At 44.3% G+C, this 144,179-nt stretch overlaps 2 protein-coding genes across 6 annotated transcripts in view; one reads left to right on the plus strand and one right to left on the minus strand.

The window, feature by feature from the left end:
• Window positions 1-21,195: 21,195 nt before the first annotated feature.
• Window positions 21,196-93,186, minus strand: Ak3 (Adenylate kinase 3). 2 transcript variants are annotated; one of them, XM_045745602.2, is made up of 4 exons: window positions 92,907-93,186; window positions 74,833-75,002; window positions 51,835-51,957; window positions 21,196-22,244 (listed from the first exon to the last, which is right to left on the minus strand). In XM_045745602.2, the coding sequence occupies exons 1-4, from the start codon at window positions 93,046-93,048 to the stop codon at window positions 22,017-22,019; spliced, it is 663 nt and encodes a 220-aa protein (XP_045601558.1). In that variant the 5' UTR covers window positions 93,049-93,186; the 3' UTR covers window positions 21,196-22,016. The 2 variants fall into 2 exon arrangements, with proteins under 2 accessions (XP_045601558.1, XP_045601560.1); XM_045745604.2 differs by lacking the exon at window positions 51,835-51,957 and having other exon boundaries at window positions 92,907-93,181.
• A 17,148-nt stretch (window positions 93,187-110,334) lies between these two features.
• Window positions 110,335-144,179, plus strand: part of LOC123760118 (beta-1,3-galactosyltransferase 1) — a 133,913-nt gene continuing 100,068 nt past the window's right edge. For 2 of the 4 annotated variants that reach the window (XM_045745605.2, XM_069325434.1), the window contains exons 1-2: window positions 110,339-110,575; window positions 131,314-131,378. The gene's annotated coding sequence lies outside the window, so the exon portion shown is untranslated. Of the gene's footprint in view, window positions 110,576-131,313; window positions 131,379-144,179 lie in introns of all 4 variants that reach the window. The other 2 variants (XM_045745607.2, XM_045745606.2) reach the window with 2 other exon arrangements.

The following is a 144,179-nucleotide window of genomic DNA, read 5'->3' on the forward strand; positions in this document are numbered from 1 at the left end:
CGGCCGTAGAGCATCTCATAAGGAGATACTCCTAGGGACTCATTGGGGAGACTTCTGTAAATACACATTATAAGGTCGATTTGCTTATCCCAATCCTTAGAGGTTTCATTACAAAACTTTTTCAAGAGTGCTTTGATAGTCTGATGACTACGTTCAAGAGAACCCTGTGAAGCAAGATGATAGGGGCTGGACAATACCTGTTTGATGTTGAACTCCTCCAGTGTCCTTTTGAAGAGATCACTGGTGAAGTTGGTACCACAGTCGCTCTGAATCTCCCTGGGAAATCCGTATTGAGTGAAGATCTTCAATAGATGTTTTACAACCGTAGCAGCCGTGATGTTCTTCACTGGAACTGCTATGGGAAATCTGGTGGTAGGACACAGGATGGTTAGGATGTAGGCGTTACCTGAACTGGTCCGAGGTAAAGGACCAACACAGTCTATTATGAGTCTGTGGAAAGGTTCCGCAGGCACCTGTATGGGAATCAGTGGCGCTCTGGGAATGGAGATGTTCGGTTTGCCTGCCATCTGACATGTATGACACTGTTTTACGTACTGTTTGACGCTATTTACCATACCTGGCCAGTAGTAGTCTTGACGAATTCCATGGTAAGTCTTGTTGAAGCCGTAGTGGGAGAATGCTCCGTGGGCCAGGTGTAGAATAGTGGGCCGCAGGCTGGTAGGAATCACAAGTTGTTCGATGTTGGCCCAATCGTCCTCCTCCTTCAGTTTACTGGGTCTATATCTGCGGTAGAGCAAGTCGTCCTCTAGGAAGAACCCAGGAATACTGTCGGGTTGAGTCTCAGCCTGGAAAAACAATGGTGTTAAAGTAAGATCTTCCCTCTGCAACTTACGGAACTCCAACTTGGTCAGATGCGGGGGTAGTTTCTGAGGGTCTTGAGGGACAGCGGTAGCAGTAGAGTCAGCTGGCTGTGGACGTGCGGCTTGTGCACGGGTGGTCACGAGAACCGGAGGAGAAACTTCATCACTCTCTTGAACCTCTGTTGGAACATACGCTAGAATAGGGTTTATTGGCACAGAGTTACACACCTGGGGTTTGTCCATGACGATCAGGTTGGTCGGTTGCAGGTCTTCTGCCAAGTCGTTGCCTAGGAGAAGTTGCACTCCCGGCATGGGAAAAGGCTTTTCCCTGACGGCGACTTGGACTTCTCTGTTCACGTAGGGACAATCCAGGTAGACTCTGGCGAGAGGGTATGGAGTGGTAGCAGTGAGGTCAGTGATGAAGACAGTTTCTCCGGTGTAGACGATGTTGGGCACAGCCGACTTCAAGATGATCGATTGAAGAGCCGCTGTGTCCCTCAAGATCTTCAATTTGAAACGTCCCTCCGGATTTGAACCGTTGGCAGAGACAGTTCCAGTATACAGGTGGTTACTGAAAAGAGAAAGATCATTAACATTAACACCAACATTCATCACAGGCTTACCGGACTTAGGAGGAGTTGGTTTGGGTTTTTGTGGGTCAGTGGTTCCCTTGTATTGAGACTTACCACACTTGTCTATGGTATGTCCATAGAGTCTACAATATTTGCAGTACAATTGCGAGCCAGCTTGATCGGTGCTCACTTTCTCGTAACTGTACCACGACTTCTTACTGGAGGATGGTTCGGGTGTCAGCCGGTGGATGAGGCTGTAAGTGTCAGCCGACTTAGCACACTTCAGGTAGTCGGTTTCTTCTTTATCTGCTAAGTAGAGACGGACCCGTCTCAAGAATTCTTCAACAAGTATCAGGTTGACGAGTTCTGTAAAAGTAGAGACATGTGCTGCTTCCAGCCATTTCATGAAATATCTCCGTTTTGTGTTAGCAAACTCGAGGAAGGTAGTGGTACTTGCCTTCAGGTGGTCACGGAATTTCCTTCTATAACTTTCAGTAGAGAGGAGGTAGGCGTCCAACACTGCTTGTTTCAGAGTGTGGTAGTCATTCTCAGACGCCAAAGTACTGAGTGTGACTGCAGCTCTACCTGTAAGATGGACTCTGAGAAGTGTGGCCCATTGGTCGACAGGCCAACTGAGTTGATTAGCAAGGGTTTCAAAGGTGGTAAAAAACACATCAACTTCTGCTTCTACAAAGGATGGCATTAACTTACTTGCATGTGATATATTAAAACTGACGGGAAGATTGGCAGTAGCTTGCTGGCGTTGAGCGAGGTGTGAAGTTTCCAACGTGTATTCTCGTTGACGACACTCTAGAGCCAGAGTTGCTTGTTGCTTGTCATGTTCGCGTTGCATCTCCAACTCGCGTTGTTTGGTTTCAAGCTGTACTCTTTCCCGCTCACGGAGCATTGCAAACTCACGTTCTTTGAGGGCGATTTCTTCCCTTCTTAAGGCAGCCTCACGTTCTTGTTCTTCCCTTCGTATGGCAGCTGCTTCTCTTTGTTGTTCGCGGGCTTCCCTTTGCTGCTCACGTTCAATCTTGGCCAGCTCTAGTTTGAGTTTCATCGTTGCCAAATCAGTTTTATCTGCAATATAGTAAGTTTCATGAATTTCAGAGTCTATCTTACCTTGCTCTAAGAAATGATCCAGCAACAGGTTGTGTATTTCACTCTTGTTGGCTTGGTAGGGAACTGTTAGTTGATACTCATGTGCAAGAGTTTGTAATTCAGTCTTCTTGGCATGACTTAAAGTCCCTATTGCACCAGCTGGATCTGCACGGAAAGCTTGGAGACGAAACATGGTGAAATTAGCAAATAAATATACACGAATATTCAATAGTGAATGTCAGAAACAGGACAACGTGGCAACTGGTACCTATCCTGTGGGATCTTTAACAATTAAAGTTAAGTACAAGGTGTTAAATGATTAATTTAAATCAAGGGCGCAGGAAATCTTGTACCCGGTACTCATATAAGAGGATAAGGGCAAGAAAATCCTACTAACAAATGAAACAGAGTTTCGAAAACAAATGAAACAGTTAATTGCCTCAAAAGTAAAATTGGTAGTCCAAGGATGTAGGCATACCTTGCCAAGTCTCTATAGGACATAAAGCAAGTTTTTCCTACTGAAATTAATATGATACTTACAGAATTAGCGAACTTTTGTGCTCTGAAAAAGTAAGCTAATTCCCTACCGTTGTATGTATCATCATCTCTGACTGACGTGTAGGGGTGCGAGGTGTCAACTGGTGACGAGAACTGCTGCTGAGGTCCCAATTCAGCAACTAAAGTTCGAGCTAGAGGAACTATGGCCCTCTTTGTCCTCCTACAGTCAGATTGCAGAAGATTGGGTGCTCTTGACCCGGGGCAGACCACAATACCAGGGTACCAATATGATGATCTGTCAAAATGAGAAATATCCAAGGGACAAAGATGGTAAACACGAGTAATAACACGGAGGGAGAGATGACCAATTAAGAGTATGACTGCGGCCTACAGTCACCACGTAATCCAAAGTTGTCTCACCTTCACTATATGTTACTCTCGTAATGCACAATACACCGCACCATATAAAAAATGAAATTGAATATGAAAAATAGTAAAAGCTACGTTAACAAAGTTAAATACGCTTACCATTAATTACCACTTGGCACCAGTACCTGAGTGAAGCTCCTAGGACAGGCCCCCATATAATATGTGACGGTAACGCGTTGGTGTTCGGCTGTTCAAAGCTAGGGGTATGGCCTCGTCACATAGAATAAAAAAAAAATAGAAAATCTGGAACTTCGTCTGTGGTAAGGTAAGGAGAAGACACTCAAAACACAAGTAAATTTTAACAATGGAATTTTAATTACGTTAGATAAACAAAACATGAATAAAATGGACATACAAATTCGTATAATAAAATCAATCAATCAAAATAATAAGAATAATTTAAATGACAAAATGAAAAGTTACGTTAAGACAAGTGAGCAATAACAAGCTGTGCAATATACAATAAAATGAGAGGTGCAGGAATATTGGCTTTAAGCTATCACCTCTCTCAGTACACGTAAGCCAAGGCTTCGTCTACCAGGAAGAAGTGTTAACCGTATGAAAGCACTGAATATTCTGAGGACTGAGGTCGTGGCGGCCCCAGACATCAAGTAGTATGGTGGGTGGAGGGCAGTTGCAGCTGTTCCTGGCTGCATACGTTTTGCTCTCTGGCAAACCTTGGAGATGTTGTTGTCGTTGTTGGACATTTCTTCCATAGTAGTTTTATATAGATGTATCGACGTATTTTTGGAGGGAAGAGCAGGCTCAATCTCTTGAAGGAGATTAACGTCACAATATATATATATATATATATATATATATATATATATATATATATATATATATATATTATACATTATATATATATATGTCATACCTAGTAGCCAGCATGCACTTCTTGGCATTTTGTCCGGTCGTGATGGTCAAGTGGATTAAGGCGTCTTGTACATACCAGTTGCGTTTGCTCCTGGGAGTATGGGTTCGAGTCACTTCTGGGGTGTGAGTTTTCAGTTGCATATTGTCCTGGGGACCATTCAGGCTTGTTCGCATTTGTGTTCCTCACGTGTGCCCCAAAGAATGAGGTGATTTGGTAAAATGCTATGCCCAAGATTACTATCCGAGTGCCGGCGGTGGGGTGGTTCAAATAGCCTCGGCTATCACCTCATTTTGTCCGGTCGTGATGGTCAAGTGGATTAAGGCGTCTTGTACATACCAGTTGCGTTTGCTCCTGGGAGTATGGGTTCGAGTCACTTCTGGGGTGTGAGTTTTCAGTTGCATATTGTCCTGGGGACCATTCAGGCTTGTTCGCATTTGTGTTCCTCACGTGTGCCCCAAAGAATGAGGTGATTTGGTAAAATGCTATGCCCAAGATTACTATCCGAGTGCCGGCGGTGGGGTGGTTCAAATAGCCTCGGCTATCACCTCATTTTGTCCGGTCGTGATGGTCAAGTGGATTAAGGCGTCTTGTACATACCAGTTGCGTTTGCTCCTGGGAGTATGGGTTCGAGTCACTTCTGGGGTGTGAGTTTTCAGTTGCATATTGTCCTGGGGACCATTCAGGCTTGTTCGCATTTGTGTTCCTCACCTGTGCCCCAAAGAATGAGGTGATTTGGTAAAATGCTATGCCCAAGATTACTATCCGAGTGCCGGCGGTGGGGTGGTTCAAATAGCCTCGGCTATCACCTCATTTTGTCCGGTCGTGATGGTCAAGTGGATTAAGGCGTCTTGTACATACCAGTTGCGTTTGCTCCTGGGAGTATGGGTTCGAGTCACTTCTGGGGTGTGAGTTTTCAGTTATATATATATATATATATATATATATATATATATATATATATATATATATATATATATATATATATATATATATATATATATATATATATATAACACGGCGAGGTTAATGACATTATTAAGAGAAGCCTTACCACAGCCGGTTGTCCAGCAGAGAGAGAGCCCCGTTACCTAATGTCCCGCAACTCTGATGAGCCTGTCGGTCGCCCAGACGGAATTACGGTGAACCCCTGGAAGAATGGTAGACAGTTGGTGTGGGACTACACTTGCGTTTCAACTTTAGCCAATACCTATGTTGACTTCAGTGCTACACAAGCAGGAGGAGCTGCCAATCACCGGGAAGCGGCCAAGTCACGTAAATACAGAGACCTTGAGCACCACTACAATTTTGTCCCCATTGCCTCAGAGACACTTGGTGCCTGGGGTAAAAGTGCTGCTAGCTTTTTGAAGGAGTTGGGGTCTAAGCTAATCGAAACAACTAGAGACCCTAGAGCTGCCAGTTTTCTTTTTCAGCGCCTTAGTGTGGCAATCCAGAGAGGAAATGCTCACTGCATCCACGGTTCCTGCCCGCCATCTGAGGAGCTGGAGGAGCTGTTCAACTTGTGACAAGCAGCCTTGTACCCTGCATGTAATCAATATTGTAACTTTTTTTTTTGTAATGACATTTTCAAATAAAGTTAGATAAATATACACACTTAACAAAAGAATAGGGGTGGTAGGAGAAGAAAATATCAAAGTGTTCAGTGAGGATCCACAAGGTCTTCTCTGAGTACTCTTTATTTTCTTCTCCGAGGCTATGGGTCCCTACACTTGCACCAGAGGTGGTACCCCTTCTAGGTATATGTATTGTGACGGTGTTCCCCCCCCCCCTTATAATTCTCCCACGCCTGCAGTAAGAGTCATGTCCACTTTTCCCAAGCGTTCTCTACGTTGCAGGCATCAATTTGACATATGTGGGAGAGTGGAGTGTTCTCGGAGAGCCGAGAAATTTGTGAAACAATAATATTTTGGCCTGTGGTTTAGGCCCTTTAGGAAGCCAAGATGGCGCTGGCTCTCCTGTTTCCCCGCCAAAACTGTGTGACGTCAGTGGCACCGGATTGGTCACCGACAGCAATGTGGCACCGAGAGCCAATGAAAACTTCCCGTGGCGAAAGTGATGTCACGAAGGAAGGGGGTCCGGGCAGCGCGCTGCGCTGGCGCCATCAGTCAGGCACGACACGTCAAGGAGGTTGGACGTGCGACGATTGGTCCTGTCAGTTTGACAGTTGTTTCCCGCTCCCGTGGATTTACGCGTCACCTGAAGTCTGCCAGTACTCTGTGAGGTCTTCCCTAGTTCATGTGTTGAACCAGAGAGGGAATCGACGGTTATTGAGCAACAAGTGCTCCAGTCAGGTACTGTGCAAGAAGAAGTGAAGTCTGTGCAGTGACGTAGGCGACGTCTGAAGCAGTTCACCCAGTCGTGACGGCGTAGTGGCTGACAGAGCCACTGGGTAGCAGAGGAAGGAGAGGACTATTTGGGATTCCGGACGACTGCAGCTGAGACGTAGGCGGCAGCCGATGCTGGGAGAAGACGACGGCCAGGAGACCAACTCCAACCCTACCAGAAGTCGAGAAGGAGAACGGACCTGCAGGGAAGAAGGCACGGAAACGACGCGCTAAACGGTGGGACGACGAGTGGTTCCGGTAGGACACGACAACGTGTGTATGGGGGCGTTCCCGACACGAGGACCAGGAGCTACAACTCAACTCTCATCGGAGGATAGGTTGAAGTAGGTGTTTCTAGTTTCCCTCCCCATTCCCCTTTAGTTAGCTATATTATTCGGCTATATTATCTAGCCTGAGGATTTTGTATGTCGTGAGCAAGTCTCACCCATGTCACAATAAAGCACCAGTGTGCAGGATAGTACTATCAAGAGTACTTATAATTTTCATGTTTATTATTGGTGTGTACAGGCACCCGGAACAAGTGATGAATTTACTGTGTGTTGTATATCTTTCATGACACTTTAAAGTGAACGTATAGTGATAAATAATATATAATATTATGCCAGTATTTGGAAGTTAGGCTAAGTGCCCAGAAACTATTTATGTACCATGTATTGATGTCTGATTTATATACACTATATATGTCTATGTTCATGCAGTGATTAATCATTTGTGAGTACAGTGAATTATTGAGTTATCGCCCACGAGAGAAAGTACTGAAAACTCCAGTGTTAAATACTTCATAATATATCATTGAATGAAGGGCAGTTAAAACCATTACAGTGAGTCATTGTCGCATTGATTGTAGAAACGTCTGTTTGAGCCCGAGTATAGTGTAACTAAGTAATACGTGCTAGTGTTGCCAATCTCGAGTGTGCGAGTTTCTAGTAACATTGGAGAACTTAAAGAAACAGCGCGCGTGAATCTAGAAAACAAGCAATAAACTTTCGCGCGGAGCCAGGCAATCAGCTGTTCTTGACATTGACGAGAGGGGGAGGTGTTGCCACTTAGTGAGTGCATAATATTCGTGGGAACTACCGGCCACAGCCAGGATCAGCTGATCTAATTATTGATTGACCTTGTGACATCTTTCATGCATTTTAAGTAAAATACAAAATTACTTTTGTGTTTATATCATCCCCTCCATTGATCTTGTGGCTATATTATACTGGAAAGCAAAGAGTGATAAGAGTAAGTACCTGCCGGATTCCTGATCTTTTGAGTGTGACCTTGCCAAGGCTACCACTAATTCAACCAGTCCACTGAGGTGTTACTGGACACCGAAAACACCAGTTGGCGACCTTGTGGTTAATAGTAAAGCCCTATTGTTGGGGGCGGGCCACACAACAGTTAAGTAAACAAGAAGTGTGTTCCCACTCCTTCTCAATCGGAAGGCCGGTTGGGATTGACTGGGATACTCTCCTGGCGTGCAGTGGCGCCGAGAGGATTGGAGTGAAGACCCGCAGGGCTACGGTGAGTGACCTTGAGATAACTGGTGGTCACCCCAGAGTAAGAATAGAGTATAGAACCCCGACATTGGCGACCTTGCCAGGATTAGGTACAGTTAAGGTCGCTCACCGAGTAGAGAGAGAACTGAGAACCCCGACATTGGCGACCTGGCCAGGATATCGATCGAAATAAAGTTTGCAGTGGTGTTACTTGGCAGTGGTGTTAGAGATCAGGTGCAGGTTATCACTCATAGCACAAGATGGAGGATGATAAAGTAACAAAGTTTATTGACTCTAGAGATGAACAGGTGCTGGAAGAGTGCACCAAGGCACAGTTACAGGCTATAGCGGATCATTTTGGAATAAAGCTGAGATCTGCCAGAGTGGCAGAAAGAAGACTAGAGATAATGGCACAGCTCAGGGCACGAGACGAAGCTTTGGGGGAGGAACGGCCCCAAACACCTGCCAGTGTGGGTGAACACCTGAGCATTGGTGGAAGCAGCAGGGGATCCAGCGGCAGCAGGCACAGCATTAAGCTGGAAGTAATGAAGTTGCAGCTGGAAGTACACCTGAAGCGTGAAGAGCGAGAAGCGCAGCTGAGGAGAGAAGAAGCACAGCAGCGCAGAGAAGAGCGAGAAGCACAGCAGCGCAAAGAAGAGCGAGAGGCACAGCAGCGCAGAGAAGAGCGAGAAGCAGAAGCGCAGCTGAGGCGTGAGGAGCGAGAAGCACAGCTACGCAGGGAAGAACAAGAGCGAGAAGCACAGCTACGCAGGGAAGAACAAGAGCGAGAAGCACAGCTACGCGGGGAAGAACACGAGCGAGAGGTTAGGCTGAGACAACTGGAAATAGAAGCCAACAAGGAGGTAGAGCTGAAGCGAGCTGAACTGGGACTAGGTACACCTGCTCCGCCGCAACAGGAAGACCGACGAGTGAGGGAACGAGACCTGCCGGTCTATGTGCCTAGTGAAGCCGAAAGTTTCTTCGACCACTTTGAGAGGGTTGCTGCTCTGAAGAGGTGGCCGAGGGCGGAGTGGGCGGAGCTGGTTCAAGGGAGGCTCACAGGTGAAGCTCGTGAAGCCTACACTATGCTCGACTTCCAAGAATGCACTAACTACGATGCGGTAAAACGAGCTATGCTCCATTCCTTCAAGCTCACGCCGGAGCGTTACAGAAAGGGGTTTAGGGAATGTACCCGTTCACCAGGAAAGTCTCATGCGGAGACGGCGAGGCTCATGGAAAGAAAGTTCCTTAAGTGGCTGGACTCTGAAGGAGCGAGGTCGGTCGAAGAGGTCAAGGAACTAATAATCATGGAAAAGTTTATGTCCGTGCTCTCTCCTGAGATCAGGGTGAGGGTAAAGGAGGCGGACATAAAGAACCTGAGGGCCGCAGCCGACCGAGCCGACATGTTAGAGGAAGCACTACGCCCAAGCCGAGAGGGACAGCACCGATCACCCGTGTACTCCGGAAGCAGTAGGAATTATAGGAGGATGGATGGATGGAGGACAGAAGCGAGTTCTCCTAAGTCCCACCTCTCGAGATGGGACGACAGAGGAACAAAAGGTGCTGTAGAGCCGATAGAGAAGAACCAAGCTGAAAGCTCGGGAGCTGTTGCTGCAACGAAGGAAACGACAAGTGGGGCGAGAAAGACACAGGGAGCGACGGCCTCTGAAGGCAGTGCTAAGGCGAGCGGTGGCGGATGGTCTCCGCCGAGGGTCTGCTGCTACAACTGCGGAATAATCGGACACGTTGCGCGGGAATGCAGACGCCCTAAGCAGCGGGGCCACGTTGCTTTAGTGATGTTCGAGGACCAGAGGGCCGAGAGAGTGCGGGATGAACCCGTGCTGGATGGGGAAAAGAAAGTTCACCTATTCGTGTGTCAAGGAACCGTAAGGATGGGGGACGCAGACCCCATCCCAGTGAAGATGCTAAGAGACACTGGGGCTGATTTTACCCTGGTGAGTGAGACCCTGTTCCCCGAGGGTTACGAAAGTACCAGTGTGGGGGTGGCAAGCGTGACCACTGTGGGAGGCCCAGTGAGGATGCCCCTACACCAGGTAACTTTAAATTCCGACTATGGCTGCCAGACCCTTGTGGTGGGAGTCTGTACATCAATGCCCAAGATGGAAGCACAGGTCATCTTGGGGAATGACGCGTGTGGAGGATATGTCCTTCCGAATCTTGTGAAAGGCGAAGAGTGCCTAGAACAATACGAGGAGACGGGCGGAGAGTAGAACGCCTGTGTGGACGAGAAGGGAATCGCACCGGTGGCGTTCCCAGTTTATGCTGTGATGCCGAGACTGTGCGAAGAACCAGGAGGTTGTGGATCTGATGGGGCTGAGGAGACGTCCGACAGCCTGGGAATAGATCACCTCTTCGTAGGACCAGGAGAACGAGCGGAGGGTGAAGAAAGCCCAAATGGTGAGTTGCAGGTGACCCTCACCAGTTCTCTAGGGGTAGACCGCACTCGTCTCGGAGAGTTGCAGCAGGAAGAGTTCCCCGAATTGATTAGTGAGGCCAAAGGAGGACGTGTGGGTCCTGAGAAGGCTTACTTTCCATTTATCTATATTATATATGCCATACTATCCATGCTGAGGGAACGATGGACACCAGGAGCGACCGTGGGAACGGTGAATGAATATGTCCAGAAGTTCAAAGAACGTCTCACTCGAGCGAAGGAACTAGCTGGGAAACACCTGAAGGAGGCGCAGCGTAAGATGTCGGAGTGGTCCGACAGGAGAGCTGCGCAGAGGGATTTCCAGGTCGGATCCCAAGTGAAGGTTTTGCTGCCAGGTAAAGGTAGGGTGACCGAGTCGCGAGGGACCATACCAGGTGCTGCGACGGTTGGGTCCAGTGTCGTACGAGATTGGGAAGCCGGACAGACCCCGAAAGAAACAGGTGTGTCACGTAGACCGCCTGAGACCTTTCTTCACTGTGGAAGGAAGAGCCGCCAGGCAGGACGGAACGGTGTCCCGAGAACCCCAGCGGAAGACGGTTCTGTGTGTACAGGGGGACCGAGAACTCCCGGAGGAGGAAGGAAAGTGGTCCAGGGCAGACGGCACCCGTCTCACCAACACTGAGAGTCTGACAAAGATCAAGGTCAAGCACATCAAGGGGAAGAACAACGTAGTAGCGGATGCCCTATCCCGCATACACTAACCAGACATGACTCTTATTTTAAGGGGAGGGGTATGTGACGGTGTTCCCCCCCCCCTAATAATTCTCCCACGCCTGCAGTAAGAGTCATGTCCACTTTTCCCAAGCGTTCTCTACGTTGCAGGCATCAATTTGACATATGTGGGAGAGTGGAGTGTTCTCGGAGAGCCGAGAAATTTGTGAAACAATATTTTGGCCTGTGGTTTAGGCCCTTTAGGAAGCCAAGATGGCGCTGGCTCTCCTGTTTCCCTGCCAAAACTGTGTGACGTCAGTGGCACCGGATTGGTCACCGACAGCAATGTGGCACCGAGAGCCAATGAAAACCTCCCGTGGCGAAAGTGACGTCACGAAGGAAGGGGGTCCGGGCAGCGCGCCGCGCTGGCGCCATCAGTCAGGCACGACACGTCAAGGAGGTTGGACGTGCGACGATTGGTCCTGTCAGTTTGACAGTTGTTTCCCGCTCCCGTGGATTTACGCGTCACCTGAAGTCTGCCAGTACTCTGTGAGGTCTTCCCTAGTTCATGTGTTGAACCAGAGAGGGAATCGACGGTTATTGAGCAACAAGTGCTCCAGTCAGGTACTGTGCAAGAAGAAGTGAAGTCTGTGCAGTGACGTAGGCGACGTCTGAATTGCAGTTCACCCAGTCGTGACGGCGTAGTGGCTGACAGAGCCACTGGGTAGCAGAGGAAGGAGAGGACTATTTGGGATTCTGGACGACTGCAGCTGAGACGTAGGCGGCAGCCGTTGCTGGGAGAAGACGACGGCCAGGAGACCGACTCCAACCCTACCAGAAGTCGAGAAGGAGAACGGACCTGCAGGGAAGAAGGCACGGAGACGACGCGCTAAACGGTGGGACGACGAGTGGTTCCGGTAGGACACGACAACGTGTGTGTGGGGGCGTTCCCGACACAAGGACCAGGAGCTACAACTCAACTCTCATCGGAGGATAGGTTGAAGTAGGTGTTTCTAGTTTCCCTCCCCATTCCCCTTTAGTTAGCTATATTATTCGGCTATATTATCTAGCCTGAGGATTTTGTATGTCGTGAGCAAGTCTCACCCATGTCACAATAAAGCACCAGTGTGCAGGATAGTACTATCAAGAGTACTTATAATTTTCATGTTTATTATTGGTGTGTACAGGCACCCGGAACAAGTGATGAATTTACTGTGTGTTGTATATCTTTCATGATACTTTAAAGTGAACGTATAGTGATAAATAATATATAATATTATGCCAGTATTTGGAAGTTAGGCTAAGTGCCCAGAAACTATTTATGTACCATGTATTGATGTCTGATTTATATACACTATATATGTCTATGTTCATGCAGTGATTAATCATTTGTGAGTACAGTGAATTATTGAGTTATCGCCCACGAGAGAAAGTACTGAAAACTCCAGTGTTAAATACTTCATAATATATCATTGAATGAAGGGCAGTTAAAACCATTACAGTGAGTCATTGTCGCATTGATTGTAGAAACGACTGTTTGAGCCCGAGTATAGTGTAACTAAGTAATACGTGCTAGTGTTGCCAATCTCGAGTGTGCGAGTTTCTAGTAACATTGGAGAACTTAAAGAAACAGCGCGCGTGAATCTAGAAAACAAGCAATAAACTTTCGCGCGGAGCCAGGCAATCAGCTGTTCTTGACATTGACGAGAGGGGGAGGTGTTGCCACTTAGTGAGTGCATAATATTCGTGGGAACTACCGGCCACAGCCAGGATCAGCTGATCTAATTATTGATTGACCTTGTGACATCTTTCATGCATTTTAAGTAAAATACAAAATTACTTTTGTGTTTATATCATCCCCTCCATTGATCTTGTGGCTATATTATACTGGAAAGCAAAGAGTGATAAGAGTAAGTACCTGCCGGATTCCTGATCTTTTGAGTGTGACCTTGCCAAGGCTACCACTAATTCAACCAGTCCACTGAGGTGTTACTGGACACCGAAAACACCAGTTGGCGACCTTGTGGTTAATAGTAAAGCCCTATTGTTGGGGGCGGGCCACACAACAGTTAAGTAAACAAGAAGTGTGTTCCCACTCCTTCTCAATCGGAAGGCCGGTTGGGATTGACTGGGATACTCTCCTGGCGTGCAGTGGCGCCGAGAGGATTGGAGTGAAGACCCGCAGGGCTACGGTGAGTGACCTTGAGATAACTGGTGGTCACCCCAGAGTAAGAATAGAGTATAGAACCCCGACATTGGCGACCTTGCCAGGATTAGGTACAGTTAAGGTCGCTCACCGAGTAGAGAGAGAACTGAGAACCCCGACAGTATATATATATATATATATATATATATATATATATATATATATATATATATATATATATATATATATATATATATATATATATAGATATAAATATATATATATATATATATATATATATATATATATATAAATATATATATATATATATATATATATTATATATATATATATATATATATATATATATATATATATATATGTTGTACCTAGTAGCCAGAACGCACTTGTCAGCCTACTATGCAAGGCCCAATTTGCCTAATAAGCCAAGTTTTCCTGAATTATTATATTTTCTCTAATTTTTTTCTTATGAAATGATAAAGCTACCCATTTCATTAAGTATGAGGTCAACTTTTTGTTATTGGAGTTAAAAATTAACGTAGATATATGACCGAACCTAACCAACCCGACCTAACCTAACCCAACCTAACCTAACCTATCTTTATAGGTTAGGTTAGGTAGCCGAAAAAGTTAGGTTAGGTTAGGTTAGGTAGTTGAAAAACAATTAATTCATGAAACTTGGCTTATTAGGCAAATCGGGCCTTGCATAGTAGTCTGAGAAGTGCATTCTGGCTACTAGGTACGACATATGTATATATATATATATATATATATATATATATATATATATATATATATATATATATATATATATATATATATATATATATATATATGCGAACAAGCCAGAATGGTCCCCTGGACAATATGCAACTGAAAACTCACACCCCAGAAGTGACTCGAACCCATACTCCCAGAAGCAACGCAACTGGTATGTACAAGACGCCTTAATCCACTTGACCATCACGACCGGACAAAATGAGGTGATAGCCGAGGCTATTTGAACCACCCCACCGCCGGCACTCGGATAGTTATCTTGGGCATAGCATTTTACCAAATCACCTCATTCTTAGGGGCACACGTGAGGAACACAAATGCGAACAAGCCAGAATGGTCCCCTGGACAATATGCAACTGAAAACTCACACCCCAGAAGTGACTCGAACCCATACTCCCAGAAGCAACGCAACTGGTATGTACAAGACGCCTTAATCCACTTGACCATCACGACCGGACAAAATGAGGTGATACTTCTGGGAGTATGGGTTCGAGTCACTTCTGGGGTGTGAGTTTTCAGTTGCATATTGTCCAGGGGACCATTCTGGCTTGTTCGCATTTGTGTTCCTCACGTGTGCCCCTAAGAATGAGGTGATTTGGTAAAATGCTATGCCCAAGATAACTATCCGAGTGCCGGCGGTGGGGTGGTTCAAATAGCCTCGGCTATCACCTCATTTTGTCCGGTCGTGATGGTCAAGTGGATTAAGGCGTCTTGTACATACCAGTTGCGTTGCTTCTGGGAGTATGGGTTCGAGTCACTTCTGGGGTGTGAGTTTTCAGTTGCATATTGTCCAGGGGACCATTCTGGCTTGTTCGCATTTGTGTTCCTCACGTGTGCCCCTAAGAATGAGGTGATTTGGTAAAATGCTATGCCCAAGATAACTATCCGAGTGCCGGCGGTGGGGTGTTCAAATAGCCTCGGCTATCACCTCATTTTGTCCGGTCGTGATGGTCAAGTGGATTAAGGCGTCTTGTACATACCAGTTGCGTTGCTTCTGGGAGTATGGGTTCGAGTCACTTCTGGGGTGTGAGTTTTCAGTTGCATATTGTCCAGGGGACCATTCTGGCTTGTTCGCATTTGTGTTCCTCACGTGTGCCCCTAAGAATGAGGTGATTTGGTAAAATGCTATGCCCAAGATAACTATCCGAGTGCCGGCGGTGGGGTGGTTCAAATAGCCTCGGCTATCACCTCATTTTGTCCGGTCGTGATGGTCAAGTGGATTAAGGCGTCTTGTACATACCAGTTGCGTTGCTTCTGGGAGTATGGGTTCGAGTCACTTCTGGGGTGTGAGTTTTCAGTTTATATATATATATATATATATATATATATATATATATATATATATATATATATTATATATATATATATATATATATATATATATATATATATATAATATATATATATATATATATATATATATATATATATATATATATATATATATATATGTCGTACCTAGTAGCCAGAACGCACTTCTCAGCCTACTATGCAAGGCCCAATTTGCCTAATAAGCCAAGTTTTCATGAATAAATTGTTTTTCGACTACCTAACCTACCTAACCTAACCTAAACTAACTTTTTCGGCTACCTAACCTAACCTAACCTATAAAGATAGGTTAGGTTAGGTTAGGTTGGGTTGGTTAGGTTCGGTCATATATCTACGTTAATTTTAACTCCAATAACAAAAAAATTACCTCATACATAATGAAATTGGTAGCTTTATCATTTCATAAGAAAAAAAATAAAAAAAATTTATTAATTAAGGAAAACTTGGCTTATTAGGCAAATCAGGCCTTGCATAGTAGGCTGACAAGTGCGTTCTGGCTACTAGGTACGACATATATATATATATATATATATATATATATATATATATATATATATATATATATATATATATATATATATATATATATATGTCGTACCTAGTAGCCAGAACTCACTTTTTGGCCTACTATTCAAGGCCCGATTTGCCTAATAAGCCAAGTTTTCCTGAATTAATATATTTTTTCTAATTTTTTTCTTATGAAATGATAAAGCTACCCATTTCATTATGTATGAGGTAAATTTTTTTTTATTGGAGTTAAAATTAACGTAGATATATGACCGAACCTAACCAACCCTACCTAACCTAACCTAACCTATCTTTATAGGTTAGGTTTGGTTAGGTAGCCGAAAAAGTTAGGTTAGGTTAGGTTAGGTAGGTTAGGTAGTCGAAAAACCAATAATTCATGAAAACTTGGCTAATTAGGCAAATTGGGCCTTGCATAGTAGGCTGAGAAGTGAGTTCTGGCTACTAGGTACGACATATATATATATATATATATATATATATATGTCGTACCTAGTAGCCAGAACGCACTTCTCAGCCTACTATGCAAGGCCAAATTTGCCTAATAAGCCAAGTTTTCCTGAATTAATATATTTTCTCTATTTTTTATCTTATGAAAAGATAAAGCTACCCATTTCATCATATATGAGGTCAATTTTTTTTTATTGGAGTTAAAATTAACGTAGATATATGACCGAACCTAACCAACCCTACCTAACCTAACCTAACCTATCTTTATAGGTTAGGTTAGGTTAGGTAGCCGAAAAAGTTAGGTTAGGTTAGGTTAGGTAGGTTAGGTCGTCGGAAAACAATTAATTCATGAAAACTTGGCTTATTAGGCAAATCGGGCCTTGCATAGTAGGCTGAGAAGTGCATTCTGGCTACTAGGTACGACATATATATATATATATATATATATATATATATATATATATATATATATATATATATATATATATATATATATATATATATGTCGTACCTAGTAGCCAGAACGCCCTTCTCAGCCTACTATGCAAGGCCCAATTTGCCTAATAAGCCAAGTTTTCATGAATTAATTGCTTTTCGACTACCTAACCTACCTAACCTAACTTTTTCGGCTACCTAACCGAACCTAACCTATTGAGATAGGTTAGGTTAGGTTAGGTAGGGTTGGTTAGGTTCGGTCATATATCTACGTTAATTTTAATTCCAATAACAAAAAATTGACCTCATACATAATGAAATGGGTAGCTTTATCATTTCATAAGAAAAAAATTAGAGAAAATATAATAATTCAGGAAAACTTGGCTTATTAGGCAAATCGGGCCTTGCATAGTAGGCTCAGAAGTGCGTTCTGGCTACTAGGTACGACATATATATATATATATATATATATATATATATATATATATGTCGTACCTAGTAGCCAGAACTCACTTCTCAGCCTACTATTCAAGGCCCGATTTGCCTAATAAGCCAAGTTTTCCTGAATTAATATATTTACTAAAATTTTTTTCTTATGAAATGATAAAGCTACCCTTTTCACTATGTATGAGGTCAATTTTTTGTTATTGGAGTTAAAATTAACGTAGATATATGACCGAACCTAACCAACCCTACCTAACCTAACCTTACCTATACATATAGGTAAGGTTAGGTTAGGTAGCCAAAAAAAGCTAGGTTAGGTTAGGTTAGGTAGGTTAGGTAGACGAAAAAACATTAATTCATGAAAACTTGGCTTATTAGGCAAATCGGGCCTTGCATAGTAGGCTGAGAAGTGAGTTCTGGCTACTAGGTACGACATATATATATATATATATATATATATATATATATATATATATATATATATATATATCACATGTATAAGCTAGTCAGATTTGCATTTCACCTTTGTAAATGCACATTAATGACACTATGTAATAAGACACCTTGAACACTGTTTATTTAGGACAGATGTAAATCTGTGTATGTTTGTAGGTTAGATTAGCATTTTTAAAAACACTACAATCACCTTCTGTGGTTGAATGTTCAATAAATCACAGAACTATATGTTTAACAGATCTCTAACCCTGTCCATGGAGGACAGAAGAAAATGTATATATGCTAGTTAACATTGTAAATGTTGGCTACGTCTGTGTTAGAAAAAAAAACTTCTGCAACCGATGTGACCCTTCAGTATGGAGCAATCTCAGCAAGATAGCATCAGAGAACCATTAGGGGGGCTCTAATTATTAATTAACATTGTACTGAAATGTCTTTCTGAAAGAGCCCTAGTTGCTTCCTGCAGCAATCTCGCCGAGATGGGTCCCCACTACTGGGTTACATTATTTGTTTGGTCTACTGGGGACCAGAGCCAGAGCCTGGCCTCTTCACATAGGCACAGATAACTGGGAACGTTTCCATCATCCAAACCGAGAAAGCATCCAGATAGTCAGCGAAGTTTTAAGTAACTGCAAACAGCCAAACAACATTGTAAACTATTCAGCTGAAACAATTGATCCATTCTGACTACCACAAACCCATTAATACTGATAGCTGCCACTAAGCAACCCTGACCCATACTCACCCCACCCAATGATCCACAGTATATAGACAACAAACAAACCAATGAACCTAGTAGGGTAGGAGAGAGTTGAGGAGTCATCCAGGCTCTACCAGAAGAAGACATTTCATTACATTCAACACTAGTTTTTCTGGGAGGAGCCCCTTGGTGGTGCCTTGAAGGTAGTTAACCACAGAGAAACAGGAAAACAAGGGGACTTAACAGGAAGGAGTGTTACGGACTCATCACCGCCGTCCGCGTATGGCCTGGTAGTTCCAGCAGCATCTGAGTCTGTACTCAAACTCCCCGGGAATGGGACGCTATGTAGACAACGCCATCTATGGGTGGTGGTCTCACAGCTGCATATGGCTCAAGATTCCTACATTGAATAACAAGTGAGGTCATTATAGATGACCTCTGGTGATGTGGCGATTCAAGACCAGCACCATCTGTTGGAGCGACAAGCACAATGTCAATGCCCTCGTGACGAAATGTTGCTTCTTGGTTTCTCCAGTACCCTATAACTGATGACGTGTCTGTATCCACAAAGGCGACTTGGGGCAGCAGTGGTACTGAGGATGGCAGTCTACCTTGAGCAGCCTAAGCTCTCCCAACTTAGTCCCGCCCGACGACTAAGTGAACCGCCGCCGATCAGGAATAGTGTAGTTTCTGCTAGTGGAATAGTAGTGGAGGAATTCGGCGTATCCCGGGACTGGCGAAGGGGAGAGACGGCCGACAGTGAGGTGCCGTTACTAGCCCGTCACTAGAGGCTCCTGCCAGGGGTGCGGTACCCCTGTATTTGTCTGTGTAGAGGCCCCAACCAGCTCGTGGCTGAGGTTCTCTGCCAGCACTTAGCTGGAGAGTGGTTGTAGGCAGAGAGGCACCTCATGAGACTGCAGGTTGGCTGGCCCACGGCAAAGGTAGACTCGTCAGTGTTTCCCAGTATTGTGGTCAGTAAGGTCGGGAACAGTTCTGTGTGTCGGGGAAACACGAAGATCGTTGAAGGCTGCATTGTGTTAGTGTCGTAGAGTGCTCAGTGTCCTATGTGAGAGCGACACCTGTATATACATCTAAGTGTAGTAATATTTAATTTTTATGTTTCTATTTAAGGTGATGGGAATATATTGATAAAGGAATCAGTGTTGTGTTAATCCCCACCTTTTATTTATTGCATTACCTAGTCAACTCCTTGAAAGCCACTACTGACCTGGGGTCGGATACTTTCACTTGGGTTCATCCATCAAGAACCCGGGTGCGACCCATAGTGGCCGTAATAAGGACACACAGCAAGGACTCATGCCACTGGAGAAGGGGATCAAGCGCCCCAACCCTGCAACCAGAGCCAAAAGCCAAAAAAACAGCCTTGAGAAAAGTATCACTGGCCAAAGGGGCAACTTTGAACCAAGGAAAGGAAAGGAACATCAAGATTCTGTCAAGAGATCAAGACAGCTCAGGAGGAAGAGCATGAGCTGGCTCGAGGCGAAAGAATGGAAGAAAACATACAGGAAGACACTGAAGCCGCATCGATGTCGAACATGAGCAACAACGGGTCCATCAATGCCAAACAATAAGAGGCGACACTATTAGGCATATGAGAATCTTATAAAAGAAAATGGCAAGAAGGATAGGGTCACCAGAATAAAATCGAAGGAAAAACAATGAAGAGACAGAAAAAGGCAAAATGAGTGCCAGGTAGCTTCAAACTGCCACTGTGAAGAGTGCCACAAGTGAAACAACCAGCCAACTGCTCACCATACAAATGGTGATAAATCTGCATTATTAGCTACAAATGTGTGTTGTAGAGTTAGTAAACTGGCAAGGTATGTTGCCAGGCCAATCTGCTGAAAAAAGAAGAGCCACAGAAAAATACCTGGGGTTCAGACACCAGGTTACAAGAGCCAGAACGAGATGGCCACCAAGGAGCCAGAACGATTACCGTCCCCGAGTACACAGTCAGTTTGAACACACCTGGGGCAATAACTGAACCAGGGGAAAGAGGTACATGCACCTTCACCTTGACCAGTCCAACAAAAAAGCATCCGCAGCAAAAGCCTTGTGACCAGGAAATGGAGCCACATAGAAGGGAGGAGATGCCAGTTTGCATAGTCATTTGGCTTTCTTGATGCTTCATTTTCTATGAAATTTGCAGTTGTCTGTAAAGCTTTCCTGACTTTATGGATGCTTTCCCAGTGTAGGTGATGATCATACATCCTCAGCTCTCTGTGCTTCAGTGAGAGGGTCAGGTTCTGGCGCTGGTCCCCGGTAGGCCAAACAGAACAACTGTGACTTATGTAACCCAGTAATGAGGAGTCATCTAGGTGATGTAGCTTCAGAGAGACACCAAGGGGCTTCCCCCAGAAAAATTATGCTTCACGTAAAATACAGTAACTATGAGTATGGGCAAGATTTATATTGATAACACCACACGCAATCATGAGAAGAAACTACATTTAGTGTTAAAATTAACAAATCCAATAACAATGAACTTTAAGCAAATACAACACACACCAATCTGGTCGAAGAATTCATTAAAGTCAAGAAAGCCAGGATGAAAATGCAGCCAAGAACTATGGGGGGCACAATAAACTAGCCACCTCCGCCGGCAACAATGAAAAAAATCAAAACCAAGAACTATTAAAATATATAACTTTTATTATCCATGGCAATCAGAACAATAATTCTCAATAAGTATAATACAATTACTGTAGCTAGATAAACAACATAATATATCAAACAGAGACTGCAGGTTTAATAAGTTTAATGTCAAATTACATTAAAATATATTTTGAGTTTTACATGGAGAGTCTTGTGTTTCCAAGAATAGTATTTGACATATTTATATACATGCCCTAGAAAGACTAGTTGTTCATTATAGTTATCAAATATAAAGTCTACTTTTCAGAAACACTAGCTTTTGATCAAAACAACTAAATAATGTATAATTTATAAAGATGAGAATAGCTTATAAAAATATACATTTGAAATATCAACAACTTTAAATAAACATATTGCATTACAAGTCAGCAGTCAAACTTTTAACAATACTCTATTACACAGGAAATTCATGTGCTGCATCATAAATCACCAGATCTCTCTCTGGGGATTTTGATAACACCACACAGCTATATAAAGGTACAATTATTATACCTTAAATATATACATTAAAAACCTATTCCTCCATGCTTCATTAAAAGAAAAAAAATACAATATATTGTACCACAAATGACAATTATGCTCGCAGTGAAGTATCATTTAACTGGCATTAGTTACCAATGTAATTTGAAAAGAAGTAGATGAACAAATGTATAGATAGATTTACTGCCTGCTATAGTATAGATAACTATGTAATAAAATGCTCTCTTGTTGCTATCACAGCCAGAAAAGTAGCAACACAAAACTGACTTTAGTTTCACAAGAGCTAATTAGCTTCTGATTCTAATGAGCCAATAAGGAATTTAAAAGGGCCCACTCAATGCAGTCAAGTAATTTTGAAGGTATTTATGAACACGAGGCCAAATTTCATTGGATTCAGTGCCATGGAAACTCTGAAGAATTCCCAAATCTTCATAAAATTCTTTCAGTGGGCCTGTTGTTTTAGCATACTGATCCAAACGTTGCTTAACTGATTCAGGCTTGTCATCCTCTCGCTGGACCAGTGGTTCACCAGTCACATCATCCACACCCTGGAAAAGCATATACTGTAGATGTAATTATGGTCACAATTTCTATCTTAATAGAAAAATACAAACTATAGATATTATTTGGTGTAAATTGCCTCCACACTTCTGTGGAAATAACATTCCATTCACCTGGACTGTATGGGTCTTGAACCGTGGACTCCTCGCGTGTGAGGCCGTAGCACTAGTTGATAGTGCTACAGCCTCACATGCATGGGGTCCACGGTTTGAGACCCATACAGTCCAGGTGAATGGATTATATGGGGCTTTTCATGTACAAGTGCTTTATAAAATGGAATCAACAATAAAATTAAGTCAAAATAATGATTAACTTGTGTGAAACATATCAAATTATCATGACAATTAAAACCTATGATAATAAAGTCTGTCAGTTTGGCTTCCGCTCCCAAAAGAGTACCAACGATGCAATTATTAGTCTCCTTGATATAATTTACTCAGCCCTTGACAAAAATGAGTTTCCGATTGGACTCTTCATTGACCTGAGAAAGGCCTTTGATACTGTTAATCACGATTACCTCTTATGTAAACTCCATCACTATGGAATCTGAGGCCATGCACTGGACTATATCCAATCCTATCTTAGTGATAGACACCAATGTGTAGCCATCAATAATATAACCTCTCCCAACTCTACCAATAACCGTTGGAGTGCCTCAGGGCAGCATCTTGGGACCTCTTCTATTTCTTATATACATCAATGATCTGCCTAATGTCTCTAACATTCTGAAACCTATCTTGTTTGCTGATGATACTACCCTCATCTACTCCAACCCCAACCCACATACACTAAATAATGTTGTTAATAATGAACTAAAAAAAAAGTCCACTTATGGATGTCAACCAACAAACTAACACTTAACATAGAAAAGACCTACTACATCTTATTTGGAAGCAAATCTACAAATGCAATTCAGCTTCAGATAGACAATGTAAACATTATCAATAAAAATGATGGAAAGTTTCTTGGCCTATTCCTAGACAAGAGACTCAACTTCAGTACCCACATACAACACATAACTAAGAAAGTCTCTAAAACAGTTGGTACACTCTCCAAAATCAGATATTATGTACCTAACTCTGCTCTCATCTCTCTATATTATGCACTAATCTATCCCTATCTCAACTATGGTATCTGTGCATGGGGTTCAATCACTGCAAACCACCTCAAGTCCATCATCACCCAGCAAAAATCTGCTATCAGAATAATATCAAATTCTGCTTTCAGACAACACTCAGCCCCCTTGTTTAACTCCCTAAACATGCTAAACATAATCTCACTCCATAAATTCTCTTGTGTCAACTACATTTACAAAACCCTGTTCTTAAATGCAAATCCTGCTCTGAAACTCTTCCTGGACAGATGTAATAGGACCCATTATCACCACACCAGAAATAAATATCTCTTTGATATCCCCAGAGTTAAACTTAATCTGTGTAAACACTCTATGCAAATAAAGGGACCCAGTTTATGGCACTCACTCCCTATTGAATTGAAAAGCTGTCCAACTTTTACATCATTCAAAATCAATACTAAAAAGTACCTAATTTCATCTTCATAGTTTTTCACCTTTTGCCTTAAAATTGCACTGTATCTATTGCTACCCAATCTCCCAACCTTTATGTTCCCAATTTGAACATCTTTACCATTGTGATCATTGCTGTCTTATATGTGCTGCCAATCTGCTGTATGGTGTTTATTAATCTTGTTTATCTGTATCTATTGCTACCCAGTCTCCCAATCTTTATGTACCCAATCTGAACATCTTTACCATTGTGATCATTGCTGTCTTATATGTGCTGTCAATCTGCTGTATGGTGTCTATTAATCTTGTTTAAATTACCAATCAAGCTGTCAGTGTAATCAATCAGAGCTTTAATATAACAATGTGCTTTAATATACTTACTAAGCTTTCTCATCTCATTTTTCTCTTGCAATGTATTTGTTATCATTTATCAATTCTGATAGAAATTACCTACTTAAAATTATCTGTTAGATTAAGGACCTGCCCGAAACGCTGCGCGTAGTAGTGGCTTTACAAGATTGTAAATACTGTACTATTCAATGTATTCTCACAAACCCAATGTACCTTCTTGTATATATATAAATAAATAAATAAATAAACAAATAAATAAATTTGTATGTATACTTTATCACAAGTCACGTAGTACTAGACTAACAACAATGTCTCATTTCTGAAAATGAAATCAGTTAACACTTTCGCTGCCCGATTACGCATACTCCGTGATAAAACCAGAGAGTGCGTGATGACACAAACTGTGTCATGCAAACATTTTTGTAATGGCTTATCATTAAGTATAAACATTGTGGGTGAATGAGTTTAACATTGGGTTGTGTGCTCACTGGGAATGCTCAGTCTACCTTCCGGTACGATTTGAGTGCCCAGCCAGGCCAGCGAAAGTGTTAAATGTTCTTAGCTGGGGAAAGTGTCTTGTGGCTCCCTGAAGCTACAACCACTGATAGTGTGTCATCTACTAGCTTGCATCAGCCACAGAGTTCAATTGATCTATCAGGGACCACAAGCCTGAACCTGGCCCCCTCACAGAGGCACAGGGAGCAGTTACAATTATTTATTTATTTATGCCACCACCCGGAAAGGCACCCAGGAAATCAGCGAAAGAAAACAGACCACAGCTGGATTTTGGTAGAGACCGCAGCCTTGAGAACCACTAAAAGAATACCGAGCTGTGAGAGTACTTACTAATCAGGAAAGAGTCATCAAGGTTCTGTGGATCCCCTCCCATGTTGGAATATGTGGGAATGAACGAGCTGATGTGCTGGCTGCTGAAGGAGACCATATTGAATACTTCATACCCAAGACTCTACTACAAATTAGAGGTATCATCAGGCAACATCACCGTGACAAGGTAACTGAGGAAAGGAGGATAGAAACACAAACAAGTGAATCTGTACGATAGTACAACATGGTTACAGCTGGCAATCCCAATCGCTATGAGCGAAGAGGAGGAGGACGCGGGAGAGAATCAGTAATAGCAAGAACCCGTCTTGGATACAAATATCCATGGTGATTTGGAATGGAAACAACAGTTGATCAGCGAAATTGCAGAATCTGTGATAAGAGTGACGGACACCACCTTGACCACTATCTACGTGAATGTGAACACCTGAGAGACATTAGAAATATGTGTAGAATAATAAAACCCCATATTGTTTGAGTTAGGAAAACACTATTTGTCAAATATTGATACTGTTCTTAAAAGATTTCCCCATTTTGCACCCTCAAGATAACGTAAGCTTTTAAGGGTTGACAGATTAAATTATTTAAATAGATTAAAATTGACAGATTATCTTCTTGTTTGAGGAACTGTTCACTTAAGATTTCCTGGGTGTTCCTGTTCACTTATTTCCTGGGTGCAAGTACCAGCTGTGTCTGGGTACAAGTGACAGGATTAACAACCCAGCGGGTTTTCTTCCTCTTGGGGTGTGTTGTAAATGCTGCTATGGCGGTATGTCCACTCACAAGATGAGTGGTGCTGCCCAATAAACTCGCCCCTCGGGGCAAAATTTAAATTTAAATGCCCCAACAATGTAAACAATTGAAAATTCTTAAAACTAATGTCAGCTTGTTTGCCCCACCATGTTTGGTGAAAGCGGGAAGTAGTTTACGGTCAGCCAGCGACACCTTTCTCAGTCCTATGCTGATGTTAGTGTGTGCTGGGTCACCTCTATTCACTTATACTCCAGTTTCCTGCTTCAGCTAACTGGTAGTTTTTGTCATCGTTGGCATCTCTTACATTTTTTAGGGTAGTGTGAACCTGGACATGAAGAGTGCTTGGAGCTGCATGTGCACATGGTTCTCTTCACTGTGTGCTCCCTAGCGCTGCCCTGGTGCTTCAGGTTTCTCTTCACTGGAGTGTTTGGGGGTTGCTCCCTTTACCCTTGCATTGCGCAGTGGCTTAAGGTACTCGATTGGTGGTGTATGTATACCTACGATATACCTATGAGCGCCTTATGATGCTCATAGGTACAATATATTATAAGCATAAAAAATCCAGCGCAGTCACTATGGTACGAGATGGAAGCCCGAGGTTTCCAGTGAGTGTCCGCCATCCTGAAAAAAATTCCCAGTATGCCTTACAGATGTGGGTAGTCTCAGTTTGAAGGTAGCAACCATGTTGGTCACATCCACATCCAGCTCCCAGTCATCAGTTGACCTAGTTGTTGAGAAAACACTCAGATGATGAAATACAGGTCATTTTGTTTGAAGATGACAGTGCCAGTGATAGTGATGACCCAAATCCAGAAAAGAACCTAACACAGATGTCAGATATGAGTGATACAGAAACTGATGTGCACTGTATACAGTAGTGTGTGTGTGTACAGTACATAGCTCTCGCTAGCCCTGCCGTGTCGCCATGGTTAAGTAGACCAGGATTTATTAGTCCACTGGATTTTACCCTCACCACCTGTGCCATCTGATCTGACCATAGAAGTGTTAATATAGATGATGAATAATTTTCTGGGTTCAGTGAGATAGGTTCAGATAAAGCAGCATTGATGAATTGAGTGTAAGCAGCTATAGTGGTGGTATTACTAAACAAGGATTTGTTATCTCAGCAAATCCAGCCGAGCGCCACCATGTCACAAGGCCTGGGGACAAAGACGACAGTGTGCCCTCCACTTCAAGTGTTCGTGGTAAGCCTATACTACGTAGAAGAGCAACCCTAGTCAATGTTTAGGGACGCAGAATTGGAGAAGTTGGTCAATTTGACCTTGGTTCCATCTGCACCTCCTCTTCCATTCCCTGTGGGATTGGTTCACTCTTCTGATCATCCCTCCACATGCTTCTGGCCCCAAAGCGTATAAAGGTTTTGGGGTTGGGGCAGGGTTTATAGCTCAGAATGTTGCTCAGTCAGCTCTGGGGTGTTGCCGCTTCCAAATTGGGCACGGAGGCTGTTGTGTTAGCTAGTTCCACTGAGGCGTCTGGATCTTCACAACCACCAACTTCTTACTTTGAATCCTTTCCCCTGGACTTCACTTATCTATCCTGGGTGGTGGGCGAGGACGCTGGCTCTGCCCTAGGGCCCTTCACTGTGGCTTCCAGGATTTGGGGTGAGTTGGCACAGATCTTTGGGTCCCTTTTGACCCTACATGGTCCTTTGTGCCCTCTTATGAGGGGTCTTCTTTTGCAGGGGAAGTGGTTCTTGTATCCCCCTCCCTGTATGAATGTGATTTGGCCGTGGCTCCCTCTAGGGTTTGGCTACATGTGCCTTTGGGCCCATCAGCATCATCCTCCTAGAAGTTTTCATCCTCTCGGATTTCTCCTGCAGCAGCTCAGGAGGCCTCGTTTAAGTACAGTACTTCCTGCAAGACCTGGAATATGCCACTCAGATGGATCCTGTCTTTTTTGAGTTTAGGTCCTCTTCCCAGTACTGGATCTGTTAAGATGTTCCAAGTCTTCTTGGCCAGTGGACAATCTTTGCTTTTGCTTGGGGTGGCAATGTTGGCACTGCTTTTGTTGTACCCAAACTCTGGGTTGGTGTGAGGTGTTTCTAGGGGGTTCATCCTTTGCGCCCCCCCCCCTCATTGAATAGCTGTTTGCTCCCGCATTTTCTTGCAATGTGGATCTCGTGCAGCTCCATGCCCAGGTTTACATTTTTGGCAGTGCTGGTAGTGGATGACCTTCGTGCCTATCAGCAATTGGGTTCAGTCATATACTTTTCTAGTCTCCTTGAGCTTTATAGTGCTTAGCTTGCAAAGGATGTTGATGTGCTCAGTGGGGATTCTCTTGCAGGATTTTTATCCTTCGAAGTTGCTGTGTCAGTGGCACTTCCCAAGCTGTACTCTTCAGTGCTCTGGGCGGCAGTGTTCACGATCTTCGATGCTTGTCTTGTATGTCAATAGGCTGTATTGCTCAGTCCTCGATTCAGTGGGCGTTGGCCTTTGCTTTCCTGTGCAAGTTATTACTGAGTGACAATAATACTTGTACAGTACAAAAGTTTGTCATATTATAGTATTGTATTTCTCTTAACCACTTAACACTTTTGTGCTTGCGGAGTTCTGAAAAAAAAACATACCCGTTGTGCTTTCAGCGTTTCGCGCGCCTAAGCGGTAAGACCGAGAAGTGTATACTCTTTTGACTGTCCTGACACTAATTGTAGGCATACGTATTTAAATTTGGTATCACTGTGTTCGCAATAGAATTGTCTATAAGAACATACCTATAAAATGCCGCCAAAGCATAAGGCATATCAACACCAAATAAAAACCTATTCAGATCACTTGCCGAGAGCGCCAAACAGCAACAAAATGTTTCCACTCTCTTAATGGTTGTGAAGCCCACAGTTGTGCTACAGCGTTAATTTTGGTATCACTGAAATCGCAATAAAATTCTCTACACGGACATATGCATATAAATATTGATTCAATGTCGTAGCCCACCCAAAACAATGTGGGAAGTGGCCGAAGTGTTACCCACGGCGGCATATCGGCGAAACTTGCTTTGAAAAGTGTATATTCAATTCACTGTCCTGACATTATTTTTCGCTGTATGTATTTCATTTTTGTTCCAATGTGTTCGCAATAGAATGTTCTATAAGAACATAAGTATTAAAGGTCACATAAGGATGCGTTCAACCGGCAACATACATAAAAACTACGTCGATTATACTCGTGGTGTCAATAATACAATTGTTTTACCACGATGATTCACTGCCATGCCGTTCTCTTTAATAAGCTGTTCGGCTATTAGAGAAAATGTAAATTTCATGGCAAACATTTGTAAACTATCCCCAAGTTGATCGGATAATAAATGGATTTTATACAAATATTTTTTCTCGTGCCTCCACGAGTAGTCACTGTCGCGTAACCGTAAGAAAACTAGTTGACAACCGGGATCGCGACCAATGCATGAAAGTGTTAATTAACTGTGCTAACCGAGTATTCTTGGTTGGCAGGAAACTGTGCCAACCGAGAAAACTCTTTTTGATTTTTCGGTACCAATTCTAAATGTATACGAGGTTGGTTGTGTACGAAATGGACTCTTAGGACCTCCAGTGAGAGGCAGCCATCTTGGAAAAAATTCCCAGGATGCTCTAGGGCTGCTGGCTGGGTTAGTACTGAATAAGCAACCATGGATGGCGCACGCGCCTCTGGCTCCCAAACACCTGTCCGACGCGGTATTGAAAGATAACGCTCTGTCGGTGAAATTCAAACCCTATTGTTTGAAGAACATAAGGGTCATAATATTGAAGCTAAGGGCAATAAGGACCTAACACAAAGGTCGGATGCAAGTGATACAGCACCTATGGGGACGATACAGCGAACGTATCCAGTTGTAGCTCTGAGAGTCACCCTTGCAATCCTATGCTATCTCCAATTTACACACAGAGATTACACTAACATGATGCATAATATGAACACATCCACAAGGGCCGTGACGAGGATTCGAACCTACGTCTGGGAGCATCCCAGACACTGCCTTAATCGACTGAGCTACGATAGGGTAAAAGAGTTGAAACCGAAGTTCTACTGAACTTACTGGATCCCGTAGCCTCTCAGAGGCACAAACTAGGATTTTACACAACTCCCCCTTGCACCCGAGCTATGCCAATAGGCCGTTCTCCCTCTTTGCCCTTACATCACTGCCTCAGTCGATTAAGGCAGTGTCTGGGATGCTCCCGAACGCAGGTTCGAATCCTCGTCACAGCCCTTGTGGATTTGTTCATTATCTCCAATTTATTTAGATGATACATAGATGAATCGTTTTCTGCGTTCACTGATGATGCATCTGATACAAGTAGCATAGATGATCAGTGTTAGCAGCTTCCATGGTGGTGTTTTCCATAGATATTTTCAAGAATACCTGACTCTCTTCCTAACTGACGGACACTCTTTGAGGCTAGCGGAATCTCTTTCTGACTGACGGACACTCTTTGAGGCAAGCTGAATCTCTTTTTGTGTGGGACCTTACAAAGCGATCTTTTCAAGACTACCTTACAAATTGATCTTTTTCTATAATCTTTTCAATACTACCTTATGCTTTACAAGCTTGGCTACATACAACCTACAAGTACTAAAGCCAAGGGTGTATGTGAGTGCATTATTTGCAAGCAGACAGAATGAAGAAACAGGAAGCGAAAATTTATCTGTACCTGGTGCACTGAGAGCTAAGTCGCACTGTGTACCATGGACTACTACGTTAATTATTACTCACTTCCGAAGTACTGTACTGTGTAATACAGTGTGTTACTGTGTAAATAGTGTGTGAAACTGTACATATTGTAATTTTAGTGAATTTTTAGCACTTTGATGCACCCGGTACCCGCGAAAAAACTCTGCGTATTGTGCGCGCAGCGTTTTTTTTCTTATGAGCGTAAACACCAAACAGTGTGTAATCTTTTCACTCTCCTGACACCAATTCTCGAGCTACGTATTTCCTTTTGGTATCAATGTGTTGGCAATAAAATTCTCTACAAGATCATATGTATAAAATGTAACCAAAGCATTAGCTATTCCACCACGAAATAAATAAAAACGTAGATCACTCGCCGTACGCCCAAACAGCTACAAAATGTTCATACTCTTTTGTTTGTTGTCAGCTCCACATTAGTCCTACAGCGTTAAATTTTATATCACTGAACTCGCAATAAAATTCTCTACACAGACATATGCATATAAATGTAGAATCATGATCGCGGCCAACACAAGAGTGTGTGAAGTGGGCGATTACCCTCGTTGTGCCACCAACTCAATAGTCTCTCCTCTAAGTTTCAATACAATGCTCTTTTCTCAAATAGGCACTGTGCCTATTAGAGAAAACGAAAATTTAATGGCAAACATATTCATACAAACCCCAAGTCGATCGAGTAGTATATACCCACTATAACACGGACCGTAAATGTACAACGCAACCCCACAAGCGCTTAAATAAACCGCCCGTACATCCAAGTGTAGGGGGCAGAAAAGTGTTTAACAGATAATATTGCGACAATAAACATTGTGGAAACATTACTGACACATGTATCACAGTTCCATGGAACATTATGAACGTTCCACTGTATACATATTATAAATGACACAAATATGCATCATATATGACAAAAAACCAGCGTTGAATGTAATGAAACGCCATTTTCTGGGTGAGTCCCGGAGGCTCCCCGGAGCTATCCCAGCCTGATATGCTAATGTCAGACTTTGGCATCAGTCATGTGTATGGAGTTCTTAGGCCTACCGGGGACCACGGCCAGAACCGGGCCCCCTCAGAGAGGCAAGGGGAGCAATGGCCTATAGAAGCCCCCGTGTAGTTGGAAGCATTCTATGTCTGCCATCGACCGGAACAGGCACCCAGAAAGGTAAGCGCCCCAAAACAAACCCCTATTCTGGTTAAAATTGCTACCTAAAACCGAACTAGTGGATAGAACTCCCCAACCGAAAACAAGCAAACTAGTGTGACGTCACACACTGCCGCGCCGCTGTCTGCGCAGCTCCCCCCTCCCCGGGAGGGGGAAGGGGGAGCCCCAGACCCCCCGCGCCGGCTACCCACACCTCAGTTCTTGAGGCTGGATGTCAAAAACGCGAAAAACCACCGACCGGAGGGAGGGAGGGATGCCGGGGAGCCTCCGGGACTCACCCAGAAAATGGCGTTTCATTACATTCAACGCTGGTTTTCTGGGGGGAGCCCCGTCGGCTCCCCGGAGCTAACTACCCACAGACAGAAAAAGAGGGACTTACCCGGGAGGTGGTCGTCACTCACCCCTCAACTCGAAGCCGAGACAACTGGCTGCAACCGCCGACCCAAAGCAACACAGGCCCGACGAGGCCCAGGGACATTCACAAGGTAACGCGCAGCCAGGACCCTGTTCGACCGCCAAAATCCCCGCGCCCGAATATCAGACCAAGACATATTCCCAAAGACGGCAGCAAGAGCCGCGAACTTACGAACGTCATGGGCACGGGGATAGACCGCAGGCTGGCTGGACCTAATAACCCTGCGGACGACCTGAGAGACCCGAACCCGCGAACAGGGAAGAAGGGAAACCGGATCAACCCACAGCGCGTCCCCGGACACAGAAGCTGTGGCGCGCAAATAACGGCGAAGCGCCGCAACCGGACACAAAACATGATGCACCCCCGGCCTGACCAACCAAGCATCAACCACCCATGGACCCCTCCGGAACGCAGCAGTCTCATTCTTCGCCAGAAAAGAAGGAGACGGCTGCAAACGAACAAAACTATCACCACGACCAAAAGAGCAGAAACCCCTGCGCCGGAGGAGAGCATGAAGCTCCCCTACCCGACCCCCAGAGGCCAAAGCCAACAAGAAAAGTGCCTTGGAAAAACAATCCTGGACCGAAGGGGCCACAACGAAACGAGGAGATGAAAGGAAAGCGAGCACTCTGTCCAAAGACCAGGACGGCTCAGGCGACGCATGAGCAGGCCGGAGGTGAAACAATGCACGAGACAGCTTGCGAAACGGCGCAGACGTAACACCGATACCGAAAGCAAGCTGAAGCGGCTCCGCCAGCGCCGCACGATACGAAGCGACAGTGTTAGGCATAAGATGACGGTCCTAAAACAACCACGAGAGGAAGGACAAGACCACCCGAACAGACAAGGAGCTAACACGACGAAGACGCAAAAAGAAACGGAAGGACCGCCAGGAAACTTCATACTGCCGCCGAGAAGAAGCCCTCAGGTGGAACACCAACAAGGAGGCCACCTGATCACCAGAGATGATGATAGACTCGAGTCAAAAAAACCATACGCGAAGACTCGAGGAGAAGATCGAACCAGCTACGTGACGTACCGGCCCGATCTGCTGGAAGAGGCGGAGCCGCGGGAAAACCCTCGGGTTCGGACACCGAGCAACCAGCGCCTGAAACCAAGGCTGGGCCGGCCACCAAGGGGCCAGAAGGACAACTCTCCCCCGGTAAGTCTCTAAGCGAGTCAGGACCTGGAGCAACAGCCGAACCGGGGGAAAGAGGTACAGGAACCCCCACCTCGACCAGTCTAGCCGAAAGGCATCGACCCCGACGGCCTCGCAATCGGGGAAGGGCGCCGCATAAACGGGAAGACGCCGCGACCACGCCGACGCGAAGAGGTCCACTTCGGGGCGCCCGAACGTCTGGCAAAGCCAACGGAAGGACTCGTCGTCGACCGTCCACTCCGTGGAGAGGGGAACGAAGCGAGACAGGGCGTCGGCCAAGACGTTGGACACGCCCCGTACGTGAACCGTCAGGAGAGCCAAACCCCGAGAACTCAGCAGACGAGTCACCCGAAGCGACCAACCCCAAAGAGACAAGGACCGCATCGAACCCCCGCGGTTCAGGCAATGAACCACCGGAGAGCAGTCCGAATGGAGCCGAATCGTCGATCCGCGGGCCACCCGAATCCTCCCCAGAGCAAACCACACCGCCGCGAACTCCCGCACCGTACTGTGAGCTCGACGGAAGGACGGATCCCAACGCCCCTGGCCGGCCTGGTGAGCACTGGTCACAAAACCCCAGCCGAGAGACGACGCATCCGTGTACACATCGAGCGAGGGCTCGGGTAGGCGCCAAGGCACTGAACCCCGAAAAACCCGAAGAGGAAGCCGGTGACGCAGCAACCGACGCAAGTCCCCCGGGGGTCGAACTCTGCGATCGCGAGAGAGGCGGAAGGGGGAACACCGAAGGAACCAGAACAGCCGTCGAAGCCAAACCCGACCCGGCGGGTAGACCACCATCGCGAAGTTCAGGCTCCCGCACAGCCCCTCGAGCAACCGCCGGGTGACCCGAGGGCCCTCCAGAAACAGACGAAGGCGGGACCACAGCCGCAGGAGAGACTCCGGAGGGAGAGACAAGGAGGCGGTTCGAGAGTCCCACACGAGACCCAGCCAAGTCCGAACCTGAGAGGGAACCAGATGGGACTTCCTCCAGTTCACCAAGAACCCGAACCCGGCGAGCTGGGAAAGAACCAAATCCCTGGCTAGCAAGCAAGCTGACTGGCTGGGAGCCCAAACCAGCCAGTCGTCGAGGTAGGCCAACACCCGAACACCTAAGAGACGCAAACGAGCCACCACAACCCGTGTAAGGCGTGTGAACACGCGAGGTGCCAGGTTCAACCCGAACGGGAGACAACGAAAGCGGTAACTCAGACGCCCCACTACAAAACCGAGCCAGTCCCTGAACCGCGGATGAATCGGGACATGCCAATAAGCGTCCCGGAGGTCCAGGGACACCATCCAAGCTCCCGGCTCCAAGAGGAGCCGAACCTGAGACAGCGTAGTCATCCGAAAGGAGGGGCAATGAACCCAGGGGTTCAGACACGACAAGTCCAGAATGAACCGCAGGTCCGCGCAGTCCCGTTTCGGAACCGGAAACAGACGGGAAACCCATCTGAGGGACGACGTCGTTTCGACGACGCCCAAGCGTACCCACTCCAAGACGACTCGACAGAGCGCAGGGGAAGAAGCCTGCCCTGCCAGCCCCGACCCCCCAAAGGGGGGAGGGGCCACCCAACGCCACCGCAGGCCGCGAGACACGACCCGAAAGGCCCACGAATCGTGGGACCAGGCGCGGGCGAACAGCGCAAGCCGCCCCCCCATCGCCCCGTCAAGGGGGCAAACCGCGAAAGGGCCGGCGACCCTTACGAGACCCAGAACCCCGCACAGCGCGAACACCGCGCCGACCAGACGAGGGAGGGTCCGCAGGAGGAGCCAACCCCAAACCTGACACCAGAGGCCTACCACGACGAGAGGAACCCCAAGCCCTGGCACGACCTTTCCGGGAAGACCCACCCCGGGACCCCCGGAAAACCAACAAGTCCGACATCGGACGACAAGCCGCCGACGCAGCCTGAATAAACTGCGCCACGGCCGACTCCCCAAACAGGAGAGGACAAAAAGGTGAAGAACGCCTAAGAGCCAGAGCCCAAGCAGATTCCACGGAGGAACCCAGCACCGCCTGCCGACACGCGAGACGGGAAGCATAGAACAGGGAAACCGCATCCCGCAAAATCGGCGTGAACAGCTTCAACAAGGCAGCCGACGAACGCGCAGCCGAGGACAAGGTGCCGGACCCCGGGACGGACCCAAGCGTCCCCACATCCTCCACGAGCCAATCCGAAGACAGCTCCAGGAGGGAAAAGAACCGCAAGGCCGAACACAAAAGGCCCCGGGCGCGCAAGTCCTCCGCCACGAGCGCCGCCGAAAGGGAGGGAACCTGCACATGGAGCTGAAGAATGCCCACATCGCGGGGAAGGGCAGGGGCAAACAAGCACTCATTCAGGTACTCAAGTTCACCCCCCAGGAAAACCTGAAGCACCGTGGAAGCTTCCCGCCACTCCAGCGTGCGGGAACGACAGAAGGAATGCCAGGAATCCAGACCAAACAAGGGGCAGTCTGCTAGCCAGGACGACTCCGGAACCTCGTAACGGAGCCAGAAAGGGAACGAAGTCCCAAACCTGAACGTGGACGGATCCATTTCCGAGGCATAATCCGGGTCACGCAGGAGGTAAGCTGCAAAGGCCGCTCGCACCACACCAGGTTGGATGCGATAAGCCGAAAACCTCCGGAAGGACGGAACCGACGTACCCGGGGGAACACGGAACCGAACCCGGGGAGGGGCCGACACCAAATCCAACTCGTACGCAGAGGGGGGAAAAGAAAACCCCACTCCTTGTAACAATAAGCCCCGCTCAGTGGGAAGAAAAACCCAGGCGGGGTCCAGCGGGGCCCAAGGCCCCCAAGTCAGCCCCTCCCCAGCCTCGAGGTCCGTCACCACAGGACCCGAGGCCGAGTCCTCTCCCCAAGCCCCGACCCCACAAGACAAGGACGGAGCAGCCGGAAAAGCTGGAGGAAGGTGGGCCCACTGGTCAGACCCTGAAGCTTCGGCCGGGAGACAAGACTCGAATGCCTCTGCCGCCCCCCCGGAAGGGGCAACCCCCGAAGCTACCCGAGTCTCGAGATCAAGTAACCCCTGCTCCGACCCCGAAACCCTCAGACGCTTCGGGGCCGGAAGCAGGGGCGGGGGACCAGAACGAACAGAAGGGGAAGGACGAGGAGGTGCGGACTGAACCAGGATCGAAGCGACCCCCACCCCCAAGTCCGGGTCTCGAAAAGCAAAGCGGGGCAGCCCCGGGGCATCCGGGAAAGCAACCAACCGAGCGCGTTGCAACAGACGAAACCTAGACTGCAACGCACGTGCCGCCCGTACCCGAATAGAATCATCAGAGGATTGGGTAAATTGAGTCACAAGCAAGCAGCAACACTCACAGGACTCAGGGTCGAAAGTATCACCGACCCAACAGGCAGCGTGGCAGAGGCAAAAACAATGAGGGTCACCCTGAGACAAGGGGACCGAGCAACCCTCAAACTCGCACACAGCGAGTGGGGACTCCGGGGTCACATCCATCGGACCCACGCGCCCCCTAGGGGATTACCAGGGTCCTGAGCGTTTACTTTAAGAGGACTCGCGCTCAGGTAGTCCCAGGCAGGGTGCTGCAAACCGGCGCCCAAAACTACCAAGCAAACTTCTAAAGCTGAACCCCAGGGACGTGTACACTCACGGGGACCTAGCAGGGGGCGCCATCGAGGAGAACAGTGGAAGGGCAAAAACAAACTGAATAAAATGACAGAACCCCCCACCAGGCAAAAACAAAAAGAAAAACAAAACCCCGCAAGAGGACAGCGAACCCCAAGGAACAGAGCCGGCCGCGATGTCGGGAAATACAAGCTGAGCAGCACCCTGCGCCCCTACCAGTGCAAACTGCCTCTTACCTGCCGGTAACAAGGGAGAACAGAACACCCAAGAGCCCAACAGGCGGCCGAAAAACCGAAAGGTAAAACGGACCAGCAGAGGCAGACCCCGAGGAGCCTGTGGAAGGTGGCCCCAAGCCCCAAGGGCAGTACTTACAGGGCACCTAGGGAAGGCAGCCCTAGGCGCATGCAGCCCGAGTACTGAAGATAACTCCTGGCTCTCGCACCCACACGCAAAGCACAGTGCAGTAGCGACACCGGAGCCAGAGCACACGACCATCGCCTATAGCATCAGCCTCAAGAACTGAGGTGTGGGTAGCCGGCGCGGGGGGTCTGGGGCTCCCCCTTCCCCCTCCCGGGGAGGGGGGAGCTGCGCAGACAGCGGCGCGGCAGTGTGTGATGTCACACTAGTTTGCTTGTTTTCGGTTGGGGAGTTCTATCCACTAGTTCGGTTTTAGGTAGCAATTTTAACCAGAATAGGGGTTTGTTTTGGGGCGCTTACCTTTCTGGGTGCCTGTTCCGGTCGATGGCAGACATAGAATGCTTCCAACTACACGGGGGCTTCTATAGGCCATTGCTCCCCTTGCCTCTCTGAGGGGGCCCGGTTCTGGCCGTGGTCCCCGGTAGGCCTAAGAACTCCATACACATGACTGATGCCAAAGTCTGACATTAGCATATCAGGCTGGGATAGCTCCGGGGAGCCGACGGGGCTCCCCCCAGAAAAAACAAATAAAACCGCATTGGAAATACATAAAACAAATAATTGAAAATATATTTGTGGCAACACTTGGTGCTTGAATGGCCCGCGCGACCGTGTCTGGGCAATTCACACACGGGCGACCAGGCCCTGATGACGTCACAGCGCACCTTGTCCAAGTCCCTTTAGCCAAAGTAAGTGGAATTTGGTATTTATTTTTACATAGACATGTTCAGGGAAGGGAATTTATCATTTTACGAAGAAAAAAGAATTTTTTGAGAACACTTTATTTCGTGCGCACCAGGGGAATTTCATAATAAACTCGCCGCAGCACGGTGGTTAATGACAATGCATTTGAAGTTAATCCAAAATTTATTTCGATCATGGCGAACATTAATGACATCTAGCAGCATAATAATGCTGTACATATTAAATTTTGGCTGTTCTGCATATATTTTTTAAAGTTAGTACAGTGGTACCTTTGTTTACGATTGTAATCTGTTCCAAGAGACGCGTCGTACACCAAAAAATTGTAAACCAAAACGAATTTTCAAAGAAATAATGTAATTTGAATTAATCCGTTCCACACACCCAAAAATACTAACTTAAAAGTACATTTTATAACTCTAAATACTAAAATACTTCTCATATATTTTTGCTATACTGTACAGGTTCCTTACCTTTATTAAGGATTCTTGTTGGCATATGGAAGATGGTGAGGAGTGGGGGAAGAGGACAGGTGTTAGTGTTTGGAAGGGAAGTTTCCTTCCATTATAACATCAGGCACTGATGACTTTTCTGGGGTACACCCTCTCCTACATTTTGCAGGCATACCACTTGTGGCTCACTGCTTGTTTGTCTCACTAAGAACCTGTCCATAAAGACTTGCTTTTCCCCGTCTTAACACTTGTCTGTAGTGAGACATCACATCTCTTGTTTATCCTCTGTCGTCATCCTCAACTATTTTCTTTGGTTGAACTTTACCACTGACTTTCTTGGGAACCATGGCATTATATATAATAAGAACTTTTATGATCAGAAACAAAAAAGCAGAAAAACACTGAAATTCTTTACGAAGAATTCAAGCGCGGTCGTCACTGTTGAGCTTAAGTTACTTAACCCCATGTTAGGCACCAGATGTGATTAGTTACTTTGGGAGTCACTGCAATCACATAGGCAATCATGCTGGGAAGCCAGATGTGAAATTAGTGATCCAGAAGGTGAAAGGTGTGAGCAAATGCCAAGGGTCCAGTACTCCAGGTAAAGACGAAAACCAAGGCAGTCTTCACTTCCACAAGCAATACCAAAGTCTTCCTCACTTGGGTCGTTCACTCTGCAACTCGCTTGCAAGCGAATCTAGCAGGAAGTGGATGGATCAGTAATTACTTAAGTGTAATTACCTAAGTGTAGTTACAGGATGAGAGCTACGCTCGTGGTGTCCCGTCTTCCCACGGGACACCACGGGATACAGTGATTGGGGTTAGGGGCTGGGATCCCGAGCCAACTCAAGTTGGCATTAAAGTCAATTGGTAAGTGATGTAAATAGATGGGGCAGTATTGTAGAATGAGAAATAATACTTAAAGGCACATGTAACAAAATAAATGAATTTATTCAACAAACTTACGTTCTAATACACAGCCACCCACGTTACGTTAACTCGAGTGTCACTTCAAATCTGTCAAAACACCACTTTGCAGTAGGTCTCCAGATCCACCACCTGATAGGTGTAAAAGACAACAGTCTCGACCCATTGGCCAGGTCAACAACAACAGGAAACTAACCCTTAACACTTTGTGCACACTCTTGTCAAATATCAAAATACTTCACCACTACAATACATTAACATATGTGAATGCATACACAACACTGTCACTAAAACACAAACTCCCAAGTAAATTGTTCTACTCAAACAATGTCACAAAGACATTCAATTACAAAGAATCAAATGAATTACTCAGTTTACATTAATTAACCACAATTAAGTTAATTATACTGTCATACAGACAGCTAACACTCAATCACAATTACTTTATCACAACCTGTCACACATACAGGTTAAGACCAATCAATGATAATCAAATCAAATTCAATTAATTACACAATTAATCAAAGATAATTAATCACCAACAATTATGTTAATTACTGTCACAGTTAGTCAACAAACCATCAGTTACGTTAATGACATTATCACAAGGACAAGTGCCCAAACAGTGATGATCAAATCACTTCACAAATTATGACTTTTCAATAACTATAGTACAATTAATAGTTATTGCTTATCACTCTGACAAGCCACTAACAATGGTATCACTTAGACAACCACAACACAATACACAATAATTACACACAAATGAGAATAACCAATAATAACGTACCACACAGACAACCACTAATCACTTCACTTACATGCCATTAAGATGACCGTAGTAATCACTCTCTCAATTCTTGTAAACAGATGTTAAACAATCCTAACTCAAATGTGTTTATAACACAATTGTTCACACACAATACCTCACCTGTCACTCTACTAATGACAGGTCAAGGAAGGTTAAGATCTCTCACTTAACAGAGTAACACCTCCACAATCTCTTTGAACTCTACCACAGAGAACTCGTTGCGAGATAATTCTGATGATCCGAGATGGGGTAATTACTAATTACCAAACTTATGTGCACAATATATATATTAATAAATATCCAGGAATTATTCTTACATACAGTTTCGTACCATTCACACCCTTACACACAGCTGCTGTGGTAGATGATGTTTGATGTGGCAGGTAGATTAAAGAATTAAGCAAGGGAACCTGGCAATTAAATCTTTCAATGTTAGATAAAGTTCCACCTCAAGCTATTCAGATGATCAATGATAATCCTTAGTGCTCAGTGATGCAATATGCAAGCCGATCAATCACCAAGACATGACCATAAGGACTCCGGCGTAAGGTGCAACAAGCACTCTCAGTCTTTACTGAGGTACACTTAACACCTCTCTTTGACGACAACTAGTATGGCAGAGTACTCCCGTTATTGAATCCCGTTTTCTGTTGGTGGCGTGTGGCTAAACACATGCACTCACACACTACTTCCTGAGGCGTATAACTTATTTTACACTTCCTGCCTCACGCTATGCCAAAACACTCCCTGCTTTGATATTGTTATGCACTTTTTTTTTTTTTTTTTTTTTTTGAGATATATACAAGAATTGTTACATTCTTGTACAGCCACTAGTACGCGTAGCGTTTCGGGCAGGTCCCTGGAATACGATCCCCGCCGCGAAGAATAGTTTTTTCATCCAAGTACACATTTTACTGTTGCGTTAAACAGGGGCTACAGTTAAGGAATTGCGCCCAGTAAATCCTCCCCGGCCAGGATACGAACCCATGACATAGCGCTCGCGGAACGCCAGGCGAGTGTCTTACCACTACACCACGGAGACTTTTCACACGTGACTGTCCCTGCAAGATGAACAATCACTCCTCCAATCAGACTCTCACTGAGTCTTACCACTGGCTTAGTAGATGAGCACACACACGATATACAGTCTTTCCCTCAGCTGTTTACTCAACCATTCCTTCCTGAATGTTGCACGTGACTCCTTACTAAGTGATCTTAAAACTGCTAATCCATGAGGACGACACACATGGTCTATGGGTTATCTAAAACCATCGTTTATTGTAAATCCTTCTTGCCGATTGAATTTTTGTCATCTGAATACCAGCAATATTCCAGTGATCCAGAACCTGGTATAATTACTGGTGTGAGGAATATAACTATACTTGGGACAAGGTAAATACAGTACAACCTCGATTCAACGTACCCTGATTCAACAAATCTCTGGCTAATTTGCACACTTTTGAGGCCGGATTTACTCAACCCAGATCGACGAACAATGGTTCGCCGAAAAGGGGGAATGTTCGGATTTGCTTACAATGTCGAGACAGAGTTCACAGACTGGTGGAAAACTTTCCCATTCTATCACAGATTACAATTAATAATTCCCTAATATGACAAATTCGATCACACAAGTGGACTGCACAAGTGGACCGCACAGTAGTCCACAAGCTTACATTGTTGGGACAGAGTTCACAGAGTGGTGGAAAACTTTCTCATTCTATCACAGATTACAATTAATAGTTCCCCCATATGACAAGTTCGATCACACAAGTGGATCGCACAAGTGGTCCACAAGCTTACGATGTTGGGACAGAGTTCACAGAGTGGTGGAAAACTTTCTCATTCTATCACAGATTACAATGAATTTTAATAATTCTTTCATAAGCCAAGTTGGATCACACAATTAAGTGGACCACACAACAAGTGAACCATATGAACCGATGCCTGAAACGCTTTGCGTAATAGTGGCTTTAGGCATTGTATGTACTAGCTCTACCTATAATTCAACCAATCTTTGTAAAAATTTCTTGTATGTATGTACCTTACCTAAATAAACATTTTTTTTTTTTTTTTTTTTTTTTAACCAAACACCAGCCAAAATGGACCACACAACAAGTGAACCATGTGAACCAAACACCAGCCAGAATGGTCCACACAACAAGTGAACCATGTGAACCAAACAGTAATGTGAAAAATTCTCCTATATGACTTGGTCATTCATTAAAAGCCTCCTGTGTGACTGTCTAAGCCCAGAACAAACGGTTGTGGAACATTATGTTGGTATTTTTTTCAGTTTTTTAGACAGGAGGGCGGACCAATACAAACACTGACTCTTAAATTGAGTGCGAACACCTGGCTGTACAGTCAGCTGTAACTTGTGATTTAGTGGTAGTGAATTTTTAGATATATGTAATAAAAACCTAGGTGTTGTTTTTATTGGCAGAATGTCAGTGATGACATTGTTTTAGGAGTGGATGGAACATGGGAAGGAACTTAGTGAAGTTCAGTGTTCCTCTCCTGGATAACTGGAAAGTTCAGTCTGTATATATTTGTGGTATTGTTTTGCATTGTGTGTCCTGCTCTATGGGGCACATGTGTCTGGCTAATGAAGAGCCAGGGAATTTTACTAGCTAGCTTTTGCGGACAGATTATGGATATTTTGTTTAGCTATATCAGTCAGGTGTAGGATGTATGTTTCCAGGTATTGGATGATTGCTGGGCTGTCAGCTGACAGTCGGGATTTTGATGAAATTAGTAATGTTTATTTTATGATTTTTGCTGTACAATCTGATGATTGTCATTTTTAGATAGGGTAGCTTTTGATAGAGGCATGGATTTATTGATTGTTTAACTAAGTGTTTGGATATTACACCTCATTTTTCAAAGCATTAAAAAACAAGGCTTATTAATTTACTATGTGGGGATTCTCATAGACATGGGGACCGCGTAGTCTTGAAAGTTTGGAGTAAGACGGTACTCGACCTGACTCGGCAGAGAAAGGTCATTCCTCCAGGGATAAAAGGGATTAGCGTTTAAGATTACAAGATGGCTGGTTCTCTGCATTAATGCAACATATACAGTAATGAATATTTTTGACAAGATACAGTAATAACTAATTTGGCTTATGTATGTATATTAGGCTTACATGTATGTAGAATGAAGGTTGAGATCAGGGTTGTATACAGGCAGAGAAATGACGGCATGTGGGGGGACTAGTTTGGGTTCCGGATGACTCGCCATGTCTAGGTCATGCGGCCCAGGGAGTGACCACATTAGTAATTCACAAAGTTCAAATTCAGATCACTAGCCAATATTGTAATTAGAAATAGCCTTTCCCTAAGATGCCTGTACAATTACCATCAGTTTAATAAGAGTTTTACCATCTGGGTTGTCCAGTACAATAGCAATTAGTTGTTCAATTTAAACCTTGCTTAGTAAATTTATTAAACCTGGCGGAGTAATACTCACTAGCCTCCGTTGTGAGGAGAGCTATTTGTGATCAGTTTGGTTTGGAACAGCAACTGAAGAGCTCAACCATTCTCACCTCTCCAGAGATCAGCACTCCATCGGCTGGTTTCATAGTTAAGGTAAAAGTTGCAGTGGAGTTAGTAAAGTAATCTCATGTCTGCCTCTATAGGAAAGTTCATTTAGGGAGTGATAGCTAGGGAGTGTTTCCACTTATTTTATATTTCTTAGCTTTTGATAATAAACTCTGTTAAGATTTTCTCGTTCATATTTTTGAGTATTTCCATGAATGATTTTGCATGTGATGGTCCTTGTTATGTGGTCTCCACGAGTCTGGGTTTATTTGGGTCGCAAGCCTAGCCCAGTTTAAGAGCTAATATATCCCCTTGGTTTCAGTAAAAACCCACACTTAACGTAAATTCATCCCCACCTTTCTCAAAGTAATCTGGGGATTAAGCCCCAAGGGTTTAAGAATTGATTAATTGGTCCAGACCCCGATTAATTGACAGCTTTTGGTTAATGGTCTGGTGGTGGTGGCGTAAAGAGATCCTTGAGTTTGCTAGAAAAACTAGTACGACGTCACGTAGCTGTAGAATCTTAGCCGATCGAGCGGCTAAGACCACATGGCGTGGGACTCGGCTGAGAGTTAGCTCTGGGGTTCTTGGAATTCGGTTAAGTAAGCATATTCACGGACAGGGTAAAGGACAGAGTAGAGCCAATACCACGTCCTGTGTTACAATAAATGCGGTATTTACCGTCCTGTATTACACCCCTGTAAAAGTATTCAATAGCGTGTGGTGTGATATATTGATATAATAAAATGTGTGAGCCATCGCTATACTCAAAAGTATGATATGAATATTAGTGATTCAATTTTTAGGTTCATAAAACAATAAAATAATATTTTTGCTGTTATTACACTATACAGTACAACCTCGATTCAACGTACCCCGGTTCAACGAATCTCCGGCTAGTTCGCACACTTTTTTGGCCGGATTTACTCACCCGGTTCGCAGAACAATGGTTTGCCGAAGCGGGGGATGTTCGGATTTGCTTACGATGTCGAGACAGAGTTCACAGACTGGTGGAAAACTTTCCCATTCTATCACAGATTACAATTAATAATTCGCTCATATGAGAAGTTCGATCACACAAGTGGACCAGACAAGTGGACCGCACAAGTGGTCCACAAGCTTACAATGTTGAGACAGAGTTCACAGAGTGGTGGAAAACTTTCCCATTCCATCACAGGTTACAATTAATAATTCCTTCACATGACAAGTTGGATCACACAAGTGGACCACACATGTGGGCCACACAAGTGGACCACAAGTGGTCCACAAAGTTACGATATTGAGACAGAGTTCACAGAGTGGTAGAAAACTGTCTCAGTCTATCTACAATTAATAATTCCTTCATAAGCCAAGTTGGATCACACAAATAGACCACACAACAAGTGAGCCATATGAACCAAACACAAGCCAGAATGGTCCACACAACAAGTACAGCATATTAACCAAACACCAGCCAGAGTGGTCCACCCAAGTGAACGACTGAGTTTCAATGACTTTCGTTCACTGATTTGTGGCACACGTATCTTTGTAAATTAATTTAAAGGCTAAAGCGTGAATAGCTAGCTAATGTGTTAAAAATCTTCTTATATACATTTTCTGTGATGAAAGACCAACTAATGAAAATAGAACACTGCTTGGAAAACCTCACAAATCCAGCTCCGAACATCATCCTGCTTGGGGACTTCAACCTACGACACCTGAAATGGAAGCACCTGGCTAATACAGTAATATCAGAAAGAATACCAGGAAGTAGCCTAAATGAACAGGCACATGCAAATGACCTGCTACGGATGTGCGACAGGTTTGCCTTAAACCAGCAAATAGTAGAACCAACTAGGAAGGAGAACACGCTGGACCTCATTTTCACTAATAATGATGAATTGATCAGGAACATAATGATTACAAATACCTGTTACTCAGATCACAACTTAATTGAAGTTATGACAACCATGGGGAGTAGACCTTCAAAACCAGTCCAGATTCCCGGTGGAGGAGATTTCAGCAAATTCAACTTCAATAATAAACAGATAAACTGGGAGCGAATAAACCAGGACTTCACAGAAATAAACTGGGAAGAACAGCTAGGAAATGCAAACCTGAACCAGTGCCTGGAAAAAATAAGCTCAGTAGCACTAGAAATATGTTCAAACCGCATACCTCTAAGAAAAAAGAGGAAGAGATGCAGATTGGAACGGGAACGTCGTTCCCTATATAGGCGAAGAAAACGAATCGCGGAACAACTTGAGAGTCGCACCCTATCTCAAGAACGGCGAAGAAGGTTAGGTAGAGAAATAGAAACAATTGAACGGAAGCTACAAGAATCATACAGAACCCAGGAGAGGCAAAGAGAGCAAAAGGCCATCAGTGAAATAAAAAGAAATCCGAAATATTTTTTCTCCTATGCAAAATCAAGATCAAAAACCACATCTAGTATCGGGCCCCTGCGAAAGGGAGATGGAACTTTCACCGATGACAACAAAGAAATGAGCGAGCTACTGAGGACGCAGTACGACTCTGTTTTCAGCGAGCCATTAAACACACTAAAGATTGATAACCCAAATGAATTTTTCATGGATACAATACCAACATCAAATCATATATCAGACGTCACCCTATCCCCACTGGATTTTGAAGAAGCCATAAACAGTATACCTATGCACTCTGCACCAGGCCCGGATTCTTGGAACTCCATATTCATAAAGAACTGTAAAAACCACTATCGCAGCCCCTCCACATTCTGTGGAGACAAAGCCTAGATACTGGCGTTATTCCTGATATACTAAAAACAGCAGAGATAGCACCACTTCATAAAGGAGGAAATAAGGCAGAGGCAAAAAATTACAGACCGATAGCGCTAACATCGCACATCATAAAAATTTTTGAGAGAGTGGTAAGAAGTAAAATCACAAAATACATGGAATCACAGCAACTCCATAACCCCGGACAACATGGTTTCAGAACAGGGCGCTCTTGCCTGTCGCAGTTGCTGGACCACTATGATATGGCATTAGATGCTATGGAAGACAAACATAACGCGGACATAATTTACACAGATTTCGCAAAAGCTTTTGATAAATGTGACCATGGTGTTATTGCACATAAAATGCGTTCAAAAGGAATTACCGGAAAAATAGGCAGATGGATCTACAATTTCCTGACCAACAGAACCCAATGTGTAAGAGTCAACAAAATAAAATCCAGCCCATCAACCGTGAAGAGCTCAGTCCCCCAGGGTACTGTGCTTGCTCCAGTACTTTTTCTCATCCTCATTTCGGACATAGACAAGAACACAACCTATAGCACTGTATCATCCTTTGCAGATGACACTAGGATCTTCATGAGAGTAGGCAACATAGAGGACACGGCGAACCTCCAGTCAGATGTAGATCAGGTCTTTCTATGGGCTACAGAAAATAATATGGTGTTTAACGAAGATAAGTTCCAGCTCATGCGCTATGGAAAAAATGAAAATATAAAAACGGAAACCACGTACAAAACTCAGGCAAATCATAACATAGAACGAAAAGGCAATGTAAAGGATCTGGGTGTACTCATGTCGGAAGACCTTACCTTTAAAGAACACAATAAAGTAGCCGTCACAACTGCAAGAAAAATGACAGGTTGGATAACAAGAACTTTTCACACTAGAGATGCTATACCGATGATGATACTTTTCAAAACGCTTGTGCTCTCTAGAGTGGAGTACTGCTGCACAATGACAGCACCTTTCAAAGCTGGAGAAATTACTGACCTGGAGAGCGTGCAGAGATCCTTTACTGCTAGAATCCACTCAGTAAAACATCTAAACTATTGGGACCGACTAAAGAGCCTAAAACTGTACTCCCTTGAGCGCAGGCGGGAGAGGTACATAATAATTTACACGTGGAAAATATTAGAGGGGCTGGTCCCAAATCTGCACACAGAAATAACATCACATGAGACCAGAAGACATGGCAGGATGTGCAGAATACCCCCGTTGAAAAACAGAGGTGCAACTGGTACTCTGAGAGAGAACTCTATCAACATCAGAGGTCCGAGACTGTTCAACACGCTTCCACTACACATAAGGGGCATAACTGGCCGACCCCTCACAGTGTTCAAGAGAGAACTGGATAAGCACCTCCAAAGGATACCTGATCAACCAGGCTGTGACTCGTACGTCAGGCTGCGAGCAGCCGCGTCCAACAGCCTGGTTAATCAGTCCGGCAACCAGGAGGCCTGGTCGACGACCGGGCCGCGGGGACGCTAAGCCTCGGAAGCACCTCAAGGTAACCTCAAGGTAAAGATGATGAGTGAGGGTGGACAGATAAGGGAATACTGTACTGTAAACCTCACTTTACAGTGAGGTTTCACTCACTTTCGTCTGTGTCGTTATAGTTCATAACCCATGACTTTGAACGTTTCAGATTAATAAATCATTTCTAAAACTAGTGTTTTAATTACTTTATTATCCTAATTAAACTAAACTAAATAAAACCAAAAATATACTGTAATATGATAGATATCTGCTATTTGAGAAATTATTCATGTTATTGGCGGCTCACAAGTCCAGCGCGAGTGGACAGGTCTAATCCGTGTGCACACACCATGCTTGTTTTGTTCGATTTCATTGCTATAGATGTGACCTACGGCTTCGAAATAATAAAATTAATAAATCAGTTCTAAAATAAGTATTTTTATAGCTCTTATTATCGTAATAATGTTGCTAAACTAAATATATAACCCAAAATTATATAATTTGATGTAAATCCAATATTTGAGAGAAATTTATGTTACTGGATCTAGCTTAAACACTAGCCTACTGTAGGGTGTACATATAGACCTAGTCTGCGTTCGTACAGTATGCACCCAGTGCCCTTAGTTTTGTCTGTGATTAACGTACAGTATTTAACCGCCGGTGGAAGAATAATTGTGGAATTTACCATTTTTCGACTACAGCTGTATTGTTATAGAACAAAATGTCTCAGGGGCTTATTAATAGTGCCTTATTAATGCCAAAAATGAAGCAATATTTTGCAAGAACTTGTAGCAGAAAATCAACCAGCACGAGAACAGCCGTACCCAGCACGAGAACAGCCGTACCCAGCACGAGAACAGCCGTACCCAGCACGAGAACAGCCGTACCCAGCACGAGAACAGCCGTACCCAGCACGAGCACAGCTGTATCCAGCACTGGTACAACAGCCGTACCCAGCACGAGCACAGTTGTACCCAGCACTAGTACAACAGCAGCCAGCACCAGCTCAGCAGCAGCTGAAGCCAACACAGCAGCAGCAAGCACCAGCAAAGCTGATGCAAACATCTAGAAACATCGTGTGTGGCGTGAACAGATAGAACAAGTGTTAAATTTAAGTGTGTACATAGTGTTAAAATTAAAGTTGCAGTAATTTTAGTGTACAATAGTTTTCATAAACTGTATTGTAGTACTCAACATACAGAACTACTTAATCAACACAGTGTTAACGGCATAATACACTACAGTACATATTTACTGTACTGCATTCGCAACTCCATGAGATTTCAAGATGGACAAAACTCCAACAATAAGGTAAATAAAATGTAACACAGTATTTTTTAGTAGGGTAATAATATATAGGTACAGTATATAATATGATAATGCATTTTTATTGTGTACAAGAAAAAAAAAGATACTGATGCAAACGCCTCCTGAAGGTCACCTCTTGCAACGAAACCAACGCTCCAATGCACTGGGGTTGGTCCCATATAGTACGTTGAATTGAGGTTGTACTGTACACAAATTATATATAAGTATCTGCATGTTTTGTTCACCATAACAAATCACTGAGCTGGTATGGTGCACTGAAACAGCATCAGGGCCACCAACACACCAGTCAGCAGACGATTCTACCTCACTTGCCAGCATTCCTCCTACCATCGTACTGTTTGTGCTGTATGTATAGATACACTATATACACATGTTATATATATATAAGTAGATACATGTTTTGTTCACCATAACTGAACAACTAAGCTGGTATGGTGTCCAAACAACATAGTGGCCACCATACACTGCATGACAAGTCACACATTATCCAGCAGACGACAGCACCTCACTCACCAAAATGGCTCCTCCCAGCATACCGTTTGTGCTGTTATATGCTATATACATGCATTATATGCACACATTATATATAAGTATCTACATTTTTGTTCACCATAACGAACCACTAAGTAGGTATGTAGAGTCCAAACAATAACAGTTGCCGCCACACAGAGTCAGCTGATAATGCCACCTCCCTCCCTCCCTCCCTCACCAAGATTATTCCTCCCACCATACTATGCACATCGCTAATTCTCACCATACTGCTGCTATTATCAGAATCCTGGTCACTAAGTCCCGTAAATAAATGATTTTCCACAAGTTTATTTTGTAAAGGAACATGGTAAGTCATTTCAAGATTCTTAGATGGACCAAACATTGGTAGTATGCTGTGAACACTGTGAACATCTTGAACAGCATTGAACTCGCCAGCATTCCTCCTCCCACCATACTGTTATTGTTTTTATTACAATATTTACACATGTTATGTATAAGTATCTATATGTTTTATTCACCATAACTGTGCAACTAAGCTCATATTGTGTCCAAACAGCACAGTAGCCATCATACACTTCATGAGAAATCACACAGCAGATAACGATGCTATGAGTATGATGCCATCTCCCTCACCAAAATGGTTCCTCCCAATACACTCCTGTTGCTGTTATTACACTATTTACACACATTGTACATACCCATGTACATATGTTCACCATAGCGAACCACTAAGCTAGTATGGTGAGCAAAACAAGAGAGGCTACCACACACAGTGACGCTACCTCGATTCCCTCCCTCCCTCGCCAAAATTCCTCCTTCCACAATACTACGCACAGCGCTAATTATAACCACAATCCTGCTATTATCACAATCCTGGTCACTAAATCCTGTAAATGAATAAGTGACCACAAGTTTATTTCGTAAAGGAACATAAGAAGTCGTTTGAAGATTCCTAGATGGACGAAATAATGCTGTGGTGCTGTGGCTAGCTCTGTGAACATCGTGAACAGCATTGATTCACTGATATCTGAACATAGTACACAGTCATTATCACACTCAGGCTCTTCTGTAATACTATCATGGCTAAATAATACAAGTTATATATATATATATTTTGACATTATTAGGCGATGCTGTGGTCACAAGCTGAACAGCAGTGCTGTGAGCTCATGTTGCATGCGCCAGCCTTGGTTGCTCACTCAGTACCGAGGCTCTCACACCCAGGAATGTTGCTCACAATTTAAAAAAAAATGGCGTCTGTTTACAAGAGCCCTGAGGAAGCTGATGTGAACTCCATGTAGACGCGGGAGTTTTGAATCATATGCTATACCTATAAGATCCCGGAGGTGCGTTGCACACCCATTGTCGAGCGCCTGCGGGCACATTGAGCAGTTCAGTGGTTAAATTATAAAAACTGTAATTTTGCCCGTTAAATGACCAAATTACAGTATCCTTTGTGCGGGCTGCAGGTGTGGTTGCAAGGGCCACATGTTTGACATGCCTGCTATACAATATACCTGTATATATAAAATCCAACCTGGCTTGTATAGGCAAACATTTTTCAGTTAAATATCTAAGTTACCAAATACAGTTAAAATGGCTTTGTAACTAAGAATTATTGTAAACTGTAAACTCTCTACACCAAACTCCCCCCCCACACACACACACACAGACACACAGCATATCAACAAACTGGGAAAAGTGCAGACATGCTACTAAATGGCTTCTGGAATTGAAAGACATGAGGTATGAAGAGAGGTTAGAGGAATAAATATGCCAAAATTAGATGATAGGAAAAAAGAGGCAATGTGACCACTACGTACAAAATAGTAACGGGAATCGATAAAATAAATAGGGAAGAACTCCTGAGACCTGGAACTTCAAGAACAAGAGGTCATAGATTTAAACTAACTAAGCAAAGCTGCCGAAGATATATAAGTAAATTCACTTTTACAGAGAGGTAGACGGTTAGGTGAGAAGATGGTGGAGTCCAAAACCGTCAGGAGTTTCAAAGTATTATATGACAGAGTACTGGGAAGACGGTGACACCACGAGAGCAGATCTCATCGTGTAACTACACTTATGTAATTACATCCCCATCTACACCTCGCCCCTTCTTAGCTTACACTGTGCATCAATTCTAACCAAAACAATGTGCAGAACTTACCAAAACCTTGGGTGGATTAAATTCTGTGTGATATATCCTTCCTGATGGTAGGTGAGTCCAGCGGCCTTTGATGCGATCTATTATGACCTCATCTGGCACCTCAAGGCTCAGTACCAAGTCAAGCTATGGAAACAAGCATCACAACAAAGGTATTGCAGAACAACAGGATGCAAAAATAAACAAAGTAAATAGTAAGCAAACAGGCAAGGATATAATTAAATTACAGTATATCCTCGTGCAAAAGTCAAATTTTTAGACGGTTTTCTTAAGAAGCTGAAATTAGCGGATCGACTATTACACAAGTGCTGCTTTCAAAGGGATGAAATTCATGCTTGCCATGAGTCAAGAAATGGACAAAAAAAACAGTGTTGAACGTAATGAAACGCTATTTTCTGGGTGAGACCCAGAGGTTCCCCGGAGCTAACCGGGCTGATATGAATGTATTAGATCCTGGCATCAGTCAATGCGCATGGAGTTCTAGGCCTATAGAAATCCCTTTATTGTTGGAAGCATTCTATGTCTGCCATCGACCAGGTCAGGCACCAGAAAGGTAAGCGCCTCAAAACAAACCCCTATTCTAGTTAAGAAATTGCTACTAAAAGCTGAACTAGTGGACAGAACTCCCCAAATGAAAATGAGCAAATGAGCCTGAAGTCATCATGTCACTGCATCGTTGTCTGCGCAGCTTCCCCCTCCTCAGGAGGGAGAAGAAGGAACCCCAAACCATCCATGCCGCCTATTCACAGCCCAGTTCTGAGGCTGGATGTCAAAAACTGCCAAACCGGAGGGAGGGAGGGAGGGAGGGTTGCTGGGGAGTCTCTGGGTCCCACCCAGAAAATGCCGTTTCATTACATTCAATGCTGGTTTTCTGGGGGGGGGGGAGGAGTTCGTTTCCCCAGAGTTACTTACCCAAAGACAAAAAACAAGAGCAACTTATCCGGGAGGTGGTCGGCATTTGTTCCTTAACTCGGTGTCGAGACAACTGGCTGCAACCGCCGACCAAACAAGACAGGTCCAATGAGGCCCAGGAACATTGACAAGGTAGCGAGCGGTCAGGACTCTGTTCAACCTTCAAAAACCTTGCGCCCAAATGTCAGCCCAAGACACATTACCGAAGACGGCAGCCAGCGCAGCAAACCTACGAATGTCGTGGGCATGGAGATAGACCGCAGGCTGGCTGGACGGAATAACCCTTCAGACGAACAGGGAGATCCGAATCCTGGAACAGGAAAGAAGGGAAACCGGGTCAACCCAAAGCGCGTCCCTGGTCACAGAGGCCGTCGCACATATGTAATAGCGGAGAGCCACATCCGGACACAACACATGATGCACCCCCGGCCTAACCAATCAAGCATCAACAACCCAAGGACCACTCTGGAAAGCAGCAGTCTTATTCTTTGCCAGAAAAGAAGGAGATGGCTGCAAATGAACAAACTTGCCACTAGGACTGAAAGAGCAGAAACCCCTGTGCCGGAGAAGAACATGAAGCTCCCCTACCCGACCCCCAGAGGCTAATTCCAACAAGAAAAAATCCTTGGAGAAACAATCCTGAACCGAAGGGGGCCACCACAAACAGAGGAGAAGAGAGAAAAGAGAGCACCCGATCCAAGGACCAGGATGGCTCAGGCGGCTCATGAGCAGGCCAGAGGTAAACAATGCCCGAGACAGCTTGGGGAACGATTCAGAAGTACTGTAACATCAATGCCGAATGCAAGCTGTAGTGGCTCTGCCAACACCACATGATACGAGGCAACAGTATTCGGCATAAGATGATGGCCCTGGAACAACTTTGAAAGGAAGGGCAAAACAACCTGAACAGAAACCAAAGTAAACCAACAAAGGGACGAGAAATACCAGAAGGACTGCCAGGAAACTTCTTACTGCCGTCGAGACGAAGCCACCTGCTCACCAGATAATTGCTGATGGACTCGAGTCAGAAAGACCATATGAGAAGACTCGAGAAGATTGAACCAGCCACGTAATGGAATGAACCGATCTGCTGAAAGAGGCGGAGCCGCGGGAAGACCCTTGGGTTCGGACACCGAGCAAGCAGCCCCGGAAACCAAGGCTGGGCTGGCCACCAAAGGGACAACAGAACTACTCTCCCCTGGTAAGTTTCCAAGTGAGCCAGGACCTGGAGCAACAACAGAACCGGAGGAAAGAGGAACAGGTAACCCCACCTCAACCAGTCCTGTCACATGGCATCGTCCCCAATGGCCTCGCAGTCGAGAAGGGCACCCATATATAACGGGAGACTCCTCAACCATGCCGACGTGAAGAGGTACACCTTTGGGAGTCCGTACAGCAGAGCCAACTGAATGAGTTGGTGTCGACCGTCAATTACGTGGACAGGGGAATGAACCGTGACAGGCCATCCATCAGGACATTGGACACCTCCCGAACGTGAACGGCCAGGAGAGTCAAACCCCAAGAACTCAGCAGATGAGTCACCCCGAAGTGACCAGCCCCAAAGAACCAAAGACTGCATCGAATGACTTCCCTTGGATCAGGCAATGAACCACCGGGCAGCAGCCCAAATGGAGCTGGATCGTTGATCAGCGAGCGACCCGAACCCTCCGAAGCGACATCCACACCGCCGCAAACTCCCGCACCGTGCTGTGTGCCCGATGGAATATCGGACCCCCCACAGCCCCTGGCTGGCCTGGTGAGCACTGGTCACAAAGCCCCAGCCAAGAGACGACGCATCCGTGAACCAACCCATCCTCAGAATTGACAGTACGATTTAATACTAAGTGTAATAAGTACACTGTCTTACTGTCCTAAACAGTGCATAATTGCACTTATGGGGCCGTTACATTTTTTACCCAACTCCCTCTCCCGAATTAATTCTCCTTGTTTTCTGTTAAGACACTCAGAATTTTAGGATGTAGATTTCAACTTTATTTGCTATTCTCAAGTTTTAAATACTGTATCAGGAATTTCTTTTTCAGGTTTATTAAACAATATAGATTTAATACAAAATTTTAAAATATCCTGAGTTACTTTACAATTTATTGATATATTTTAGTTTTGTTTTATTAGTTTTATAAAACTGTAATATCAATATAGCTATAGGTTAAGTACTAATTGTAATTAAGAAGCAATAAAATTATTATCTTCAAAAACTAAGACGGTTAGGTGAGGTTGTGGTTTTCTATTTAGTTTTTCAGGTAAACTCAAATATTCACAATATATTTGACAGTACGATTTAATACTAAGTGAAAATAAGTACAATTCCTAACTGCTATGAATAGTACATAATTGCACTTATTTGTCTTCTTACAGTTACCACCCCATTTTTGGAGGACGGGCTGCCGTGAACACATCGAGCAAGGGCTTGGGTAGACACCAAGGCACTGAACCCTAAAAAACCCTAAGAAGAAGCCGGCGATGCAGCAGCCGATGCAAGGCCCCCCAGAGGCCAAACGACAATAGCAAGAGAAGCGGAAAGGATGTCCCCGAAGGAACCATAACAGTCAACAAAGCGAAACTCGATCCGGCGGGTAGAACATCACAGCAAAGTTCAGGCTCCCACACAAACCCTCCAGCAACCACCGGATGACCTGGAAGCCCCACAGAAACAGGCGAAGGCGGGACTGCAGCCGAAGCAGCAACTCCGGAGGGAGAGACAAGAAAGCAATCTGAGAGTCCCACCCAGCCAAGATCAAACCTGATGGGACTTCCTCCAATTCCAGATGAGACTTAAGTCTCATCTGGAAACACAAATCGTAACTGTCTCTATTTTCTTCTTGTTACTACTTGTAATAAAGTTGTTACATCTTGGCTTAACGTGTTTATGACGGATTAGAACGTTGTTACAACTTGCTATATTGGTTGTTATAACTGGTTAGGAAGTGTTAAAACTTGTTCGAACGTTGTAGCAACGTCGTAGTTTTGTTGTGTGTTTGGGGGGTTCCTCCAGTTCACCAGGACCCCGAAACGGTGAGCTAGGAAAGAACCAAATTTCTGGCAAGCAGGCAAGCGGACTAGCTGGGAGCCCACACCCACCAGTCGTTGAGATAGGGGTTTGGGTTCTGGCCTAAAAGACGCAAACGAGCCACCATGACCCAGGTAAGGCATGTGAAAATGCTAGGCACCAGATTCAAGCCGAAAGGAAGGTAACAAAAGCAGTAACCCCAATGTCCCACAACAAAACTAAGCCAGTCCCTGAACCCCGGATGAATCAGGACATGCCAATATGCATTCCGGAGGTCCAAGGACACCATCCAAGCGCCCGGCTCCAAAAGATGCCGGACCTTGGACAGGGTAATCATCCGAAAGGAGGGCAATAGACCCAGGGGTTCAGATGGAACAAGTCCAGAATGAACCTCAGGTCCGCATGGGACTGGAAACAGATGGGAAGCCCACCTGAGGAACATCGTCATTTTGACCACGCCCAAGCGCACACACTCCGAGATGACTACACAGAGTGCAGAAGAGGCCTGCCACACCAGCCTTGAACTTCCCGAAGGAAGAGGGGCCACCTAACGCCACTGCAGGCCGCTGGAAATGACCCAAAAGGCCCACAAATCATGGGACCAGGCATGAGCAAACGGAGCGAGCCTCCCCCCTCATTGCCCCGTCAATGGGACGAACCACGAAAGGGCCGACACCCCTTACGAGAACCTGACCTTCGCACACAGAATGATCACTGCGTCGGCCAGAGGAAGATGGCTCCAAAGGCTGCGCCGGCCCCAAAACTGGCACCACTAGCCTATCACAATGGGAGGAACCCCGTGTCTTTGCACGATCCTTCCGGGAACACTCCCTCTCCCACAGGCACCCTGGAGAACCAATAAGTCTGACATTGGACGACAACTGAAGCTGTCTGCAGATGCTGCCCAACCACAGAGTCTGCAAACAGTAAGGGACAAAAAGGCGGCGGAAACCTAAGAGCCAGGGCCCAAGTAAATTGGGCCGACACACGATGAAAAACAAAAAAACAGAGACACTGCATCCTGCAGGATCGGCGCAAACAGCTTCAACATGGTAGACGATGCACGCGCTGCCAAGACCAAGGCACCAAACCCAGAAATGGTTCCAAGAGCCTCCACATCCTCCTCAAGCCAATTCAAGGAGAGCTCCTGGAGGGAAAAGAAACACAAGACCGAAACCAACAGGCCACAAGCGGGCAAATCCTCAGCAACCAGTGCAGCCGAAAGGGTGGGAACTTGCACATGAAGCTACACGATGCCAACATCTCGAGGAAGGGCAGGTGTGAACAAGCACGTATTGAGGTGCTCAAACTTGCCCCCCAGGTAAGTCTGGACCACCGTCAAAGCCTCACGCAACTTAAGTGTGCGGGAACGACAGAACGCAGGCCAAGCCTCCAACGAAAAAACAGGGCAGTCCGCAAGCCAGGACGACTCCGGAACCTCATAACGAACCAAGTAAGGAAACGAAGATCCAAACCTGAATGAAGACAGATCCACTAAAAACGCGTAATCCAGGTTGCGCAGGAGGTAAGCTGCAATGACCTCCTGCACCTCATGAGGCGGGATGCAGGAAACTGAAAACCTCTGAAAGAACGGGACCAACGAACCCAAAGGGACCATCTTCCAGAGAAGATGGTCGTTGACGGAACTGAACCCGGGAAGGGGCTGACACCAAATCCAACTCATACACAATGTGAAGGGGGGAAAGGAAAACCCCACTTCCTGAAACAACAAGCCCCGCTCAGAAGGTACAAAACCCCAAGCAGGGTCTAACGAAGCACAAGGCCTGTCCCCAAGTCAACCCCCTCCCCAGCCCTGGGAACCCCCACAGCAGGACCCGATGCCGAGCTATCCCCGAAAGCTCCGGCCTCAAAAGAAGAAGCTGGAGCAGCTGTAAGAGCAGGAAGGAAGGGGGCCCACCGGTCAAACCCCAGACGCTTTGGCAGGGGGAACGGGCTCGAATGCCTCCGTCACCACCCTGGAAGGGGCATCCCCCCGCCAGCCGTAATGGCTTGGTGCTTTCCCCTGATAGTTCCCTTCCCTCCGAGACCGCTCAAATCTTGAAACCAACTAAACCCTGCCTCGACAACGAAACCCTCCGATGTTTCGGAGCTGGAAGCAGGGGGGGGGGGCAGGACAAACCACAGCAGAGGAAGGACGAGGGGGGTGTGGACTGAACCAAAGTCAAAGCGACTAACACCCTCAAGTCCGGGTTCCTATAACTAAAATGGAGCAGCCTCGGGGCTTCTGATTTAGCAACCTAAAACGAGCATGCAACCCCTTATCTACCTGCACCCTGGATAGTCATCAGTGGACTGGGTGTACCGAGTCACAAACAAGCAATAAAACTCGCAGGACTCCGGGTCAAAGGTGTCACCGACCCAGCAGGCAGCATGACGGAGGCATAAAAGGTGAAGGCCACCTGGAGACAAGGGAACCGAGCAATCCCCAAACTCACACGAGGCGAAGGGGGATCCAGGGGTCACATCCATTGGACCTCATGCGCCCCCGTGGGGTTTCCCAGGGTCCAGAGATGGAGCTCACGCTCAGGAAGCCCAGGCAGGGTACTGTTAACCAGCGCCCAATATTACCAACAAACCTCTAAAGCTGCTCCCCCAGGATGTGTACACTCACAGGGGCCTAGCAGGGGACCACCAAAATACAAGAGGGTGAGACCAAAACCAAGAGGCAGATCCCCCACCAGGCAAGAAAATAAAAACAAAAGAAAAAACCCGCAAGAGGACAACATACCCAGGCAGAACAGAGCCAGCCGCTATGAGAGGTGACAACTATAGCTGCACAGTACCCCGCGCCCCTACCAGTGACAAATATTACCCCCTACCCAGAGGCAAACAGGAGTGAAAGAAACACCCCCAGCCGACTCCAAGGGCGATCAATCACCAAGCAACAAAAGACCTTACGGAAGTAGCTCCCAAGGTGACTTGTGGAAGATGGTCCCAAGCCCCAAGAGCAGTACTTACTGGGCACCTAGGGAAGGTGACCCTAGGTGTATGCAGCCCGAGTACTGGCGAATATACTCCTGACTCGCACACCACCGAAGACAGCACCACACACAAGGCACAGGACTGGAAATTTGGAGCCAAAGTCACACGACCTGCCAGCCTCACATCAGCCACAGAACTGGGGTCTGGGGCACCCCCTTTCCCCTCCCAGGGAGGGGGAAGCTACACAGACAGCACGCGGTAACATGGTGACGTCAGGCTCGTTTGCTCATTTTCATTTGGTGAAGTCTGTCCAGTTGTTCAGCTTTTAGTAGCAATTTCTTTGCCAGAATAGGGGGTTTGTTTTGGGGCGCTTACCTTTCTGGGTGCCTAACCTGGTTGATTGCAAACATAATGCTTTCAACCACATGGGAGTTTCTATTGGCCATTACTCCTCGTGCCTCTCTGAGGGGGCCAGGTTCTGGCTCGTGGTCCCCGGTAGGCCTAGAACTCCATGCACATTGACTGATGCCAGGGTCTCATACATTCACATCAGCCTGGTTAGCTCCAGGGAGCCAAAGGGGCTCCCCCAGGAAACAAAAGGAAGATTTTTATGTAAAATAAAACTCTCCACATAAATTAAGGTTGTAATTTACTGGAGGCCTAATGGTGTTTAAAGGCATGATTATAAAAACCCTACAGTAGCATACTGTAGAGCACACACATTTACCATAGCTCCTCCACATCTATCCATAGCTTCATTATATTAAGGGGCCAGATTACAGGCCTACCTTTCTGGGCGCCTAACCCCAGTCGATGGCAGATAAGGAAAACCCCAACCACAAAGGGGTTTTCCAGGACCATTGCTCCCTGAAACCTCTCTGAAGGGGCCCTGGTTCTGGCACTGGTCCCCTCCATAGCTAATGTCCCGGTCTAATATAAAGTACATTAGCCTGATAAGCTCCAGGGAGCCATAGGGGCTCCCCACAGAAAAGATAGAAAATTCATGAAACTAGTACTAGCTCATTTGCCCCACCTCCCTCCTCATTTCGGGGGAGGAGAGAGGCAGACCGGATCAGCTGGCTGTTCTGTGATTATAGAAATAACTGCTTCCGATTTCCTGGGGAAGGGAGGATGTCAGGGAGTCACCAGGGCTCACCCAGAGACTGGCATTTCCTTACATTCATCATTGGTTTTCTGGAGAAGCTCCTTGTGGCTTCTTGAAGCTACCTACCCAGTGGGAAAGAAAATAAGGGGACTTACCAGGAAGGAGGAAGCACAACAGGTATCACAACGAATAAGGAACCAAAGGCCGCGACACACGACACAAGGCCAACAGGGAGGAGGAACCATGACAAAATACCTTGTTGCCAGGATCCTGTTTGAATGCAAAAACCCCCGCACCCAAATATCTACCAAGACATATTGGCAAACACAGTCAAGAGAGTGGCAAATTTCCAAATATCATAAGCACGAGGATAGACTGCAGGCTGGATAGACTTAATAACATTGTGAACAACCTGAGAAAAACGAGCCCTGGAACAAGGGACTAGGGAAACTGGATCAACCCAGAAGGAATCCATTGAAGCAGAAGCGGTGGCAAGAAGGTAGCGGCACAGAGCCCCCACCGGACACAGCAAACGATGTACCCCTGCCAAAAACCCCACACCTAAGGACCCCTTTTGAAGCCAACTAACTCATTCTTTGCCAGAAAAGAATTAGCTGACTGCAGATAAAATGTAAGCATGAAGATCGACCCACAGAGCCAAATGATCAAAAAACCTGGTGCTTTTTTTTCCCTCAGGCTGGACGAAACAACCTGAAATGCCTGCGAATTGTGGGAAGGGATGGGAGCAAACAACGTGAGCCTCCCCCCCATCGCCCTGTTAACAGGGCGAACCACAAAAGGGCTAACGACCGTTATGAGAGCCCAACCAACGCTCAGAACGAGTGCTGAGCCCACCAGACGCCGATGGTTCAGCAGAAGGGGCCGGCCCCGAATTTGGCACTACAAGCTTACGAAGCAGTAGTACCAGATTCAGTACTACTACTGAGAAGCAAAGAACAGAGACACCACTTCCTTGAGAATCGCCGCAAACAACTTCAACAAGGCAGCCGACACGGCAAATGCACCAGACACTGGCCCGGAACCCAGCTCCTCCACATCCTCCTCAAGCCAGTCCGAAGACAGCTTCAGCAGGGAAAAGAAGCGCAAGATCGAAGCCAAATGCCCACGGGTGTGCAAATCCTCAGCAATCAGGGACGCTGAAAGGGAGGGAATCTCGACATGAAGTTTGGTGAACATCGCAAGGAAGCACAGGGGCGAACAAGCACGCATTGAGATGTTACAACTCGCGCCCATGTAAGCTTGAACAACCATAGTCAATTCCCGCCAGTCAAGCTTTGCAGGTCTGACAGAACGCATGCCACGCCCCCAATGAAAAGAAAGGGCAGTCTGCCAGCCAGGAAGACTCCAGCACCTCATAATGCACCCAGTAAGAAAAGAGCCAAACTCAAAAGAAGAAGGATCCATTATCAAGGCATAATCTGGGTCTCACAGGAGGTAAGCCACAGGTCTCACAGGAGGTAAGTCCAGATGGAGTTTCACCATGGGTTCTGAGAGAATGTGCACCTGAGCCCAGCATTCCACTTCAACTGATTTTTCAGGCATCCCTGTTTACAGGAGTTATAGCTGATGTGTGGAAAAAGGCTAACATAGTTCCAATCTACAAAAGTGGAAGCAGGGAAGACCCCCTTAATTATAGACCTGTATCATTGACAAGTGTAATAGTCAAAATATTGGAAAAAATAATTAAAACTAAATTGGTAGAACACCTGGAGAGAAATTATATAATATCAGACAGACAGTATGGTTTTCGATCTGGAAGATCCTGTGTATCGAATTTACTCAGTTTCTATGATCGAGCAACAGAGATATTACAGAAAGAGATGGTGGGGTTGACTGCATCTATCTGGACCTAAAAAAGGCTTTTGACAGAGTTCCACATAAGAGGTTGTTCTGGAAACTGAAAAATATTGGAGGGGTGACAGGAAAGCTTCTAACATGGATGAAAAATTTTCTGACTGATAGAAAAATGAGGGCAGTGATTAGAGGCAATGTATCAGACTGGAGAAATGTCACAAGTGGAGTACCACAGTGTTCAGTTCTTGCACCAGTGATGTTTATTGTCTACATAAATGATCTACCAGTTGGTATATAGAATTATATGAACATGTTTGCTGATGATGCTAAGATAATAGGAAGGATAAAAAACTTAGATGATTGTCATGCCCTTCAAGATGACCTGGACAAAATAAGTACATGGAGCACCACTTGGCAAATGGAATTTAATGTTAATAAATGCCATGTTATGGAATGTGGAATAGGAGAACATAGACCCCACACAACCTATATATTATGTGAGAAATCTTTAAAGAATTCTGATAAAGAAAGAGATCTAGGGGTGGTTCTGGATAGAAAACTATCACCTGAGGACCACATAAAGAATATTGAGCGAGGAGCCTATGCCATGCTTTCTAACTTCAGAATTGCTTTTAAATACATGGATGGCCATATACTAAAGAAGTTGACATAATAGCACTAGAGATCTGCTATGAGGATGATAAACTAATGATGATAAATGCATATAGTCCACCGCCAAGCAGCACATGGTCAAAGGAGGAGCTAGATAGTAAACGTGAAGGTCTTATAACAATAATGAGAGAGATTATAGCGAGAGCGGATAACGATAGATCACGACTGTTGATAGTCGGTGACTTCAACTTGAAATCCATAGACTGGGAAGCATATGAAGCTAAAACAGAAGATTTTTGGACCTGTAAATTTGTAGACCTCATCCTGGAAACATTCTTATATCAACATGTTAAACAAGCTACGAGGATGAGGGAAGGGGACGTTCCCTCCATGCTAGATTTGATATTTACCAGGAAGGAGGAAGAGATATTTGACATTCAGTACCTTCCTCCCTTGGGTAAAAGTGACCATGTCTTTTTGGGAATAAAGTATGCAATGCGTTATAAGCTGGAAGAAAATAAGGAGGTTGAAGCAGTTGAAAAACCAGACTTCAGGAGAGGACATTATGGTGACCTTAGAAATTTTTTTAGTGAGTATAATTGGACAGACTTGATGCTAGGCAAGGAAGTGAATGATATGTATGGCAAGTTTTGTGAAATATATGATAAAGGCACAAAAAAATTTATACCAAAACAGAGATGCAGAACTAGGAAACAGGATTGGTTCAATAGAAATTGCGAGAGGGCTAGAGACCGAAAGACACAAAAATGGAATCAATACAGGAAGAGGCCGAACCCCCAAACATACCAGCGATACAAAGATGCGAGAAACAACTACACGGCAGTGAGGAGAGAGGCAGAAAGAAATTTTGAAAAAGGGATTGCGGACAAATGTAAAACAGAACCAGGTCTATTCTATAAATTCATAAACAACAAATTGCAGGTAAAGGATAATATTCAGAGGTTGAAAATGGGAAATAGATTCACGGAAGATGAAAAGGAAATGTGTGAAACACTAAACGAAAAGTTCCAAAGTGTGTTTGTACAAAATGAAATCTTTAGGGAACCAGATACAATAAGAATTCCAGAGAACAACATAGAACACATAGAGGTGTCTAGAGACGAAGTGGAAAAAATGCTCAAGGAGCTCGGTAAGAACAAAGCAGCTGGCCCAGATGGCGTTTCACCATGGGTTCTGAGAGAATGTGCATCTGAGCTCAGCATTCCACTTCACCTGATCTTTCAGGCATCCCTGTGTACAGGAATCGTAGCAGACGGGTGGAAACAGGCTAACATAGTTCCAATCTACAAAAGTGGCAGCAGGGAAGACCCCCTCAATTATAGACCTGTATCATTGACAAGTGTAATAGTGAAAGTATTGGAAAAACTAATCAAAACTAAATGGGTAGAACACCTAGAGAGAAATGATATAATATCAGACAGACAGTATGGTTTTCGATCTGGAAGATCCTGTGTATCGAATTTACTCAGTTTCTATGATCGAGCCACAGAGATATTACAGGAAAGAGTTGGTTGGGTTGACTGCATCTATCTGGACCTAAAAAAGGCTTTCGACAGAGTTCCACATAAGAGGTTGTTCTGGAAACTGGAAAATATTGGAGGGGTGACAGGTAAGCTTCTATCATGGATGAAAAATTTTCTGACTGATAGAAAAATGAGGGCAGTAATCAGAGGCAATGTATCAGAATGGAGAAATGTCACAAGTGGAGTACCACAGGGTTCAGTTCTTGCACCAGTGATGTTTATTGTGTACATAAATGATCTACCAGTTGGTATACAGAATTATATGAACATGTTTGCTGATGATGCTAAGATAATAGGAAGGATAAGAAATTTAGATGACTGTCATGCCCTTCAAGAAGACCTGGACAAAATAAGTATATGGAGCACCACTTGGCAAATGGAATTTAATGTTAATAAATGTCATGTTATGGAATGTGGAATAGGAGAACATAGACCCCACACAACCTATATATTATGTGAGAAATCTTTAAAGAATTCTGATAAAGAAAGAGATCTAGGAGTGGTTCTAGATAGAAAACTATCACCTGAGGACCACATAAAGAATATTGTGCAAGGAGCCTATGCTATGCTTTCTAACTTCAGAATTGCATTTAAATACATGGATGGCGATATACTAAAGAAATTGTTCATGACTTTTGTTAGGCCAAAGCTAGAATATGCAGCTGTTGTGTGGTGCCCATATCTTAAGAAGCACATCAACAAACTGGAAAAGGTGCAAAGACATGCTACTAAGTGGCTCCCAGAACTGAAGGGCAAAAGCTATGAGGAGAGGTTAGAGGCATTAAATATGCCAAAACTAGAAGACAGAAGAAAAAGAGGTGATATGATCACCACATACAAAATAGTAACATAATTGATAAAATCAATAGGGACAATTTCCCGAGACATGGAACTTTAAGAACAAGAGGTCATATATTTAAACTAGCTAAACACAGATGCCGAAGAAATATAAGAAAATTCACTTTCGCAAACAGAGTGGTAGACGGTTGGAACAAGTTAGGTGAGAAGGTGGTGGAGGCCAAGACCGTCAGAAGTTTCAAAGTGTTATATACAAAGAGTGCTGGGAAGACGGGACACCACGGGCGTAGCTCTCATTCTGTAGCTACACTTAGGTAATTACAATGACCTCCCACACCTACCTATGCAGAAGCCAATAACCTCCGGAAAGAGGGAACCAAGGAACCTAAAGCAGACTCCCACCAGGCAAAACAAAACACCGCAAAAGCATAACTTTCCAGGAGGAACAGAACCGGCTGCTATGCATATTATAAGACAGCTGCACAGTACCTTGTGCCCCAGCCAGCGATGATACTACCTCCTACCCAAGGCCAAACAGTAGTAGGAAAAAACTCCAGCTGACCCAAAGGGCAGGCAATCACTGAGCAGCAAAAGAACCCTGCAGAGGTAGTCCACGAACAGTTTGTGGAAGGTAAACCCCAAACTGCAAGGGCAGCACTTACAGGGCATCTAGGGAAGGAAATCCTAGGCACATGCAACACCAGTACTTCTGAATTACACCTGGCTCGCACACCACCACCACAGCAGAAGAGCACTGTAAGGCAAAGCACTGTTCAAAGGGTGGAGCCAGATTCGATCAACTACCACTCAACACAACAGCCTCAGAATTGGGGTTGGGTAGCTGGCACGGGAGGTCTGGGGCCCCCCCCCTTACCCCTCCCAGGGAGAGGGGGAAGCTGTGCAGGCAGTGGCGCGGTGGCTGTGGTGACGTCATGTTTGTTTGCTTGTTTTCTGATTGGGGAGTTCTGCTTGCTCATTCGGCTCTCAGTTTGCAATTTTTAACTGGCTGTAGTTTGTTTTGGGATTCCTACCTTTCTGGGTGCCTGACCTGGTTGATGGCAGACATAGAATGCTTCCAACTACAAGCGAGTGTCTATAGGCCATTGCTCTTCGTGCCTCTCTGAAGGGGCCCAGGTTCTGGCTCGTGGTCCCTGGTAGGCTAGAACTCCATCGATTGACTGTTGCCACAGTCTAATATACATACACATCAGCCTGGTATAGCTCCAGGGAGCCAAAGGGGCTCTCCACAGAAAATCAGTGTTGAATGTAATGAAATGCCAATTTCTGGATAAGCCCCAGTGGGTCCCTGAAGCTGTCTCACTGAGATGGCCCCAAACTAATTACTGGATCACATCAGTTGTGGGGGATGAGTTCAGCTTACTGGGGACTACAGCCAGAACCTGGCCCCCTTCACAGAGGTGCAGAGAGCACGCACCCAGAAAGTCTGCAAACTAAAATAGACCACTGCTGGGTCTATTTTATATAGAGACCAAATCCTCTCAACCTGCTGAATGAACACCCCCAGCAATGTAAGCTACTGAAAATATCTAAAAACAAATGTGAGCTCATTCGCTCCACCCTCCCACTTGTTTGAGAAGGGAAGGGGGTCATGCGCTTAAGCTGTCCACTGGCTCAAGCCCTAAGTTCTGGAGTACATGCAAGCAGACCCCCCCCCCATCCTTTTTCAATTGATGGCCTGGAAGTGAGGGAGAAAGGCGAGAATCAGGGAGCTAACGGGGCTCACCCAAAAATTGGTGTTTCATTACATTTAACGCTACTTTTCTGGGAGAGCCCCTTGTGGCTCCCTGAAGCTAATAATCCATGGAGAAGTAAAACACAGGGACTAACCAGGAAGGAGGACAAACCACAGTCAGTCTACACAAAGGTGAAACACCAGGCCGAGACACACGGCTCAGTGCAGACAAGGGCAATGAGGCCTGGGAACATTAACCAAGAACTGGACTGCCAGTACACTCCCTGTTCAAATGCCACAATTCCTGCAACCAAATACCAACCCAGGACATACTGATAAAAACAGCAACAAGGAGCCAGAAGGAACACCCTTCCCTGATAGGACTCCAACTTGGCCAGGATCCCGAGTAACACATAAGCCAGGTGAAAGAGGTACAGAAATCCCCATTGCAAGCAGTCCAGCTGAAAAGCATCCAATGAAGATCTGGGAACAGAGCCACTGAGGGAAAGGCGCCAATTCCAAGGCAACACAAAGTGGGCCACATTGGGATGCTTGAATGCCTAGCAAAGCCAGAGAAAGGTGGTATCAATGGTCTACTGCATGAAGATAGGAAGGAACTAGGATAGACTATCCACAACAGTACTGGACACTCGTGAATCACACAAAGAACCAAACCCAATGAATCCAGCAGACAAGCTACTCATAACATCCAGCCCCAAAAGGCAACAGATTGAAAAATGCCCCCTTTTTTTTTTTTTTTTTTTTTTTTTTTTTGAGATATATACAAGAGTTGTTACATTCTTGTACAGCCACTAGTACGAGTAGCATTTCGGGCAGGTCCCTGGAATACGATTCCCGCAGCGAAGAATCGTTGTTGCAACCAAGTACACATTTTACTGTTGCGTTAAACAGAGGCTACAGTTAAGGATTTGCGCCCAGTAAATCCTCCCCGGCCAGGATACGAACCCATGACATAGCGCTTGCGGAACGCCAGGCGAGTGTCTTACCACTACACCACGGAGACTGCTTTCAGACAATGAACCACTGGGGCACAGTATAAACGAAGCCAGAGCACTGAGCTTGGAGAACTCTGAATCCTCTTCAGGGAATGCCACATCGGTGGAAATTCCTGCATCGTACTGTGTGCCCGAGAAAAAGAAGGAGACCAGCAGCCTGGTGAGTGTTGGTCACAAAATCCCAACCAAGTGCTGAGTCACCGGTGCTGGTACCTCAGTGCTCAATGGTGCTGAGGCACAACTGGCATGGAGCGGCACCGCATGGAGTGGCATCAAGCCCGCATCCCAGGAAAGAGTATGACCATACGGGCAGTCACTGAGTGGCACAAAAGAAGGGTATACCTGAAACACAGTTGCCACCATATGTCACTCAAGCATGCGGGAATGAGAAAAGCAAAGCCAAGACCCAAGACCACAGAGAATTGTCTGTCAGCCAGGATGACTCTGGGACCTCATAATGCAAGTAAAAGGGGGGGGGGGGGAGACCCAAACTCAAAATGGAAGGATCCATCAAAGAGGCATATTCTGGGTCATGCATGGGGTACTATAAGGGATCCTCATGAGCTACCGATGGAGGGAATCTTCAGAAGAATGGTTTCAATGAGTCAAATCAAAATCCTACAAAGAGAGGGGATATGAAAACACCTCCCCTTGAAGCAAAAGGCCCTCAATCAAAGGGACGAAAGCCCACTTGGGGTCCAAGGGAATCAAAGGGGGTCCTTATCTGACTCCACCCCCCCATGCCCCAGGAACCTACCACAAAGACTGCAGGGCAGATCAAGCATCCTTGCCCACTGCCCAGGATAGAAAAGTCTAAGGGAGAGGTCTCAGAAGAAGAGGTAGGCTGGAAAGAAAACCTCAGCGGGACCAGCAGGCTCAATTGTGTCTGGCTCAATTGGAAGCAGCTGCCCCTGGGAACGGCCTAGCCACATCCCGAGCTAAACCCTGCCACTACCCAGAAGCCCTTCAACTTTTCAAAGCCAGTAGCAGGGAAGGAAAAGATCAGAGGCAGGGTGAACCACAGCAGAAGGGAAAGGATGAGGTGGGGCTAGAGCCATTGTGGAGTTCATCAACACCTCCAATTTCTGGTCCCTAAATACAAGACGGACAAACTCCAGGGCATGTGTTTGTTTGGAAATGAGGAATTATAAGGGTTGTAGGCTTGCAGCATGTCTTGTGCATTCATTTTAATTTGGTGAATTAGCACCCATTAACAGACATGTGGTGCTTGCTAGTATATGGAGTTGTACCCTAAGCACCATGCATCGCAAGTATAGAGCAGACTATATAGTAAGATAGGTAGGTGCATGTTTGAATCTAAATGGCCAGACCTACTGTTTTACTATTAAAAATAATACTGTTTTACTAATTGAAATAATATAGTACTGTACTTGACTTAAATTCATGACGATTTTGTAACAGTATTATTTCTACGTACAGAGTAATACCTTGACCCACAAATGTTGACCTCTTAATACATGCATTCCTAGAATCGACTTTTACATATGGTATATGGAAAATTAAGTTCTTTGGACAAAAATAGGGAGTTGACTTTGACTATTACACGAGGATATACAGTAAGTGCGCTAACTTATAAAGCACAATACAATAAAATATAAGAATGTGATTGGTTTGTATCTGACAAAAAGAGAAAAGCAGTATCGTTTATGTAAATATTTATGTACATTAAAAAAAATTGGCTTCAGGATTGTTTTAAATCATAACCAATTTCTCATCTTCATGATAAGGGGAGACATTTGCCAAAAATAGGTATAATGTAGATCAACAAAACTGTTTTAAACATGACTAGTTAAATATATAAAGCATTACAAGAGTAGTTTATTAATCAAACAGTCAACTGCATCCTACTCAAGCATCAGTATTTTGTATGAATTGGTAACCCCTTTTGTGATTTGTCTGGATAAATATTCAGTTGTTGTGAGTCTGGCTATGCTCACAGTTATAAATACATTGAGACTCCCTTCAAGAAGCATAGCTTTCTCAGTCAGTAGCCCTGCAGTGCAACATGTATTGTTCTTCTATGTGATGTGTATTCTGACCTATCAGCTTCATTTGTATTTCTTGACTTACTGAGAAAAATACAAAACATTCTTCTACAGCAGGTAGAAGGATGAACTTCCAACTTGAGAACCCACAATTTTATAAACAGCCTACCAGGTCCCTGATTTTACATCAAGATCTGTTTTATGAACAAGATCTGTCATCCCCTAGTAATACGCACAATGCTACTTTTCTCTGCATGCCCAAGCAACTGTGGAGTACTACAAAAATTTCTACATGATCAAGGGTGTCCTGTGGCTGACTCAATCTGCCTCAGTCAGCAGTATCATCATGCCCACTGTACATTATGTCGATTATTACAGGCATTTATCAAGAAAATACAATGGAACCTCGAATAACGAATTTAATTTGTTCCGGCACCAAGCTCGTTATGTGAAACACTCATTTTTCAATACGAATTTCCCCATTTAAAATAATGGAAATCAAATTAATCTGTTCTACCACCGAAAAATCTCAATATGATATTCGATGTTTTAAATAATAACCTACCTTACATACACTGAATAAACCTTTATGATATTTTTCTTTCTTCATATTTCTTTAATTTTTGTTTTCATTTTTTATAGCAAAAGGTTTGTTTGGTGTTTGTCAGGTAGGCTGCTTCATGTTTCAAAAAAAAAAAAATGAAAACTTTTGAAAAACAACAAATTTCAAAAAGGTTCGTTCAGTGTTTGTCGGATAGGCTGCTCCATTATGACAATCTTTCTTTGTTTCAAATGTGTTCCATTTGTTTTTTATTTTTTATTTATTTCTCAATAATGAAGCAACCTACCCGACAAACACTGAACAAACCTAAATGGCATTTGTCCGTTTTTCAAACTATTTCAACTGTTTTTTTTTTAAGAAACATGGAGCAGCCTACCTGACAAACACCGAACGAACCTTTTTGACATTTTTTTTTTAATTTCATTTCTTTTTTCTACAAAAATGTCAATGCTTTGCAACATCACAGCAGTCACCCCCTTTACATCCCAGCATCATTAGCATCTTTAACCCTTAAACTGTGCATGGCGTATATATACGCCATGAGTAACATGTTCCAAGGTGCGCATGGCGTATATATACGCCATAGGGTGCCAGGCACGATTCAAATGGCCCGCGGCTACACGAGGTTTAAATTAGCTTCCTCAGGGCTCTTGTAAACAGACGCCATTTTTTTTTTAAATCGTGAGCAATATTCACCGGTGTAAGAGCTACAGTACTGTTGGAGCAACCAAGGCTGGAGCACGCAGCATGAGGGAACAGCATTGTTGTTCAGCTTGTGACCACAGCATCGCCGAAAAATATCAAAATAAATATATAACTGCTATTATTTAGTGATGACAGTATTACAGATGACCCCTGACTGTGATAAAAATGACCAGGATTGTGATAATAGCAGGATTGTTGTGATAATTAGCACTGTGGGAGGAGTAATACTGAGGGACGGAGGGAGATAGCATCGTTTACTGACTGTGTAATTACCTAAGTGTAGTTACAGGATGAGAGCTATGCTCGTGGTGTCTCGTCTTCCCAGCACTCTTTATCATATAATGCTTTGAAACTACTGACGGTCTTGGCCTCCACCATCTTCTCACCTAACTTGTTCCAACCGTCTACCACTCTGTTTGCGAAAGTGAATTTTCTTACATTTCTTTGGCATCAGTGTTTAGCTAGTTTAAATCTATGACCTCTTGTTCTTAAAGTTCAAGGTCTCAGGAAATCTTCCCTATCGATTTTATCAATTCCTGTTACTATTTTGTATGTAGTAATCATATCACCTCTTTTTTTTCTGTCTTCTAGTTTTTGCATATTTAATGCCTCTAACCTCTCCTTGTAGCTCTTGCCCTTCAGTTCTGGGAGCTACTTAGTAGCATGTCTTTGCACCTTTTGCAGTTTGTTGATGTGCTTCTTAAGATAGGGGCACCACACAACCGCTGCATATTCTAGCATTGGCCTAACAAGAGTCGTGAACAATTTCTTTAGTATATCGCCATCCATGTATTTAAAAGCAATTCTGAAGTTAGAAAGCGTGGCATAGGCTCCTCGCACAATATTCTTTATGTGGTCCTCAGGTGATAGTTTTCTATCTAGAACCACCCCTAGATCTCTTTCTTTATCAGAATTCTTTAAAGATTTCCTCACATAATATATAGGTTGTGTTGGGTCTATGTTCTCCTATTCCACATTCCATAACATGGCATTTATTAACATTAAATTCCATTTGCCAAGTGGTGCTCCATATACTTATTTTGTCCAGGTCATCTTGAAGGGCATGACAATCATCTAAGTTTCTTATCCTTCCTATCATCTTAGCATCATCAGCAAACATGTTCATATAATTTTGTATACCAACTGGTAGATCATTTATGTAGACAATAAACATCACTGGTGCAAGAACTGAACCCTGTGGTACTCCACATGTGACATTTCTCCAGTCCGATACATTGCCTCTGATCACAGCCCTCATTTTTCTATCAGTCAGAAAATTTTTCATCATTTGTTAGAAGCTTACCTGTCACCCCTCCAATATTTTCCAGTTTCCAGAACAACCTCTTATGTGGAACTCTGTCGAAAGCCTTTATTAGGTCCAGATAGATGCAGTTAACCCAACCATCTTTTTCCTGTAATATTTCTGTTGCTCGACCACAGAAACTGAGTAAATTCGATACACAGGATCTTCCAGATCAAAAACCATACTGTCTGCCTGATATTATATCATTTCTCTCCAGGTGTTCTACCCATTTAGTTTTAATTATTTTTTCCAATATTTTGACTATTACACTTGTCAATGATACAGGTCTATAATTAAGGGGGTCATCCCTGCTGCCACTTTTGTAGATTGAAACTATGTTAGCCTTTTTCCACACATCAGCTACAACTCCTGTAAACAGGGATGCCTGAAAAATCAGTTGAAGTGGAATGCTGAGCTCAGGTGCACATTCTCTCAGAACCCATGGTGAAACTCCATCTGGACCAACTGCTTTGTTCTTATTTAGCTCCTTGAGCATTTTTTCCACTTCATCTCTAGACACCTCTATGTGCTCTATGTTGTTCTCTGGAATTCTTATTGTGTCTGGTTCCCTGAAGATTTCATTTTGTACAAACACACTTTGGAACTTTTCGTTTAATGTTTCACACATTTCCTTTTCATTTTCTGTGAATCTATTTCCCATTTTCAACCTCTGAATATTATCCTTTACCTGCAATTTGTTGTTTATGAATGTATAGAATAGACCTGGTTCTGTTTTACATTTGTCTGCAATCCCTTTTTAAAAATTTCTTTCTGCCTCTCTCCTCACTGCCGTGTAGTTGTTTCTCACATCTTTGTATCGCTGGTATGTTTGGGGGTTTGGCCTCTTCCTGTATTGATCCAATTTTTGTGTCTTTTGGTCTCTGGCCCTCTCGCAATTTCTGTTGACCCAATCCTGTTTCCTAGTTCTGCATCTCTGTTTTGGTATACATTTTTTTGTGCCTTTATCATATATTTCACAAAACTTGACATACATCTCATTCACTTCCTTGCCTAGCAACAAGCTTGTCCAATTATACTCACTAAAAATTTTTCCAAGGTTGCCATAATGTCCTCTCCTAAAGTCAGGTTTTTCAATTGCATCAACCTTCTTATTTTCTTCCAGATTATAATGCATTGCATACTTTATTCCCAAAAAGATTTTTTTGGGAATATTCACTTTTACCCAAGGGACAAAGGTACTGAATGTCAAATATTTCTTCCTCCTTCCTGGTAAATATCAAATCTAGCATGGAGGGAACATCCCCTTCCCTCATCCTCGTAGCTTGTTTAACATGTTGATACAAGAATGTTTCCAGGATGAGGTCTACAAATTTACAGGTCCAAAAATCTTATGTTTTAGCTTCATATGCTTCCCAGTCTAAGGATTTCAAGTTGAAGTCGCCGACTATCAACAGTCGTGATCTATCGTTATCCACTCTCGCTATGATCTCTCTCATTATTGTTATAAGACCTTCTCGTTTACTATCTAGCTCCTCCTTTGACCATGTGCTGCTTGGCGGTGGACTATAGGCATTTATGATCATTAGTTTATCATCCTCATGGCAGATCTCTAGTGCTATTATGTCAACTTCTTGTGGATTGGCAGTCATTATTTCGTTCACCTTTAGGTGTTCTTTCACCAGCACAGCAACGCCACCGCCTTTCCTAGTTTTTCTGTCCCGTCTCCAAATTGAGTAGCCCCTTGGGAATATGACCTCATTTAAAATAACATCTTCAAGTTTTTGTCTCCGTGAGTGCAACAATGTCTGGTGTCTGCAGCTGTATTACATCACTTAACTCCAGTATCTTCGATCTTACTCCATCTATGTTGGTGTATACAATCTTCAGGAACTTGTTCCCCCTCTTCTTATTTTTCACTCCCCCCTTTCTCTAACAATTTTGCTTCTTTGCCTTTATGTACCACTTTACTGGTCTGCCTACCGCTATCACTTTGTAGAAAAAAGAATTGATTTCTTCTTCATTCCTGCTCTCATTTAAACGTTTTGCCTCGGCGAGGTTCAGTTTCAGCTTCTCCCTATCTTCTTTTGAAAGATCTTGTCTTAACGACCACACTTTCCCATCTTGGTGGTGGTGTACAATGAGTGTTAGGCCGCTGATCCAGCTAAATATCTGCTAGTTCGGCTTCCGTGGACATTTTGGCCGAATAGGGAGATAACTTTATCCGGCCACCATTTTGCCGGATTAGGGCATTTTCCGGATTGGTGGATTCCGGATTAGTGGGTTTCTACAGTAGTGTATAAATATAGTGTATAAATGTAGTGTATAAATATGCTTACCTATTTTTTATGGAATAACTACAGTCTCCTTAACAAAGTGGTTCACAAATATATAATCTCAATAGGCGTAACACTACAACTCATGAATTGGTTAACTAACAAAAACCCTCTCCATACAGCTTCACTAATGATGGAAGAATAGTCTGTACAAAATGCAACAATGAACCTTTGACAGAGAAAGAAAATGCCATGTTAAACATGTCTAAAAAATAAAAATCTATTTAATTTTTATTCTGAAGCCAATTTTGTTTAAAGCTAAAAAATAATTAGTTTGATGTCATAAACGATAATATAGCAAAATAAAACTAAATTATACTTAAAATAGATATAATAATAGGATGCAAGTGTACACAATTTCAAGACTTAAATACAAAATATAAAGTGGCTAATGGCTAATATATGCAACTGTATAATAAGAAATTTTCTGAAAACAAAACACATATATGTCTTCAAATACTCTTCAAATTCTAACATTATAATAATAATAATAAATTACTGTACTTTAAAGTAAACATTTATTAATAGTTATCCAAATCAGAGGCAATCAGATTTAAATCTTTCAACTTAAGTGAACATAGGTGTGTACCTTCAGAAATTTTGTTAAATACAGTAGAGAAGAAACATAACCTCTAATACAAACTTATTACCCATACCATCCCTACCTTCTCTTGCTGATGCAGTGCTTCTGCTTGTGGTCTAGACCGAGGGAAGCCATCAAGCAGCCATGAAGTTGTCTTCATACGTGCAAGCTCAGAGGCAATCAGATTTACCATCACGTCATCTGGCACAAGCTTCCCTGCCTTCATGTACGTCTCGGCAGCAAGCCCTAATTCTGAAACGTATAAAAAAGAAAAATAATTTGGGCACCATTTGTTCCTGTTACAATATGATTAATAGAATAATATATTTTGAAGAGAAAATCCTATCAAGGAGGTTTTAAAAGGCATTTTCAAGTGACCTGTTCACTATGATATTCACAAATGATGGGTGATAAAAACTACAGTACTGAGGAATGATTTATAAAATGTATAGACATATTAAAAGACGTGTCTTATACCAACCATAGGAAAGCCCAGTCCTGTAAATGAATCAGGAAAAATCAAGTAAATAATAGCAGTGCACCAGAAGCAACAATAAATCCTAGGAGAGAAATTTTAAAGGTGAAATATACAAATTAGTTTTATATCAGATATTTACTAAACAATGAGGTTCCTCACTGTTGGGGATAAGAAACCTGTTGTTTTTATTCAGGCTTTCGTCTGGGCCAATAATTGACTTTCCCAAGGATGCAACTCAACTTGCATAACTATGTAATGTGTCTTTTAAAAAACCCTTGGACATCGCCTACTGCAAAATGGTCATTCCAGTCTATGCACAAAAAACCAGCGCTGAATGTAATGAAACGCCATTTTCTGGATGAGACCCGGAGGCTCCCCGGAGCTATACCGGGCTGATATGCTAATGTCAGACTTTGGCATCAGTCATGTGTATGGAGTTCTTATGGCTTACCAGGGACCACGGCCAGAACCTGGCCCCCTCAGAGAGGCAAGGGGAGCAATGGCCTATAGAAACCCTCGTGTGGTTGGAAGCATTCTATGTCTGCCATCAACCGGGTCAAGCATCCAGAAAGATAAGCATTCCAAAACAAACCCCTATTCTGGTTAAAATTGCTACCAAAAGCCAAACTAGTGGATAGAACTCCCCAACAGAAAACAAGCAAACTAGTATGACGTCACACGTCACCGCGCTGCTGTCTGTGCAGCTCCTCCCTCCCCGGGAGGGGGAAGGGGGAGCCCCAGACCTCTCACGCCGGCTATCCACCCATCAGTTCTGAGGCTGGATGTCAAAACACGCGAAAACCGCTGACTGGAGGGAGGGAGGGAGGGTTGCTGAGGAGCCTCCGGGTCTCACCCAGAAAATGGCGTTTCATTACAGTACATTCAATGCTGGTTTTCTGGGGGGAGCCCCGTCGGCTCCCCGGAGCTAACTACCCACAGAGGAAGGTCTAAGAGACGTATCCGGGAGGCGGCCACCGCTCACACCTCAAAACGAAGCGAGACAACGGCTGCCACAGCCAACCCAAAGCGACATAGGCCCAACCAGGCCTAAGGACGCGAACAAGGCAACGGGCAGCCAGGATCCAGAATAACCGCCAAAATCACCACACCCGAAAGTCCGCCCAAGACACAGTCCCAAGGAAGAGCAGCAAGAGCCGTTAACTTGCGAACATCACGGGCACGGGGAGACGCCGCAGGTCGGCCAGCCTTAATAACCCTGCGGACAACCCGGGAGACCCGCACCTGCGAAGAGGGAAGAAAGGAAACCGGACAAACCCAAAGCGTGTCCACGGACACAGAAGCCGTGGCGCGCCAAAAACGGCGGAGAACCACAACCGGGCACAAAACCAGAAGCACCTCCTGCCAAACCAACAAGGCATCAACAACCCAGGGACCCCTCTGGAAAGCAGCAGTCACATTCTACGCCAGAAAAGAAGGAGAAGGCCGCAGAGAAACAAAACGATCGCCCTGACCAAAGGAGCAGGAAACCCCAGTGCTGGAGGAGAGCAAGAGGCTCATCAACCCGACCCCCTGAGGCCAACGCCAACAGGAAAAGAGCCTCCAAGATACCCACCGGAACCGAAGGGGCCACAAGAACCGAGAAGAAAGAGAGCACTCAGTCCCATGACCAGGACAGCTCAGATGGCACATGAGCAGGCCGGAGGTGAACCAATGCACGAGACAGCGTGCGGAACGACGCAGAAATAACATCAACACCGAACGCAAGCAGAAGCGGCTCCGCCAGTGCCGAACGAAACAAGGCGACAGTATGTGGCAAAATGACGGCCCCGAATCCACATAGGAGAAGGACAAGACCACGCCAACAACACAATACCACCGAAGAAGGGACAGAAGGAAAAAAGGAAGGACCGCCAAAACACCCCAAACTGCCGCCAAGAAGAAGCACGCAGGTGGGACACCAGCAATGAAGCCACCCGACCACCAACAGAAGGCGAGACTCGAGGCAGAGCCGAACGAGCCAAGGAAGAGGCGGAGCCGCGGTAAGACCTTGGGTGCTACCACCAAGCAGGCAGAGCCAGAAACCCGAGCCGGCAAAGAAGGAGATGGAACATCTGCCGTATCAAAAAACGTTCCAACGCCAGCGAGCCACCAGGAGGGTGGAGACCAAGACCCTGACAGACTCCAGAGAAGGGACATCATGAGACTCTGAAAATACCAACAGGCCAGGAAAGTCAGGAACCAGAATCGAATCCTGGCAACAGGAGCCAAAAGGCACAAGCAAAGCACACAACGTGGAGGACAAAAGGAAGCTGAGGAACGAAGAAGGTAGGCAGCAAAGGGAACGAAGGGACAGGACCAACACCAAAAGCCGCTGGACATGTCCACACGCCCCCAGGAGACTGATGACCCAGAGGGAACATGACCACCAACACATAGGGCACACGTAACAGGGGCAACAAGGTGAACTGAACGCCCAAATGAGCCTTATAAAAGATAGAAGAAGCATACCAGTGTCAGAGCAGGCGACAATAGGAATGCATGAGGAAGGGATGTGGCGGAGGCCAACCCAACACCCAGCGTCAAGTGCAGATAAGAGAGCCCAGGAGGCTCTGGAACCTGAACAGAAATCGAATGACAGGCGAGGGGTGAGATGAAGAGACAAAAGCTAATCCCCAGCAAGCACAACTAGGTGAGGACAACGATGGTAGGACAGAGCCCAATGAACATGGAAAAGCGAAGCTCAGTACAGCAAGACCGGCAAGGAATGAGGGAACCAGAAAAATCATGGGAACAAAGAACCCAAACAAGGAAGGCCCCAGAAAGAAGCACGGAAGGGCCGAACAAAACGCCACGACCATACTCCCACACGCAGTTGCAGTATCTAAACCGCAGCAAAACGTCTCCACATTCCCAGAGGAATTGACAGGGTAGATAAAGATAAACTGTAACACGGGTTGTATGCAAACAAGGGGACACAGGTAGAAACCGAGTACCCAAATGAGCCACAGGGACGTTAGAAAGAACTCGGTCAGTGTCAGAGTAGTTAACAGATGTAACGCATTAGGCAGGGATGTGGTGGAGGCCGACCCCACACAGTTTCAAATGTAGAGACGATAGAGTCCAGGAGGCTCAGGAATCTGTACTACATCAGTTAATGGACAGTTGAGAGGCAGGACCAAAGAGCCAGAGCTCAACCCTGCAAGCACAATTAGGTGAGTACATAACACCTATGACACAGGAACATGCACCACTGAACAGGCACCTCCACTTTGTACCTTGGAACAAGGTGGAGGTGGGGCCCCGAAACTCAAGCATGGTTGGACAAGCATAGGAGAGGGGCAGGATGAGTCTAGTCAGGAGCCACCTCGTATGGGCCAAGAGGCCTCCTGCAGTCACCTGCACTCTGATGACTGAACTGGGTGGTTAGAAACAAGAGCTGCCACGTATCGGCCAATAGCCCCTCTGCAGGCACAACTGTTTGTATGTTCTATGTTCTCAAGCACGTATGTACACCCATTGCTCAGCATTCCACTTCACCTGATCTTTCAGGCATCCCTGTGTACAGGAATCGTAGCAGACGGGTGGAAACAGGCTAACATAGTTCCAATCTACAAAAGTGGCAGCAGGGAAGACCCCCTCAATTATAGACCTGTATCATTGACAAGTGTAATAGTGAAAGTATTGGAAAAACTAATCAAAACTAAATGGGTAGAACACCTAGAGAGAAATGATATAATATCAGACAGACAGTATGGTTTTCAATCTGGAAGATCCTGTGTATCGAATTTACTCAGTTTCTATGATCGAGCCACAGAGATATTACAGGAAAGAGATGGTTGGGTTGACTGCATCTATCTGGACCTAAAAAAGGCTTTCGACAGAGTTCCACATAAGAGGTTGTTCTGGAAACTGGAAAATATTGGAGGGGTGACAGGTAAGCTTCTATCATGGATGAAAAATTTTCTGACTGATAGAAAAATGAGGGCAGTAATCAGAGGCAATGTATCAGAATGGAGAAATGTCACAAGTGGAGTACCACAGGGTTCAGTTCTTGCACCAGTGATGTTTATTGTGTACATAAATGATCTACCAGTTGGTATACAGAATTATATGAACATGTTTGCTGATGATACTAAGATAATAGGAAGGATAAGAAATTTAGATGACTGTCATGCCCTTCAAGAAGACCTGGACAAAATAAGTATATGGAGCACCACTTGGCAAATGGAATTTAATGTTAATAAATGTCATGTTATGGAATGTGGAATAGGAGAACATAGACCCCACACAACCTATATATTATGTGAGAAATCTTTAAAGAATTCTGATAAAGAAAGAGATCTAGGAGTGGTTCTAGATAGAAAACTATCACCTGAGGACCACATAAAGAATATTGTGCAAGGAGCCTATGCTATGCTTTCTAACTTCAGAATTGCATTTAAATACATGGATGGCGATATACTAAAGAAATTGTTCATGACTTTTGTTAGGCCAAAGCTAGAATATGCAGCTGTTGTGTGGTGCCCATATCTTAAGAAGCACATCAACAAACTGGAAAAGGTGCAAAGACATGCTACTAAGTGGCTCCCAGAACTGAAGGGCAAGAGCTACGAGGAGAGGTTAGAAGCATTAAATATGCCAAAACTAGAAGACAGAAGAAAAAGAGGTGATATGATCACTACATACAAAATAGTTACAGGAATTGATAAAATCGACAGGGAAGACTTCCTGAGACCTGGAATTTCAAGAACAAGAGGTCATAGATTTAAACTAGCTAAACACAGATGCCGAAGAAATATAAGAAAATTCACCTTCGCAAATAGAGTGGTAGACGGTTGGAACAAGTTAAGTGAGAAGGTGGTGGAGGCCAAGACCGTCAGTAGTTTCAAAGCGTTATATGACAAAGAGTGCTGGGAAGACGGGACACCACGAGCGTAGCTCTCATCCTGTAACTACACTTAGGTAATTACACTTAGGTAATTTGTATCCCCAAAAATAAAACAGCATCTGGATGAAGGAGACGTCAGACCGCACCAACTCGCCTGCAGAACATAGGCACGGAAGGGTCATGACACACACACTTATCCCAAGTTCTTTCCCAAGAGGCAGACAAGAGGAGCTCCAGCATATTTCAACACTCCTAAGTATTGTGGTACAGGATGATGATAGTGAGTGGTGTCCCAGAGAACATAAAGGTATAGTGCTTTTGAAAAATAGGTGAGATAACAGGAATGTGCCAAGGGAAGTGAAAAATTGGATGAGAAAAAGTTGCCCTAGTGTTTCCAGTGCAGAGAAGAACATTCAAGATGGCCGCCGGCAAGAGGAAATACAAAACAGACCTTGATTTAGCTGGATTCCATGAAAAAAGCATTGATATAACCAGTCTACAACAAGTTGGTAAAATTAGATACTATAATAAACTCTCATGTAGAAATAATTAGTAAATTAAAAGAAAGTAATGACCATTTAAATAGCAAAGTTGTATGTCTTAAGGGTTTAGTGAAAGACTTGTGCAAGGATAAGAATCAATTGGAAACAAATTACAAAGCCATGGAAGAAGAAAATAAACTCTTAAAAATAGCTATGGAAGAAGTTAAAGTAAATTTAAACATAAATGACAACAATAGGTTAGGTAAGGAAATTCAACAGGAGAAACAGCTTTTGTCAGCACAGATGAAGGAAGTTACACAGGGAATAGAACAGTGCAAGAAAGATATGCAACTCACTTATGCACAAGTGGCCAAGGAGAAGGAAAAAATTGAAGACGCAGTAAAGGAAGTCAAACACTGCAGCAACCAATATAAAACAAACATTAGGCTAGATTGAGAAAAGAATTGGCATCTAACCCGAAGTTGGTGCAAAACACAGTTGATCGGAGTAAGTCCCTGTTAATTTTTGGCTGCAAAGAAAAGGAGATAACATCTAGGTCAGAAAGAGCTGTAGAAGAAGCAAAAGTAGTAGATAAAATTGTTGGCCTCATGGAAGGTCTTACAACCATAGAGAATGTGTGCGACTACAGGAGAATAGGCAGATATGTAAAAGGGAAAGATCGACCTTTGAGGATCACCCTAAATGGTGCCAAACAGATGGAAGAAGTACTAAGGAATGCTAGAAAATTACAAAGTGATGAGGATGGGAAAGTGTGGTCATTAAGACGAGATCTTTCAAAAGAAGATAGAGAGAAGCTGAAACTGAACCTCGCCGAGGCAAAACATTTAAATGAGAGCAGGAATCAAGAAGAAATCAATTTTTTTTTCTACAAAGTGATAGGGGTAGGCAGACCAGTAAAGTGGTACATAAAGGTAAACCAACAAAATCATTAGAGAGAGGAGTGAAAAATAAGAAGAGGGGGAACAAGTTCCTGAAGATTGCATACACCAACATAGATGGAGCAAGATCAAAGATACTGGAGTTAAATGATGTAATACAGCTGCAGACACCAGACATTGTTGCACTCACGGAGACAAAAACTTGAAGATGTTATTTTAAATGAGGTCATATTCCCAAGGGGCTACTCAATTTGGGGACGGGACAGAAAAATTAGGAAAGGCAGTGGCGTTGCTGTGCTGGTGAAAGAACACATAAAGGTGAACGAAATAATGACTGCTAATCTACAAGAAGTTGACATAATAGCACTAGAGATCTGCCATGAGGATGATAAACTAATGATCATAAACGCATATAGTCCACCGCCAAGCAGCACATGGTCAAAGGAGGAGCTAGATAGTAAACAAGAAAGTCTTATAACAATAATGAGAGAGAGATCATAGCGAGAGCGGATAACGATAGATTACGACTGTTGATAGTCCGCGACTTCAACTTGAAATCCATAGACTGGGAAGCATATGAAGCTAAAACAGATTTTTGGACCTGTAAATTTGTAGACCTCATCCTGGAAACATTCTTGTATCAACATGTTAAACAAGCTACGAGGATGAGGGAAGGGGACGTTCCCTCCATGCTAGATTTGATATTTACCAGGAAGGAGGAAGAAATATTTGATATTCAGTACCTTCCTCCCTTGGGTAAAGGTGACCATGTCTTTTTGGGAATAAAGTATGCAATGCGTTATAATCTGGAAGAACATAAGAAGGTTGATGCAATTGAAAAACTTGACTTTAGGAGAGGATATTATGGCAACCTTAGAAATTTTTTTACTGAATATAATTGGACAGACTTGTTGCTAGGCAAGGAAGTGAAAGTGATGTATGTTAAGTTTTGTGATATATATGATAAAAGGCACAAAAAAAATTATACCAACACAGAGATGCAGAACTAGGAAACAGGATTGGTTCAACAGAAATTGCAAGAGGGCCAGAGACCAAAAGACACAAAAATGGAATCAATACAGGAAGAGGCCAAACCCCCAAACATACCAGCGATACAAAGATGCGAGAAACAACTACACGGCAGTGAGGAGAGAGGCAGAAAGAAATTTTGAAAAAGGGATTGCTGACAAATGTAAAACAGAACCAGGTCTATTCTTGATCTTGAGATGATTTCGGGGCTTTTAGTGTCCCCGCGGCCCGGTCCTCGACCAGGCCTCCACCCCCAGGAAGCAGCCCGTGACAGCTGACTAACACCCAGGTACCTATTTTACTGCTAGGTAACAGGGGCATAGGGTGAAAAAAACTCTGCCCATTGTTTCTCGCCGGCGCCTGGGATCGAACCCAGGACCACAGGATCACAAGTCCAGCTTGCTGTCCACTCGGCCGACCGGCTAACCCCTTTCTATATATTCTATATATTCTATTATTCTATAAATTCTATAAATTCATAAACAACAAATTGCAGGTAAAGGATAATATTCAGAGGTTGAAAATGGGAAATAGATTCACGGAAAATGAAAATGAAATGTGTGAAACATTAAACGAAAAGTTCCAAAGTGTGTTTGTACAAAATGAAATCTTCAGGGAACCAGACACAATAAGAATTCCAGAGAACAACATAGAGCACATAGAGGTGTCTAGAGATGAAGTGGAAAAAATGCTCAAGGAGCTAAATAAGAACAAAGCAGTTGGCCCAGATGGAGTTTCACCATGGGTTCTGAGAGAATGTGCACCTGAGCTCAGCATTCCACTTCAACTGATTTTTCAGGCATCCCTGTTTACAAGAGTTGTACCTGATGTGTGGAAAAAGGCTAACATAGTTCCAATCTACAAAAGTGGAAGCAGGGAAGACCCCCTGAACCCTTAACATGCTAGGGGTATAATATCCTTTCTTCCCCACAGGCGCATGTAATTTTGAAAAAAAAAAAATTATTTTTTCTTCCTAACCTGTTAATTTGTATTCACTGATCATGGGAAAAATAATAAAAAAATCGTAAGTGGCATATATTGCCCGCTATAGGGCGGGGAAGTCTGCCAAATTATAGGCGCTGACTCAGCGTGCGTCCCAGGCGGTCTGTTGCTCGCCAGCTGTCAGGCCGGAGTTGCCACAAAGAGATAATTACCTAATTATTTCAATGTCTTTGATTGATTTTTCATAGTTTTTTTGCTGTAATATTATTCAATAGTGTGTAGTTTGATATATTTATATAATAAAATGAGTGACTCATTGCTGTACTCAAAAATATGGTGTGCATATTGTTGATTCAATTATGTTCATCAATCAGTGAACAAATACTTTGTCGGTTATTACACTATAAGCACAGGTTATATATAAGTATCTGCATGTTTTGTTCACTATAACGAACCACTAAGTAGCTATTATGAGTCAAAAAGTAACGAGGAGTGACCGCCGTGTACCAGCCAGCCACTCCCGCCCTCCCTCAAGTCATCTGACTCACCCACATTCTCCTCCCACAATACTGTTTTTGCTATAATTCACTACATACAGACGTTATATATAAGTATTTACATGTTTTGTTCACCATAACTGTACATCTAAGCTTGTATGGTGAGTAAAGGCACAAAGACGTAGGACCTCACACAGTCAGCTGATGGCTGCCGCCCTCAAGGCCAGACGCACTAATATTTCTCCTCCAACAATACTGTGTGGTGTTATTACGCTATATACACACATTATATATAAATATCTACCTGTTTTATTCACCATACTTGTACAAATAAACTGGTGTGGTGCCCAAAGACCATCGTGGTAACCAGTAAACAACACCGTCATCTGCACAGTGGCGTCGTGCAAACAACGCCACCGCCCTCACCAAAATGGCGGCTCCAAACCTTCTCTTGCTGTTTATACCCTCTATACACATGTTATAGAAAAGTATCTACATTTGTGTTCACCATAGCGAACTACTAAGCTGGTATGGTGAGTGCAGTCAATAAAAGGTGGCCACACACAGTCAGAAGACATCGCCAGCACCCTCCCTCCCACAGCATTACTCCTCCCTCCATGGCGCACAGCGCTAAATATCACCACAATCCTGCTATTATCAGAACCCTGGTCAGTTTTATCACAGCCAGGGGTCTTCTGTAATAATATCATCGCTACATAATAGCATGAACAAGTATATTTTGGCATTTATAGGTGATGCTGTGGTCACAAGCTGAACAGTAGTGCTGTTAGCTCATGCTGCGTGCATCAGGCTTGGTTGCTCACTCAATACTGAGGCCAATAACACCCGGGAGTTTGGCCCACGATTTTTTTTTTAATGGCGTCTGTTTACAAGAGCCCTGATGAAGGTGTGGTGAACCCCATGTATCCGCTGGCCGTTTAAATCTTGCGTAGTACTCCAACACGTCATATGACGTGATGTGCAGTTGACTGGAACAACGTCCAACACATCATATGACGTGATGCGCACTTTAAGGGTTAATTATAGACCTGTATCATTGACAAGTGTAATAGTCAAAATATTGGAAAAAATTATTAAAACTAAATGGGTAGAACACCTGGAGAGAAAAGATATAATATCAGACAGACAGTATGGTTTTCGATCTGGAAGATCATGTATATCGAATTTATTAAGTTTCTATGATTGAGCAACAGAGATATTACAGGAAAGAGATGGTTGGGTTGACTGCATCTATCTGGACCTAAAAAAGGCTTTCGACAGAGTTCCACATAAGAGGTTGTTCTGGAAACTGGAAAATATTGGAGGTGACAGGTAAGCTTCTAACATAGATGAAAAATTTTCTGACTGATAGAAAAATGAGGGCAGTGATCAAAGGCAATGTATCGGACTAGAGAAATGTCACAAGTAGAGTACCACAGGGTTCAGTTCTTGCACCAGTGATGTTTATTGTCTACATAAATGATCTACCAGTTGGTATACAGAATTATATGAACATGTTTGCTGATGATGCTAAGATAATAGGAAGGATAAGAAACTTCGATGATTGTCATGCCCTTCAAGATGACCTGGACAAAATAAGTATATGGAGCACCACTTGGCAAATGGAATTTAATGTTAATAAATGCCATGTTATGGAATGTGGAATAGGAGAACATAGACCTCACACAACCTATATATTATGTGAGAAATCTTTAAAGAATTCTGATAAAGAAAGAGATCTAGGGGTTGGTCTAGATAGAAAACTATCACCTGAGGACCACATAAAGAATATTGTGCGAGAAGCCTATGCCACGCTTTTTAACTTCAGAATTGCTTTTAAATACATGGATGGCGATATACTAAAGAAATTGTTCACGACTTTTGTTAAGCCAAAGCTAGAATATGCAGCGGTTGTGTGGTGCCCATATCTTAAGAAGCACATCAACAAACTGGAAAAGGTGCAAAGACATGCTACTAAGTGGCTCCCAGAACTGAAGGGCAAGAGCTATGAGGAGAGGTTATAGGCATTAAATATGCCAAAACTAGAAGACAGAAGAAAAAGAGGTGATATGATCATTACATACAATATAGTAACAGGAATTGATAAAATCGATAGGGAAGATTTCCTGAGACCTTGAACTTTAAGAACAAGAGGTCACAGATTTAAACTAGCAAAACACAGATGCCGAAGAAATATAAGAAAATTCACTTTCGCAAACAGAGTGGTAGATGGTTGGAACAAGTTCGGTGAGAAGATGGTGGAGGCCAAGACCGTCAGTAGTTTCAAAGCGTTATATGACAAAGTGTGCTGGGAAGACGGGACACCACGAGCGTAGCTCTCATCCTGTAACTACACTTAGGTAATTACTAGCTCTCCACATATGTCAGTTGCTTAATTTAGTTCCGTAGTTCGCGTGGGAGGGGACGGACGTGTCGTTGTCGCGCTCTGTTAAAACACTGGAATAAACCGGGCTTTTTTAGGATTACAACCATGGATTACGGCCCACAGTGATCACCAAGTGAATAGTGACCCGTAGGAAAGTTGAATACAGAAATTAACAATGGAACTTTGAGTTAAATACAGAATAAACGTGGGACCACGTGGTGAGCCAGTGCCACCAGGCTCATGTATACAGGCATAAGCCCGCTATATCAAATATAGCGAGCAGTGATGCGTTGAACTGTGAAGTGGAACGTGTAACATAACATATAAATTAGTGGATAGTGTTAGAGAATTGTACATAGAAAAAGTATAAATGTAAAGTTGTGGAGGAGGCATCACACTAGGCTGTTTACACCACAGCCACGAGACCTACACAGTGTAGGGGACGTCCCGCAGTAACAGTATACTCCCTCAGTGATAATATACTGGCAATATATACTGTAATACGGGAAAGTGGATCTAGGAACTAGTAATAGAGTAAGTGAATAACATTGCAAGCTGGAAGAAAGCAGAAATTCCCTTAGGATATTATAGGCAAATAATCAGTATATAAATCAAGTAACTGGCAACCGGTGGCATCCTGCCCCCGACCTGGGACAAACAACGGTCAACTAGACAGTCCCAAGAGGACCATATTTTCTCCACAAGGCGATAAGTACCCCCACATAAACTTGATCAAATAAACATATGTAATATTATAAATATTCTGTATACATATTATATATACATACATATAATATTATAAATATATGCATATAATATTATAACATCACAAACCCAACATGGAGGTGTGTGGAGGCTGCCTTAAGTTACTTCAGAAGACTGTTGTAGGCACTGTATGTAACATTTGTAACATAAGATTTCACCTGAGTTGTACAGGATTACCTACACAATATGAAAACTGGGAAGGTAACTACTGGATCTGTCAAAGTGACAGACAGATGTGGGAAAACATTACCAAACTAATGAATAACATTCCTGAAGTACACAGGCTACAATTCACACAAAAACTACCAGAAATATATGCAGAGTATATAAAGACAGCAACGAACTCTGAGCACAACCCAGGGACTGAGAATTTAGAGAGTCAAACTAGCAATGTAGAAGGACATAGCGTTGAGGTACACAAAAATGAAGGCAATATTGTAGAGCAAACTGGTGATATGAATAAGGAGATAAAAAATGAGACGAATGAGAACACAAATGAGAAAGACGAAAGCAACAAGGAGAAAGATAAGGACAATACCGAGAATGAATGCAGAAACGAGAAAGTTGGAACAAAAATCACAAGAGGTAGCCAAGTTGTGCATGGGTACAAACAAGAATAATACAATCACAGATGAAAATATTTGCAGGTATTATGCAAAAGGACAGTGCAGATATGGGCCCAGAGGCACGGAATGCTCATTCATGCACCCACGGAAATGCCGAAACTGGTTAGGAAAAGGCAGATGTCGTTTTGATACAAAGTGTAGATATTTTCACCCTAAGCTATGCAAACTCTCGGTTAATGAGAGGAAATGCTACGATCTTCATTGCCCCGATTTCCACGTCAGAGGTACACAGCGCTATATAAGAGAGGAAGTCCAATATAATAGCCCTGAAAATTTTTTAGAGGCAGGCAGAAACAGATGGAGAAACAGACAGGCAGAAACGTGGCAGGAGTACGGACGGAGAGGGGGAAATATCCAAGACTGGACTACGGTTCGTCATCAAGCCCACACATACTACACCCCCCAACTACACAGAGACTACTACACTCCCCAGTATCACTTCCAAAACTGGACAAACCATTGCCACAACAACACACCCTGGGTCAGGGTAGAGAGGAGGGAGAACTACCAAAACCTTCCAGAAGTGACACACAATATGGACAATCATTCATATTTGCAAACATTCAAGGTTTAAAGCCAAAGTCAAGGAATAAAGTTAAGTTCGTAAATGGCCTCCTATTAGAGTCAAACTCAATATTTGGGGCATTCACGGAAACTCATACAAAAGATTACATGGATGGTGAAATCTGGATTCCAAATTATAATTTATATAATTTTTAACTAAGAAAGTCTCTAAGACAGTTGGTATACTCTCTAAAATAAAATATGTTCCTAACTCTGCTCTCCTCTCACTATATTATGCACTAATCTACCCCTATCTTAATTATGGTATCTGTGCATGGGGGTCTACCACTGCAAACCACCTTAAGCCCATCATCATCCAGCAAAAATCTGCTAATCAGAATAACTAACTAACTCTGCTTTCAGACAACACTCAGCTCCCTTGTTTAAATCCCTAAACTTGCTAAATATTAACTCCCTCCACACATTCTCTTGTGTCAACTACATTTACAAAACTCTGTTCTTAAATGCAAACCATGCTCTGAAACTCTCCCTGGACAGATGTAATAGGACCCATTATCACCACACCAGAAATAAATATCTCTGATATCCCCAGGGTCAAACTTAATCTGTGTAAAAACACTATGCAAATTAACAATGCATCTGGAGCGAGTATATTATTGGGATAATCTACTTGCTACACTGGTGACACTGGACCACGGCACGTACTGGTGTCACTTGACCACGGCACGTACAGTACTGGTGTCACTGGACCATGGCAAGTACTGGTGTCACTGGACCACAGCACGTACTGGTGACACTGGACCACAGCACGTACTGGTGTCACTGGACCACAGCACGTACTGGTGTCACTGGACCATGGAAAGAACTGATGTCACTGGACCACGGCACGTACTGGTGACACTGGACCATGGCACATACTGGTGTCACTGGACCACGGCACGTATTGGTGACACTGGACCATGGCACGTACTGGTGTCACTGGACCACGGCACGTACTGGTGTCACTGGACGACAGCATGTACTGGTGTCACTGGACCACGGCATGTACTGGTGTCACTGGACCACGGCACGTACTGGTGTCACTGGACCACGGCACGTACTGGTGACACTGGACCACGGCACGTACTGGTGTCACTGGACCACGGCACGTACTGGTGTCACTGGACCACGGCAAGTACTGGTGTCACTGGACCATGGCACGTACTGGTGTCACTGGACGACAGCATGTACTGGTGTCACTGGACGACAGCACGTACTGGTGACACTGGGCCACGGCACGTACTGGTGACACTGGACCATGGCACATACTGGTGTCACTGGACCACGGCACGTATTGGTGACACTGGACCATGGCACGTACTGGTGTCACTGGACCACGGCACGTACTGGTGTCACTGGACGACAGCATGTACTGGTGTCACTGGACCACGGCATGTACTGGTGTCACTGGACCACGGCACGTACTGGTGTCACTGGACCACGGCACGTACTGGTGACACTGGACCACGGCACGTACTGGTGTCACTGGACCACGGCACGTACTGGTGTCACTGGACCACGGCAAGTACTGGTGTCACTGGACCATGGCACGTACTGGTGTCACTGGACGACAGCATGTACTGGTGTCACTGGACGACAGCACGTACTGGTGACACTGGGCCACGGCACGTACTGGTGACACTGGACCATGGCACGTACTGGTGACACTGGACCACGGCACGTACTGGTGACACTGGACGACAGCATGTACTGGTGTCACTGGACCATGGCACGTACTGGTGTCACTGGACGACAGCATGTACTGGTGTCACTGGACGACAGCACGTACTGGTGACACTGGGCCACGGCACGTACTGGTGACACTGGACCATGGCACGTACTGGTGACACTGGACCACGGCACGTACTGGTGTCACTGGACCACGGCACATACTGGTGACACTGGACCACGGCACGTACTGGTGACACTGGACCACGGCACGTACTGGTGACACTGGACCACGGCACGTACTGGTGACACTGGACCACGGCACGTACTGGTGACACTGGACCACGGCACGTTACTGGTGACACTGGACCACGGCACGTTACTGGTGACACTGGACCACGGCACGTACTGGTGACACTGGACCACGGCACGTACTGGTGACACTGGACCAAGGCACGTACTGGTGACACTGGACCACAGCACGTACTGGTGACACTGGACCATGGCACGTACTGGTGACACTGGACCATGGCACGTACTGGTGACACTGGACCATGGCACGTACTGGTGACACTGGACCACAGCACGTACTGGTGACACTGGACCATGGCACGTACTGGTGACACTGGGCCACGGCACGTACTGGTGACACTGGACCACAGCACGTACTGGTGACACTGGACCACAGCACGTACTGGTGACACTGGACCACAGCACGTACTGGTGACACTGGACCAAGGCACGTACTGGTGACACTGGACCACGGCACGTACTGGTGACACTGGACCACGGCACGTACTGGTGACACTGGACCGCGGCACGTACTGGTGACACTGGACCGCGGCACGTACTGGTGACACTGGACCACAGCACGTACTGGTGACACTGGACCACGGCACGTACTGGTGACACTGGACCACGGCACGTACTGGTGACACTGGACCACGGCACGTACTGGTGACACTGGACCACGGCACGTACTGGTGACACTGGACCACAGCACGTACTGGTGACACTGGACCACAGCACGTACTGGTGACACTGGACCACGGCACGTACTGGTGACACTGGACCACGGCACGTACTGGTGACACTGGACCACGGCACGTACTGGTGACACTGGACCACGGCACGTACTGGTGACACTGGACCACGGTACGTACTGGTGACACTGGACCACGGCACGTACTGGTGACACTGGACCACGGCACGTACTGGTGACACTGGACCACGGCACGTACTGGTGACACTGGACCACGGCACGTACTGGTGACACTGGACCACGGCACATACTGGTGACACTGGACCACGGCACGTACTGGTGACACTGGACCACGGCACGTACTGGTGACACTGGACCACGGCACGTACTGGTGACACTGGACCACAGCACGTACTGGTGACACTGGACCACGGCACGTACTGGTGACACTGGACCACGGCACGTACTGGTGACACTGGACCACGGCACGTACTGGTGACACTGGACCACGGCACGTACTGGTGACACTGGACCACGGCACGTACTGGTGACACTGGACCACGGCACGTACTGGTGTCACTGGACCACGGCACATACTGGTGACACTGGACCACGGCACGTACTGGTGACACTGGACCACGGCACGTACTGGTGACACTGGTGACACTGGACCACGGCACGTACTGGTGACACTGGACCACGGCACGTACTGGTGACACTGGACCACGGCACGTACTGGTGACACTGGACCACGGCACGTACTGGTGACACTGGACCACGGTACGTACTGGTGACACTGGACCACGGCACGTACTGGTGACACTGGACCACGGCACGTACTGGTGACACTGGACCACGGCACGTACTGGTGACACTGGACCACGGCACGTACTGGTGACACTGGACCACGGCACGTACTGGTGACACTGGACCACGGCACGTACTGGTGACACTGGACCACGGTACGTACTGGTGACACTGGACCACGGCACGTACTGGTGACACTGGACCACAGCACGTACTGGTGACACTGGGCCACGGCACGTACTGGTGACACTGGACCACGGCACGTACTGGTGACACTGGACCACGGCACGTACTGGTGACACTGGACCACGGCACGTACTGGTGACACTGGACTACGGTACGTACTGGTGACACTGGACCACGGCACGTACTGGTGACACTGGACCACAGCACGTACTGGTGACACTGGACCACGGCACGTACTGGTGACACTGGACCACGGCACGTACTGGTGACACTGGACCACGGCACGTACTGGTGACACTGGACCACGGCACGTACTGGTGACACTGGACCACGGCACGTACTGGTGACACTGGACCACGGCACGTACTGGTGTCACTGGACCACGGCACATACTGGTGACACTGGACCACGGCACGTACTGGTGACACTGGACCACGGCACGTACTGGTGACACTGGACCACGGCACGTACTGGTGACACTGGACCACGGCACGTTACTGGTGACACTGGACCACGGCACGTACTGGTGACACTGGACCACGGCACGTACTGGTGTCACTGGACCACGGCACGTACTGGTGTCACTGGACCACAGCACGTACTGGTGACACTGGACCACGGCACGTACTGGTGACACTGGACCACAGCACGTACTGGTGACACTGGGCCACGGCACGTACTGGTGACACTGGACCACGGCACGTACTGGTGACACTGGACCACGGCACGTACTGGTGACACTGGACCACAGCACGTACTGGTGACACTGGACCACGGCACGTACTGGTGACACTGGACCACAGCACGTACTGGTGACACTGGACCACGGCACGTACTGGTGACACTGGACCACGGCACGTACTGGTGACACTGGGCCATACCAACTTTTCCACTAAATTTCAGTTATTCAATACAATATATCTTTATTATATTTGTAAAAGAAATATAACTTTAATTGATAAGAAAGGGGATGGGAAGAATGGGAGGGCATCTCACCAGTCTTGAGGAGGACCTGGGACCTGAGCAGGTCACCGCTGGACAAGTGTTTGAGGCCAAAGTCTCGGACAATCCTCGATGATATTGTTCCTTTCCCAGAGCCTGGCGCCCCAAGCATCACCATTCTGAACAATTTGCTCATTGTTGGTACAAGGCTATAATGGCTGGAAGGTAAATTGATATCGTCCTAGCGGCGAGGAGGAGGAGTCTGGTGTACCAGGTTTAGACCGGACACAAGTGGCACCAGGGCCAGGACACACAGCAAACACACTCAGCGCACAACTCACTTGAGTCGACCACACTCAGCGCACAACTCACTTGAGTCGACCACACTCAGCGTACAACTCACTTGAGTCGACCACACTCAGCGCACAACTCACTTGAGTCGACCACACTCAGCGCACAACTCACTTGAGTCGACCACACTCAGCGCACAACTCACTTGAGTCGACCACACTCAGCGCACAACTCACTTGAGTCGACCACACTCAGCGCACAACTCACTTGAGTCGACCACACTCAGCGCACAACTCACTTGAGTAGACTACACTCAGCACACTTGAGTCTGTAACGGTTCTATTGTTACGTAAAGTATGGTGACAGTAAACACAAACACTAAGATAATATATATATTTGGTCGAATATATAGAAGTACACAGATGATACTTTGGTGTGAGTTAAGCGCACTGAGCGTCGGTACATTATTTATTTATTTATATATGCATATACAAGAAGGTACGTTGGGAATGTGAGGATACATAGTATGGTAATTACAGTCTTGTAAAGGCACTAGTACGCGCAGCGTTTCGGGCAGGTCCTTAATCTAAGAAAATTTTAAGTAGGTAAATACTTGCAAAATTTACATATAAAAAAATGATAACAGTTACATGGCAAGAAAGAAAAAGATGAGAGAAAATTGTAGGTACAGTATATTAAAGCACATAGGTAAAATAAAGGAAAAAGAAAGGAAAAATACTTGATCAAGGAACTTAGCTGGTCAGTGAATTGTACGCCCTGCTTGCGTTACATAACCATCAAAGTTAACTTCCTCCTCTTCGCTTATGTCATCTAACTGGGGTCGTAGGGTGGGAGGTCGCACAGGATCGTCCGTCGTCGCAGGATCAGGTTGTGGTGCGGCTGGTAACTGGGGTTGTAGAGTGGGAGGTCGTCCAGGATCGTCCGTTGTCGTAGGTGGCGGTGCTGCTGGTAACTGTGGTCGAAAAGTGAACTGCGTAGTCGGCGGATGTGTCTCTGGAGGGATGTCTGGGGCAGCGTCACAGTGTGCTGGTTTAAGGCGATCGATGGAGATGTTTACCTGCTGTCCTCGGCGTTCAATGGTGAAGAACTTCGGCGTTCGAGAAACCACTTTAAATGGTCCTTCGTAAGGTGACTGTAGAGGGCGTCGAACAGCGTCGACTCTTACAAACACGTGTTCAGTTGTGTGGAGCTCATAAGGCACATATGTAGCGCGAGTTGTAGGTTGGCGTGGTGGTGTAGGCCGAATGTTTGTCATGGCCGCCCGTAATTTCTGGACAAAAGTGGGGTCTGGGGGTGTGATAAGTGGTGTTGGGGTTAAGAATTCGCCCGGAAGCCGCAGGCTAGATCCGTATACTAAGTCTGCTGCCGAGAATCCACTGCCCTCCTTCGTGGCCGAACGGATGCCAAGCAAGACTAATGGAAGGTTGTCGATCCAATCATCAGGGCGTGCTTGAGCTCTTAGGGCAGCTTTTAGTTGTCTATGAAAGCGTTCTACCATTCCGTTCGACTCAGGGTGGTATGCTGTGGTTCGGTTATGTGTGGTGCCGAGGAATTCCATAAGTTCCTTCCATAGAAATGATTCAAGCTGTCGTCCTTGGTCGGTAATGATGACAGAGGGGCTGCCAAAACGTGCGACCCATCCAGAGAGGAAAGCCTGGACCACTGACTCAGCTGAGATGTTGATTAATGGGATTGCTTCCGGCCATCTGGAGAATCGATCGATGCAGGTGAGTAGATAAGAATATCCTCTTGCCGACGGTAATGGTCCAACGATGTCTACATGCACCACCTCGAAACGGTCAGAAGGTAACGGAAACTGTTGAAGAGGGCTCTTTGTGTGACGATGTGTTTTCGCTCGCTGGCACTGGAGGCACTGGATGAGCGAGTCCATCGTCGAACATCGGCATTGATTCCTGGCCATACAACACGCTCCGTTAGTAGTTTCTGGGAAGCACGTACTCCTGGGTGTGCTAGGGAGTGAAATACTGAGAACGTTTTCCAGCGAAACTGGGCAGGAATGTAGGGCCTAAGTGCTCCTGTCCGTAAGGTGTCACAGATTATACTTCCGCCACCTTCCATGGGAATCTCGATGAACCGGAGAGCTGTGTCAGATGTTCGTAATCGCTGCAGATCAGGGTCTTCCCGTTGGGCCTTACTGATTACACAATAGTCCACCTGAGCTGGGTTTGTCACGACGTGGTTTATGGTGGGTCGAGACAGTGCATCGGCTATGGCATTATTAGTTCCTTTGACATGACGGATATCCGAGGTAAATTGGGAAATAAATCCCAGGTGGTTGGCTACTCGAGGAGAGTGAGCATCACCCTTGGCCGCCAGTGCATAAGTGAGAGGTTTGTGGTCTGTGAGGATGTGGAAGTTCCGCCCCTCGAGAAAGTGCCGGAAATGTTGTATGGCTGAGTAGATGGCGAGCAGTTCCCTATCAAAAGTGCTGTACTTCTCTTCAGTGGGTGACAGACGCGCTGAAAAGAATGCAATTGGGCGCCATTCTCATTCAATGAGCTGTTGTAGTACAGCACCAATTGCTGTGTTTGAAGCGTCGGTAGAGAGATTGGTGGGAGCGTCAGACACTGGGTGTGCGAGCAAGGTGAATTCCGCCAGCTTGTGTTTTATGTCGGTGAATGCTGTCTCTGCCTGGGGAGTCCACTCCAACGGAAGACGGGACGTGAGTTTCCGACCACGTAAGAGGTCGTATAAGTGTCGCAAGATGTCTGAACAATGTGGGATGAATCGATGATAAAAATTCACTACACCAAGAAATTCTTGCAACTTCTTTGGAGTGGATGGGCTCGGGAATTCCTTGATTGCCTGGGAGACACCGAAGACACCGCCTCGATTTTCTTCTCTAGTGGTTGGACCCCTGCTGCTGACACACGGTGTCCCAAGAAATCCAGCTCTGGAACATGGAAAATACACTTCTCGGAGTTGAGCTGCAAGCCGAAGTTGCGCAGACGGGTGAGAAGGAGTCGGAGGTGTAGCAGATGTTCTGTTGGTGATGTACTGGCCACCAGCAGATCGTCAATGTAGGCGTAGCAAAAAGGAAGGTCCTTAACTACTTGGTCGATGAAGCGTTGGAATGTCTGGGCTGCATTCCGTAGACCAAAAGGCATCCGGACGAATTCAAACAGTCCAAAAGGTGTTGTGATCGCTGTTTTCGGAATGTCTGCCGGTTCCACAGGGATCTGGTGAAATGCCCGCACAAGGTCAATTCTCGAAAAAACGGTTGCGTTGCTCAATCCCTGTGAGAAATCCTGGATGTGTGGTATTGGGTAGCGATCCGGCAGAGTACGAACGTTGAGAGCCCTGTAGTCTCCGCAAGGGCGCCATTCCCCTGGGGCTGTTTTCGGGACCATACGGAGAGGTGAAGCCCATGGACTGTTCGAAGGGCGGATTATTCCTGCCTCCTGTAGCTTATTGAATTCAGCACGTGCTACCGCCAGTCGTTCCGGTGCCAGGCGGCGTGGTCTGGCGAAGGTAGGTGCTCCCGTTGTAGTAATCAGGCAGCTCAGGCAGCTATCCAAACTCTCTTCTCCTTTCACCAATCAGCCCGGCAGATGTTGTGTCCATCATACATTCTCTAAAAACCAAGGCAGGGAACACAAGTGAAATTCCGTCCATTGTGTACAAGAGAGCCTCCCATGCCCTTGCCCCACCCATAGCACTACTGTTCAACAAATCTATAGAGTATCACACCTTCCCTGATATCCTCAAAAAAGCAAGAGTAACGCCAGTCCATAAAGGAGGCAATCCGGCGGACATAAACAATTATAGACCAATATCAAATCTACCCATTCTATCAAAAATATTTGAAAAAATTATTTACAAACAGCTCTATTCCTACCTCGTAAAATTCGACATACTCAGCCCCTGCCAGTTTGGCTTCCGGTCCCAAAAGAGCACCAATGATGCAATCATTAGTCTCCTTGACATTATCTACTCAGCCCTTGACAAAAATGAGTTTCCGATTGGACTCTTCATTGACCTAAGAAAAGCCTTTGATACTGTTAATCACAACTACCTCTTACTTAAACTCCAGCATTATGGAATCCGAGGCCTTGCCCTTGACTACATCCGATCCTATCTTAGTGACAGACACCAATATGTAACCATCAATGATACAACTTCTTCCACTCTACCAATTATCGTTGGAGTGCCACAGGGCAGCATCTTAGGACCTCTTCTATTTCTTATATATATAAACGATCTGCCTAATGTCTCTAATATTCTCAAATCTATATTGTTTGCTGACGATACTACCCTTATCTACTCAAACCTCAACCCACATACACTAAATAATGTTGTGAATAATGAATTAAAAAAAGTCCACTTATGGATGTCAACGAACAAACTAACATTAAACATCGAAAAGACTTACTACATCTTATTTGGAAGCAAATCATCAAATGCAATTCAGCTACAGATAGACAACATTAACATCAGTAATAAAAATGATGGCAAGTTTCTTGGCCTATTCCTAGACAAGAGACTCAACTTCAGCACCCACATTCAACACATAACTAAGAAAGTCTCTAAGACAGTTGGTATACTCTCCAAAATCAGATATTATGTTCCTAACTCTGCTCTCCTCTCACTATATTATGCACTAATCTACCCCTATCTTAATTATGGTATCTGTGCATGGGGGTCTACCACTGCAAACCACCTTAAGCCCATCATCACACAGCAAAAATCTGCTATCAGAATAATAACTAACTCTGCTTTCAGACAACACCCAGCTCCCTTGTTTAAATCCCTAAACTTGCTAAATATTAACTCCCTCCACACATTCTCTTGTGTCAACTACATTTACAAAACCCTGTTCTTAAATGCAAACCATGCTCTGAAACTCTCCCTGGACAGATGTAATAGGACCCATTATCACCACACCAGAAATAAATATCTCTTTGATATCCCCAGGGTCAAACTTAATCTGTGTAAACACTCTATGCAAATTAAGGGACCTAGTCTATGGAACTCACTCCCTAGTGAATTGAAAAACTGTAAAACTTTTGCCTTATTTAAAAGCAAAACCAAAAAGTACCTAACTTCATCTTCTTAGTTTCCTACACTGAGCTTTAAATTTGCTCTGTACCTAGTGTTACCCAATCTCCTAATTTTTATGTAATATCAAACAACCTTATCATTGTGTTCATTGCTGTCTTCTTTTATGTGCTAGCCATATGCTGTATTGTGACTACCAATTTTTGTCAACTACCATTCAAGCTGTCATTGCAATCAATCTTATATTGTTTCTGCTGTATTGTGCCTACCAATTTGTTGTCAACTACCATTTTAAGCTGTCATTGCAATCGATCTTAGCTACCTATGTGCTTTAATATACTGTACCTACAATTTTCTCTCATCTTCTTTTTTTTTCATTTCATGTAATCTGTTATAATTTTTTTGTCTATAAATTTTGCAAGTATTTACCTTCTTAAAATTTTCTTAGATTAAGGACCTGCCCGAAACGCTGCGCGTGCTAGTGGCTTTACAAGACTATAATTACCATATTTGTATCCTCACATTCCTTATGTACATTCTTGTATATGCATAAATAAATAAATAAATAAATAAATAAATAAATAAATAAATAAATAAATAAATAAATAAATAAATAAATAAATAAATAAATAAATAAATAAATAAATAAATAAATGTGATGCGTAATCGTATGTTGCACCTCTGGTCGAGGGCTGGCGGGTTGGGTCACATCTTTGAATTCATCCAGGAGTGCTTGAAGTTCCGTAGATGCGACTGGGGTGACGATGTTAACTTGTGTAGAGGTACTAGGAGAGGCTCGAAGTACTGCACCTGCGGGATCCACAATAAGTCGACGGTGTTGCAGGAAATCCCATCCAAGAATGGGTTGTTCCACATCCGCTATGAGGAAAGTCCACGTAAAGCGACCCAGAGAGGCGAACTCGAGAACCAGGGCGCGGGTCCCATATGTACGGACGGACGTACCATTGGCGGCTCGTAAGTCCAAACCAGGAGTACGGGTTGGTTTGACCAGTGGGGGAGGCAACACACTAGCTGCTGCACCTGTGTCAACGAGGAAACGGCGTTTGGTTATGATGTCAGATATGTAAAGCAGTATAGTGTTTGAAATGGCGGGGTCACTGGCCGTTAACAGTCCCCGCCGAAGTAGTTTCCCGACCAGGAACAAGGAGCCCTACAGTTGCGGGCTTGGTGTCCGAACTTCTGGTGGTAAGAACAAAGCTCTCCCCGACGTTCTCGCTGTCGCTTAGAGACTGATACTGGATTCGCATGGTACGTCCTCCCTGGGTGGAAGAAATGCCGGTTCTGGAGGACGTCGAGTTGTTGGGTGTCTGTAGTCTGCCGTGTTACACTGGGATGGGACAGCGTAGCGTTATCAGAAGTCGTATGAAGCCGGTCTGCCAGTGTAGCCAGCTGGGCTAATGGGCTGTCGTCAGCCATACTGAATAGGGCCGGTTGAATGTGTTTTGGACAGAGTTGTATCCACAGTGATCTCACAATCTCGCTGGGGGCTGGGCCAGTTGCAGTATGCATCACATACTGAATATGCCGCAGAAGCTGAGCTGGTGTTTTGTCTGCTAATCTTTTGTCAGTGAGGAGTTGGTCCCTTTGTTGAATGCGGCGTTTCATTGCTGCCTGTAGAAGAGCGGCCTTCAATGCAGTGTACGTCCTGGTGTCCGGTGATGGTGCGGTGATGACAGCGGAGGCAGTGTGCATAGCCTCCGAGGTAAGTGTTGGCAGGGTACAGGCATATCGGGCTTTCTCAGTCGAAATTTCGTGAAGGTCGAAAATAGCCTCCATCTGCATGAACCAAAATTCTGGCTCATCTGCGTTGTATGCTGGAAACCTGGTAGATAAATCCATGACGAAGATCTAGTTTGTGACTAGGTGTTCTTTTCACTCACTGGGTCACCAATGTAACGGTTCTATTGTTACGTAAAGTATGGTGACAAATAAACAGACACTAAGATACTATATATATATTTGGTCGAATATACAGAAGTACACAGGTGATACTTTGGTGTGAGTTGAGCGCACTGAGAGTCGGTACAGTATCTCGCAAGTGTTTGCTCTAGACCACACTTGAAAGTAGACTAGTTAATGTTTGAAGAAGAAGATGAAGCCACCCAAAAGGTGGCACGGGCATGAATAGCCCGTAAGTGGTGGCCCTTTTGAGCCATTACCAGTATCAAGAGCTGATACTGGAGATCTGTGGAGGTGCGAATGCACCCTGCATGACGGGAGATGTCTCCTTTGTGAATGTGTTAAGATGAAGATGAAGCCACCCAAGAGGTGGCACGGGCATGAATAGCCTGTAAGTGGTGGCCCTTTTGAGCCATTACCAGTATCAAGAGCTGATACTGGAGATCTGTGGAGGTGCGACTGCACCCTGCATGACGGGAGATGTCTCCCGTGCTTGATGATTGATTGATGAAGATTAAGCCACCCAAAAGGTGGCACGGGCATGAATAGCCCGTAAGTGGTGGCCCTTTTAAGCCATTACCAGTATCAAGAGCTGATACTGGAGATCTGTGGAGGTGCGAATGCACCCTGCATGACGGGAGATGTCTCCCTTGTGAATGTGTTAAGATGAAGATGAAGATGAGGCACGGGCATAAATAGCCCGTAAGTGGTGGCCATTTTAAGCCATTACCAGTATCAAGAGCTGATACTGGAGATCTGTGGAGGTGCGAATGCACCCTGCTTGACGGGAGATGTCTCCCTTGTGAATGTGTTAAGATGAAGATGAAGTCACCCAAAAGGTGGCACGGGCATAAATAGCCCGTAAGTGGTGGCCATTTTAAGCCATTACCAGTATCAGGAGCTGATACTGGAGATCTGTGGAGGTGCGAATGCACCCTGCATGTTTGCTATTCTTGCCGCTTAGTTAATGTTTGCTTATCTTGCCGCTTTTGCCAAACTTGTCAAAAATTTTTGAAAAACTAATCTATAAGCAGCTTTACTCATATCTAGCCAAACTCAATATACTTAGCCCTTGCCAATATGGCTTCAGGCCCAAAAAAAGCACTAACGATGCACTTATTAGTATGCTTAACTTGATTCATACAGCTCTTGATAAAAATGAGTTCCCTGTTGGGTTATTTGTGGACCTGCGTAAAGCTTTCGATACTGTCAACCACCAAAACCTTCTTCTTAAATTACATCATTATGGTGTCAGAGGACACTCCCTACAATACCTCAAATCCTACCTTACTGACAGGCTCCAATGTGTTTCTGTGAATAATACAATTTCGCTCACCCTACCCATCAACATTGGTGTTCCCCAGGGCAGCATACTTGGCCCTCTCCTCTTTCTCATCTACATTAATGACCTTCCAAATGCCTCCCAACACCTCAAACCAATCCTATTTGCTGACGACACAACCTTCATTTACTCCAGCTGATCCCCTTGCTCTAAATGCCACAGTAAATACTGAGCTAAATAAAGTCCATCTGTGGCTAACTGCCAACAAACTCACCCTTAACACTGACAAAACTTTCTATATTCTGTTTGGCAATAAATACTCTAATCAAATAAATCTCAAAATAAACAATACCCAAATTTGTAACAAATTAGATGGCAAATTCCTTGGCATTCTCATTGACTACAAGCTGAATTTCCAGGGACACATTCTAAACATATCAAAAAAAAGTTTCAAAAACTGTGGGCATTCTTTCTAAGATCAGATATTATGTACCACGCCCTGCCCTGGTGACTCTCTATTACTCCCTTATCTATCCATATCTCAACTATGGTATTTGTGCTTGGGGCTCTACTACCCAAAATCACTTACGTCCTCTAATTACTCAACACAAAGCTGCTATTAGGCCAATATCCAATTCTGGCCCCAGACATCACTCGGTACCCCTATTCAAATCCCTGAATATGTTAGACATTAAGTCACTGCACATTCTCTCATGTGTACTATACATATACAAAACGCTAAATTGTAATGCCAATCCTGATCTCAAAAGCTTCATAGAAGGTTGTAACAGAACCCATGAGCACCACACCAGAAATAAATACAGTTTTGATATTCCTAGAGTACGACTTAATCAAACCAGAAATGCTCTACAAATCAAGGGGCCCAGGATGTGGAATGACCTTCCCAACCATGTTAAAGACAGTACCTCTCTCAACCAGTTTAAGTTAAAAACGAAGCTATACCTAATAAATTCCCTGTAACCTACCTTACCTCTCTATTGTCAACCCATGTATGTTTTTTTTTTTTTTTGTTTTACAATTCAACGCTGTTTTAATGTAATTTTCTGTAATAATTTGTAATTGTATTTGTGCTGTTTTTTCAACAATGTTCCCCCCTCTTTTACCTCTATTTTTATTTGTACTCAACGCATTTTTTTCTTTTTACCCATTAGTTTTAAGCTTTAGTCAGTAGTGTTTTTTCCTGCCCGAAACGCTTTGCGTAATAGTGGGTTTAGGCATTGTATGTACTAGCTCTTATCTATAAAGCCAACAAACTTTGTAAAATCTCTTTATGTATGTACCTTTGCCTAAATAAAAATTATTATTATTATTATTATTATTATTATATTGCTCGGGCAACACCTCACCGTGCTGCCCGGGCAACGCCTCACCTCATTCATCTCCAAAGGTTGACAGGAATATTAACACTATATTTGGAGCGAGTATATTATTTGGATAATCTACTCGCTACAGAACTCCCCCTCCCAGGGGATGAAAGGAAAAATACTTGATCAAGGAACTTAGCTGGTCGGTGAATTGTACGCCCTGCTCGCGTTACATAACCATCAAAGTTAACTTCCTCCTCTTCGCTGATGTCATCTAACTGGGGTCGTAGGGTGGGAGGTCGCACAGGATCGTCCGTCGTCGTAGGATCAGGTTGTGGTGCGGCTGGTAACTGGGGTTGTAGGGTGGGAGGTCGTACAGGATCGTCCGTTGTCGTAGGTGGCGGTGCTGCTGGTAACTGTGGTCGAAAAGTGAACTGCGTAGTCGGCGGATGTGTCTCTGGATTTAGCAGTGTTGCAGACGTTGAGACGAAGCCTGGAGCAGAGCAGAGAGCTGAGTGAGGCCGGAGTCGTGGAGCTCTATGTGGGAGAGCGTGGCGGCTCGATTGAGAATTGTGAGTGTCTAAACTCGGGGAGCGAGAGCGTGGCGGCTCGATTGAGAATTGTGAGTGTCTAAACTCGGGGAGCGAGAGCGTGGCGGCTCGATGCGGTTGTAGTCTGCTATCTGCTCTGTGTCGAAGCTGTAGCGTCTTGGGTTGATTAGGACTGTACACGCCGAGTACTACATTGTTGACTGTGGAAATTGTAGTCTGGTACTAAAAGATGTAGGCAGTGTGTGGACAAGCTCGGTGTAGCAGGAGAGAAGAATGTGCATAATTGTTGCGTCCTTGGGTCGCTGGTGGAGCATTTAGATCCGGGGCGGATGGGCTCGGGCACCAGGACATTAGGAGGTAATGTAGGCACGTAGTTAGGACAATGAGGTAATCACATCTAGAGCTGAATTGTCCTGAAGGCGACGAAGTGTCGGAAACGCAAGCTGTAAGTCCTGTACTGCGCAAAGGGCTTGAGTCGGCCGAGTATCAAAATGCAGTGAACGTGTAGATGAATCTGATGACAGCAGCTGTCGTGGGCGTAGGACAAGCAGTGCCCTGGCAGCGACGGAGAGTCGGCAGGACAAGCTGTAGATCCAACATGATGTAATCATTGATGAGGCTGTCAGATGAGTGAGTAACGATCGTGGAGCAGCAAGCCGTAGTAGATGAAAATGCAGACATGGACGCGATGAAAATCATAGCTGTGGCGAGGGTGTTGGCAGTGTTCCATCACAGCAAACAGTAGCAGTAGAGGTCCAGTGAGAGTTCATGTTGTAGTCCATCGTGGCTGGGTATCGTCGAAACTCTCTGGGGTCACCAATGTAACGGTTCTATTGTTACGTAAAGTATGGTGACAAATAAACACAGACACTAAGATACTATATATATATTTGGTCGAATATACAGAAGTACACCGGTGATACTTTGGTGTGAGTTGAGCGCACTGAGCGTCGGTACAGTATCTCGCAAGTGTCTGCTCTAGACCACACTTGAAAGTAGACTAGTTAATGTTTGCTATTCTTGCCGCTTATATTGCTCGGGCAACACCTCACCGTGCTGCCCGGGCAACGCCTCACCTCATTCATCTCCTAAGGTTGACAGGAATATTAACACTATATTTGGAGCGAGTATATTATTGGGATAATCTACTCGCTACAGATGATACTGGAGATCTGTAACTGTTCTATTGTTACGTAAAGTATGGTGACAAATAAACAGACACTAAGATACTATATATATATTTGGTCGAATATACAGAAGTACACAGGTGATACTTTGGTGTCAGTTGAGCGCACTGAGCGTCGGTACAGTATCTCGCAAGTGTCTGCTCTAGACCACACTTGAAAGTAGACTAGTTAATGTTTGCTATTCTTGCCGCTTGCTATTCTTGCCGCTTATATTGCTCGGGCAACGCCTCACCTCATTCATCTCCAAAGGTTGACAGGAATATTAACACTATATTTGGAGCGAGTATATTATTGGGATAATCTACTCGCTACAGATGATACTGGAGATCTGTGGAGGTGCGACTGCACCCTGCGTGACGGGAGATGTCTCCCGGACCAAATGGTGACCAGATGGTCAGTTAATGTTTGCTATTCTGCTGCTTATATGCTCGGGCAACACCTCACCGTGTTGCCCGGGCAACGCCTCACCACATTCATCTCCAAAGGTTGACAGGAATATTAACAATGCATTTGGAGCGAGTATATTATTGGGATATTCTACTCGCTACAGTGGCGTGTAGTAAGAGTGGTCACTGGTAGTGTCGCTGTGTAGTAAGAGTGGTCGCTGGTAGTGGTGGCGTGTAGTAAGAGTGGTCGCTGGTAGTGGTGGCATGTAGTAAGAGTAGTCGCTGGTAGTGGTGGCGTGTAGTAAGAGTGGTCGCTGGTAGTGGTGGTGTGTAGTAAGAGTGGTCGCTGGTAGTGGTGGTGTGTAGTAAGAGTGGTCGCTGGTAGTGGTGGCGTGTAGTAAGAGTGGTCGCTGGTAGTGGTGGCGTGTAGTAAGAGTGGTCGCTGGTAGTGGTGGCATGTAGTAAGAGTAGTCGCTGGTAGTGGTGGCATGTAGTAAGAGTAGTCGCTGGTAGTGGTGGCGTGTAGTAAGAGTGGTCGCTGGTAGTGGTGGTGTGTAGTAAGAGTGGTCGCTGGTAGTGGTGGTGTGTAGTAAGAGTGGTCGCTGGTAGTGGTGGTGTGTAGTAAGAGTAGTCGCTGGTAGTGGTGGCGTGTAGTAAGAGTGGTCGCTGGTAGTGGTGGTGTGTAGTAAGAGTGGTCGCTGGTAGTGGTGGTGTGTAGTAAGAGTGGTCGCTGGTAGTGGTGGCGTGTAGTAAGAGTGGTCGCTGGTAGTGGTGGCGTGTATTAAGAGTAGTCGCTGGTAGTGGTGGCGTGTAGTAAGAGTGGTCGCTGGTAGTGGTGGTGTGTAGTAAGAGTGGTCGCTGGTAGTGGTGGTGTGTAGTAAGAGTGGTCGCTGGTAGTGGTGGTGTGTAGTAAGAGTGTGTAACGGTTCTATTGTTACGTAAAGTATGGTGACAAATAAACACAGACACTAAGATACTATATATATATTTGGTCGAATATACAGAAGTACACAGGTGATACGTTGGTGTGAGTTGAGCGCACTGAGCGTTGGTACAGTATCTCGCAAGTGTCTGCTCTAGACCACACTTGAAAGTAGACTAGCCAATGTTCGCTACACCGCTGCTTATATTGCTTGGGCAACACCTCACCGTGTTGCCCGGGCAACGCCTCACCTCATTCATCTCCAAAGGTTGACAGGAATATTAACACTATATTTGGAGCGAGTATATTATTGGGATAATCTACTCGCTACAGAACTCCCCCTCCCAGGGGATGAAAGGAAAAATAATTGATCAAGGAACTTAGCTGGTCGGTGAATTGTACGCCCTGCTCGCGTTACATAACCATCAAAGTTAACTTCCTCCTCTTCGCTGATGTCATCTAACTGGGGTCGTAGGAGGATCCTGTGCTGGGAGGTCGTCCGTCGTCGTAGGAGGGTTGTGGTGCGGCTGGTAATTGGGGTCGAAAAGTGAACTGCGTAGTCGGCGGATGTGTCTCTGGATTTAGCAGTGTCGCAGACGTTGAGACGAAGCCTGGAGCAGAGCAGAGAGCTGAGTGAGGCCGGAGTCGTGGAGCTCTATGTGGGAGAGCGTGGCGGCTCGATTGAGATTTGTGAGTGTCTAAACTCAGGGAGCGAGAGCGTGGCGGCTCGATGCGGTCGTAGTCTGCTGTCTGCTCTGTGTCTAAGCTGTAGCGTCTTGGGTTGATTAGGACTGTACACGCCGAGTACTACATTGTTGACTGTGGAAATTGTAGTCTGGTACCAAAAGATGTAGGCAGTGTGTGGACAAGCTCGGTGTAGCAGGAGAGAAGAATGTGCATAATTGTTGCGTCCTTGGGTCGCTGGTGGAGCATTTAGATCCGGGGCGGATGGGCTCGGGCACCAGGACATTAGGAGGTAATGTAGGCACGTAGTTAGGACAACGAGGTAATCACTGCTAGAGCTGAATTGTCCTGGAGGCGACGAAGAGTCGGAAACGCAAGCTGTAAGTCCTGTATTGCACAAAGGGCTTGAGTCGGCTGAGTATCAAAATGCAGTGAACGTGTAGATGAATCTGATGACAGAGCAGCTGTCGTGGGCGTAGGACAAGCAGTGCCCTGGCAGCGACGGAGAGTCGGCAGGACAAGCTGTAGATCCAGCATGATGTAATCATTGATGAGGCTGTCAGATGAGTGAGTAACGATCGTGGAGCAGCAAGCCGTAGTAGATGAAACTGCAGAGATGGACGCGATGAAAATCATAGCTGTGGCGAGGGTGTTGGCAGTATTCCATCACAGCAAACAGTAGCACTAGAGGTCCAGTGAGAGTCCATCGTGGCTGGGTATCGTCGAAACTTCGTGAAGGTCGAAAATAGCCTCCATCTGCATGAACCAAAATTCTGGCTCATCTGCGTTGTATGCTGGAAACCTGGTAGATAAATCCATGACGAAGATCTAGTTTGTGACTAGGTGTTCTTTTCACTCACTGGGTCACCAATGTAACGGTTCTATTGTTACGTAAAGTATGGTGACAAATAAACACAGACACTAAGATACTATATATATATTTGGTCGAATATACAGAAGTACACAGGTGATACGTTGGTGTGAGTTGAGCGCACTGAGCATTGGTACAGTATCTCGCAAGTGTCTGCTCTAGACCACACTTGAAAGTAGACTAGCCAATGTTCGCTACACCGCTGCTTATATTGCTTGGGCAACACCTCACCGTGTTGCCCGGGCAACGCCTCACCTCATTCATCTCCAAAGGTTGACAGGAATATTAACACTATATTTGGAGCGAGTATATTATTGGGATAATCTACTCGCTACAAGTGGTCGCTGGTAGTGGTGGCGTGTAGTAAGAGTAGTCGCTGGTAGTGGTGGCGTGTAGTAAGAGTGGTCGCTGGTAGTGGTGGCGTGTAGTAAGAGTGGTCGCTGGTAGTGGTGGTGTGTAGTAAGAGTGGTCGCTGGTAGTGGTCGCTGGTAGTGGTGGCTGGTAGTGGTGGTGTGTAGTAAGAGTGGTCGCTGGTAGTGGTCGCTGGTAGTGGTGGTGTGTAGTAAGAGTGGTCGCTGGTAGTGGTGGCGTGTAGTAAGAGTGGTCGCTGGTAGTGGTGGCGTGTAGTAAGAGTGGTCGCTGGTAGTGGTGGCGTGTAGTAAGAGTGGTCGCTGGTAGTGGTGGCGTGTAGTAAGAGTGGTCGCTGGTAGTGGTGGCGTGTAGTAAGAGTGGTCGCTGGTAGTGGTGGTGTGTAGTAAGAGTGGTCGCTGGTAGTGGTGGCGTGTAGTATGAGTGGTCGCTGGTAGTGGTGGCGTGTAGTAAGAGTGGTCGCTGGTAGTGGTGGCGTGTAGTAAGAGTGGTCGCTGGTAGTGGTGGCTGGTAGTAGTGGCGTGGCGTGTAGTAAGAGTGGTCGCTGGTAGTGGTGGCGTGTAGTAAGAGTGGTCGCTGGTAGTGGTGGCGTGTAGTAAGAGTGGTCGCTGGTAGTGGTGGCGTGTAGTAAGAGTGGTCGCTGGTAGTGGTGGTGTGTAGTAAGAGTGGTCGCTGGTAGTGGTGGCGTGTAGTAAGAGTGGTCGCTGGTAGTGGTGGCGTGTAGTAAGAGTGGTCGCTGGTAGTGGTGGCGTGTAGTAAGAGTGGTGGCTGGTAGTGGTGGCGTGTAGTAAGAGTGGTGGCTGGTAGTGGTGGTGTGTAGTAAGAGTGGTCGCTGGTAGTGGTGGCGTGTAGTAAGAGTGGTCGCTGGTAGTGGTGGCGTGTAGTAAGAGTGGTCGCTGGTAGTGGTGGCGTGTAGTAAGAGTGGTCGCTGGTAGTGGTGGCGTGTAGTAAGAGTGGTCGCTGGTAGTGGTGGCGTGTAGTAAGAGTGGTCGCTGGTAGTGGTGGCATGTAGTAAGAGTGGTCGCTGGTAGTGGTGGCGTGTAGTAAGAGTGGTCGCTGGTAGTGGTGGCGTGTAGTAAGAGTGGTCGCTGGTAGTGGTGGCGTGTAGTAAGAGTGGTCGCTGGTAGTGGTGGCGTGTAGTAAGAGTGGTCGCTGGTAGTGGTGGCATGTAGTAAGAGTGGTCGCTGGTAGTGGTGGCGTGTAGTAAGAGTGGTCGCTGGTAGTGGTGGCGTGTAGTAAGAGTGGTCGCTGGTAGTGGTGGCGTGTAGTAAGAGTGGTCGCTGGTAGTGGTGGCTGGTAGTGGTGGCGTGGCGTGTAGTAAGAGTGGTCGCTGGTAGTGGTGGCGTGTAGTAAGAGTGGTCGCTGGTAGTGGTGGCGTGTAGTAAGAGTGGTCGCTGGTAGTGGTGGCGTGTAGTAAGAGTGGTCGCTGGTAGTGGTGGCGTGTAGTAAGAGTGGTGGCTGGTAGTGGTGGTGTGTAGTAAGAGTGGTCGCTGGTAGTGGTGGCGTGTAGTAAGAGTGGTCGCTGGTAGTGGTGGCGTGTAGTAAGAGTGGTGGCTGGTAGTGGTGGTGTGTAGTAAGAGTGGTCGCTGGTAGTGGTGGCGTGTAGTAAGAGTGGTCGCTGGTAGTGGTGGCGTGTAGTAAGAGTGGTCGCTGGTAGTGGTGGTGTGTAGTAAGAGTGGTCGCTGGTAGTGGTGGCGTGTAGTAAGAGTGGTCGCTGGTAGTGGTGGTGTGTAGTAAGAGTGGTCGCTGGTAGTGGTGGTGTGTAGTAAGAGTGGTCGCTGGTAGTGGTGGTGTGTAGTAAGAGTGGTCGCTGGTAGTGGTGGCGTGTAGTAAGAGTGGTCGCTGGTAGTGGTGGCGTGTAGTAAGAGTGGTCGCTGGTAGTGGTGGTGTGTAGTAAGAGTGGTCGCTGGTAGTGGTGGTGTGTAGTAAGAGTGGTCGCTGGTAGTGGTGGTGTGTAGTAAGAGTGGTCGCTGGTAGTGGTGGCGTGTAGTAAGAGTGGTGGCTGGTAGTGGTGGCGTGTAGTAAGAGTGGTCGCTGGTAGTGGTGGCGTGTAGTAAGAGTGGTCGCTGGTAGTGGTGGCGTGTAGTAAGAGTGGTCGCTGGTAGTGGTGGCGTGTAGTAAGAGTGGTCGCTGGTAGTGGTGGTGTGTAGTAAGACTGGTCGCTGGTAGTAGTGGTGTGTAGTAAGAGTGGTCGCTGGTAGTGGTGGTGTGTAGTAAGAGTGGTCGCTGGTAGTGGTGGCTGGTAGTGGTGGTGTGTAGTAAGAGTGGTCGCTGGTAGTGGTGGCGTGTAGTAAGAGTGGTCGCTGGTAGTGGTGGCGTGTAGTAAGAGTGGTCGCTGGTAGTGGTGGCTGGTAGTGGTGGCGTGTAGTAAGAGTGGTCGCTGGTAGTGGTGGCGTGTAGTAAGAGTGGTCGCTGGTAGTGGTGGCGTGTAGTAAGAGTGGTCGCTGGTAGTGGTGGCTGGTAGTGGTGGCGTGTAGTAAGAGTGGTCGCTGGTAGTGGTGGCGTGTAGTAAGAGTGGTCGCTGGTAGTGGTGGCGTGTAGGAAGAGTGGTCGCTGGTAGTGGTGGCTGGTAGTGGTGGTGTGTTGTAAGAGTGGTCGCTGGTAGTGGTGGCGTGTAGTAAGAGTGGTCGCTGGTAGTGGTGGCGTGTAGTAAGAGTGGTCGCTGGTAGTGGTGGCTGGTAGTGGTGGTGTGTTGTAAGAGTGGTCGCTGGTAGTGGTGGCGTGTAGTAAGAGTGGTCGCTGGTAGTGGTGGCTGGTAGTGGTGGAGGGTCATATGACCCCGTCACCTGAGGTGGGTGCCACAGTAGAGGTGGCGGCGTGACCCTCGTCATGTCTCCCTGCTGCTGACGGCGCCTCTCACAATACTCACGTCCCGCCGCCCACCCACTCTACCAGGTGAGCTCCTTGTGCCTCTCCCGCAGCTCTTTCCTTGCCATCATCTCCTCTCTTGTTTATGTCTGGTTGTTGACAGCTAATAATGTTTGTACGACACGCAACAAGCACTTTTGAAACTCTTGATCATCCTATAACATAAACGCCTCTCCCAACATCTGTGCTGTCATCGGGAGGACAAACCCTTCATGCAAACTTTTCCTACTGTCAAGAAGAATGATGTTTTTTTTTATAACTTTTTGTTTCATGAACTATTGTAGTTAGTCGTGGTTGAATATAGTTAATTTTTGCGGTCCGTCTAATTACCACAAGCTTCACAAAGCTATCTGGCAATACGTTAGTAATGAATAAATATGATATATTTACTCATTATAATGTTGGTGCTGAATGTACAACACGAAAAAACTTAATTTTAATCTGGAAAAGTGTCTTTTTATAAAGAAATTAGACGAAAATATAGAGCTGGTGACGCCAAATCAAGTCAACGATCCAAGCATTGGATAGGTTAGGTTAGGTTAGGTTAGCTCAGCCTAACCTAACATATCATATTTATTCATTACTAACGTATTGCCAGGAAGCTTTGTGAAGCTTGTGAAGCTTGTGGTAGCTTGTGGTAATTAGACGGACTCTTTATAACTGTTTCATAAAGTATTGTACTTGGTCGTGGTTGGATATAGTTAATTTTTGTTTCTATGGTTACGGAGGCTGTTATCTTGGAGCGTTGTGCTTTGCCGACTGTCTTGGTATCTTAATAATGGCTGTAATGATGACATAATATAACTACCTAGGGAATATATATATAAGTTTTTATTAATGATAATTGTCTATAATTGTTAGAGAAGCGGAAACCTTGTGTTCAGTTGAGATACAGGTCATTTTGTAAATATGATGATTCACATACAAAAATTTTAGACATCCCTAATCCGTTTATTTCTGTTTTTTTGGGACAATAACCCAACATGTATATATATACTTCAGGTATACATTGTGGTCTCCTCCCCCTAGGTTGACCTACCAACCTTCCCCAGAAGGCAACCCTACAAACATTGCCTAACTTCCTGGTACATACTTACTGCTAGGTGAAGAGGTTCATTAGGTGAAAGGAAATGTTCCCAAACATTTCTGTCCCATCCAGGAATCGAACCTGGGAACCCCAGTTGTGTATGGAGAACAAACCCAAGTGTACTAAGTAAACCTCTAGGATACTCATATACAGGCTAACCTAAGTATCTACTTTGGTTAGTACTTTGTACTTTGGTGCCTAACCAGTACTTTGGAGAAAGTAGAATGCACAGCAGTAAAAATACACCCAGAACTAAATTGACTGTTATACCAGGAAAAGTTGAAGGCCACAGGACTGACAGACTAGACAGGCCAGATCTCACGGAAACGTATAAATTGCTGAACAAATTGCAGGACAGTGGTGGCTCATGGAAAAACATTGCCAGATGTAGCGTTGAGAAATCCTTCACTAACTTGTAGCATGAAATCTGCTATTTTTGTCATGTGTTAAAGAATATTGGCAAAATTAAGTTATAAATATATTGAAAATAGCATACAAAGATTTTTTATGACATATTTGTTAGTTGCTTATTATTCTAGTGCGAGGTTGATGGAGTCATACACCTGGCAGCATGTGTCTGGAGGAACTGCACCTCAGTAGCTCCAATGGGCGAGATGCCACTGTTGGAGGATATTAATCCAGACTACTTATTTAAAGGAACACATGTAACACATACAGCTTCAAGCTAAACAAGTCACAATGTGAACAAGTAGTGTAGTGTAAGTCACAATGTGGTTCAGAAAACAGGAGATGCTTTTCCCCCATGGGGTTATAAACCCATGGAACTGCCTACCCACTGAAGCCATAAATGCAATTCAATTGTAAAAAATCCCCAGGGGAAATTGGGGGACTTTTGGTGAGTAGCCAGCTTCCTGTACTCGTCTAGGCCACGAGATAGATGGTGGCCGTCGGATAAAATTGAGGTGAACTTTACTGTGCAGTCTTTTAAATTAGAAAATGAGCTAGGCTAAGTTCAAGATGCCTGTGTATGATTTTACCATACTGTTCCTATTCTGTAGCCTTACTAAATTACACCTTTTGTATTTCTACTCTATTTGTTAATGTTAAACTACTGCTACTGTTGCTAGCACTCCAGGCTCCAAAATGTCTGTCTGCCTGTCATCATTAAGAATCACCTTATGTATATCATTTGTAATTTTTTTTTTGTATATCATAACATTTTGTATATCACAAATATCGTAATCATACATTTTCTGGGGGGAGCCCCGTCGGCTCCCCGGAGCTTTACCGGCTGATATGCTAATGTTAGACTTTGGCATCAGTCATGTGTATGGAGTTCTAGGGCCTACCGGGGACCACGGCCAGAACCTGGCCCCCTCAAAGAGGCAAGTGGAGCAATGGCCTATAGAAACCCCCGTGTGGTTGGAAGCATTCTATGTCTGCCATCAACCGGGTCAAGCATCCAGAAAGGTAAGCATTCAAAAACAAACCCCTATTCTGGTGAAAATTGCTACCTAGAACCGAACTAGTGGATAGAACTCTTCAACAGAAAGCAAGGAAACTAGTATGACGTCATACGTCACCGCGCCGCTGTCTGCGCAGCTCCCCCCTCCCCGGGAGGGGGAAGGGGGAGCCCCAGACCTCCCACGCCGGCTATCCACCCATCAGTTCTTCGGCTGATGCTATAGGCAACGGTTATGTGCTCCGGCTCCAGTGGTTGTTTCAGCACTGTACCTAGAGTGTGGTGTCTGTTTTCTAAAGGTGCGTGAGCCAGGAGTGATTCTCCAGTACTCAGCCTGCATGCGCCTAGGGTTCCCTTCCCTAGGTGCCCTGTAAGTACTGCCCTTGGGGCTTGGGGCCACATTCCACAAGTTCCTTGGGTCCTGCCCCTGCTTGGCCGTTTACTGCTTGGTTTTCGGCCGCTCTTTGTGTGCTCGGGTGTTCTGTCTCCCTTGTTCGCCTTAGAGTAAGGGGCAGTTTTTGCACTGGTGGGGCGCAGGGTACTGTGCAGCTTGTCTTTACCAATCATAGCGGCCGGCTCTGTTCCGCTTGGGTACGCTGTCCTCTTGCGGGGTTTTCTTTTTCTTTTTGTTTATCTACCTGGTGGGGGGGGGGTCTGCCTTCGTTCCATCTCCTTGTGCCGCCTGGGGGAGCTGCGCAGACAGCGGCGCGGTGACGTATGACATCATACTAGTTTCCTTGTTTTCTGTTGAAGAGTTCTATCCACTAGTTCGGCTTTAGGTAGCAATTTTCACCAGAATAGGGGTTTGTTTTGGAATGCTTACCTTTCTGGATGCTTGACCCGGTCGATGGCAGACATAGAATGCTTCCAACCACACGGGGGTTTCTATAGGCCATTGCTCCCCTTGCCTCTCTGAGGGGGCCAGGTTCTGGCCGTGGTCCCCGGTAGGCCCTAGAACTCCATACACATGACTGATGCCAAAGTCTGACATTAGCATATCAGCCGGTAAAGCTCCGGGGAGCCTCCGGGTCTCGCCCAGAAAATGGCATTTCATTACATTCAACGCTGGTTTTTTTTTGTATATCATTTGGTATTACAGTGGGGCTTTTATTTATGATGGTGATCCGTTCCCAGAGACGTATCGTAAGTCGAAGCGATTTTTTCCCATAAGAAATGAAGGGAATTGAATTAATCCATTCCACACCCTTAAAAATATTAACTTAAAAATACATTTTATACTGAATACAATTTTTTTCTTTAACTACAATACAGTACATATGTTTGTCTTACCTTTATGGAGGACTTTTGATGGCGTATGGAAGATGAGGAGGTGGGAGGAGGAGAGGTGTTACTGTTTGGAAAGGGAGTCCCCTTCCATTATAACATCAGGCAGTGAGGACTTCTCTGCGGTAAATACTCTGGCACATTTTTCCTGCATACCACTATGACCTGCTTCTGGCTCACTTCTTGATTTTCTCGCTAGAAATTGTTCCATTGAAGATTGTTTTTCCCTTCTTTCCAACACTTGTCTGTAGTGAGGCATCACATTGTCATTAAAAAGATCAATGCAACGGGCTGTTACAGTTTTATCTGGGTGATTCTTTTCAGCAAAACTTTGCAGTCCTTCCCATACTGCACACATTTTCTTAATTAATTAGGAAGGGACATCCTCTAATGCTGCCACCTCCTCCTCCTCCTCTGAAGATTTATTGTACTGCCTAGCTAGTTCAACAACACTAGTACCATTTTCATGTTTATGTATGATCTCTTGTTTTTCCTCTATGGTCATTCTTACATGTGTTTTCATATGTTGAACCTTAGCACTGAATTTCTTGGGACCCATGGTGTGATATATAATAATCAGTTTTATGTCCAAAAAGCAAAAAATCGCCACAAAAACGGAATTTCTTATAGACGTGATCGTCTGTTATAAATTAAAGTGGTGATATGGGGGTATAGAGTATTAAAGGAGAAGGGCCAGCAGTTAGAATCAGGATGTATCAATTAGGGGAGATCAGATAGGCCCGGCCCCCAATAAGAACATAAACAATATTAAGTGGCTTAAGGTCAATACGTCAGCCTAGAGGTTTGATCACTGCTCCCCTACACAGGAAGAATGGATACTCCTTTAAAATTAACTTATTTATTAAACCCTCTTAACAACCCCCCATATACATTAAATAACAATAATTACTTTACCACACTATCTTACTTTAAAAGCCTTGGTCCACATAGGCAGGATACAAGGTTTTACAATTAGGACAAGCTAGGGTAAAGTCTACTGGGCAAGGGACACTAACAAGGACTCTAGGTAGCTTGGTACTACTTGAGCACACATGGTTCCACTGAGACCCCTTAGAGTAACTTAGCAATATAAACACTAGCATAGCCTATACACATTACTACACACTTATGCCAGAAAAACGAACATGCAGCACAATACTTAGCTTTGTAAACTAGACACAGGATAAGGTAAGGGAAGAGGAGGAGGAAGAGGAGAGGGCTACAGAGCAACACAGGAGAGGTGTTGACTCAACCACAGCAGTTCAGAGAAGAACGACCCAGCGTCCAGTCGCTAGCTCCCGAGTTGTTGTGGTTGCCGGGAAGAGCCTAATTGATCGTGCAGCTTATGAACATTACAAATCTTCACCGACATACAATACTGTTTACTTTACTCGTTCTAAGGATAATTAATAATTACTACACTGTTATACTTAATCCACAACAAGCTCAAGAGTCTGAATGCTCTGTGAGAAACAAGATTCGTCTTGTGTCTGGCAAGAAAGATAGGAACAAAGGCTCGTCAACAAGCGCATCAAATAATGTACGGTAAATTATTTTAGAGCTCAATTTGACCTCTGGTTTCCACTGAGGAACCCAGGGTCGTAACATTGTCACTAAGCGGGCAGCTCTAGTAAACCGAGGCAGGTCGGCTCTCGTGACCGGGAACCATGCGCTCGTTCGACCCAAACGTGTACCAACAAATATCGTTAGTTGACGACACTATCGTAAGTCGAGTCGCATTTTTCGATCAAATTTACATCGTAACTCGAGATTATCATAAGCCGGGGCAATCGTAAGTCGAGGTGCCACTGTATTTGGAATGCGAACATTCTAATTTATGTTAGCTAACTTCTCTTTTAGTGTTGACCCCTTTACACCTTTAATTAAGTTTTATCTAAATTAATCAAAGTTTTGTCCAAAACTCCTTACTTAATAGTGGCTTTATTAGTAGTGTGTGTGTGATAGTACCTTTACCAGATATGTTAGATTAAGGAACTGCTGAAATGCTATGCATGTTAGTGGCTTTGCAAGAATGTAAGGATACCAATCTTGTGTAATCTCACCAACCTATTGTAAATAAATTTATTAATATTATAACACTGGTCCGACAATTGCCCCATATTCTTATGTTCTTCGTATACACATTCATTTCAATAAAATTATTATTATTATTATTATTATTATTATTATTATTATTATTATTATTAATATATTATTGTGATGGACAAAATTCTGTGTACCGAGTCAATTGCCTACACACTTCGTTAAACGAAATTAAAGTTAATCAAGCACTAATCCATAGCAAATGAATGGAGTGCAAGAATCTCCAAAATCTAAATGTTTGGTATACTGCATTGTAGCCCAATTCAGCTTTTATATCCTTCAGTATTGGTATGCACTATTTAAGGTCCAATATGTTTTTCCTTCGTAATTAGTTATTTTTGTGTTATCTTGTATTAAATTTTTGTTTACTAAGAATTACCTGTGTATTTTCTACATTTAATGTCATCTAATTTCTTGCATTTCTTTGTTAGTGTTACTATTGTCCCTTATGTTCCTTGTTTTATTTTTAACCCTTGTGTTGCTAAGGGCTATTTAGCCCTTGTCACCCACAGGCACATAACAAAAAAAAAAATCTTCCTAACCTGTTAATTTGTGTTCCCTTACCACAAGAAAAAAAAATTAATTGTACTTACCAATGACGTAAATGAGCCGACAATATGAGCGATGACGTCACACCCTGCATGCTCCCTCATGCAAGGTGCGTCCCAGAGGCGTCGCTCGCAGTCTTCAAGCAGCCAGAGCTGCCACAAATTTATTTTCGCGGTATTATTTACAGTGTCTAGGCGTATTTTTTCACAATTTTTATTCACTAATTGTGTTGCATATACAGTACTGTAATGTTATTTCATGTTCAATGATAATAAAAGTTGCATACATTGAGTATACACATGAGCACACGCATGGTTTTCAATTATGCCAATATAATATGTATTCACATTGTTCATTATTATATTTACACACACCCATGCACTATTTACAAGTTTTTGCACTATTATTGCACATTCAGAAGTCTTGGAGACAGTGGTAGTCGTTGAAGCAGTTGACAGCACATAATGGGACTGCACACGCTTCACACCATGTTTGCACCACTTTACTTTTCTGATCATTTTTGTTGTTGTTTTACAAACTAAGCAATCAGGTTGGCCTATTGCAAGCTTTCCAGCTGGTGGCAAATGTTTTAGTCTGTGTGCTTGAAAGGCATGTGAGCGAGCATGGGTGTAGCAGCATGCTGCAACACTAGGTTCATGATGGGTCTTTGTATGCCAGGAACATCTTTACCAAACTTTGTTAGTAACTGTGTCACAAGTGTAAAACCAAACGAATGGAAACTGGGTTTACGTCCAGTTTTCACCAGAAACATCTTGTAGTTATTCAGCATGCTTTTGTCAACAAGATGGAAAAACACTTTTTTCGTCCACTTTAATGATTTCCGTATACTCTCGACAGTGCTCACTATCATGTCAGATTTATCAACCAAATGCATGTTGATATTATAGTCAAGAACACAATCTGGCTTATATACTGGATCTTGCATTACTCAGTTCACCTTGCCACTGTTCACCATTCTACCATGGTGACTACCGGTTGTCATGACTACCGGTTGTCATGGTAGTCATGACAACCATTCATGACTACCATCATGAATGGTTGTCAGCAAGTTCACCTCTCTCTTGTCTTTCCACCTAACAGAATATTTGTTGACATGTTCTTAGCTAGCAATCACCAACTTCAAGATTATTGTCAAACACTATCATTTCCCTTCTTCTTGACTTTACTGTGCCAACCATTCCAGTTCTATGTTCAATCAAGAACTTAAGCTAGTAAGGGACTTGTATAGTAGTTATCCGTGTATAAAATGTGGCCCTTGTTCATCCATGGTGCCATCAGTGACTTCACCACACTACCTGAGAAACCATGTTGGTCGTTACTGGGAATGTCTACATTTCTAGCAGAATACAGAATCATGTGTAACATATCCTGTTTCACAGTCACAAAGAACCAAGAATTTCAATCCAAATTTGTTGCGTTTGGAGGGAGTATACTGCTTGAAGGCAACACGTCCTTTGAAAAGCACAAGGGATTCGTCAATCACCAGCTTCTGTGCTGGTACGTAGAAATCTCTGTACTTTCCAATCGCTTCAGTCATAATGTACCTGACTCTCCAAAGTCTATCATTTTCTGTCCTGTCTTCATTACTTGCAAAATGAAGACACCTGAGGAGTATCTGAAACCTGTCTGGGGACATACATTTCCCGTACAAAGGTGTTGGAACAGTCTGGTCTTTGCTCCAGTAATCTGTGACAGCGTGTTTGACACAATGTTTCATCAACATACGTAGTGCCAAAAATACATTACATTTCACCTACAGTAGTGTTTTTTTCAACGCTGCAATCTTGAATATTCTGTTCTCTCTTTTTTCCAATGAGATGAGCTGCATGAAGGTTCGTTTGGTGTACAATATATTCCATGAGCGGCTCATCGTAAAATGCTGTAAAATATCCATTTCACACATGTCCTCGCCATTATCAGGGAAAATGTCTGTAATCCCAACGTCTTTATTGTCAAAGGGAGGAATTAGAGGAATAAAATCGTCACCATCACTACACACAAGTACACCTTGTGTCCTGCGAGACGCAACAGTGGCACGACGGCAAGGAAGTGTTGTACACCGTGGACCAGGAGCTGAGGCCCGTCTACTTAAAGTACGGGTGCTACGGGAACGTGAGGTATACCTCACGTTCACGCGAGTTCATGTGAAATGGAGTGTACACGAGGGTCTTGGTTCCTCATTTGGTGCCATGCAGCGGTGCTTGGCTGGAGCGAGACGCTGCTGATGCGACAAAATCTCGCTTGGTAACACCACTGGTACAGTACTAGCGACAGGCGTGGTAACACTGAATCCACTTCACTAAACCCAGAAAGTCACCTTCCTCTGACACGTCACCCAAAATATCCTCATACTCTCAATAAGTACAAGAACTGTGTGGTCGTGGGTGAATTGGAGTAGACACTGGGCGAGGAGGCACTGGTGAGCGTATAGGCCTCGCCATGGGAGGAGGCTGTATCTCGTATTCACTGTCTGTGCTACTATCATCGGTCAATTGTGTGTAGTCCTTATCAATGTCCGAGTCATCAAAATCACTTTCCCTCGCCATCGGAAAATAATTTACTAGTTATTTGCTCTTAAGTGATTGCGTGCTGCCTGTCCGGGAGGCGTTTGGCCGTGCATTCGCCATGGTGACCGCTGGGTAACAGGCCTCCCACATGTTGGTGGCGAGAGCAGGATTTTTTTTACAAAATGGCGGCTGTTTACTATAGTCCTTGGGCAGCGTATGGGGGGGCCCCCCCTACCCCACTGGCCATTCAAATCTTGCGTGGCACTTCATCACGTCATATAACGTGATGCGCAATTTTGTGTAATTTAAGGGTTAAGAGGGCCTAACAACGAAAAAATTTGGAAAAATCATAAAATACTGAAATACCGTGGCACCTCTATTAACGAGTTTAATCCGTTCTGGCACCGAGCTCGTTATGTGGAAAACTCGTCTTAAGAAACAAATTTCCCCATTTAAAATAAAAGAAATAAATTTAATCCGTTCCACTTCCAAAAACATCCATACTTGTATGACATTTTTTTTATGTAAATATAATACTGCACATGTAATTTTAAATGTTTTGTTGTACTGTTTTCATATTTACCTTATGAAGAGTCATTGCTGGCTTGAGGGAGACGATGGGGAGGTGGGAAGGAGGAGAAGGGTTATGGTGTGGAAGGAGAATCCACCTCTGGGGGTCAGGCGGGCTCTCTCTTCTTGGGAATTTCACCCCACTGGGACTGGGTTGTGGTTCACTATCACTGGCTCTTCTTTTCTCTACTTTTGTAAAGAACGTATCTATTGACAATTGCTTTTGTCTTTGTATTAGGATGTTTAAAACAAGACAGCAAATTGTCATTAAACACACACCGAGTTGTTACTGCTATATCAAGGAAGTTTTTCCAAGAATGCAGTCACTTTTTCAAACATTCCCAACACTTCCCTGATCTCACTGGAAGAGGCAGCATTCTCCCTTACCTCCTCATCCCCTTACTAATAGTGCAAATTGTTGATGAGGCCCTGCCATACTCCCTTGTGAGATCAGGTACACAGACACCACACTCATGCTTTGCTATAATTTCCTTCTTCAAATCCACAGTAATTGTGTCCTTCATCTTGACAACACTATCTTTAGCAAGCAGCTTCTTTGGTGACATCGTGCATTACAAATTGTAGTCACAAAACCACGAAAAACCAAAGAGAAGCACAAATAAATACAGAGGGATGCTTGTCGTGCACGATTCAACAACAACACTGGCGTCGGAGGCATCCGAGAATTTGTGAGAACCCACAAGCCGCTAGGAAGCACCATGTGGTTTTGCTCGTTAATAGAGGTGAAGCTCGTCAATAGAGACAAATTTGCTGTGAGTGGCTTGCTCGTTACTGGAAATGCTCGTAAATAGAGCCGCTCGTTAATCGAGGTGCCACTGTATTTGTAAAAATACTATGTAATAGTAATTACCTAAGTGTAGTTACAGGATGAGAGCTACGCTCGTGATATCCCGTCTTCCCAACACTGTCATATAACGCTTTGAAATTACTGACGGTTTAGGCCTCCACCACCTTCTCACTTAACTTGTTCCAACCATCTACCAATCTGTTTACAAAAGTGAATTTTCTTACATTTCTCCGGCAGCTTTGTTTCATTAGTTTAAAGGGGGGGCGTCATTTCTAAATTTGCCCAAAATATGAAATAAATGAAATCTCGTTCGATTTCAATCAAACTTTTTGGACAAGTTGTATATGAAAAGGGTTTCATCAGGCCCAAGTCTCGGCATCGTAGCATAAATTGGAAGGGAGAAAAAAAATATTGAATTATGTGTCAAAAATGTTCCAAAATGGTCAAAAGCGATTATCAAACAAAAGTGTCAACTGAAATCATGTCTATGACTCAAATATCACAATAGCATATATTAAAAACAAATTATAATTAGTATTATTAATTAAAAATTTAGTTAGTTTTTTTTTTTTTTTATCTCTTTTGTTTATAGGGCAATTTGCATGAAACTTATACACGTGACTGCACGTAAGCCTATCTGTAAGGGTGCCAATTTTGGAGGAAATTGGTTGATGTTGCCCTCTAGTCACAGATGGCAACACCTTAGACTTTATTTTTTACATATTTATTTTCAAGTAACATAAACGTTCAAATATCTTTCATTTTTTATTCAATTTACATGAAACTTACACCTTATATGTAAAGTTTGTCACTAAAATCTGTTGGAAGCATTTTTTCCCCGAGTTCATTTATTGATTTTATGTAGCAATAAACATGATATATTTGCATAGTTTTTGGGGAACTTTGACTATTTGTATTAGGAAAACTAAAGGCGTTTTGGAAAATCCCCTTCTACAGATCCTTTATTATATGCTAATGTGTCAGAAAAGTGTCAGAATGATTATATCTGAAAGGTGTGGTTGTAAATACTGTATACACTTGAAAATGTGTAAAATTCGTTGGAAAAAAATACAAAAATAAAAATCTCCGTTACTATTTAGGCTACAGTACTGAAACTTGGAACAATTGCAGCCTTTTCATATACAACTAGTCAAAAAAATATTGGTTGACATTGAACAACTTAATTTTCCAGAAAAAACGCCACCTGTCTGTCTATGGCCTCTTGTTCTTGAAGTTCCGTGTCTCGGGAATTCTTCCCTATCAATTTTATCGATTCCTGTCACTATTTTGTACGTAGTCATCATATCGCCTCTTTTTCTTCTATCTTCTAGTTTTTGCATATTTAATGCCTCTAACCTCTCCTCGTAGTTCTTGTCCTTCAGTTCTGGGAGCCACTTTGCACCTTTTCCAGTTTGTTGATGTGCTTCTTAAAATATGGGCACCATACAACTGCCGTATATTCCAGCTTTGGTCTTACAAAAGTCGTGAACAGTTTCTTTAGTTATTTTGCCATCCATGTATTTAAAAGCAATTCTGAAGTTAGAAAGTGTAGCATAGGCTCCTCGCACAATGTTCTTAATGGTCCTCAGGTGACAGTTTTCTATCTAGAACCACCCCTAGATCTGTCAGAATTCTTTAAAGATTTCTCACATAATTTATAGGTTGTGTGGGGTCTCTCTTCTCCAATTCCACATTCCATAACATGGCATTTATTCACATTAAATTCCATTTGCCAAGTGATGCTCCATATATATATTTTGTCCAGGTCTTCTTGAAGGGGCATGACAATCCTCTAAGTTTATCTTCCCTATTATCTTAGCATCATCAGCAAACATGTTCATATAATTCTGTATTCCATCTGGTAGATCGTTTATGTAGACAATGAACATTACCGGTGCAAGAACTGAACCCGTCACTGCACTTGTGACATTCCTCCAATCCGATACATTGCCTCTGATTACAGCCCTCAATTTTCTATCAGGAAATTTTTCATCCATGTTAGAAGCTTACCTGTCATCCCTCCAATATGTTCCTGTTTCCAGAACAACCTCTTATGTGGAACTCTGTCAAAAACCTTTTTTAGGTCCAGATAGATGCAGTCAACCCAACCCTCTCTTTTCTGTAAAATCTCTGTGGCTCGATCATAGAAACTAAGTAAATTTGTTACACAGGATCTTCCAGATCGAAAACCATACTGTCTGATATTATATCGTTTTTTTCCAGGTGTTCTACCCATTTAGTTTTAATTATTTTTTCCAATATTTTCACAATTACATTAGTCAATGATACAGGTCTATAATTGAGGGGGTCTTCCCTGCTGCTACTTTTGTAGATTAGAACGATGTTAGCCTTTTTCCACACATCAGCCACAACTCCTTTACACAGGGATGCCTGAAAAATCTGTTGAAGTGGAATGCTAAGCTCGAGTGCACATTCTCTCAGAACCCATGGTGAAACTCCATCTGGACCAACTGCTTTGTTCTTACTTAGCTCCATGAGCATTTTTTCCACTTTGTCTCTAGACACCTCTATGTGCTCTATGTTGTTCTCTGGAATCCTTAAAGCGATATATCGGGCGAGAAGACGAGTTACAGCACCATTTATGGTACCGACTCTGGAGTGAGCAGCCCGGGCATCTATCTTAAGGTTATCTTGAGATGATTTCAGGGCTTAGCGTCCCTGCAGCCCAGTCCTCTTCCAGGCCTCCTTTTCGTTACTCATCCCAGCCCGTAGCAGCTGTCTAACTCCCTGGTACCTATTTACTGCTAGGTAACGGGGGCATCAGAGTGAAAGAAACTCTGCCCATTTGTCTCCGCCTCACTGCGGATCGAGCCCGGAACCTCGGGATTACGAATCCGAAGCACTGTCCGCTCAGCTGTCAGGCCCCACCGTGGCAACACAGTGGTGCAAACTGATTATTTTTATGATGAAAACTTGCGTATTTATGGTAAATTTGCAGCCGCAATTGTACAGAATGTGGTGACCCATGGCTCTGGTGCCCGGAAGGGTATTGCGCCATACTTTCTGAACGTAAATTTTTTCGTAATAACATAGAAAATAACTTCTTGTGCATAAATAATATTCACTGTTGACCGAACCACACTAGAAAGTGAAGGGACGACGATGTTTCGTCATCTAATAAACGTGACCTAACATAAAGCTTACCCTTTCATTTATCTTTCTTTCTCTTTCCTTCTTTCTTTTTTCTTTCCCTTGTTTTTTCTTACGATCCCTTGCCTATTCCTATTACTATCCCCTTCTTATTGGCTGGGTATAAATAGGAGCTGCCTTGTATGGGCCAATAGGTCTTCTGCAGTTACCTATGTCCTTATTCCTATTACATGCCCTCTATTACACCTCACCTTTCACAGTATATACTCAGATATATACTGACCGCATGCCTCTCTGCAAGGGTGTCCATTTTGAAAGGAATCGGTTGATGTCAACCTCAGCCACAGGTGGCCAAACTTTAAACTTATTTTACTCAAGTAATTTACAACTTCATGGTGCATTGGACTCTTTCATTTATTAATCACTTTACATGAAAATTACACATTATATGTAGAATTTGTGCTTCTACAATCCCCATTAAACACTTTGTTCCTATGTCCATTTATTGATTTTATAAATATTTATAAACATCAGTTTGTTACATATTTCTGGGGGGAAACATTGAAAAATTGTATTATTGCACTAAACAATTTTTTTTATATAAAATTGCTAATAAAAATCCTTTATTATATGCTAATGTGATAGCCGAGTGTCATAGAAATGACACTCGGCTGTCGGCTTACTTAAAGCCGACTTTACTTTACTGTCGGCTTAAACAAACTTGTGTTTGTCCTGGCATTTTAAAAAGTGTTGAAAATTTGTTGAATAATAGGTTTTTTTAATTTCCTATTTATGCTACGATGCTGAGACTTGAACCAGTTGAAGCTCTTCATATACAACTAGCAAATAATTTGATTGAAATTGAACAATTTTTTTTTTTTTTTTTTTTTCTCTCCCCTTAAATGCTGGTCCCATTAAACCTAAATTACTGTATACTATATCACTGTTATGTTCCAAGAAAATGTTATGAGAAAGTCCAGCTGCTTTTCTAATTTACACCTTGGTTTTCCATTCTGTTATTAATGTAAATAAACTATTGTACTGTACTGTTGCTAGTACTACTGACTCCATATTGTAATAGTCTATGCCTCATCCTTAGGTATCACATTTTTTGCATTCATTTGTTATTTTTCATGATCTTTCTCAATTTGTTAGCTTAAGTCTCCCTGAGTATTAAATGTCTTATCCCCTTACACCTTTATGTAAATGTTGTTTATATTATTTTAAGTTTGGCAGGAAATGCTTTGCATTATATTGGCTTCATTAGTATTTGTAACTCCTGTCCCTACAATTGTACATTACTCTTATGTTTTTTGTATGCACACTGCTTTTGAATAAACATTATCATTTGTAGCCATGTCACCATATTTCCTTCTGGGAGCTGCCAATTATAGTAGGTGACATTTGTTTTTTTTTTCCAGGTTTTATCTCAACACAAACCTTTAACTCTTTAGAGCTCCTTTATTCCCCCCTTTCTTACCCAACTTTGATAAAATATCTACTCTTCTCTTCGAAGATACTGGTTATTACCATATGATTTCCAACTTGAAACCTTGTACAACCATCTCATTAAATGTTTCATGGGTATTCTGCAATCTTGTCTATCATGCCAAACTGTATTGTGTTCCCACTCTGCATTTCATATTCACTTCTTTCACTCGTACCACATCTTGTATACTTCATTCACCTGGGCTCTAAGAGACTTGAACTGTGGACCCCATGTGTATGTGGCTGAAGCTCATTCCTTTTTTTTTTTGTACAGTGGTACCTCGCATAACGATCGCCCCAAATGGTGAACATTTTGGGTAACGACCGGCCCGATCGGCGACAAATTGTCTCGTATGACGAATGTGCGTTTTGAGTAATGTCAACACCACATGGTGGGGTCGCACTGCTTCTTGCACATTCTTGGATGCCTCCGAGGATGCAAATAAATTATGTTGTTCTTGTTTAAAGATGCTAATGATGCCGGGATATAAAGGGGTGACTGCTTAGATGTTGCAAAACATTGACATTTTTGTAGAAAAAAGAAATGAAATTTCAGATACAACAAATGTCAAAAATGTTCGTTCGGTGTTTGGTAGGTAGGCTGCTCCATTGTAACAATCTTTCTTTGTTTCAAATGTGTTCCGTTTTTGTATTTGTCATTTACGTCTCAATAATGGAGCTGCCTACCGTACATACACTGCACAAACCTTTGATATTTTTCGTTCTTCAAATTTGTTCAATGTTTATTTTTCATTTGTCTTATAGCAAAAGGTTCGTTTGGTGGTCGGCAGGTAGGCTGCTCCATGTTTCTTACATAAAAAAACGAAAATAATAAAAAAAATGAAGAATTTTTAAAGCCAGAACAAATGTCAAAAAGGTTCATTTGGTTGTCTACAGATAGGCTGCTCCATGTTTCTTAAATAAAAAAAAATGAAGAATATAAACAGTTGAAACAATTTGAAAAATGGACAAATGCCATAAAGGTTCGTTCAGTGTTTGTCGGGTAGGCTGCTCCATTATTGAGACGTAAATGAAAAATACAAAACATATGGAACACATTTGAAACAAAGAAAGATTGTTATAATGGAGCAGCTTACCCGTCAAACACTGAACGAATCTTTATGGCATTTGTCCATTTTCCAAATTGTTTAAACTTCTTTTTATTTTGATTTTGATTTTATTTAACATGGAGCAGCCTACCTACCGACCACCAAACGAACCTTTTGCTATAAGGCAAATGAAGAATAAATATTGAACAAATTGGAAGAAAGAAAAATGTCATAAAGGTTTGTGCAGTGTTTTAACAATAATTAAATAATTGTACCTATACACTCTCATTATAAAACATATTTAATCATAAAATAACAGTTTTATTGCCCTCTGTGGAGGCTTACTGGCCCTAGCGATCATTATATTCACCTTTCCCTTATTTATTAAGTAAGGACGAGTAAAAAGTCATGCCCTTATACAAGGGGGCTGGTTTTTGGGGCTGTGGATCTTTTATCCCCACACCTGTTCAGGTGTGGGTTTCTGGCATCCTATCCTGGGGTTTTGTTTACTAGTTTTTCTGATTGGTATCTCCCTTCTCTCTTCACTGCAACCAACTAGTCCTCGTACAAATAACATCACTTTTTGCTTGTATGCGACCTACAGCCAAAAATTGCCATAATTGAAAATGGAATTGGCTCGCAAAAGTGACGTACTGTCCTGTTTTCTGTTTTGGGTCTTCTGAGTTAGTTAGGTAAGGAAAGGACTGTTTAAATTTAGTTTTCATTATGTTTTGAAACTTTAGGAGAACTTGCTGCCCACCTAACATTCCAGAGCTCCTTGCTGTTTTGGGTCTATGTCATTTGGAAAATAAATTTCCATTTTGGATTACAGCAATTTTTGGTCGTAGAGCATAAGAGTGAAAAGCAACGTATGCTTTTCATTTGTTTCATCTGCACCATCGTGGTTATTTGTAAGAGGACAGGTTGCTGTAACCCCAGTGTTAAGGTTAACAGCTAGGGTTGCTATTTTAAAGCTATTGAGCTATTGCAACTAAGCTTTCTGGTGTATTTTGTTTTTGGTAGGTCTTATGCCTAATCTCCCTTCCTCTTGCCTTGTAAAGTTAGCTAGATTCTGGTTTTGGCTCCCTGTTGGTCTGAGTAAGTCTTGGAATTGGAAGCCTTGTGTAATTTCACAAGGCTTAACAAACTGGTACCAGTGCTCTAGCTTCGGGAGGTACTGGTGTGCTCACCAGGAAAGGGCATTTCATTTCATTCAAATCTTGATTTTTGTATTTGGAGCATTTTCGTGTTTGTCCTTCTATGGATTTTACTTTTAACCCTTAAACTGTGCAACGCAGGCTCATGTCTGGTTTGCGCAACGCGCCTCCAGGTATTTGTATTTTTCATGTTCCATTCAAAACTCCCGTGGCTACATGGGGTTCACATCGGCTTCCTCAGGGCTCTTGTAAACAGACGCCATCTTTAAAAAAAATCGTAGTAGTGTGTGAGCAACCAAGGCTGGTGCTCGCAGCATGAGTGCACAGCATTGCTGTTCAGCGTGTGACCACAGCATCGCCTAATAATGTAAAAATATATATATAACTCGTATTATTTAGCCATGATAGTGTTATAGGAGAGCCTGAGTGTGATAATGACTGGGTACAATGTTCAAATATCAGTGATTCAATGCTGTTCACGATGTTCACAGCGCTAGCCACAGCACCACAGCATTATTTCGTCCATCTAGGAATCTTCAAATGATTTCTTAGGTTCCTTTTCAAAATAAACGTGTAGTCAATTATTCATTTACAGGTATTAGTGACCAGGATTGTGATAATAGCAGGATTGTGGTTATAATTAGCATTGTGCATAGTATTGTGGAAGGAGGAATTTTGGTGAGGGAGGGAGGGCGAGAATTGAGGTAGCCTCATTGTGTGTGTGTGGCTGCCACTCTTGTTTTGCTCAATACTAGCTTAGTGGTTCGCTATGGGCAACACATATGTACATGGGTATATACAGTGTGTATATAGTGTAATAACAGCAACAGGAGAATGTTGAGAGGAGCTATTTTGGTGAGGGAGGTTACGTAGTAATCGTAGCGTCGTCTGCTGTGTGATTTTTCATGCAGTGTATGGTGGCAACTGTACTGTTTGGACACAATACCAGCATACTTGCATAGTTTTGGTAAATAAAACATGTAGATAGGTATATAGAACATGTGTAATAAGAACAATAACAGAATGGTGGGAGGAGCAATGTTGGCGAGCAAGATGTTGGAGTGAGGGAAACTGGCTGGGTGTGGCTGCTCTCACTCTAGGTGTTCTGAGCGTGTTGATGGTGAATGTATATAGTGTGTGACAGTGTATAGTGTGTAAATAGATTGTATATATACATAAATTAGCATGATACATAGTATGTGCAGCATATGTGTACACAAGTGTCATGCACGTAACAGTGTCTTCGGACAGTACGGATGTTTTACTGCCATAATATAGTGTACGTGTTCACTATACATAGGATTAGCACGTAAAAACAAATAAATTGTATTTGGAACTGTGCGCAAAAAATGAACAAAAATATATTCGCGGCAACTCGCGCGCCCCGCCCCAGGTGCCCTACTGGCCCCGGAAGCATGCGTCACGGGCGATTAGGGAATGATGACGTCACGCGTCAACTTCCGGACCCCATAGTAGCCAAAGTAAGTACAATTTCAAATTTTTTTTCACATACCCATACTGAGGGAAGGGTTTTTGACACTTTAAACAATCAAAAGAATTTTTTCCAGAGAATTTATGTCCTGCGCACTGTGGGGGTGTCATATTTGAAGGCAACGCAGTTAAGGGGTTAAGGCTTTTTCTTGCTTCATTTGGCTACTGGCAATAGAGGTAGTGAGCTCCATTCTTTACTTCTGTCATCATACAGTTTTGTGCATCTCCCATTGCTGGGTGTTGTTGTTGTCCCATGCAGTGCCCTTCATACACACCTTTGCAGCATAGGTGAGACTCATTTAAAGGACGTTTTGCTTTTGGGATATATTTGAGAGAATTAAAATGATTAGAATTTCTGGTTTTATGAAAGCATCTTTGAGTGGGTAACACAACTACTCTTATTTTTTGTACATCATCTCTGGTTACCCGAAATGCTGCGCGTACTAGTGGCTTTACAAGAATGTAATTACTATGCTATGTATCCTCACAATCCCAATGTACCGTCTTGTATATATATAAATAAATAAATATATAAATAAATCTCCTATGCTAAGAGGTAAGCCTTTTTGAGTCAGGGAGTATGGTATGCGAGGTGGGCATAGGAGCTGGGTTTTCTGCTGCTGCCTCTTGGTGGTGGTTGTCAGAAATTTGTGAACATGGTGGTCACTTATGTCAACAGGTCTGTAGGACCATATTTTTAGTGAATGTACTGTTTTTGGTTGGATTCATTACTCTCCATTGGCTCCCAAGTACCTCAATCCTTTGGGAATAGTTTGATAAAGTTTGCATCAGTGCTGGAGCGTGCACACTTACCCTGCTTGACTGCACATGATCTTCAATGGGCACATCAGATGTTAACACTTTCGCGCTCTCCGCAAAGGTCACTCAGCCAACCGAATGCGAGCGCTGCGTTTTTATCGCTTAAGCGTAAAAACAAAAATGTGTATACTCTTTTTACTCTTCTGACCTTAGTTCTCATGCTACGTATTTCATTTTGGTACCAACGTGTTCGCAATAAAATTCTCTAGAAGAACATTAGTAAAATAAGTCACGAAACATATAGGGATACCAGCACCAAATAAATAACTACGTAGATGACTCGCCATGAGCGCCCATCAGCAACAAAATGTTTTTACTCTTGGGATTGTAATCACCTCCACACTTGTTCTACAGCGTTAATTTTGGTATCAATGGACTCGCAATGAAATTCCCAACACGGTGATATGAATATAAGCGTAGAATAATGATGCAGCCCGCCTGCAAGAGTGTGGGAAGTGGTGAAATTGTTACCCGGTATCGGTGACGGGACGACGCACGGCGCTTTGAAAGTTTATACTTATTTCACTCTCATGACATTAATTTTCTATGTACGTCATTCATTTTTATGTCAATGTGTTTGCAATAGAATGTTCTATGTGCCCATAGGTAAAAAATATCAACAAAGCGTAAGTTAGAATAGCGACAAATATAAAACAACGCTGGAACATATCAGTGAGCGTCAAACACACACGAAATATTTTTACTTTTGTTATGTTTGTCAAGATTATACTTGTTGCACACAGTTATTTTTGGTTGTATATTGATCGGAATAAAATTCCCTAAACAGACATATGCATATAATACATGGTATGGGGGGAAGAATTACCAGTATAAACGGCTAAAGTCACCCACCTGCAACCCGTTTGGGACAAAATACCATTTGATCGAAGTTATCCACACCTTTCATGAACTTATTGTACCATGCAGCCTAGTGGTGAGAAAGAGAGCCTCATAGCGCGCAGTTTGAAACAAACCCAAAGTAAATCGGATAAAAATTGAATTTTATACAAATATTTTAAAAGTAGACATAACTTTATGTCCACTATGCGTTTACGTTAGACGAAACCGAACGCGCCGGCGCGTCCAGATAGCGCGAAAGTGTTAAACTGGGAAGCAGCAGAATGACTTGCTAAGAGAGTTACTTCTCTTAAAGCTTGAAACTTTTCAAGCATTAAGAATGGGGGGGGAAGAGAAGGTGAAGGGCAATTATGGTCTGGCATACATCTTTTGGGGGTATAAATACTGAATAAATGTCAGTAAAGTACAGTACTGTTATACAATTTCTCTATTTTTGTCAGGTCACAGATGAAAGCTTCTGGTACATAACACACTGCTTCCTAGCAGCAATTCTCCATTTATTATAGTAAGTATAATTCATCCTCCTTTGTAATTTTTTTTACCTGTTTTAAGTATTATTAGAAACTTGAATTGGCCTAAATTTATTCAGCATATCACTATTTAGTAAAATTTAAAGAATGTTGATGTTATAATTTTTCATATTACAGAAACAGACATGCTTGGGTAGTGAATGTGAAATAAAATTGCACTGTATTGAAAACATGTTTATGGTGCTAATATTCCATTTCAAATGGATAATGTTCAGCTACAGTCCCTGGAAGTGGGGCAGAGGGGAAGATTTTGACACTTGTTGTGTGCTGTCCTGTATAACTACAAAACAGACTTTGGTTAATATTTCAAAGTATTATCTAAATACATGATTGTTGCATCTTTTATATTGCTTGTGTTATATTATTTGTGTTATTTGTTATATTAAATATCATTTGAAGACATAACATATGTTGGGGGTTAGATACAGGTCATGATACACAATATAATTGTTTAGAAGCAACACTTATGTTTGGCCTTTTAAATGTTGAGCTGAGCATGTTCAACATGACTATGTAAGCCTAACTACTATCTTTTCTGGGTGGAGCCCCTACGGCTCCCTGGAGCTTACTAGGCTAATGTCAGACTTTGGCATCAGTCATGTATATGGAGTTCTTTGGGCCTACTGGGGACCACGAGCCAGAACCTGGCCCCCTTCTAGAGAGGCAAGGGGAGCAATGGCCTATAGAAACCCCCGTGTGGTTGGAAACATTCTATGTCTGCCATCGACTGGGTTAGGCACCCAGAAAGGTAAGCTTTCCAAAACAAACCCCAATTCTGGTGAAAATTGCAACCAAAAGCTGAACGAGTGGATAGAACTCCTCAAACAAAAACGAGCAAACTTAATATGATGTCACCCGTCGCCGCGCCATCGTTTGTGCAGCTCCCCCCCTCCCTCCCGGGGAGTCGGAAGGGGGAGCCCCAGACCCCCCCCCCCCCCCCGTGCCGGTGCTCCACAACTCCAATTCTTGAGGCTGATGCTATAGGCAGCGATTGTGTGCTCTGGCTCCAGATTTTTACAGAGCTGTGCTTTGTGTGTGGCGTTTGTTCTCTAGGGGTGCGAGAGCCAGGAGCTCCTCTTCAGTATCAGAGGATCTGCCTCTGCGGTCCGTTAACTGCTCTGTTTTGCGGCCGCCCTTTGGGTACTTGGGTGTTTTGTCTCCTTACTTTACCTTAGGGTAAGAGGCAGTTTTGCACTGGTAAGGGGCGCAGGGTGCTGCACAGCTTGTCACCAATCACAGCAGCCGGCTCTGTTCCTTGGGGTACGTTGTCCTCTTGAGGGGTTTTGTTTTTATTTTTATTTTTGCCTGGGTCTATTCTATAAATTCATAAACAACAAATTGCCGGTAAAGGATAATATTCAGAGGTTGAAAATGGGAAATAGATTCACGGAAGATGAAAAGGAAATGTGTGAAACACTAAACGAAAAGTTCCAAAGTGTGTTTGTACAAAATGAAATCTTTAGGGAACCAGATACAATAAGAATTCCAGAGAACAACATAGAGCACATAGAGTGTCTAGAGACGAAGTGGAAAAAATGCTTAAGGAGCTCGGTAAGAACAAAGCAGCTGGACCAGATGGCGTTTCACCATGGGTTCTGAGAGAATGTGCATCTGAGCTCAGCATTCCACTTCACCTGATCTTTCAGGCATCCCTGTGTACAGGAATCGTAGCAGACGTGTGGAAACAGGCTAACATAGTTCCAATCTACAAAAGTGGCAGCAGGGAAGACCCCCCTCAATTATAGACCTGTATCATTGACAAGTGTAATAGTGAAAGTATTGGAAAAGCTAATCAAAACTAAATGGGTAGAACACCTGGAGAGAAATGATATAATATCAGACAGACAGTATGGTTTTCGATCTGGAAGATCCTGTGTATCGAATTTACTCAGTTTCTATGATCGAGCCACAGAGATATTACAGGAAAGAGATGGTTGGGTTGACTGCATCTATCTGGACCTAAAAAAGGCTTTCGACAGAGTTCCACATAAGAGGTTGTTCTGGAAACTGGAAAATATTGGAGGGGTGACAGGTAAGCTTCTATCATGGATGAAAAATTTTCTGACTGATAGAAAAATGAGGGCAGTAATCAGAGGCAATGTATCGGAATGGAGAAATGTCACAAGTGGAGTACCACAGGGTTCAGTTCTTGCACCAGTGATGTTTATTGTGTACATAAATGATCTACCAGTTGGTATACAGAATTATATGAACATGTTTGCTGATGATGCTAAGATAATAGGAAGGATAAGAAATTTAGATGATTGTCATGCCCTTCAAGAAGACCTGGACAAAATAAGTATATGGAGCACCACCTGGCAAATGGAATTTAATGTTAATAAATGTCATGTTATGGAATGTGGAATAGGAGAACATAGACCCCATACAACCTATATATTATGTGAGAAATCTTTAAAGAATTCTGATAAAGAAAGAGATCTAGGAGTGGTTCTAGATAGAAAACTATCACCTGAGGACCACATAAAGAATATTGTGCAAGGAACCTATGCAATGCTTTCTAACTTCAGAATTGCATTTAAATACATGGATGGCGATATACTAAAGAAATTGTTCATGACTTTTGTTAGGCCAAAGCTAGAATATGCAGCTGTTGTGTGGTGCCCACATCTTAAGAAGCACATCAACAAACTGGAAAAGGTGCAAAGACATGCTACTAAGTGGCTCCCAGAACTGAAGGGCAAGAGCTACGAGGAGAGGTTAGAAGCATTAAATATGCCAAAACTAGAAGACAGAAGAAAAAGAGGTGATATGATCACTACGTACAAAATAGTAACAGGAATTGATAAAATCGACAGGGAAGACTTCCTGAGACCTGGAACTTCAAGAACAAGAGGTCATAGATTTAAACTAGCTAAACACAGATTCCGAAGAAATATAAGAAAATTCACCTTCGCAAATAGAGTGGTAGATGGTTGGAACAAGTTAAGTGAGAAGGTGGTGGAGGCCAAGACCGTTAGTAGTTTCAAAGCGTTATATGACAGAGTGCTGGGAAGACGGGACACCACGAGCGTAGCTCTCATCCTGTAACTACACTTAGGTAATTACACTTAGGTAATTACACACACACAGTATGTCACAGTGTGTCAGTAGTTTCAAAGTAGTAGTCAGTAGGTTCAAAGCGTTATATGACAAAGAGTGCTGGGAAGACGGGACAGCACGAGCGTAGCTCTCATCCTGTAAGTACACTTAGGTAATTACTTAGGTAATTACAGAATGATACACAGAGAATGACAAGGTGGTGTGTGAAGAACTCAACAAGAGATTCCAGGAGGTCTTCACAATAGAACAAGGAGAAGCCCCTGCACTAAATGAGGCGGCGGCAAACCAAGCAACCTTGGAGGAATTTGACCTCACCAGTGATGAGGTCAAAAGGTGTCTGCTGGAGCTGGATGTGACAAAGGCTGTTGGGCCTGATAGAATCTCACCATGGATACTAAAGGAAGGTGCAGAAGCGCTAAGTGTGCCACTCTCTATGGTGTATAACAGGTCACTAGAAACAGGAGACTTACCAGAAAGTTGGAAGACAGCTAACGTGGTCCCAATATACAAAAAGGGTGACAGGCAAGAGGCACTGAATTACAGGCCAGTTTCCTTAACTTGTATACCATGCAAGGTGCTGGAGAAGATCGTGAGGAAAAGGCTCGTAAAGCATCTGGAGGGAAATAACTTTGTAACACACCACCAACATGGGTTCAGAGATGGTAAATCGTGGCTCACAGGTTTAATAGAATTTTATGACCAGGCAACGAAAATTAGGCAGGAAAGAGAAGGGTGGGCCGACTGCATTTTCCTGGATTGCCAAAAAGCCTTTGACACAGTACCCCATAAAAGGCTGTTAAAAAAGTTGGAGCAATAGGCAGGAGTAAAAGGGAAGGTGCTCCAGTGGATAAGGGAGTACTTTAGCAACAGGAAACAGCGAGTAACGGTGAGGGGGGAGACATCAGAGTGGCGAGATGTCACCAGCGGAGTCCCACAGGGCTCAGTACTTGGACCCATCCTGTTTCTAATATATGTGAACGATCTTCCAGAGGGTATAGACTCATTCCTCTCGATGTTTGCTGCTGATGCAAAAATTATAAGAATCAAGACGGAAGATACAGAGACTACAGGATGACCTGGACAAACTGGAGGAATGGTCTAGAAAATGGTTGCTAAAGTTCAACTCAGGAAGTGTAAGGCAATGAAATTAGGCGAAGGGAGCAGGAGGCTGAACACAAGGTACCATCTGGGAGGTGAAATCCTGCAAGAGTCAAATAGAAAGATCTGGGGGTTGATATCACACCGAACCTGTCCCCAGAGGCCCACATCAAAAGGATATCATCACCAGCATATGCTAGACTGGCCAACATAAGAACTGCCTTTAGAAACTTGTGTAAGGAATCGTTCAGGACCCTGTATACCACTTATGTCGGACCAATCCTGGAATATGCGGCTCCAGCCTGGAGTCCATACCTAGTTAAACACAAGACAAAGTTAGAGAAGATTCAGTGGTATGCCATCAGGCTCATCCCGGAACTGAGAGGTATGAGCTACGAGGAAAGGCTAAAGGAGCTGAACCTCACGTCCCTGGAAAACAGAAGGGTAAGGGGAGACATGATAACCACCTACAAAATTCTCGGGAATTGACAGGGTGGACAAAGACAAACTCTTCAGCACGGGTGGGACACGAACAAGGAGACACAGGTGGAAACTTAGTACCCAGATGAGCAACAGAGACGTTAGAAAGAATTTTTTCAGTGTCAGAGTAGTTAATAAATGGAATGCACTAGGCAGTGATGTGGTGGAGGCTGACTCCATACACAGTTTCAAATGTAGATATGATAGAGCCCAGTAGGCTCAGGAATCTGTACACCAGTTGATTGACAGTTGAGAGGCAGGACTAAAGAGACAAAGCTCAACCCCTGCAAGCACAATTAGGTGAGTACAATTAGGTGAGTACTAGTCGGTGTCACCAGAGCAGAACCTGTGTGTGTGTGGTCGATTTCGTGGTGCTTAAAGCAGCTTTATCCTTCCCACCAGGATCAGCAGGTGGGTTCACAGGACTAAGACCCAACCACATCAAACAAATGGTCAACCCTGCACTGGGAAACATTGCACAGAGCCTCCTGGTGGAACTAACTAGATTCTCCAACCCATGTCTAGCTGGCAACATACTAGAGACCATTCGGCCTCTCTTTTTTGGCGCTACCTTCTGTGCCCTGAGGAAAAAGGAGGAAGGAATCGGACCGATAGCTGTGGGCAATTCACTCTGGCGCCTCATCGCTAAACCTACTGCTAGAACAGTTAGGAAGGTAGCAGCAGACATGAAAAGCCAAGAGAGCTTGGGTTTGGCATTCCCCAAGGGTGTGAGGCAGCAGCTCATGCAGCTAGGGCATACATTGCCAACATTACAGGTGAAAAAGCCTTGATAAAACTGGATTTAAAAAAAGGCTTTCAATATGGTAAGAAGGGATGCAGCACTCAGTGCAGTTCAATGCTTTTTCCTTCTCTCTACCAGTTTGTAAACTCATGTTACAGTAAGGCTCTAACTCTGTTATTCGGGAACATGAAATTGAATCACAAGAAGGTGTCTAACAGGGTCACCCCCTTGCTCATTTTCTTTTCTGCCTAGTCATCAAGGAAGTTACTGATAACCTGTCCAGTGAGCTCAACTCTTGGTTTTTGGATGATGGTACTCTAGCTGGCTCCCCAGATTCCCTCCTGGATGACATCAGAATAATTCAGGAGCAAGGAGAAAGTTTAGGCCTTGCCCTAACATAAAGACTGTAACGTAAGGATACAATACACAGACATCCCATTAATGGTTAAGGATTCTAGGGATCCACATGTACTGGTCATTAGGCCTTGTGTAGTTTCCTCTTGTTATTTTAGGAAGAGTCATGGTCAGTGTGTGGGGATTTATTTTCTATTGAACATTCTATTTTGTAATTTCAAAGCGTTATATGACAGAGTGCTGGGAAGACGGGATACCACGAGCGTAGCACTCATCCTGTAACTACACTTGGGTAATTACCCTGAACTCTTCCAAGTGCAAAATAACCTCCACCAATCAGCACATAATAGAGTGAATAAAGGTTGTTTTGCCTGATATCCATATAACCAACACTGTGAACAGCACACTCCTAGCTCCTCTTGGAGGGAATGCCATCGACAAGGTCCTTGGTAAGATCACTGACCTGAAGAAGATGGAGGAGAGGATTGAAGACATTGATGCTCATGATGCACTTTACCTCATCACCAGATGCTTGTCCCTTCCCCAGGCTGACCTTCTTTCTCAGATGTTTGCCATCTTTCAATAATATTAAATTAGAAGAGTAAGACAGCCTGCTGAAATCACTGCTAGAAAAAGCGCTCGACCTTTCTCTCAGCGACTCGGTAGAAAGGAGTCTCCCCTCCTGTCAGACTCGGGCGGCCTTGGTGTTCGCACATCAACACAAATTCCTGTACCAGCATTCCTGTCCTCTTCAGTGGCATCTGACAACCTGGTGAAGGAAATCCTACCTGAGTACCTAGGTCAACAGGCAGGGGTACATGATCCCAGCTTCATGGTCAGCACCACCAAATGGGTCTCTCTTGCAGGACCAGCACCCCAACCACCACCTTCTGAAGTTCACGAGCAGTCCAGCTGGGATTGCCCCATTGTCGACCAAGCAGCTGCGACATGCCTAGAAACTGCGAGAACACCACATGACACTGGCCGACTTAGAGCTGTAGCAGCTCCCCATGGAGGTGACTTCCTATTAGCAACCTCAATGTCGGCAATCGGCATGTGTGTCTCACTGCAGACCCTCTGAATTGCTGTGGCTCTCCGACTCGACCCACACTGAATACAGGTGTATTTGCAGCGAGGCAGTTGCTGACAGGTACGGATGGCATGGCCTTCTCTGCCAAAGGATAGGAGGATGGCATGCAAGACACTGCAAGGTTAAAGACATTATTAACCACTGCCGTGCCAACCAAAAAAGCACCTTTTGATTATTTCGTACCCATTCAAAATGCATATGTGGTAGATTGTGTACAAAATGAACTCTTGGGACCTCCAGTGAGAGGCAGCCATCTTGGAAAAATTCCCAGAATGTCCTAGGGCTGCTGGCTGGCATAGTACCGAGTGAGAAACCATGGGTGGCGCACACGCCTCTGGCTCCCAAACACCTGTCTGGTGCAGTGTTGAAAAATCGCTCTCTGTCGGTGAAATTCAGACATCTGACATGATGCATCAAATACAAGTAGCATAGATGAACAGTGTTAGCTGCTTCCATGGTGGTGTTTTCCATAGATATTTTCAAGAATAGTCGAATCTTGTAGCGACTAGCAACTCGTAGCGAATAGCGACTCGTAGGAAAATAGTGCAGTTTTTGTGATTAACATTAGAACTTTGTGTAAAAGAGATTAAACGCCACACAGATCCACATGGGAACAGTGCCACAAGGCCATGTTTACAAAAGTATAGGTGATATATTTGGACCATAGTGAACAGTGAAGTGTAACACGACACACAAAAGTTGAAACGTAGGAATACCTGTATTGCCATGTGAAAAAGTGGAGATGTATAAGAGTGCCAAAATAAGGCAACCCCCTTGAATGTGTATTCTCTAGCCACGAGGTGATCAGGGTTAGAGTCGTACTCGGGGAGAATATATTGTGAATTTACACTGAAGTACGGGAATGTGAATCCAGAAATAAATAATAGTCAATAGAGGAAGCCAGAAAATAATCAAAATTCCTTATGGTAATGTATACAGCCAATAAGGCATTAATGGTTTAAGATCAAAGAAGTGGCAACAGGACACATCCACCCAGAGACCTGAGGGGAAGGTTACGGTCAACAACAGTTGACTTGGGAGTACCTCTACATACAACAAGTACCTGCTTGACTTGTGAGTAACTCCTCAACATACAATAATTACCTGCACATAAGGGTTAAGAATATCAAGTTAAATATATACATATACTGTAATATTAGAAATAGTAAAATACTGAAATACTAAGGACACCAAATAGGAAACTGGCACCTCCACACTGGTGGTGACAGAGATCCAGGAAACAGCCAGGAAGTGGAGCCACACGCTAAACTCCAGGTTGCTATCTACAGTATACCCTAGAACATGCAGCTGGGTAGTGCTTGAGATAAAGGGAACAGACAACAATATCTGTACAGTGGCACCTCGATTAATGTGCGGCTCTATCTACGAGCATTTCGAGTAATGAGCGAGCCACTCGCAGAAAATTTGTCTCTACTAACGAGCTTTTCCTTGATTAACGAGCGTTTCCGCTGGTTCTCAGACATCTTTTATGACAGTTTTGTTGTTGTTTCGCAAGACGAGTTGTCCACATAACGAGCTCGGTGCCGGAACAGATTAAACTCGTTAATCAAGGTGCCACTGTAATTGTAATAGACCAAGTGTGAAGACTATAGTCAGGGAGGAACTGAAGCAGGAACTCAGGAAGTTGTAAACTCTGATTCAGTATGCCTGGATGCAGACAACAGTAGACTAAAAAGTGTAACAGACAGCACTGACAGCTCGATAGATACAGACATTACAACGGTCCCCGATAGAGCTCGGACCAGAAGGACAGACATGTGCAAATTTTATGCAAAGGGCATATGCAGATATAGATATGCTGGAAATAAGAAAGGATTAGAATGCAGTTATCACCATCCCAAAAAATGTTTAAATATGCTAAAGAAAGGACAGTGTCGATTTGGATCAACATGTAGGTTTTCCATCCAGATATGTGTCAAACCTCACTCAGAGACAGAAAATGCTATAACCTCAGCTGCCCATTTTTTCATGTGAAAGGCACAAAACGCTACTTAACCACTGTGCTGCGCCGAGTTTATTGTGAAATTCCCCCTGTGCCCCCTGTGCGCATGAAATAAAGTGTTCCCAAAAAATTCTTTTTTCTTCGTAAAATGATAAATTACCTCCCTGAACATGTCAATGTAAAAATAACAAATTCCACTTACTTTGGCTGTGGGGACAAGGTATGTTGTGACGTCAACAGGGCCTGGTCGCCCGTGCATGAATCGCCCAGACACGGTCGCGCAGACCATTCAAACACAGTGTGTTGCCACAAATATATTTTCAATTATTTGTTCTATGTATTCCCAATGCGATTTGATTTGCTTTTAATCGTATATGATGCATATTTGTGTCCTTTACAATATGTATACAGTAGAACATTCATAACGTTCCATGAAATTGTGATACATGTGTCAGTAATATGTCCACAATAAATGTTTACTGTCGCAATATTACATGTTAAAAATTCACTAAAATTACAATATGTATAGTTTCACATACTGTATTACACACTCAGCACTTCAGAAGCGAGTAATATTCAATGAAGTAGTCCATGGTTCACAGCACGACTTCGCTCACGTTGTACCAGGTACAGATAAATTTTAGCTTCCTGTTTCTTCATTCTGTGCGCTTGCAAATAACGCACTCACGTACACCCTTGGCTTTAGTACTTGTAGGTTGTATGTAGTCAAGCTTGTAAAGCATAAGGTAGTATTAAAAAGATTATAGGAAAAAGATCTATTTGTAAGGTAGTCTTGAAAAGATTGCTTTATATGGTCCCACACAGGAAGAGATTCAGCTTGCCTCAATGAGTGTCCGTCAGTCAGAAAGAGATTCAGCTAGCCTCAAAGAGTGTCCGTCAGTCAGAAAGAGATTCAGGTATTCTTGAAAATATCTATGGAAAACACCACCATGGAAGCCACTAACACTGTTCATCTATACTACTTGTATCAGAGGCATCATCACTGAACGCAGAAAACGATTCATTTATGTATCATCTAAATAATTGGAGATAGCATAGGATTGCAAGGGTGACGCTTAGAGCTACAACTGGATATGCTGGCTGTATCTTCCTCATAGGAGCTGTATCACTTGCATCCAACTTTTGTGTTAGGTTCTTATTGCGCCTTGCTTCACCAGTATTATGACCCTTACGTTCTTCAAACAATAAGGTTTGGATTTCACCGACAGAGCGTTATCTTTCAACTCCACGTTGGACAGGTGTTTGGGAGCCAGAGGCACGTGCGCCACCCATGGTTGCTCACTCAGTACTAACCCAGCCAGCAGTGCTAGGGCATTCTGGGAATTTTTTTCAAGATGGCTGCCTCTCATTGGAGGTCCTAAGAGTCCATTTCGTACACAACCAACCTCATACACATTTAGAATGGGTACCAAAAAATCAGAGTTTTCTCGGTTGGCGTAGCTTCCCGCCGACCGAGAATACTCGGTTTGGCGCAGTTAAGTGGTTAAACGAGTGGCAAGCAAGATAATGAATTTAGAGGAAACTCAAATAATTTTTTATACCAAGCAAAATGAGATTTCAAAAGAGGGAACATAGAGAATGTATGGAACTGGGTGACAGACCCACTTGCATACCAAAATCACAGATACAATTACACACCAAAAAGGAACTGCAACTATGACAGACAACTGCCCTAGAGCAATCAGCACTTGTTAGAACAAACTCAATATGTCCACGCATAATGGACCTGCCAAAAGTGTCTCCCAATCAAACTACCCCAAATGGAATAACCTCATTCATCTTGGCCAGCATACAAGGACTAAAAACAAGAACAAAAAACAAAGTACCAATCATAAATGGCCTCACAGAGTCAAATGCAGTATTTGGAGCTTTCACAGTGACCCATGCAGCAGAATTCTTGGACAGTGAGTTCTGGATACCAGGATATAATCTGTACAGGTGTGATAGGGAAAATAGGTTACATGGAGGAGTTGGTCTGTATATTAGGGAAGACCTTGTATGCTCGGAGCTCCTTAACTCTACAAATGAGGTGGTAGAAATACTGGGAGTAAAAATAGAGAAAATAAGCTTGGTTATTATTCTAATATACAAAGTGCCAGATGCAATGGCTGAGGAATTCACAGAACAAATAAACAAAATAGAGAATAGCCTTAATAATTTGGCAAACCCGATACCTGATATTATCTTCCTAGATGACTTTAACTCGCCTAATCTAAGATGGAGAATAGCAAATAATAATATTTTCTCAGGAAATCTATCGGGACATAACCAACCACAGATTAGAATGCTGTTTAAATTCTGTGACAAATTTTCCGAACCCCTGATATCCAAACCCCTGTAAATATACCCTGTAAATATAACTGATAACAACACGAGCGTGGCAGATTTTGAAAGAGAAGTTGAAAACATGCCCATGCACTCGGCTCTGGGTCCAGATTCATAGAACTCAATATTTATAAAGAAATGCAAGGTGCCAGTAGCACAGGCACTCAGTATAGTGTGGAGGAAGAGCTTGGACACGGAGGAGATACGAGACACTCTTAAAGCAGTAGACAGCCCCCTCTACTCAAAGGAGGGAGCAAAGCATTGGCAAAGAATTAGACTAGTTGCATTAACATCCCACATAATAAAAGTATTTGAGAGAGTGATATGAGTCAGGTCACCAGTTTCATGGAGACCAATGACCTTCACAACCCAGGCCAACATGGATTTAGAGCGGGAAGATCGTGTTTCTCACAGCTACTTGACCACTATGACAAAGTCACTGAGGCATTAGAAGAAAAATAGAATGCAGATGTGGTATACACAGACTTTGCAAAGGCATTCGATAAGTGTAACCATGGAGTGATAGCACACAAAATTTGGTCAATGGGAATAACCGGCCACTGAATACTCGGTTTTCTGTCGAACAGAACACAGAGTAACAGTCAATCATATAAAATCGAGTCCAAGAGCATTTAAAAGCTCTGTACCTCAGGGTACAGTCCTTGCACCACTGCTTTTCCTTATTCTCATAACAGATATAGATGAAATACAAGTCACAGCTTTGTATCATCCTTTGTAGATGACATAAAAATCAGCATGAAAATTACCTCTGCTGAAGACATTGAAGAACTTCAAGCAGATATTAATAAAGTTTTCGACTGGGCAACAGAAAATAACATGTCAGGCTTATCTCTTTCGTTGCCTTCCATTCGGTTTGGATCTAGCATCTCACGTGTTCACACGCCTTACCCAGGTTTTGGTGACTTGTTTGTGTCTGTTAGGGGTTCGGGTTTTGGCTTACCTCAACGATTGGCTGGTGTGGGCTCCCCAACCAATCCACGTGTCTGCTCGCCAGGGATTTGGTTCTTTTCCAACTCTCGTGTAAAACAACTTTTCCAACTCTGTTGAACTCTCGGACCGAGTCCTTGTCTCTCCCTCCCGCGACGTTGTTGCAGCTGCGGTCCCGCCTACGACTGTTTTTGGAAGGCACCCGGGTCACACGTCAGTTGTTCGAGCGGCTGTGGGGGAGCCTGAACATCGCTGTGCTGGTCTACCCGTCGGGTCGAATCTGGCTTCGGCGGCTGTTCTGGTTTCTTCGGGGACATCCCTTCCACTGCCCTCGTGATCACTGGGTTCAGATCCCGGGAGCCTTGCGTTGCCGGTTTCCTCTGCGGGTTTTTCGGAGTTCTGTGCTGTGGCGCCTCCCCAAGCTCTCGCTCGATTTGTTCACAGATGCCTCATCTCCCGGCTGGGGTTTTGTGACCAGTGCTCACCAGGCCAGCCAGGGTTGGTGGGGTCCATCTTTCTGTCAGGCTTACAGCACAGTGCGGGAGTTTGCGGCGGTGTGCCATTCACTTCAGAGGGTTCGTGTTGCTTAAGGAGCAACGATCCGGCTCCATTCGGACGGCTCCCCTATGGTTTATTGTCTGAACCACGGGGGATTGATGTGGTCCTTGGCTCTTTGGCGCTGGTCGCTTCGGGTG

The sequence above is a fragment of the Procambarus clarkii genome, chromosome 16, assembly GCF_040958095.1.
Source record: "Procambarus clarkii isolate CNS0578487 chromosome 16, FALCON_Pclarkii_2.0, whole genome shotgun sequence".
Taxonomy (NCBI): Eukaryota; Metazoa; Arthropoda; class Malacostraca; order Decapoda; family Cambaridae; genus Procambarus; species Procambarus clarkii.

Bases quoted from the DNA above. Each gene is read 5' to 3' on its own strand.
- Ak3 (XM_045745602.2), bottom strand. From the start codon at position 93,048: ATGAGCAAATTGTTCAGAATGGTGATGCTTGGGGCGCCAGGCTCTGGG. The intron at 51,958-74,832 runs GTAGGGATGGTA...TTGTTTCCATAG, and splicing joins CACTGCATCAGCAAGAGAAG to CTTGACTTGGTACTGAGCCT. The intron at 22,245-51,834 runs GTAAGTTCTGCA...ATGCTTTTCCAG, and splicing joins TTAATCCACCCAAGGTTTTG to GGTGTGGATGATGTGACTGG.